This window comes from Adiantum capillus-veneris, chromosome 12 (assembly GCF_014529385.1).
Source record: "Adiantum capillus-veneris isolate H3 chromosome 12, ASM1452938v2, whole genome shotgun sequence".
NCBI lineage: Eukaryota > Viridiplantae > Streptophyta > Polypodiopsida > Polypodiales > Pteridaceae > Adiantum > Adiantum capillus-veneris.
In genome coordinates, this window is record NC_140942.1 from 100,020,148 (window position 1) to 100,161,492 (window position 141,345).

At 43.0% G+C, this 141,345-nt stretch overlaps 2 protein-coding genes across 2 annotated transcripts; both read right to left on the minus strand.

Moving 5' to 3' along the window:
• Positions 1–31,618: 31,618 nt before the first annotated feature.
• SKIP5 (SKP1/ASK-interacting protein 5) lies at positions 31,619–91,603 on the minus strand. Its single transcript, XM_086525481.1, has 5 exons — positions 91,428–91,603; positions 91,046–91,193; positions 90,854–90,932; positions 90,717–90,775; positions 31,619–32,065 (listed from the first exon to the last, which is right to left on the minus strand). The coding sequence occupies exons 1-5, from the start codon at positions 91,525–91,527 to the stop codon at positions 31,684–31,686; spliced, it is 768 nt and encodes a 255-aa protein (XP_086381607.1). The 5' UTR covers positions 91,528–91,603; the 3' UTR covers positions 31,619–31,683.
• Positions 91,604–128,762: 37,159 nt separating this feature from the next.
• Positions 128,763–129,882, minus strand: LOC147446215 (uncharacterized). The gene is made up of 3 exons (XM_086524678.1): positions 129,268–129,882; positions 128,911–128,967; positions 128,763–128,768 (listed from the first exon to the last, which is right to left on the minus strand). The coding sequence occupies exons 1-3, from the start codon at positions 129,880–129,882 to the stop codon at positions 128,763–128,765; spliced, it is 678 nt and encodes a 225-aa protein (XP_086380804.1).
• Positions 129,883–141,345: the final 11,463 nt, after the last annotated feature.

The following is a 141,345-nucleotide window of genomic DNA, read 5'->3' on the forward strand; positions in this document are numbered from 1 at the left end:
AGACAACAGATACGTTAGCCTTGGATGTGTTTTACAAGTATCAATGGACCATACCAGTTGTTATCCATGTCCATCTTACAAACTTTTTTTAAAAAAAACTTACAAGCCTAGTCCAAGAGTAATTTATGTGTTTCCAAAACGTACATCTGTTTTCATAAAAAATCCAAATTTTTTAACAAAAAATACTATTATTGATTAGAAGGCCATTACCCCTTCTAATCCAAATGTCTTACTCCCCCATCAACATTTTTTACCGGTTTATTTAAGTTATCTTTCAAGATTAATGAAGCTTGACCACAAGAAGCTATAAAGGAAGCTTTTCTACATAGAAAATTATTTTACTAGTTCAAAATATCAAGTAAATAGAGTTTATGCCCTTCCTGGTCCAAAGTATCCAAATAATTTCCCTCTTTGTATATCACTTACCTTAAACCTCTAAAAGCATGCCAAGTGTCAATCCAATCCTTATGTCAAACCATGGAGGCAAAGGAGTAAGAGCCCATATGTTTTTTGCATTTTAAAGTGTCCTTGTGAATGCCAAAGTACTGTAGCACCTTATCAAGACACCCAATCTAGTAATTACAAGCAATCGGACCAAAACCCCAAAATGAGATAACTTAAAAATCCAATACTTGTAAGCAGCCGGACCAAGCCCCCTAGTTTACCAAAAAGCCAAAACGGTGCTCGTAATACAACCAGCAGCAAGTTTTAAGCCAGAAGAAAACCCGGTGTAAAACACACCCTCTTTACAGGTTTTAATAGTGTTAACGCAGCAGGGGTAACCACCAAAAACACCCCCAACCCCATTGTTTTTTTAAAAACCAAACCCATATTAGTAAGCATTTAGGGCAAAAATCCAATTTGGCACGACTAATATTGTGCGACATGTAAAAAACCAATAGAAAGCGCAGAGAAAACTAGTCTGTACCATAGAATATGCTGCTACAACAGCACGCTATTGTCAATCAGGGCCTTAATTGCCAAGCCATGGTAACAACATAACACAGTATGGTCAGAACAGTAAAACGCGGAAACGTAAACAAACGATGCCAAAAAATCACATCATCTCATATACTCATCGGCCAACCAGGTCCATAACCAGGAGCCGTTAATGCAGAGCAAAAACAATATTAAGAACTACCATATCAAAATAGGCTACATCGTAAAAAACAAGGTGCATTAGCACCCCTCCTTTTTCCAAAAAAAATCATCAGTCTGCAAAAAATATATGCAAGGGCGGAGAAGCCAACCTGAGAAACCTGCGTTGCAAGCACCATACTTCAAAGTAACACAGCTACTCAATTTGTACTTAATGTAAGTAGAACAACAATCAAAAGCCAAGTGAGGGGCAGAGATGCGCCCTCACCTCTTTAAATAGAAGGAGGACGGTCGTCAGGTCGGTGTGATGAGCAAAGCACCATGAATGGAGAGATCCCCACAGCTACAGGGAGGCCGCCTATAGGCAGAATGAAAGAGCTATACAAGGCGCCTTCACGGCAAGTAATACTATAGGCAGTAAACCGCCCCGCTTTGCAATAAACCACCTTGTCCCCCAGAAGAGTTAATTTCCATGGTGGCTTCCTAATGTGGTGAAGCTAAAAATGTCCAATTAAGCTAATGATCCTTAGGTAATATAATGTGTGCGTGCGTGCGTGCGTGTGTGTGTGTGTGTATGTGTGTGTGTGTGTGTGTGTGTGTGTGTGTGTGTGTGTGTGTGTGTGTGTGTGTGTCTCCTCGAGGCCTTCAATGTTGAAATTGAGATGAAGCTATATCTCTTTTTCTTTATCTCTCTACACTCTCCCTCCTCTCTTATTCAACTCGAATGCACAATCTATCTTGAAAAAATAGCCTCTGTGTTTTTTATCCACCATACCTATAAATTTTTTTCTCTTCATTTGTATCTTTAAACCTATTTCACGCTAATCCAATGATCTTTATGTTCATTGGTCATCTTCACTGCTTTTCAACTTCGCTAGTTGGCTATTTTGAGCTTTCACAATGAGTTCCATTTGCACCTTCTTCGCCAGATTTCTTTTCTTCTTTTGAATTTCACCTATTGGAAATAGGGTTGCAAAGAAACCACACGAAGCTTGGAGAAGATAAAGAAGCTCAAGGCACACAATAGAGAGTATATTGCTTAGTGCACAATGGAAAGAGTAATTTAGCCCTAGAGGGATGGACATATATACAATGCCCTAGAGTGATGGAAAACCTCCTAGTAAGGAAAAAAAATGTCACGACGGTCCTAAGTGTGTTTACACACATCGCTGCCAAGTGTATATGGTAACAAATCCTCCTTAGGAGTGATGCGGTGAACAAGAGCCGGCACATAGTGTATATCCTCCTTAGGAGTGATGCGGTGGTCAAATCCGAGAGATCCAATTTCTATTTGTCTTATTGGTAAGACGGGAAAAACTTTAGATATTTTTGGTACCATCTCAAGGAGGTTAACATCATTGAGGGAGCAAAGATTATTTTGAAACTCTTTAACTGCTTCCAAAGCTGCACTATCTCGACAGAATATGCCACCAGTTGGAGGGATGGAGGGGGTATTTGGAGTGCAGACAAATGAGGGGTTAAGCCCACATAGTTTTCTAAGGAAGTTTGACAACTCAGCTCCAGATGAGGAGAAAAGGGCAAGCTCTTGCTGATATTGTGAAGCAAGGACGGAAAGTTGGGCAATATATTGGGACAACAAATTAACACCTTCTAGGGGGTCTTTGTCCAATGTAGCCAGAATTTTTACCCACTCATTAAATGACAACATATGCAAGACAGATAGTTTTTTATCTGAGGCAAGTGCTGAATCATAAATAAGTTGTGAAGCATCCAAGCTGCTAATACATCTGAGGACAAGAGAGGAGGCCACAAAGAGGGGCTCCGCGGTTAGTCCAGTCCTTGAGAGAGAGCAAGAGTCTGCAAAAACAGTGAGGTCAGGTTTACTTTTTCTTGCCATAGTATGTGATACATAATTTGGCTTTCCTAGCAAGGAAATGTCTAGTTCTAGTAGCCAAGGCATTCTTTGGTGTATGGTCTTTAAGGTAAAGCTTAATCTGATCAAGAATCTTTGCATGATTCTCAGGGTTGTGATTAGTACTCATGCGAGCTGTCATTCTATAACGTGAGCAATCGTGAAACACAGGTGACATAAAAATTAGTAAAGTATCTAGATAGTAATGTATACTTGGTCCGACAAACCTTCAACCAGCAAAGTCAGAGACTATAGTAGCCGTGAGTAGGGAACCAGAAAAAGAGTCTAAAAAGGGCCACCTTATACCAGTCTACCAATAAAGGATTTATAGACTGTGGGCCCAAATTAGAGCTCCAATCCTAAGATAATTTCCTAGGCCAGCATCCCAGTTTCCCCTGAAAAGGAAAAACCTTATGTATAGGATGTGTGTGTAACTGTTTAAATCTTAACTAATAAGACATAATTGAATTTTTACATTCAAAAGACAGCTGGCTAAGAAATAATGAACTGATATGTACAAAAGTAACTCAGTATCAGAATTATTTATGTACAATGATTGTAGGAAAGAGATCCTCTTTTAGTAAGACAAGTAGTAAAAGAACTTCCTCATTCCTCAGTGAGTACATCATTAAAGTAAGGTTGCTTGCCAAAGAAAAGAAAACCCTCCAAGATAAGATAGAGTCCTTACCTGCATCCATCCAAACAAGACAAAAATTCAGTTAGCCTTGGATGTGTTTTACAGGTATCAATGGACCATATCAGTTGTTATCCATGTCCATCTTACATAATTTAATTACTTTAGACAAGCTAGATCTTTTATTAGAATTTGTATGTTTAGCAATCTTTATCTATTTCTTCCAAAATGAGTGGTTCAATCTACCTTCTAATCTGAATGGTGAAGTCAAAAAATAATAATTATATAATGAAGTTTACTTGTTTAGCCATAGCTCGGTAGCTATGCTTAAGCCCACAGTAGCAACCATATACTTACCAATCAAATATAGTATTAAAAAAACTCCATGTTTACCAAGTGGAACCTCATGTCATGAGCCATAGCCCAGTATTTATGCCAAAGCTGAGAGTATCAACCATATACTTACCTTCAAACTCCCAAGATTTAAGTCATTAGCATCCCATAAAGTATGGTAATGTTCGGCCCTGCTTGAGTTAAGATACCTTCATGTTTCCACAGCCATGGGCACTAGATGGGCTAAAAAAACCCCAACACTTTCTCCTGATATGAAATCATGAGGGAAAATACTTTACACAAGTTCAAGTGTGGCCATAGTTTACCAAAGAAAACACCAAAAGTATCCGTGTAAGTGTTCGACAGAGATCCTCACCATTTTTGATGCAAAAACAAGGTTTCAATACCCAAGGTTCCATTTATATCAAGTGCACTCATAGATCACTAGCCATAGCTTCATGCCAAAGCCGAATGTATTAGTCATATACTTACCTTTAGAATCCCAGGTTATTATCATTACACAAAGAACAATAGTGTCCGGCTATTCTAAACCCGCAAAGTCCTCACCTTATTTATAGAGGTTGGACTGCTTGTTCCCGAGCGTGAACAATGAGAGAGGCGAGCCGGCATTGCAAGGGGAGAGATGCTGTGTGGTGTCATCAAACGGTGCACATAAAGCATTGCAAGGGGAGATCCATAGCCAGGAAGCGCAGGCCGCCTACCAAAGGTAATGAGAACCCGGCGTTTTACTCACGCTCGTTATTCCAGGAGAGACACACTTTATGATTGTTATGCAAGGGCATAGTCCCGTAGCCCATTAATGGCTTTTTGTGAGCAATATCCCATTGATGTCCGACAAGTTTAATGAGTGTTAAGGGGGGGGGGGGGATATATAGAAGGAGGGAAAAAGCGCCAAAGTAATTATAGTACGAAAGTGTGTGTCTGTGTGTGAAAGTGTGTGTGTGTGTGTGTCTCCTCTCTTCATTTGTATCTTTAAACCTATTTCACGCTAATCCAATGATCTTTATGTTCATTGGTCATCTTCACTGCTTTTCAACTTCGCTAGTTGGCTGTTTTGAGCTTTCACAATGAGTTCCATTTGCACCTTCTTCGCCGGATTTCTTTTCTTCTTTTGAATTTCACCTACACCTATTGGAAATAGGGTTGCAAAGAAACCACACACAGCTTGGAGAAGATGAAGAAGCTCAAGGTGCACAATAGAGAGTATATTGTTTAGTGCACAATGGAAAGGGTAATTTAGCCCTAGAGGGATGGACATATATACAATGCCCTACAGTGATGGAAAACCTCCTAGTAAGGAAAAAAATGTCACGACTGTCCTAAGTGTGTTTACACACATCGCTGCCAAGTGTATATGGTAACAAATCCTCCTTAGGAGTGATGCGGTGAACAAGAGCCGGCACATAGTGTATAACAAACAAAAGCAAGCCCAAAGCTTTTCGGAAAAGTTAGAACTTATCACGAGGCAATGCCTTTCTAAACATATCTGCGAGGTTGTCATGTGTTGGCATATAAGCCAAGTTGATCTCTCCGGATGAGATTCTCTCTCCAACATAGTGATAATGCACCTCAATGTGCTTTATGCGAGCATGAAAAACTGGGTTCTCGCAACTGTCAATGTGCCCTAACTGTCAGTGTAGATGTTGGCTCATCCATAAGGTGTCAAAGCCATACACAATCATAGTTGTGAAGATTGTCGTGTACTCAGCCTCACAACTAGAAGTGGGCATAGAAGGTTGCTTCTCATTAGGAAAAATATGAACCCTCTAGGAGCCCTCTTGGATTAAGGTTAATTAGGGGCCAACCAATAGGAAGAGGGTGGTGGACACACTCTATACCCTCAAAAAAGTAGGGGGGACAAGGTAGCCTTGCACCTCTTAATGGCCTCTTACCTAGTGAGAAGGTAAGTGAAGTGGCTAGGGGAAAGGGATGGTGGGGGGGGGGGGGGGGGGGGGGGACTACTTTGACCTCTTTTCGCCCACTTTTTGGCCCGGATTTAAAAATACACTAAAAATTTGAAACTTTATTTAAAAAAATCAAATTTCAAGTTTTCCCTCCTTAAAAGGTCCCCAAACCTATTTCATGGTCAAAAAAGCATTTTTGATCTCCAAAAGTAAAAAACGTGCACTAAAAAATCCCAAAAAAATGATTTTTTTTCAAAAAAAAATCAAAACATCGTTTTTCACCTTCCAAAGTCTTTCAAACCTATTTTATAACTTACTTGCTAACATCGGAAACACCTATATGGTGGAAGATAAGGTACAATTCTGGAGACATGATCTCCATGACACAACTGCTCTAGCAAATAGGAAAACATAGCCAGTCATGAATCTCCAACTACCTACACAACCCGCATAATCCGCATCAGTGTAACCCACAATAGATGCATCACTATTTCCAAAGCGTAAGCACTTGTTTGCCATTATCTTTCAAATATCTCAAAATGTGTTTCACTATTTCCCAATGCTTTCTGTCAGGATTTAAAGTGTACTACTTCTTATACACCCATTTGCAAGGCAAGGCTTGTTTACCCTCTGGCAATTGTGGCAAGGCTTTTTTTCCCTTTGGAAACTCTATCAATCCCAAGTTTCATTTGCCATAATCAAGTTCTCGGATTCTATTGCTTGCTTCCACTTCACACTATCTCCCATCTCAATAGCCTCTTGGTAGCAGGTAGGCTCTCCACAGTCAATGACCAATAGATAATCTTAGTCAAAAACACTGAGGGGCACGAGATACATGTGCAGATTGATCACCTCACTGCCTGATTGTTGTGGACTCTATACTCTCAAGAGCATCAATAGCTCTCTCTGGAGCACTACTAGCGATAGGTACATTGCTAGTATATTGAATTATTTTCATAACTAGACTTGATGCTACGTCCTCAAATCTCATTTTGTGATACTCAACTTCTTTCACGAGAGTTGTCTATGCATCTTTAATTCATTAAATATCACTTGTGAGCTACAAATAACTCTTTGAAATTTAGGATGCCAGAGGTGATAACCCATCTCTCCATTTGCACCATAGCCAATGAAGATGCATTTGCATGACCTGGGGTCTAGCTTCTGTCTGAGCTCTTTAGGTACACGTGAGAATGCCTCACATCAAAACACGCGTAATCTATCATAATTGGGCTTCTTGCCTGTCCACATCTCCTGCAAAATCTTATAGTCCAATGGTGTACTAGGCGACCTATTGATTATATACATCGTTGTCGTAACAGCTTCTCCCCAAAATTCTTGAGATGAATTTTCCATAGATATCATGGAAGTGAACATCTTTTGAATAGTCCTATCCATGTGCTCAACAACTCCATTATGAGCAAGTGTGTACAGTGTAGTAAATTGCCTCCAAATTCCTCTTTTGCTACAGATACAAAAATTATTGAGCTCAATGGAGACATACTCTCCCCTGTTGTCAATGTGCAAAGCCTTCAACTTCTTGCCCTTAGTTCTTGACCATAGCTAAAAACTTGCGAAAGACACTAAAGACTTTGTCTTTCCTCTTCAAGAGGTAGACCCACACCTTTTGAGTAAATTCATCTATGAAAAGAAATATAATGCTCCCTCTAGATACTTATGTGGCATAGGCTCGCATAGATCACTATGAACCGAATCTAGATGATTCCCTAACTTCGGATCTAATGGCAAAGTGGTAAGTCCAAGCTAGCCAAAATGTTGTAACTTCTTCGTTTCCTTTTAACTCATATGACCAAGCTGACTATGCCACAACTCAGTAGAAGGCAGCTCGGCTAATAAATAGAATTCTCGTTCACACAAGAGCATACAAAGAATAGAATGATCTAGAATTTTGGCCTTTGAGCATGACCAAGTTACCTTCCCTGATTGCCAAACACTGTAGTGTATCCAAGATCATCAAGTTGTCCCACTGGCACCAAGCTTTTAGTGAGCTTTGGCACATGTTGTACACCTTTTAGCATGAACTTAGTACCATATTGCATGCATAACTTCACATCTCCAATGTCGCGTATGTCAAGATGATAAGAGTTACCCAGCTTAACAAAGCCATGTGTATCAGCGTAAGAACCACTCCTTGTGAGGAGCCCGGGGCGGTCACTTTTTAGAATGTGTATGATATCAGGTGAGTTAACCGGAGAGGATTATTAAAAGACCAAAATGTATAAAAATGTATACATACAGAGGGGGGTGGGGTTTTTTAAATAGGCTCACAGTGTAAGTATAGTATGTATATTGGGGTATTATGAATTACCTCTTGAACGCACGTGATATAGGGGTCTTTTGATAAGTGACTGCCCCGGGGTGAGGAGTCACATGAAAGCTGGCACTTAAATCAATAACCTAATTCTATACATAGCACTCATCAATGCCCTGGGCTCAAGTCAAAAGTAAAGAGTAGTACATCTGATGGTTGCGGCACGTCAGGAACAACATCAAAATGTGGAGACTCAAAAACATTGAGCTCTCTATCTTCACACTGCTTTTAGGAGGTGCGGGACTTACGACAATGTCTTTACCCTTTTCTCTTTGCAATAAACACCAATGTTTCTTCACGTGTCCTTTCTTGTGACAATGTTAGCATTCAATGTTCCTCATGTCATGTCTTGAATCTTGCTATGTGCATTCTTGCAATCCTTGTGATCCTAAGAACGATCGTGACTGCAACTACGAACTCTTTGCCATGAATGGTGTTTTTGGCTACTTGTGTTTTTGGCTACTTCCACTAGACATATATGCATCACCATGTCCACTAGTGTCAAGAGACTGATGTCAAATCCCTTCCGTGAGAAAAGCACTGGTAACATCACTGAAAACAAGCTTGCCCTAAGGGGCAAAGTTACTACTAGTAGTGTTAAACGTATCGCATGATGCAGGCAACTAGTCCTGCTTGGTGAGCCTTGCTATACAATGTTGTAGCAATGAATGATTAAGAAAACATGATATTGAGAGGCATATACACTTTAAAAATGTTATTATGTTTATGGGAGGACACAAATTTAAGTGCATCAAGTGATAGAGAGTTAGTTGAGCTTTAAGAGGAATAGAGATTGATATAGCAAATGAAGAAGATGTTGATTTAAATTAAATTTGCAAGTATTTTAACGATGAACCAATCTACTAGATGTGAAATTCGAAAGTGGACAATGGTGGCAATAATTGAGAAAAATAAGAGGATATTGTGTTAGCAGAATGACAACTTTTAATGAGGCGTGTGCTACAATGGCAAACAAAACTTAAATATTTCTTGTTTGTTTCAAGAACGTGTATTTCTTGCAGTGAGGGGGGTGAGTTTGCAAAACATTATATCCAAGCTAGGTTGTGTCTATTGGTGAATAGTTTTTCTAGTATACGTTCTACATGTAAATTCCTATACACGGAAAGTATTTCAAAAAAAAAAACCAAATGGTTGGTAGCCCAGAACATTGCCTTGCATTTTTTAAGGTGGACGTCAAGTTTGTTCCATTTTTCTTCTCTTGTAGTTATTCGTGACACCTATATACTTGCATCTGTTTGGGCAGCATGTGATGAAGTAGACAATATATCCGATATTCATTGTCTTTTGTTGGTTGAATTGTCTTACTCGAACAGCAAAATCTGGCTCTTGTTTTCTAGTTCTGCATAGTAAAAATAGGGGTCGTGTTAGATTGAATATTGTAATTTGAGAGTTTGGAGTATATATTTGAGTGAGATATTTGATGAAAGTTGTCTCAAGGTGATCCCCCTATAGGTTTGTTGTCGATGTTGATGAAGGCATATGGATCAAACCTTCAAAACGTGTTCTATAAACATCCTTGTTGTGCTACCATGTGAGCTTTTTGTATGTGATTGATGGTGGCTCATCGTTGCGTTGTTTCTTGAAGTTTGCTAGGATCTCGCTTGCATCATTGTTTGTTGTATCTAACAGGTCCTCGAGGGAGACATCGTACACGTAGTGGAGCATCTTGAGAACATACGACTTTATTGGTGTCTTTGTTTGAAGTAAACAATTATCGTCTTTGACAATTATGAGATCCTCGGACACATCAATTTCTATATTTAGTCTGTTGATATCTCTTCATCATACCTGAAAAGAGTAACAACAATAATAAAGAAACATTTCAGCATATTTGATGTAGGTAGTAAAGCAGTGATAAAGATAAAATTACAATCATATTGATGTACGTGTAGAATTAACCTGATGTTCTTTTGATGTCCATGCTTTTGTTTTGGTTGTGTTTTTGCATGGATCTGTCTATGAATAATCGCATCTCTCTATAGTTTTCCAAACCCTTAATATAAGTGTCTGGTTGGCAACCCGCCATGTTAAACAGCTACATTTGCTTCTCCGTCGAATACTCTCCTAGCTGGACCTGGGACTATTTCCTTGAGTCAATGTTTTGCTTCAAAAGGTCAAAGAATCTCTGTAAGGGAATCCAAATATTATTAGGATGTACATTGGTGTGCATTGAAGGAACATCGTGTGTTCTGTTTTATAGACTAGTATACCTTTGAGTTGCTCATTTTGTTTTGTTAGATGTACACATTGCCTGCAAATGTGACATGGTTAAATTTTGCAGTAAGAAATCAATAGTAGAAGGGTGTGAAAGAATTGAGTATGTGATCATAACAATAGAGATAAATCAAAATAGGACATGTTATAGAGAGTTAAGTATAGGCTAATGGCGATGCAAAAAAATCAACACAAAGAAAGAACTCTCGAGATATCAGCTGGTCCATTCATGAATTAGCATTGTCATTGCAAAAGAAAGCCGGACAAATTTGAAGAACCATTTGAATATATATTCCTAGAAATGTTTCTAAATAATTCAATGGAAAATCTCAAGTGGAATCGAGTAGAATATATCATGAGTTGTTAGGTTGAGAATTCTAAGATTTCGATGATCTGTGATTCATGACAACATGACATAGGCAAATCTTGGTGCAAACGCATCTCTAAAGATAAGAAGAACTCTGTTGGAAATTGTTGCACCATGTGTCTTGTGTCCAGTCATGGCATATACAAGTGTCGAGGAAAATGTAGATCTATAGTACCATGTTCCATTCACTGAAGTTCGTTTATGCTTCGTTCGACGGAGCGTCATCCTTTTCCCTGTACAATAAATCAGAACAGGGATACATGTAACTTGACTTTCTATATTCTGTGTTATCGCATTGATGGTACGTGTTGTACTATTTGTTGTATCAACATGCAGCCAGTGGACCGAGCTCGTGATATGGCATGTGTAACAAAGTTCACGTGCATGATTACAAACTGGGGTAGTTGGGTACGGTCACCAACCAAGACAACACATTTGTCGTTGAAAGGGTTTGCCAATGTACCGCTTGTTACGTTGATAATTTATCTTACGATAAGGTCAAAAACCATTCGGGTTAGCATGAATAGCTCGTCTATTATTATAACATTTGCTTCTTTTATGTCCATATATTGTTGGAATTAGGGTTGCACAAAAACGCACACAGCTTGGAGAAGACGAAGGAAGCTCAAGGCACACATTAGTGTGTTACTTAGTGTGCAATGGAAAGATAGATAGCCTAGAGTGATGGGCGTATATACAATGCTCGGGGGAAAAAACCTCCTAAAGAGGGAAAAAATGCCCCGGCGGTCCTAGTGTGTTCACACACATCACTACCACATGTATATGGTAACAAATCCCCCTGGAGTGATGCGGTGCACGAGAGCTGGCACATGAGTAAAGGGAAGTGCCATGCCTTGAGGACATGATCAGTCCACAGAGGGGAGTAAGTCCAAAGCTTTGCGGAAAGCTTCAAGCTTCTCACGAGACAATGCCTTTGTGAAAAGATCTGCAAGGTTGTCCTATGTTGGCACATAAGCCAAGCTGATCTCTCCTGCTGAGAGCCTCTCCCTGACATAGTGGTAATGCGCCTCAATGTGCTTTGTGCGAGCATGAAAAACTGGGTTCCTCGCAACTGCCAATGCGCTCTGACTGTCAGTATAGATAGTGTTGGCAGTGTCCTGTCCAACACCCAAATCAGCCATAAGGCGTCTGAGCCATACACACTCAACCGTAGCTGTGAAGACTGCCCTGTACTCAGCCTCACAACTCGAAGTGGCCATAGTGGGTTGCTTCTTTCTCAACCATGATATACATGAACTGCCAAGCATGAAACAAAAACCACTTGTGGACACTCGCGTGTCAAAACAACCAGCCCAATCTGAGTCCAAAAAAGCATGTAAGTCTGGTGGCAATGATCCCCCCTTGGGATAAAACAAGCCAAGATGTAAAGTGCCACTAAGGTAGTGGAAAATCCTCTCGACAGCCTGCCAATGCTTAGACCCTGGGGTATGCATAAATCTGCTATCTTGTGAGACTGCAAACTGAATATCCGGCCTCGTGTTGCATACATAAATGAGGCAGCCAACAGCAGTTTGATAAAGAGTAACATCAGCAAGATCGCCAGCATCATGTAGACTCAACTTCAAACCTGTTTCCATGGGAGTGGCAATAGGTTTGCAATCCTCAAGTCCAAACTTACATAGCAATGTCTCTATGTAACTTTTCTGACACAAGGCAATACCACCATCACACTGCTTAAACTGTATACCCAAGCAGTGATGCAACAACCCCAAATCTTTCATCTTGAAAGTAGCATTCAAATCAGCCTTAAATTCAGCAATATGTCTCTCATTTGGTCCAGTGATCAGCAAATCATCAACATAAAGAACCACAATGAGAAGTACATCACCCTCACGCTTTACATACAATGTGCTTTCTGTTGGACTATTACGAAAGCCTTGTTTGACCAAATGAGTGTCATCTTTCTCATACCAAGCATGAGGAGATTGCTTCAACCCATACAAAGCCTTGTTACATTTGCACACTTTGTCCTCTTGTCCTTTTATGACAAAACCGCGAGGCTGCGTTACATAAACTTCCTCAAATATGTCACCATTCAAGAAAGCAGTAACAATGTCTGATTGATGTACATCCCAACCAAAATGAGTTGCCAATGCACATAGAAAACGCACAGTAGTCATACGATAAGTGGGAGCAAAAGTCTCTTCATAATCTATGCCTTTTTGCTGTGCATAACCCTTTACAACAAATCGAGCCTTATGGCGATCAATCTCACCATCCAGCTTGTGTTTCAACTTGTAAACCCACTTCGTACCAATGGCCTTTTTGCCAGGAGGCAATTCACATAAAGTCCATGTGTCATTTTCTATAAGTGCATCATATTCCGATTGCATGGCAGCCATCCAATTTTTTGAATTTTGTGCTTCATCAAAAGACAGAGGCTCCTCAACATCATGTAAGCTAGACACAACCAAAGCATAACAATCCGATGCATAAGATGCATGGCGAGAGCCTGAAAAATTACGACTAGACGAAGGTGCATCCAATTTACTGTCACGCAAAGTGTGCACCAGCCATTTTGGCATACCTCTAGCCTGCTCATTTTCAGCCCTTTCCTCATCAACTACATCATGTACATCTGCATCAGTAATAGGCTGATCTAGAACATTTTTAGAAACCCCCATAGGTTGTACATTTACCTCATTGGAACTTACATTCGTATTTCCACCACTGACAGGAGGCAACAAAGTGTCATAAATGTCCTGTGAGCTTACACTACTGTCTCTAGTACATGACAACAAGGGCTGAACAAAATCTTCCACAAACACTACATCCCGAGAAACAAGAATATGTTTTGTTTGCGGATGATACAACCTGTAACCTTTGCTTTCAGCACTATAACCAACAAAAATACATTTGACAGCCTTATCATCCAATTTTCTGCACTGCACTTGTTGCACCAAAGCATATGCCAAACAGCCAAAAACACGCATGTGCTCAATAGAAGGCTTTCTATCATGCCATGCTTCATATGGAGTAATAGACTGCAAAGCTTTCGTAGGACACCTGTTAAGTACATAAGTGGCACACATGATGGCCTCAAGCCAAAAAGAATGCGGCAAAGATTGACTTTTGACCATACATCGTGCCATTTCCGTCAGTGACCTGTTTTTCCTCTCAACAACACCATTTTGCTGAGGTGTATAAGGCACTATACATGGTGTTTTATCCCACGACTAGCCAGAAATGCATTAAATTCATGAGACATATACTTCCCCCCTCGATCGGAACGGAGGGTGCCCATAGTACATTTCGAGACATTTTCAGCCATAGCCAGAAATTGTTTGAAGCACATAAAAACTTTGGACTTCTCTTTAAGCGGAAATACCCATGCATGTCTGGCGTAATCATCAATGAAAGTCACGAAGTACAGGTAATTGCCCAAGGACGGAGTTTGCATGGGCCCACAAACATCACTATGCACAAGCTGCAACCTGCATGTGGCCCGAACTGAACCATCCTTTGGAAACTTAGAACGCTGCATCTTTCCCAAAATACAGCCTTCACAAACATGTTTGGCAGGTGCTTCAAGAGGCGGCAAAGAAGCAAGCATATCAGATTTCTACAAACGCAGCAAACTGGCAAAATTCAGATGACCAAAATGTGCATGCCAAAGTTTTGCATCTGAAATAGCCCTTTAATCTGCAACAGCATTTGCAAAATTTTGTCCACACTTGTTACACAAAGTGAGCTTATACAGCCCACTGCATGAAAGGCCAGATGCAACAGTTTCATCACCAAAACTGAGATCATGAACTGTATATCTGTTATCCACAAATTTGACTACAAGTCCAAGTCTAGCAAGTGCGGATACAGACAAGAGATTCTTCTTGATCCCAGGTACATAAAGTGCATCAACAAGTATGAATGCCATTTGCAGCAGTAAGCACAATCTTTCCAACTCCCTGAACTGGATATGAGGCATTGTCGGTACAAGTGACTGAATTCCCATGAGGGACAGACTCGAGAGAGGTAAACAATTCACGATGTGAGGTAATGTGCTTTGTAGCACCATTGTCAAAATATCATACATGTGAATCTGCAGCAACTAACAAGCATGCATCATGGACAGTAGGATTGTAAGTGAACTCTGCGCTAAAAGCCCATTCTGCATCAACATCAACATTATAGTCTCCTTTCACAGAAGACTCAACAATGGCTGCATTTGTAGTGGAACCATCATTTGCAGTGGAACCACCCTCTTTCTTCTTAGCCTCTTTGGTCTTCAACTTAGGACACGACTTGATCAAGTGATCATTAGCTTTACAATAATGGCAACGCATCTCCTTTTTCCCCTTATCACCAGAATTGCCAGACGAAGTGTTGCCAGCAAAAGCATTAGGAACAGAGGTTTTGCCACTCGCAGCAGAACCATAAGAAGTGGCTGCATTACTGTTATCACCCTTTCTTTGAGAAGTAATAAAAGCCTGTTCAACTGCACGCTGCCTAGTCCTGTTTTTTCTGGAAAGTGACTCTTGCAACAGCAATGTGCATAATGCATCAAATTTGACAACTTCTGGATTTCCTTGGGTCGTCAGTCTCCAAGTACTAGCAAAAGGCTGGTAGGAATCTGGTAAAGCATCAAGAACAGTCTACACAAGGAAACTGTTTCAAATGACTTCTCCTGCAGAAATAAGTTGCTCATTGATATCCTTGACACTAGCAAGGAAAGTTTCCATATCATCTTCCTCATGCATAATCTTCGACTCCAGCTCTTTACGTAGCAAAGCAATTTTAGCCTCATTGCGACTTGCATAAAGACCAGCCAAAATAGCCCAAGCCTGTTTTGCAGATTTGTAGAATGGATGTGAGGAACAATGGTGCGCTTCACAGACAATGCAATCAATGCATGAGCTTGCGCATCCTTAACATCCCAATGAGCTTGTTCTGCCGTAGGCAAAACAACTCTAACAGCAGCAATCCTTGCAGCAAGACCTGCAACATCCTCAACATCGCCTACATCCTCAGAACCAGGACGTACATCAATGCCCTGCACAATGTTCCAGACGTCCTTTGACACAAGAACATGTTGCATCATAGAAGCCCACATAGGGTAGTTGTCCCCATCCAACCTGTCCTCAGCAGCAAACATCTTGAACACAAATGTGTTGTTGTTGTCAACCATGGTAAATGCTGCACCTGATGTGAAAACTGCCCGAAAATAGGAGAAATGGAGCGGGAACAACACGTGCTATATAGCACAAACCGTAGAAGAAAATAAGGCACCTGTTATGCAAAAAACGGCACTGACAAAAATTCTGCATAAATGACGAAATAGCATGTGAAGTACTGCCTGTAGTGGAAACGGAGGCCGAAATGAGCCCAAATCAAAAATCTGAGCAGACCGAGCTCTACGACCTCTCCCGAACTATTTGTCGACCTGCGAACGCTCGCCAAAGCTCACTGAAATCGGAGAAAGTGAGCAGGCATGTACTGGAGCAGCTGGCAACTAAGCCCGGGAGGACACAACCTGCTCTGATACCAATTGTTGGAATTAGGGTTGCAGAGAAACGCACACAGCTTGGAGAAGACGAAGGAAGCTCAAGGCACACAATAGAGAGTGTGTTACTTAGTGAGAAATGGAAAGATAGATAGCCCTAGAGTGATGGGCGTATATACAATGCTCGGGGGGGAAAACCTCCTAAAGAGGGAAAAAATGCCCCGACGGGCCTAGTGTGTTCACACACATCACTACCACATGTATATGGTAACATATATCTCTCATCGGTCTCATAAAAATGGAGAGGGGATATTGTTGATTCTTGGTTGATATCTTGAATTGGTAATGGATTGTGGATGCGATGTTGCTAAGTCTTGTTGCAACCGCTCCAGTGGATGCAGTAAGGAAGACGCTCATGTTTCATATGGCTTATTCATGCATTGAATATCTGTTTAGATGTGTTTTTTCGCTCCTTGGTGGGCCTGTCACAATGTGCAAACCATTCCTGGTAGTCAACAGCTGATTGTATATGTTCAATTGTTCCATGTGAGTTCTGAGTTGTTGACAGTAGTGAAATCCTTTAATATGGCCCAATTACTTTAGTCAATGGTTGTCCATGGTTGTTTCATTTTCTGTTGAAGACGTCATTGTTTCATTTTCTCTTTGTAATGTAGTCTTTTGAAGAATCATATAAATTAACTGATTGATTTGTTCACTAACTAGCATATTTTGTTGTGTATACTCTGTAATATACATCTCCAAGTCCTTGTTGCTTCAGATCAAATCCCTTGTCTAACACTCTACGAAGTAAGAGTTCTCGTTTTATCAAAGGATAGTAGCTCGGCCTCTCTCCGGACGCATACATGATGGAGAAAGATGTTATAGAAGAAGATCTCTATGTGGTTTCCTTGGTGGTATTCGGTGAACTTGACCAATCTTTTATAATGTATGATAGCATTTCCGTAGTTATCTAGTAAAGGTGTGGGTTGTGCACTCTACAATTATCATTTTTTGACAATGTAGTTTTTATGGTATGCGAAAAATGTTAAGTTTTCAAGGGCAATTGGTCTAGCACAATATAAATCAACAGGGTGCATCACAACATTCTGGAGTTCTGGAGGCAATGAATCTATGTAGAAAACAGAGTCGCTTTTCGTTTTATGACTGAAATCTACAAAGCAGTTTAAAGCAACTTCTATGGTAGAAATTGGCTTCGTCAAAAGTGCCGCAACTATCAATTGTAGTTTAATCTTGTCCAATCCTTCCAAGGCCAATTTTGTGGCTGCCTTTTCAGATATGTTTAATGTTCCAATTGTTTCGGTTTTCATTGTGTACTTGAGCAAATAATATGATATTGATGAGTTTATGACGCGCTAGATATTTGTATAAGTGTCCCAAAAGAGAAGAATAGTTGCATGATATGGAGCCACATTTCAATCTTCATAGCGTAGCCGGTAGTACATCCACTTCAAGGAATGAGGATCTAGAGCTAGATGGGGGTTTGGTTGCATATCATACAAAAATCTGTATTTGCACATGACATGCATCACGCACGTGTATTTTCTCCTTGAGGACGAGCTCGCGAAGTGTCCTTGCATGCATGTCATTGGCAAGTGCGACAGGGATATGAGCAAATATTTATGATGTTGTTTGCTTGATGTCGTTCTCATCCACCCACATAATGACATGGACATGGAGAGATCCCTGTTTTGGATCTCATACCACACAAGATGGTGATGAATGCGGCCTAGGATTTGACTTTCCTGCAAGATATAGCAATTTATGAATTGTTTTAATCGATTGTAGAAGAGCGACGCGCATTCAACTCGGCAATCTTTCCAAGAGAACTCGGAGTTGAATGTTAGACCTATGTTCTCAATTGGGCGGACCTCGTTTTATTTTGTGGCGGTCACTTCATCAGTTGTGAATGTAATGAATATGTTTATAAACCGCATGTATCAACCATGTTGATCAAGTCCTTCAATGAATGTTTGTGCCAGGATAGAATGCCAGCAATCTTCGCTCGCTGAAAGGTTGAAGCGAAGTATATTTCGGATGGCTTCCTCATCGCTTGCATTCATATGTGCTCTTTTATACTTGTCAATATCCCTCTGTAGAACGTTCCCAATTAATTTCACATGCTTCAACTAGTACGATATGGCTTGTATAATGTATACATAGAGAATAGGTGTGGATTCTCATTCCAATGTAGTCGCTAAATCGAATATGTCCATTGTATTGACTATGTTCATATAAAAATAAGAATGAAAAAATAGCTTACTCTATTGTGATGTGTTTGAAGTCTGACATCCAGCTTGGTAAGCCATCATACATGAAGGAAGCAACACAGCTGAGAAGTATATCTCCATTGCGAAGCTGTATGGAGCCAAACTCGTGTGTATCGAATGTGGTCGTCTTGATGGCTCGGCCAATGTTTCCAGAATCAAGAAACTGCTTTTGTTCAAAACCTGATCCATCAAATCAAAGGGTTGTAGTTTTGAATGGAAATGGATCATTTCGCTTATACCCTCTTCAGACATTATACACGATCCTATTCTTTTGTCTAGTCGTTCGACCATGCACTTATATCTCTTCAATATAGGATTGTTCTTGATGTTGAAAGCAAGAACATCTGAAATGGTTGATGTGGAAAGTTCATGATTGTAGAGTGTAGAGTAGCATTACTTGACCAAGATATCAGTGAGTTATCAAGCAGCGGCCTCCGCTCTAGTAATCTCGTGTTATAGGATGTGTAGTTTTCGTGACACTGATTGATACGTCGATAACACTGAGAACCTATGTATATAGTTGTCGCGTAGAGAGAATTTTTTGTATGTAGTTAGGTACATGGACGACAACATATCTTGGATGGGAATTAGATGTTTACCATAAGTACAGGTTGTCTATGAGTATTTGGCTTCTGCGTGTTCCACAGTGTGAAGCAATAATACTCAAGTGAGGATAGCAGGACTGCCTATTTCATTTGTCTGATGATTTCGTTTAGCATTATATATAAGATATGTTGTCGTGCAAGAGGAACGTATTTCTAGATTGTGAGAAAGAATCTCACATTGCATGGTCCAATCTCTATACTATGCAATAATTTCAAACTATGACCTAGCATATGGACGGTGAGCTAGTTTCAATCTGGTTGCAGCTCTCTCCCTAGCTTTTTGATTAGTGAAAGGTTCAAAATTGACTGAATGGCTTGCCCTGCCTTCATGAGAAGGCAACAGGGTGATCTAACCCCTGGTCCTTCCGAAGGGTGGACAATCTCACGGTTTTTTTGCCTTCTCATGCTAGCTGGCCACCCCTACACCCTACATGCACTCTCGTCTCCTTTACTTACCATGCCCCCTCTGGCCCACTTACAAAACTAGGAGTCAAAGTCATACCTCCTCATCATGATACCCACATTTGTATGCAACAAGACTGCAGAAAACCCCACCCACTGCCCCCAAACAAACATGTCCCCCAGCTTCCTCCATCTCCTTTCTTGTTTTGATATAGCTACCAGCCTCCTCAGCCCATCCTTTCCTTGGTTGGCTCCCTTCCAACATCTCATGCACATTGCCTTATTTTTTGCTCTCCCCTTCTCATGTACACACCATGCAACTACTACTTGTTCAGTCCTGCAACAACATATAATATGCACATGGTTCCGATTGGAGCATAAAGTTTACTAATCTGAGGCTGATGTCTGAATTCATATATCCCAGTAAGGGTTCAAACAAGACTTTACGCTTGAGAGAGAGAGAGAGAGAGAGAGAGAGAGAGAGAGAGAGAGAGAGACATGTTGTTGAGCGCTTGAGAAACCGAGGTGCAGTCGAGGTTGGTAAACTTTTTGGTTAGTCTTTATACAGCAAGGTTGTTGCTTTTCGACAACAGCAACAGGGCTGTTGCCTTTAAATATGGCAGCAGTTTTATTTTGATTGGGACGGTGTTGTCTTTTTTTTTCTTTTTTCGACGATAGCAGAGCTGATGGTGGCACTTTTTTTTAAACTTCGAACTAGAGATCTGCACCATTGGATTAACTTTTCTATTCGATGCTCAAGATTGAGCTAAGTGGCTTAATGTTGTGGCCTTATTTGAAAAAAAACACGTTTGGCTTACCAAGTAAAGAGCATAGCAAGAAAATGACTTTCATTTCATCATTGAAATTCAGCCCTTTGAAAGTCAATTATATGAAAACATTATTGAACTCATTCAAATGCAAACTCACACTATTACTCTCTTTCATATTCAAGCACATAAGCTTCTTCTTATAAACACTTTGTTTGTTGTACTCTTACCATCCCATAAGCTTCTTCTTATAAACACTTTGTTTGTTGTACTCTTACCATCCCAAGCTAAGCATAATGACTCCCTTAACTCCTTTGCAGTAGTCTTTTCCATAATCGTAACAAAATGGACTCACCAAAGTATAGGTGAATGATCACCATAGCATAAGCATCAAGCTCCCCCCACTCATCATCAGTGTGTAAACACCCTTTTTACACTCTTTCGATGGCGTTGCAAGGCCCTTATTGACCAAGACATCAAGCATACAATGCTTCCATATCGTGAAATTTGTGCCATCAAACTTCTTGATATAATACACTTCTTTCTCTGAATTTTGGGCCATGACTTACAAAACGCAAGAGAGTGAGGCTAGAAATTGATGGCGAAATTTCTACAAAAATTTCGGCACTCCTTTGTGTAGAGATCAAAATCTCAAACAAAAACTCAACAAAATCATTACAATGTCAATGCAAATGAGTGTTATAGACAAACTAGAGGACTCGCGAAAAAAAATTCACATTCTCCTCTGTACAAAGATCAAAATCTCAAGCGAAATTGAGCCAAAAACATTGCATAAACTAATAAAGAGTGTTTACTGGGCATAAAAGTAGCATGTACTGCTCAAATTTAAACGATTGCAAACTTGGCATCAAAGCATCTATACTTGTATATACATATCCTATGGCGAATCCACAAATGGGGGTCTTCAGCAACCTAATCCACCTCACACTTGGTAACCCGATTCCCAGTGCTCGGCTTCAAAAAAATCTCATGCAATGACTGTCACAAAAAGCTATGCAAACACGACTAGCCACAATCTTAAAAAGGGCTCTTTCGGCTCGAGTCTCGAAAACAGTCAGGATTGCCAAAACAAGCCAATATTGACTTTACAACGGCGTACAATGGTGGTATCTGCAACATAACGTACATCCAAAACTTGAAATTGTCACAAACAAAGCCACAGGACACACTCTCAAACAAGCGCCAATGAGTATGCAAGCAAATGCACAAAACCAGCTCTCTGCAGAGAGTAAAACGCTGTCAATAGAGAACAAGCACTCTGAAGAGCTAGTCACACATAAATTGTATACATCCAAAACTCCCACTAGAACTGTAATGGTTGTCACTACCAAAGATGCTCGCAGATCTATTGCGTCCAAAAAACCTGTGAATGTCCCTATGCGTGGAAAAATGTATTTGAGAGTTGTCTCTTAGATGTCGTCAATGGCTATGCATAAGCAATACCAAAAAGAACATACATCATGGTCAAACACGCATATGACAATCCAAACCTACCCTCTGAAACTGCATAAAAAATGTTGCTAATGGCAATCTGTAACCTGCCTCTCGCTACCGACAAACCGTCTCTATTTTGCTCTCTATAATGCCACAAAGCATGTGAAAACCTGTAGTTGATGTCACTGAAGTCGATGCCAATGCTGGATGTTACTCCTCTATGGAAGAGGTACCTCACCCGTGCTTGTCGATGTCGAAGGAGAATTCAATAATGTTGCAAGCCAAAAAAACGAGTTGTTGATGCCGAGAATCGGAGTGTGTGTTCTCATACTACGCACACAAACTCTCTTTCTTTCTGTCGAATCCCCTTTCTCTTCTTCATTTTGAGAGTGTGTGTATTTAGGCCTTTAATATTGGAGTTGAGATGAAGCTCTCTCTCTCTCTCTCTCTCTCTCTCTCTCTCTCTCTCTCTCTCTCTCTCTCTCAACTCGAATGCACAGCATGTCCTAAGAAAACACCTTCTATGTTTTCGATTTTAATTTTAGACATACCTACACTCCGAACCAGTTGATGAGTTCTTCTACAAAGTCGTAGTGCTCAAATATCTCTGTTTTGATTTTTTTTAAAATTGAATCAAGTTCTGTAGCTCAAGTTATGAGCAAAACACTGACCCCTAGTCAATGTGTCCTAAATTGAGAAACTTGCTGCTACTGCTGCTCTCTCTCTCTCTCTCTCTCTCTCTCTCTCTCTCTCTCTCTCTCTCTCTCTCTCTCTCTAAGCTCATTGAAAACTCAATCTCTCACCCCTTGTGGCTTGTGGAGATCAGCCCCCTTACGACCTTGATGCGTGAGCTCTATAAGCAGATCTCACAATGCCTCCATAGCCATGGAAGCGCCGAGCTTCAACCCATTGCAGTCGTGAAGCTCGTCGAGAAGAGGAAAACGCCAGGAGAGAAGTAGCACTACTGTCTTGGGCTCTAATACCACTTGAAGAGTGCATAGTGCATGCGAAGTGCGAGGGAGAAGAAGAACAGACACACAGTGTTGCTAGAGTTCTCGGTGAGGATTAGAATGCCTCACTACTCCTTATTATTCTATATGATCAAAAGAATAGATAAGGTTACTAGTTAGTATGGCAAATGTGATTGGTGTCCAGTCAATTGGCATGAAGCCTAACATTGATAAGGCTCTTCTTTCGACTAGCCTCTTGTATCTTTTTTGGGCTCTTTCTTGGAGTTCTAAGCTCCTCCTTCTTCCTTTATCTCTTCTTCCTTGTCCTCTTTCTCCTCCTTGATCTTTTGCTCGTTCTTCTTTTGATCTTTTTCCTTTTCTTCCTCTTGCTTCACCTCAGTTGCATCCTTCTTCTCCTCCCTAGCCTTTGCCTCCTTCTTCTCCTCCTTAGCCTTTGGCTCCTTCTTCTTCTCCTTCTTAGCCTTTGGTTCCCTCTTCTTCTCTTCCTTAGACTTTGTCTCGTTCGTTTGCTCCTTCTTCTCCTCCTTAGGCTTTTGACTCCTCCTGGCCATGTAGGGTCCTTAGCCTGTGTATGCATCAAATTTCACCTCTTCTCCAACAACAATATGAGAGTTAATCACCAAAAAGATATGAGGGATAGAGAGAAAATTTTGAAGCTATGTGAATGGCACGTGGTACAAAAAATCCTTCTAAAGAAGACAAATTTGCATCTAAAGTTCAAATGAAATTGCCAAGAACAAAGAACAAGTTAGCTATCAACACGAGTTATGAAAAAAACACACATTTTTGGGGGAGAAGGGAATCTCAAACAAATTGACCATCCCCACTCTAGCATGCAAATCAAGGCATAGTGTATCTAAACAAAAATGCTAACTTTTAACATGGAAGATACCAAGATCGAATCGTAGGCAAGATCTTTGGTAGAAATGGAGCTCTATATCACTCGCTCTAAGCATGACTACTGAATAATCTCCTCCCCAAGAAACATCCCTGCCCAGCTCGAAGACTGATGGCCCAACCTCACATAACAAGCCCTATCAAAAACCGAATTATAGCAAAGACATCACTTTAGCTAGTAGTACCCCTGAGAGCCTCAGAGAGAGATCACTATGTCATATGGCCTAGAAGATGACCCTAACCTGGGCAGCATAGCATTACCATGTCAAGCAAAGCAACAAGGAATCCACAAAATAAGACTCAAGAAGACGCCATCATAGAGATATTAGATATTGCATCAGATATAGAGCTTAAAGATATTCCACCAAGACACCCAATGGGTCAACATTGACAAATTTTTTAGTTGATTTCTTGTGCCAAGAGAGGAGAATGCCAAAGGGGCGAAAAAATCATTTCCCCCTACACAACAAACCATGTGCTCTTGAAATAGAGAATTCAACTTTGCCAACATTGCCAAGCTTAGGATTGGAAAAGTAAGCTGACGAACAAGCTTGCTCACTCACAATGAAGCTACAAATTTGTAGATACTAGACAATCACCCAAGAGAGATTTGACTTTGGCAAGGGGAATGTCATTCCATGGATTACACCTCCTTTGGAAAGGATGCTAAATGAGGATTTAGACCCTCAGTTGAGCCAGTTATGGAACAAGCTCAATAGGGGAGAATCAATGTGCTGACCTTCCTAAGAATGTCCTTGGCCAAGATGCATGCATATTCTCTAAGCTTACAACTTCCTATTATCTATGTGACCCTAGCAAGTACCTGGAAGAGTGCAAACAAAGCTTTCAAGACCGAACCACATATGTCAAAACATATACTTACGAATCAATACCAATTGTGGGCATGTTTCCTCCTGAGATCATGTGCGTGCGCAAAACAAAAAAGGAAGTTTCTTCACACTTCTTTCACTAAAGAGTGGCCATATGCTGATCCTATTATATTGAGGCACTTGCATGAGACAGTTCCCCTACACATTTAAGGTTGCAAACAATAAGATCAAGTCATATCATCCACCAAGTGCTTATAATCTAGAGTTAAGTTTGACTAATAAAACAGGTGGTGCCATTCGGATCTTGGTGAGTAGTCCCCTACAAACATATGGCTCTAGAGGACTTGAACCTTGATATAATCAACCAACCTTAGGTTAACCAATGAGCATATGCGCAAGCCCAGCATTTCTTTTAAATTTTTACCTCTTAGGGCACCCCTAAATCTTGGCTAGACAAAGGATGATGTCTCAAGTTCTAGATTGAGTAAAAGGAGAATATTGCCAAATTGTGTTGAGCCAAGTGGATGGATACACCTAATCCATTTAACCAAAAGTCCACTCAAGTCAAGCCCACTCAACTTGAGTGGCCATTTGGTTAAACTAAGTGTGGGAACAATGGTGCATCTTTGGCTGCTCAACCTACTTTGTTTAACTTTTTACTTTTTTGGGCTAGAGCCGGCAAGCCAGCAAGGAACTGCCTTTGCTTCGCGTGCACGCAAACGAGTCAAAGACAAATTACCTTGCGGACTTGCCGACAAGGGGAAAAGCGCCTCCATGCCGTATCGTGGCATGTCAACGGGGAATGGAAGCAGGTTTCCCCCTCGGGGGAGTAAAAAGTCTTTTCATGCCATGTTAGTCAGTCCATGTTCCCTTTTTAGTCACGCCACCCGAGGGTAACGTCGGGAAATCACCAAACGAATTCAGTGATGCATTTAAGGACCAAGGCTGAGAGAGAGGGACATACCCTTGTAACTCACAGACCGTGCTGAATCTTGCCCAGGTACTCCAGGATTTTCGCCTGGTAGAAAAAGGCCCCCGTCCAGCGGATGTCCGGTAGGACTACCATACCCAAAGTGGGCGTCGGCTCAAAGGAGGCATCCCGATCCGGCCAACCATGGTCACCAAGGCCCGCTCGGAAAGCCCCAGGACCATGTTAGGCGAGACCGCACCGTACGTAATAACTACAAGCCCTACGAGCTTCAAACACCCTCATGAGCCAGAGCATTGTAGTATCGCGGTACGGCCCCACAGAGGAATACTGCAACGTTATCCGCATAGGCACTCCTCAGCTGCGGTCCACGACGACCATTATGGGCCCCACGAGGGACAACCCAACCTGGCAATCGCTTTCCGCTAATCTCCCCTCCCAGGAGTAACACTTCGGTATCTTCACCGCTAGGATTGTTTAACAGTCGTCTAGCATGTTCCAAACAGGGTCGTATTGAGCTTCTAAGATTGTCCAGTTCAGGACACTGTATCAACAGGTGCGTAAGTGACCTTGAACCTTCTTCCATTCCGCACAACGGGCAAGTCCTCGACTGTGCCCGTTCAATCTTATCCTTAAGCATTAAGCCATCCACTCTTGCTAGTAGCAAGACTTTCTCCTCCATCCCACCGGGGTTCTTCCCAATGTTCTGCCTAAAGAGGTATCCACGCGTGTCCTCATACTTCCTCTCGATATAAGGATCAAGGGAGACACATTGATGTGAGTGTTCCCAAAGCTTCCAGCTCTCCTATCTTGCGGTTTCAACAGAAGCGCCGTTGATATACCTCTCCCCCCCAAAACTTTGTCCTTTTACACCAAGTCCACTTCTTGAATTGGTTCCATTCTGGTATATTGTTAACCAAATCTGCAATCCAAGTCTTTAGACCTGCGTATTTGGTAAAAGCTCATACCCTCTGTCCTGCACAGTAAGCTGGTACAGGGGGGAGCCCTAACTCCCGGTGAAGAGTTGCTGCTGCCACAGAACTCGACTTCGCGGCCTTACCGACTACCCACCTCATTCCAGTTGCTATAAGCGTCTCTAATGGGTTCAACTTCCTCATGTCATGTGAACCCATAATCTCCGCTCCATAAGTCGCCACTGGGAAGACGCACGCCTTGAGAAAGGCCAACCTTGACCACATCGGAATTTTCTTAGAGCACAGAAGATGTTTATGGGCATACAAAGACTTACGTGCACTTTCAATCCTATCCTTAAGGATAGTATCGATCGAGACTTCGCTGTCTATTAATATGCCCAAGTACCTATACTCCGAGGCTACCTGAATCTCCTCAGGTCCGATGTGAGGCTTGAAGGCAATAAGTTCCTCAAGGTCCCCGTTGAACACGGTCGCCTGGCATTTCTTTATGCCGAACTTCATCCCCCACTTCTCCTCCCAACTATGCAATCTATCTAAACTAGCCTGCAACTCCTCCTTAGACTCCGCAAATAAAACTAAATCATCTGCAAAAAGCAGGCCCTGGATCTTCAGGAGTAGGCCTGGAATAGCCACCCCAAGGTCAATCGCACTCTCATCCAAGATGTCATTAATGAATATATTAAAGAGAGTAGGCGACGCGGGACACCCTTGACGCACACCACGGGCGATTTGGACCTCCTCACTCAACTTCGCTCCCACCCGCACTCTGACCTTGGAAGATTGGTACAAGGCTCGAAAGAAATTCAAGCAACGACCTCCAATCCCTATGGCTTCCATCTTTAAAAAGAGCGCCTCGTGTGGCACTGTATCGTACGCCTTTTCAAAGTCAATATATGCCGCAAACGTCGGTTTCTTAACAACCTTTCGTCTAAGCACAATCTCTTTCAAGGCAATCACTTGTGCCACACATTCCTCCTGAGTCCGAAATCCGGCTTGACCACGCAAGAAGAAGTTTCTTTCCTCAAGTTTCACTGAGATCCTATTGATCACGAGTGAGGTCAAGAGCTTCAGAGAGATTGGAATAAGAGATATCCCTTTGTAGTTGTCCGGATTAGAAAGATCACCCTTCTTCGGGATATACACCACTACCGAGGTAGATGATGCCTCCGGCAACTTCCCTGAATCAAACCAAGTACATAGCAGTTTGAAGACTGCTCTTCCCATGTCTGTATTTGGTTTAAATCGATCCGATCTAGTTCCCTTATCTTGCATAAGGATCTTGAAGAATTCAGGGGGAATGCCATCTATCCCAGCTGCTTTATGTCGCTTGATCTTGCGACATACCTCTCGAACTTCAGTCCACCTAATAAAGTCATTGATGCCCTCTATTCTAGGCCAAAGTCGCACAGCATGGTTATGCCAGTGTTCTGGGTCCTTGCTGTGCCCGGAGGGATCGGCGAAGACGCGAGAAGCATGATCCTTCCAAATGTCTCGGATCTTCTCTTCGTCCGCCTGCAGCTCGCCGTTCTGGTCTCTTAGGGGTTGAGCGGGCCCTCCTTTTCTACTCCCCCCTAGAATGGCTTTCATATGCTTCCACCAAGCATACCACTCCTTGCGTCTTGCCAATTCGATGCTCTTGAGCATGAATCGTTTGAGAGCCTCTCTCTCGCTTCTCTTCGTTTCAGCTCGCGCCTCCTTTCGGCACTCAACAAACTTCCTCCACGCCCTATCTTCACTAGAGGAATCACTCTCTGCATCCCGCAGAGACTTCCAAGCTTCCCGTCTTCGGTTGATGGATCTCCGGGCTCTCGGGTCTAGCCTAAAGCCTCTATTAGGCCTCTTGGGAGGCCTTACGGAGAACGCACCAACATCTCGAGAGACTCTTTCAGCTGCCTCCTCAAAGCTCTTCGACTGGCGGTTCACCGCCGCCTGCGTGATTTCCCCTTCCTCCGTTGCTTCTGGTAAATCCCAGAAGTTGTGGTGCAAAAAGAGTTGAGCCGCTGGTTCAATTCTAGTCGTATCAATGGGGGGGGGGGGGGGGGGGGGTGGTGGGGGAGGCTCCGCACACACCGCATCACAAACCAACTTCACCTTAACAGGCCAATGGTCCGACACATCCACCGATCTCTGGACACTGGCATGGCCGAGGAACTGAAGGGCCAGATCATTGGCCAAAAAGAAGTCAATGTCTGATCGCCCTTTTTCACGGGAAGAGTGATACGAGAGTCCAGAGCCTCTCGTTTGGACAATCTTAAAATCAAGTTCTTCACTCCCCAGCCATCTCTTCATCGGGCGCCGTCTAAGATTCCAATCCCCTCCGATCAGGAGAGGAAGGCCCTTTCTGCCCAACCTACGGAGCTTCGAAGCTAACACGCTTAAAACGTCTGCTCGCTCATCCACTAATTGCCTCTGCGGGACATAAACATTTCCATAAATCCAACCATCCTTCATATTTAAAGGGAAGAGTTGAACAAACAAGGAGTTTACGTCCGACATTCCCAACTCAAAGGCTCTGAGTTCCTGGGAGACCAAAGTCACAAGTCCCCTGGCCCCTGGCTTATCAGACCCTGGCACCTGGAATGTCGAATACCCCGCCATTCTAAGGGGCCATGCACCCTGGAATAGTCGAGTCTCTTGGAGACCCACCACATTCCAAGTCTTTTGTAACATTATGTACTCCAACTCCCCCCGCTTCGACCGGAGTCCATTAATGTTAAGCGTGGCAAAGATCGGCGATTTCAACACTTCCATCGCCGGCCTCAAACGATTCCTATCTCTCCTAACGAAAGGAAGCGAGATCTTAGCAAACCACCTAAGCCTACTCTCCGCTTGGATGATCTGGAGGATATCTAGGGCTGCTTGTTTACTAGAAGTGAAAACATCAAAGCGGGTGCTCCCCATCCGATTGTTAAGGAATCGATCCAAAAGCTCAATACTTGCAACAGGGAGGTTGATCTTAGTGCGCGCCTCAAGGCCTTGTTGAATGACACTTCGGTGTGTTCATTAGCGCCCCAAATGCACAGCTTGCCAACCGTCCCTTTTGAAACACCCCTCCCAAGCCTGCCTCTCATCAATACCCGTTCCTCTCTAGCCGGTCTGCTTGGGGCGCCAACCGGGTCAATCTCAGGTATCGACAAGGATCTTAGCCTGTTATTTTGAAGTTGATCGGCATTCATGACCTCAATTTACCGTACTTCCCTTGTTGAGCTCGGTCCATCTTAGTCTATGCCCCCGCCCTTCAGCTCCTCAGATGGTTGCCCTTCCGAGTTAACTGTGAGGCGTCCAGTCTCAGCCATAGCTAGTGAGTTTCGCTGCCCCGCTACGCACTGGTTCATCCCGTCCTTCCCAGTTTCTGTGAGTTCGGGTTCACCGTAGCAGCGACCAGCGGGGCCCCGCTCCCCATTTTCTGGGGTGCTGTCGCTCGCAGTACTCGGAGAAGCTCCCAACGCCCGCCTCAAGTTAAACGAAGTGTAACGGTTCACCTTCGACCCCTCAACCTACATCTATTAAGGATCATGCTAAATTTGGTGCGATGAAGTGGCAAGTACATCCCAAGTATCAACTCATTGTCCCATGGAAGGCAAGTTATGAGCTGTTATTAAGCCATGAGAAGGTGAAAGCTGGCCCTTAATAACTAGAGGAACAAGAAAAGATCTCCACTCTAGCTTAAAGCTACAGATTGGTTTCAAAGATACACATGGGCTCCAATGCCTCTTGACACTGTTGGGAAAAGGGAGACTAAGCCAAATTCGTTACCTAGATCCCTCTAAGTGAGCCTATGCTTCAAGAATCTAAGCCAGGAACTACTTTTGAAAGTCTTCCACATTAGTGTCAAGCATACCTTAATAACTAGAGGAACAAGAAAAGATCTCCACTCTAGCTTAAAGCTACAGATTGGTTTCAAAGATACACATGGGCTCCATTGCCTCTTGACACTGTTGGGAAAAGGGAGACTAAGCCAAATTCGTTACCTAGATCCCTCTAAGTGAGCCTACGCTTCAAGAATCTAAGCCAGGAACTACTTTTGAAAGTCTTCCACATTAGTGTCAAGCATACCTTAACCCACTTTCTGTAGATTTCTCCCAAAACAAAGGGAAGCTCATATGTTACAACACCACATGGTCTACAAGGCGTTAATTTTGGCAGAGACTGGGTTGCTAAAGTTCACAATCCCTCAAATGTAAAACCTTTTGGTCTCCATCACCTCTAGCAAAAGGAATTCCAAGAGCACAAAAGTCTAGTGGAACTTAAAACACAATAAGATCAGCCTACAAACACCCCCTCAAATTTTTTGACTCTTATGCCCTTGTGGCGACTAAGTGCAAGCAGCTTCGCAAACAGTAACCCAAAGAATCAAAGCTGTCACCAAGTGCAATGGCATCAAAGCCCAAATCCTCGAAAAAAAGAAGTGCCCATTATGCAATGTCTGACAATACTAGGCTGAGCCCCTTGGCTCTGGCAACTCCAATGGCAAAGCCTACTTTATCAAAAGAATCCAAGCAAATGCAAACTAAAGGTCACCTTTCACCATGTACAGTGGTAGAAGTTCACCAACCTATATGCCAGCTACTATTGTCAACCTATAGAAGGATCAACAAGAACCTTCATAAAACGACACCCATGTGGACAAAGTAGCCTCCAAAAGCACTCGCACCACAATAGTACTACCTAAATGAATTGAAATAGTGCTTACATGAGCAAATGGAGCTGGCACATCCATACCTTCGCTTGATCAAAGGTCTCACAGGCCTCCCTGTATCGATCACACCCACCCACATACATCTTAACTCCAGTATACGTGGTTTTCATGACCCATGGAGGATACACAAAATTGCATAAAATTCCCTTTTTCATGGGCTATATTAATTTGGCTACGAGCAGCTTCTGGACCAGCAAAGAGAAGGGCAGAGAGGATAGAGACCATAGCACAGAAGAAAGCGCGGCTGGACAGAGACAAAGACTTATGATGGAAGTAGTCAAGCCTTCGTAGAAGATGGAAGTGGCTGAAGCTTCCAAGAAAAAAACGGCACACACGCACATACATGCAAATCACCTCACAACACAGTTTTTCCCTCACAAGGAGTTCTAGTTATTTACAGTCAGCATAAAAATACAATTAGTGCCGATCTTGCACAGTTACCTGAGGGTGAGGCATTTGTGTGTGCGCGCGTGCGTGTCACAGAGAGAGAGAGAGAGAGAGAGAGAGAGAGAGAGAGAGAGAGAGAGAGAGAGAGAGAACCCCGCATAAGGACCGGGGGGGGGGGGGGGGGGGGGGCAGTTCAAGCCCAGGAATCAAACTAAAATACAAGCCTTGGATCTTGCATACATCAAGAGACTCCTGATAACGTCAGACATTGCCAATGAAAATGGGAGTCTCAAGGCCCGACAAGCACTTCTTTGAAACATTGAACCAGAACACCAAGGCTGCACGAGCATACACAACCCGTACCTCCTGCAGAACCAGAGTTCCATAAGTCCTTACAGCTTCTTTGCCTCCTTCAATCTTGGTTTCAATAACAGAAACTCCATTCTGTTGTAAAGTATAAGCACTAGGTACTGCATCTGCTGTGCTTACAATGGCGCATGACAGATGCTCCAATGGATGCTCTATACATCTAAGGGCACAACCCTCCACAAGTAAAGAGCCTTTTCTATGAAGCAAGCAGCTCCCTAGTTCTGCCATAATAGTGAGGTTGGCGACTCTGCTACTCGCTGAGAACTCCAAAGCACTGTAAGTAACAAAACATCATTGTTACACATAATCCAGAAAAACACAAAATAAACATTGCTAAAGAGAGATTTGAAAGACTACAGCGTAATAACTTTCCCAATTTTCTTGCCAAGATTCACAAAACACAAGAACCTTTGAAGAGTTCCTTGTCTTTGCACAAACCACCAGGATAACACATGCACCTAGAATTATCCCAGAAAAGCCCAGATTCATTTTCAAAAGATGAGTGCAAGTTATACAAGCATGCTAATCATCCACAGGACAAAATAACCATCAGCTCCATCACGCATGACATTGGCCGAATACTACGTAGTCAAAACTGCACAATCTACAACATCCCCACTGATGCAATGTAACAAGAAAAGTTTCGGGTTTTCTGTCATTTCGAAGCGTTTTGTTTTGTCAAACTGAACCTAGAAAGTGTGCGAGAGGGGCCTAAAACAGAAGGGGGTTAGGTATCAGAAGCTTGACATCTGGGGCTGATTTCCGTAAATTACGCTGGCTGCAATGTGGGACTGCTATACGGATTTCCGCGTTTTGTGCTGGCAGCCTTGGCATATTTCCAACGTGGGCTTTTGAGAGCACATACTTTTGGGAGTAGGTGCGTTTAAAACTGATGCTTTTGGGCTTTTAAAACTAATGCTTTTGGGCTCTCCTTTTGGGCATCCCTTGTAAGTTTATAGGTGCCCAGAGGGCCACTCTTCAAAGAGCATCTGGATGCAGAGTCTAATTCTAAATGAGTTATTGGATTTATAAGTGAGAGGGTTTTCTCGCTTGGAACACTAGGAAAAATAATTCTAAATGAATTATTCAAATTTAAAATGAAAGGGTTTTTCTCACTGGAGACATGCGAGTACAGAGTATTCCTAGTGCGTCATTCAAAGTAATGACGGGAGCACTGAGAACGGGAATATCTGTAAGGCCACCGAGAACGGGTACTTCTAATGAGTCACATTGGATGGGTGGTAGGGAGCATCGGAAAGAAGTATCCGACAAGCCGGGAATGGACATCTCTAATGCGTCATAGGATGGGTGACATAGAGCATCACGAAGGGGATTGTACCGTAAGTTCCGTAGGAAAAGACTAGGTGATGGGTATTCCTAATGCGTCACAAGGTGGGTGACGGGTGCATCAGAAAGGGAATATCCATAGTCAAGAGGAAATTCCGAACTGTGTTAGAATTGTGCACAAGGAAAAGCAAGCACTTGAATGAAGATGGGTTCAAAGGAAACTTTGAGGAAAAACGGATGCTTTCTGAGAAAGCGGGTTGCTTTTCGGAAAGCAGATGCTTTCCCGCAAGGAAGTCTAATGTCTGCATTGCAACTGTGCATGTGATTGCATCTAGGGACGCCTGGGAAGTGCTGTGAAAGCATTGTTTTTAACTTATAAGGTTTTATTGAGTTTTTGGACAGATTCAGACCATTTTTTAAGGTGACCGGTCGTCCACTTAATAAGTGGGCAACCTATGATTAAATAAAGCAATAAAAACCAGCCAACGATTTTTCTCTCTTTTTCTGAGAGAACAGCGCCAAAAAACCAAAAACAAAAAAAACAGATGCGATCTCTGCGTGAGTAGCCTGCGCTCAACTATTCGTGTCGTGGCCAGGAGCTATAAAAGAATCACATGCCCTCACTCAGAGGGGGAGATCAGTTTTTGCAAAAAGATGTTGCTGTAGATTCCATCCGCAAAGAAGACGTTGCCGGTGATGCCCATGGCTGCCCCAACTGTACCAGATGTCACCAGGACCCAGTGCGCAAGTTCCCTCGCGAACAAGTGCCTACGGAGCGTGTTTCCATCCCGCCAAGTTGCTGTTTTTTTCTGTTTTCAGCCCATAAACGTCGTAGACGGGGCTGATTTACGAGAAGGAACCCGAGAACACACTTCTTTTGTGTGTAGGATTGGAAGAGAGGATTTTCTATGTAGAGATCTCTTCCGGGAAATTGCTTTTCGAGATCCGAGTTACGTTTCGAGCGTAGAGACTTCGAAAGTTTGAGGTAACGATTTTCATGTTAGGATCTCTAAGTATTTGTTTGCAGGTGTACTTCCTCTTAGTGAGGGAGTAGGAGCAGAGGAAGGCATGAGCCTCTGCAAGAGAAAGTGCTCTGAGGAACTAGAGCCAGATCAGCCCAAGGGTCTCGTACCCAAGTTTGGGAAGTAGATCCACGGATCGGAGAGAGGTAGTCTCTCAAGTTGTGATCCGGAAGTTGGGATTCCCAAGTAAGGACTTCGTGTCCGGGAAAGGGGAGTTATTCTGCGAGACTCTAGGAACAAAGTCGGAAAAGAGTTGCAGGGATGCCATGCCCTAAGTCTGGAAGGTGGGATCCAGAGGCAAGAACCTTGTTTCTCGAGGATTTGGAATAAGGAACGGAAGTTCCTTGGAATAGGGTTTTGTGACAAAGGCAAACTTGGATAGCGAGCACGAAGAAAGAAGGGTAGCCTTGGAGCGTGAGCGTGAGCAAGCGCACTTGGCGGCCGAAGAAAGAAGGGTAGCGTGAGCGTGAGCGTGAGCGTGAGCGTGAGCGTGAGCGTGAGCGTGAGCGCTTGGCAGCCGAAGAAAGGCAACTATTGAGCTTGAGCGCGAGCAAGCACGCAAAGCCCAACGCATAGCGGCCGAAGACAGACAAGCGGCCTTGGAATTAGAACGTGAGGCGCAAAGAGACCAACACATGCAAGAGTTGGTCCTACAGGTACTCACCTCGAAGTCCAAGCCACTCAAGGACGCAAGCGAATCATCAAGTAGCACAAGTCGAGAAGCGGATTCCAACAGCCGTGTCCCTGAGAAGTTGACTTTCAGTGAGTATGACGGTAAGATGGATGCTAATGTTAGTCATTCTTGGTTGCATCAATTTAATGCTTACTTTGCGACAACTAAGAAAAAAGGGAATAGCAAAGTTTTGACAGCAGCCATGTATCTTGCCGGTGATGCCATTAATTGATATCACGCATGGCAAGAGGCACAGTTGACCGCGCACCTAGAGGAAGTCGAAGAAGGCGTGCCCCTTTCCTTCGATTGGGGCGACTTCCAAGACAAGCTTCAGGCGCGGTTTATTCCACCTCAGTACCTAGCCGGGTCTCAAGCAAAATGACATGCCAGTCATGTCTTTCTCTAACTGTGTTTTGCAGCTCTACACCCAATTATGTAAATCGGATGATGAGCGCAAAGAGGCATTCCTTTTCGAGTTGGACGAGTATATCAAGTTTGGTGTAGAAGTCTTCGACCCTCTTCGACCCCGTGGATCTCAACAAGGCGGTAGCAATTCAAGAGATGAAGCACAACAAAGGAAAGCCTAAGGAGAACAAGTCTTCTCACAGTACCTCTTTGACTCCTCAGAACCCACAAAACGGTAAGAACGGTAATTCTTCTAGCCAATCTTCCTCTACTCCTTCGAAAAGGAACTCTCAAAACGAATCTAAGGGTAAAGCTAAAGCACCTACTAAACCTATAAGCTAATCCCGGATGAAAAAGCCGCACAAGGAATTATAGGAGGATACGTAACAGCAGAAGAACAAGTCATTTATGCTAAGGAAGGTCGATGTTATCAATGTCACATCAAGGGTCACGTTAAGAAGGTTTGTCCTAAGACAGCACCACCTAAAGAACCCAAAGCACCGACAGCTACCATCAGCAATTTAATGAACCAATCTGAGTCTCCACGTGTTTTTGACACACACATTGATGAGTCTCTCTTTAAATGTTATGGTCATGTGAAGGGTCAACATTTTGTCATATTGTTTGATTCACGCAGTATGCATGATGTGATTGGTGACACTTGTAGAGAGAGCTCGTCTAGAGGTTAGCCAGACAACTCCTCTCGAGGTGTCGGACTTCGCTCCCGGTATGGACTCTCTGATTACACAAGAGTGCCTTGATGTGTTTTTCGCTGTTCAACAAGCAGCCTTCCGTAGAAAATTTGTCGTGTCTCCTCTCTCAGGATGTGATATGATTTTGGGCATTAGATGGTTTCGTGAGCATAACCCTCTCATTGATTGGGCGGACAATACTCTCACTCTAAATGCCAAAAGTGACTCTCCAATGATCATCCGTGGTGAGGGTCTGCATTCTTTGCCTCTCCTTTTTCATGTGCAAGCGAAGCGTGAATTACAAAGAGAAGCACAAGCGGCATTCATCTATGCCTCTCTAGTTACCAAAAGCATTCAAGCTCCAGACACTTATTCAGCTTTGTTTACCAAGTTTAAGCATCTCTTTTTGCAGGATGATCTTCCACCCCGTTATTCAGCTTTGTTTACCAAGTTTAAGCATCTCTTTTTGCAAGATGATCTTCCACCCCGTCTCCCTCCCGAGCGGCCGGAGGACCATCGCATCGAACTCATGGAAGGGGCACAGCCAGTCAGTAAGGCTTCCTACCATTTGAACAAGACTCAGTAAGAAGAGTTAGAGCGGCAAGTCAAGGAGTTGGTAGCCAGAGAATTCATACGTCCTAGTATAAGTCCTTTTGCTGCTCCTATCTTAGTTGTCCGCAAGAAGGATGGTTCGTCTCGTTTGTGTGTTGATTATAGGGCATTGAACAAGATGACCATCAAGAACAAGTTTCCGATGCCTCGCATCGAGTATATCCTCGATAGGCTCAATGAGGCAAAGGTTTTCAGTAAGGTAGATCTCAAAAGTGGATACCATCAGGTAAGGGTATTCAAAGGCGACATCTACAAGACCGCTTTTCGCACAGAGCGAGCCCAATGCGAGTATGTGGTCATGCCTTTTGGATTGACAGGTGCCGTATATACATTTAACCGTCTCATGGTAGGCCGTTTGTGTGTTCATCTTTTTTTATGATATTCTCATTTTTTATGCATAGTGGGAACAACATGAAAAGGATGTAGAAAGGGTATTAACCCGTTTGGATGAGTGTCAGCTAAACATTGCAGCTAAGAAATCTGAGTTTTTTCTCACTTAAGTTACTTATCTTGGTTATATCATTTCTGCAGAAGACATCAAGCTAGATCCCGCGAAGGTGGATGAAACCGGCCCGTAGGGCGGTAGGCGTTGGCTTTCACCCGAAATTCTTTACTTTATACACACACACAGAGCACTTTGCAAAGAGAACCTGCGACGGGAGTTAACACTTGAATACACACACGGCTCGGAAGCTAGAATGCTCCGAGCAGACGCCGACAACCTGTCGGCCCCAAAATTGGCGCCCCTTTCGGTATTTCTTTATTCTTTAGGAGGGTAAATTACAAGGTAAGGTCCTGGGAATCCTTCACGTGTATCCACCTAGATACCATTTGATTTGGCCAAATTTCGGCGACATAACAGCCCCAAAACTTGCGCGAAACCAATTCCCCTGCTGGAACTCGCTTGCACTGGCGTATACCCTCTGATTCCTGTCCAAAAACAGTAAATTCAGCCCTGTTTTCAGTAAAAACGCTGTATTTACTGGTTTTTGCCCTGTTTTCAGCCCCAAACAGTCCCCTAACTGTCCTCTGCCAGTGGGGCACGATTCCCAATGGTCCTGGCGTCCGTACGGCTGAAAAACAGTGAATTTACAGCGCATACACAGCGCTGATTTTGCACCTGTACGGTGAGGTTATGACCCTCACCAGTGCCTGCTTTGGAGCAGCAGTTAGCTACCCCTGTTCCTGCTCAAGGAGGCTCTTGCCTCAGCACAAAAGCATGAACCCACACAACTGTACATCAGTCAAATGAGTAGCCCTCTTGTGGGGCATCACATAACTGCACGTAGGGGAGAGAGAGAGCAGTGTGTAGTGTGCAGGGCATCACTCCTAGCACCACACTGTACATGAGAGGGAAAGGAAGCACTCCATAGCTCTTAACCTGTGACAAAAGCTGAAATGAGGCCTCTCCCAACATAAAAATCAGCGCCCATTTTTCAACAAGAGGAAAGTTCACGAAAATGTGACACTTGGCGCATTTTCAAGCATTTTCCCATTTCGGGTTCGCCGCTTTAAAATATCCCAACCGACGCGTCAGTTGACTTCGCGGCAGAGTTATAAAGTGTTCCCCTAGTCATACCGGAGGTAATGACGCGAACACATTTCACGGCCCAAAATAGCAGTTCCCTAAATTTTAGGAGATGCTTCCGTTGGGCTCCCACTGGTCTTCTGACCATCTATCCTCATTGGGACCGCATCCAAAAATGCAATGTGGCCCAACTGTCGCATACTTTTTGTTGGTAGTCCCACCTTGACTTTACGCCTTAATTGAGTTCACTTCCTGGTATCCACCAACTTGCTAAGTGCGACGGGGGGAACCTATATGATCTTGCTCTGAGCCTAAACATCCTCTTACCATACGAATTCCAGTGCCGACCACTTCCCGTCTGCGGGTGAATCTACCGTTCACATTGGCCATACAATGTCCGACCATTTGCTACTTCAAAAAGAGGGTCTCAAAACAAATAAAATAAACCCCATTGGAAAGAAACCAACAACCAAGGTTAGCAGTTGCCACATCTCTGTGACATGGTTAATAACTGCCACGTCCTCGTGACATACCCCCCTCTGGAAATCGCAAACGTCCTCGATTGCATACCATAAATACACGCCACTGATGATCTTGTGCTATTAACACTCTTTTATCATCGCATGTATGCGCAAGAAAGGTCGTAACATACATAGATACAAATGACTTAATGAGGCCTTCATACTTTTGCCATTTCCATCTATGGCACTGAATTCATATGTACATTTGATGTACTAGCTCTATCATTACCCCTCCTTTGCACACGTTGGGTTGGGGCATAAGTAGACTGTAACCCAAAGGCTTCAAGGTAAAGCTGCAATACATTTGGTGACTCTGACAGTTCATGCTCTTCCATCCACTTTGCATCCATAGGCGGATAGTTCTTGAACTTCACCAAATAGCGTCTTGCAACTTGTCCTTTAACTTTTCTGTCCTTATGTGCCAAAACTTGCTCAAGTACCAGGATCTCATCAAGTTCCTCAACTTCTGGTTCATCCTCAACTGGCATATCTTCTAGCACATCACCCACGAAGGGTCTTAGAAGACTCACGTGAAACGCATTATGAATCTTCCACGCATCAGGCAGTTTCAGCCTGTAAGCCACATCGCTGATCTTGTCAAGCACTTGAAAAGGCCCATAGTAACGCATGCTGAGCTTAGGAAACAGCCATTCCTTGTCCTTCATCTTCTTTAACCTTGCCTTTTCGAACCTTAGCAGAACCCAATCACCAGGTGATAGTAGCAATTCACGAAGGTGACGATGAGCAGCCTTTTTCTGTTTTGCCTGAGTCTTCTCCAAGGCAACTTTAATCTTCTTATACATCTCATCCATGTTCTCAACATATCGATCTGCCTCAAAGATCTTGTTCTTTGTGTGCAAAATGGGAGGAACTTTTTTGCCGCCTTCAACAATTTCAAAAGGTGCTTTGCCAGTAGACGAATGCACCGTATTATTGTACGCATACTCAAGCATAGGCAAATACTATTCCCACTTGCCCTTATTATCTGACACATAGCATTTCAGCAGATCTAAGACAGTAGAATTGGCCTCTTCTGACTGTCCATCAGTTTGTGGATGAAACGAAGACGAAAACTTGAGCGTAGTGCCCATGTTCTCAAACAATCCTCTCCAGAACAAACTGGTCATGCGAGGATCACGATCACTGATAATCGATTGTGGCATACCATGGTACTTAAACACATTGTACATGAACAAGCGTGCCATCTGATCAGATTTTATCTTCTTCCTGACAGGGATAAAATGGGTCTGCTTGCTGAACCTGCAGATAATGGTCCATATACCATCATTCCCTGTTGGCGTTCTTGGAAGATCAAAGATAAAGTCCATAGCAATGCTTTCCCATGGCTTATCCGGAATCGGCAGTGGTTGTAACAACCCTGGTGCCTTTTGCCTGTCAAACTTGACCTTTTGGCAAACTATGCATGCTCGCACGAAGGCATCCACATCTCTCCTCAAGGTAGGCCAATAGAAGAACGTCTCTACCGCTTTAACTGTCGCATCAATGCCACGATGCCCTACATACGGTGGGACATGACTCTCTTCCATGACCTTATGTCGCAGTGGCCTAGTGACACAAAGTCTGCCATGCATCATCATAAAACCATCTCTGAGGAGGTAGTGCTCGTGATGTTGCCCCTCTTGTAACTGTTCAAAGATCCTTGCAAAATCTTCATAAACAGTATATTGTTCCTTCATGTCATCTAACTCATGATGATAAGGAATTGACACAGCTGAAATTTGTGGCTTTCTTGAAAACGCATCAGCCACAACATTCTTCTTGCCTTCCACATGCATAATCTGGAAGTGGAACATGGAAAGAATGTTTGCCCATCGCATATGCTTTTCGGATAACTTTGACTGTGTCAAGAAGTATCGCAAGGTCTGATGGTCTGTTTGGACAACAAAATCAGCACCTAAGAGGTAGTGCTTCCAGCTAGAAAGCGCATGAATCACGACCAAGAGCTCTTTCTCATAGACTTGCATAGTCCTCTCTGGCCCTTGCAAAATTCGGCTTACATAGGCTACTACCCGTCCATCTTGCATTAGCACTGCTCCGATGCTACTGCCACACGCGTCACACTGGACCACAAATGACTTCCTTAGATCTGGCAAAACAATAACTGGATCTGAAGTCAACTTTTCCTTTAAGAGACTAAAAGCTGAAATCTCTTTTTGGGTCCATCTGAAAGTGACCTCTTTCTTTTGCAATGCGTGAAGAGGCGATGCTATCTCTGCAAAATTTCTGATAAACCTTCTATAGTAGGAACACAATCCCAAGAAGCTTCTGACATCGTGCACAGTCTTCAAGTCTGGCCATGTCTTGATAGCTTCGACCTTTGCGGGATCCATTCTAACACCATCCTTTGAGACTATGTGGCCCAGAAAGTGGATCTCTTCGAGGAAGAATTCACTTTTCTTAGGATTGACAAATAACCTGTGACTGCGCAGCTCTTCGAACACAATAGTCAAGTGACGCCTATGCTCCTCTTCATTCTTCGAATACACTATCATGTCATCGAAGAACGTTCCAACAAACTGTTGATGCGAGCGGAAAATCCGGTCCATCATTCTGTTGAACGTAGCAGGAGCATTTGTTAGCCCAAACGGCATCACTAGAAACTCATAAAGACCAAATGTCGTTCTAAACGCAGTCTTGTGCACATCCTCTGGCCTTATACGAATCTGATGGTACCCACTCTTAAGGTCTATCCTGCTGAAAATTGCAGCACCCTCTAAACGATCGAGAATATCATCAATGCGAGGAATAGGGAACCTATTCTTGATGGTATTCTTATTCAACGCACGGTAATCAATACACATGCGCCATGAGCCATCCTTCTTCTGCACTAGGAGCATTGGGGAGCAAAAGGGTGAAGAACTAGGCTGAATCAGCCCCTTCTCTAATAACTCCTCAACCTGGCCCATAATCTCTTTCTGCTGCGCCGCACTAACCCTGTAGGGAGGTCTATTTGGTGGGCTACACCCTGGCACCAAATCGATCCGATGGTCCTCAGGTCTCTCTCGCGGCAATTGTGACGGTAATGAATCAGAAAAACAGTCACTAAACTTTTACAAAAATGTTGACCTTTCTTTATCTAACACAGATAAATTTGACTGATCACTATCTGAGACATCACGTGCAAAAATCAAGTACACAGAAAGATGATTCTTTATTACAGAAGTGATAGCAGAAGCAGATACAATAGGGACTGACTCTCCTTTAAGCTTAACATCCAAGATGTGAGTTTTGCCCCTATGCTGTACAGTGATCTTTTTGTTGTAGGCATCCAAGACTCCATGCACTCGGAACATCCACGGGATCCCCAACAAGGCGTCACAACCTTCCAGCGGCATGATGTAAAACTCTTCAGTGTCCACATACGACTGAATATGCAGACGCAGTTTTCCAATGATGGGAGTAACACACTCTGAGTGGCCAGGACATGCCAACCCTGCCTCTGCGGTGTACCCCATCTCTTCAGCTCTGATGCCCAGCTTCATAGCTAACTTTGGTGAGATAAAGTTGGCTTTGGCACCTCGATCAAAGAAGATGAGTGCCGTCTAATCCCTAACTTTACCCCATGCCCTGCATAACTCACTGGCATCTGTGCTGGGCCTGTCACCCACCATGTCTGGCACTAAACCTGCCGTGGGTTTAGGCTTCTTGCCTTTCTGGTCTTCTTTATCCTCTGAGTCAGCTGGCCTTTTCCTTTGTGGACAATTGATAGAAATATGACCAGGCTGCTCGCATATAAAGCATTTGTTCTCAGCCATTAGGACCTTCTTTTCCTAGAGCGACTTGCGCACAAAAGGCTTCCTTTTCTGTTTCTTTGCCAACGCTCCAAAAGTCCCAGCTGAATCCTTGTCCTTGGTGGCCTGTTCTGACCCCTGTGACGCATCAGCAGTCGTTTTCACAAAGGGCTTCTTCGCTGAATTTTTCTTTTGCTGCCCTCCTTTGTCACTGCTCGGAAATCCACTGTCCTCTCCTTTCAACAAGGCAAGACCAGTGTTCACAACTTCCATAAGCTGAGTAAGGGTAGCCACTCTGTTCTTTGTACAGTAATCGCGAAGCCCTTTAGGCAGCCCACAACAATACTTCTCTATCTGCTCTGTCAATGGCACAAATCTGTAGGAGGTCACTGAGAGTAATGCTTTACAAAACCTCCTATTGTACTCCAGCAAGCTCTTGCACGAAGCTGCCGTAAGCTGGTGCCAATCTGTCAGGACATCGGCTTCAAATTCATTTGATAGCCAAGCAGATGCAAACATTTGCTTGAAGTAAACCCAAGTGGCGGGTGCCTGTCCTTGCATTAACAATGTCGTCCACCATGTAAGCGCATTGTCCTTTAAGAAAGTGGCAGCTTTCCTGACCTTCGAGGCCTCTATAAAATTCCCTCCCGCATAAGCTGTATCAAACTGCTGGAGGAAAGTGAGTGCCTTTGTCTTATCCTCGAAACCACTGAAGGTACTGAACTTTACCGCTGCACCACCTTCTTTGTAAGCCTTCGGCTTCTCTAGTGCCCCCAAGTTGTCATACGGGATGGTCTGCAACATGGGCACTGTACTAGGCATGATCGGCACGTGTTGGCCATTTGCGTCAGAGTTGCGATATCTAGCTGCTGTCCAGAAAAACCAGCCATGCCAAAATGACCCTGTGGCACCCCAAACTGACCCTGGTTGCAGTGGAAACCTTGCTGCATGCCGATAGTACCATACATGGGGTTTGGCATGATGCCTTGCATACCCCCGAACACTGTTCCTGGCATGTACGGCTGACTTCCAGACGCATAACAAGCCATACTTTGGAACACTGATCCACCCCCGAAATACCCAGGATGTACCGTGGGTGGTGGAAAAACTGAGTGCATAGCCTGGTATCCAGCTCCCTACCCATTCAAGACAGCATGCTGGCTCTGAAAGGTGGCGGGCTGAACTGGCATAACCTATGGAATAGGCATTCTAGCCACCTGTTCAAGCACGGGAGGAACCTGCTTTGGAGCCCCCGACTCCGCAACATGCGAGTGTTCCCTTTCCTCCTGCGCCTCATGAAGTACCTGGGCTTGAGCTTCAACAAGCTCCGTACGCGGCGTAGGTTGCCTATTTTGCTGTTGCACTGGTGACGCTTGCAAGAATTCCATAAACCTCGGATTCTGCACCAGCTGCGAAAAGACATTCAACGCGGCAACTAATTGAGTCTTAAACTCATCATCCTCAAGTTGCCCTGTCATAAAGCCCTGTACTACTGGAGGGACATTCACGTTGACAGGAGGTACAGTTTGACGTGGCCGTGAGCTCTCGCCAATCTCAAAAACCATAGGAATCTCCTGCCTGTCCTTTAGAGAGGAACCCTCTTCCATAATTCCCTTCCCCTTGTCGGCCGTAGTGTAATCCCCGCGTTCTTGCACTGTGTGTCTTTACCCTCAACAATCAAGGCTCACTCTTTGAGGAAAAAGTGATTGAGGTCCCGGCAACGGAACCATGAAACCGGCCCGTAGGGCGGTAGGTGTTGGCTTTTACCCGAAATTCTTTACTTTATACACACACATAGAGCACTTTGCAAAGAGAACCTGCGACGGGAGTTAACACTTGAATACACACACGGCTCGGAAGCTAGAATGCTCCGAGCAGACGCCGACAACCTGTAGGCCCCAAAATTGGCGCCCCTTTCGATATTTCTTTATTCTTTAGGAGGGTAAATTACAAGGTAAGGTCCTGGGAATCCTTCACGTGTATCCACCTAGATACCATTTGATTTGGCCAAATTTCGGCAGCATAACAACCCCAAAACTTGCGCGAAACCAATTCCCCTGCTGGAACTCGCTTGCACTGGCGTATACCCTCTGATTCCTGTCCAAAAACAGTAAATTCAGCACGCTGTATTTACTGGTTTTTGCCCTGTTTTCAGCCCCAAACAGTCCCCTAACTGTCCTCTGCCAGTGGGGCACGATTCCCAATGGTCCTGGCGTCCGTACGGCTAAAAAACAGTGAATTTACAGCGCATACACAGCGCTGATTTTGCACCTGTACGGTGAGGTTATGACCCTCACCAGTGCCTGCTTTGGCGCAGCAGTTAGCTACCCCTGTTCCTGCTCAAGGAGGCTCTTGCCTCAGCACAAAAGCATGAACCCACACAACTGTACATCAGTCAAATGAGTAGCCCTCTTGTGGGGCATCACATAACTGCACGTAGGGGAGAGAGAGAGCAATGTGTAGTGTGCAGGGCATCACTCCTAGCACCACACTGTACATGAGAGGGAAAGGAAGCACTCCATAACTCTTAACCTGTGACAAAAGCTGAAATGAGGCCTCTCCCAGCATAAAAATCAGCGCCCATTTTTCAGCAAGAGGAAAGTTCACGAAAATGTGACACTTGGCGCATTTTCAAGCATTTTCCCGTTTCGGGTTTGCCGCTTAAAAATATCCCAACCGACGCGTCAGTTGACTTCGCGGCAGAGTTATAAAGTGTTCCCCTAGTCATACCGGAGGTAATGACGCGAACACATTTCACGGCCCAAAATAGCAGTTCCCTAAATTTTAGGAGATGCTTGCGTTGGGCTCCCACTGGTCTTCTGACCATCTATCCTCATTGGGACCGCATCCAAAAATGCAATGTGGCCCAATTGTCGCATACTTTTTGTTGGTAGTCCCACCTTGACTTTACGCCTTAATTGAGTTCACTTCCTAGTATCCACCAACTTGCTAAGTGCGACGGGGGGAACCTATATGATCTTGCTCTGAGCCTAGACATCCTCTTACCATACGAATTCCAGTGCCGACCACTTCCCGTCTGCGGGTGAATCTACCGTTCACATTGGCCATACAATGTCCGACCGTTTGCTACTTCAAAAAGAGGGTCTCAAAACAAATAAAATAAACCCCATTGGAAAGAAACCAACAACCAAGGTTAGCAGTTGCCACATCTCTGTGACATGGTTAATAACTGCCACGTCCTCGTGACAGTGGAACGGGTACCTAATTGGGATTTGCCCAAAACTGCATATGATGTGCGCTCTTTTCTTGGTTTATATCAAGCATATAGTTCGCACATAGAGAATTTTCCACGCATTGCCGCACCCATGACTACTGTTTTGAAAGGGGTAAAGACTCGCCGACAACGCGTGGATTTGCCCGAGGTAGCCATTAAGGCTTTCGCAGCTCTCAAGAGTACGGTGACAAAAACGTTGTGTCTCATCCTTGCCTCTTGGGATGATCCCTTTGAGATATGGACGGATGCGAGCAATGTCACCATAGGTGCTGTGCTTAGCAGCATGGCCGTCCAATTGCATTCCTTAGCCGCAAGCTAAATAGTGCAGAAAAGAACTAATCAGTTTATGAAAAAGAACTTCTCTCTGTCATTCACTCTCTCAAGCATTGGAAGCATTTTCTGTATGGTAGAGAGTTCACAGTTCGCACAAATCACCAAGCCCCCAAGTGGCTCCAGTTTATGCCTAGTGCGCATTGGAGTGATCGCCAAGCACGGTGGTCACAATTTTTTGAGCAATTTGGAGGTTTGATTGAGTTTGTGTCTGGTAAAGCTAACCCTATTGTAGATGTGTCACAAAGTGATGACGTTGCTGCCCGCTCTGCAAAAACCCTAACCCTAATTCTGTCCTAACCCTAACCCTTAAAAAATCTGAAACCCTAATTTTGCTGAAACCCTAACCCTAAAATCAGAAAACCCTAATTCTGCCCTAACCCTAACCCTGAACCTTGCTGACGTGACAATTGACACGTGGCAGTTGTACGGATCTCCGTGATTTGCGGCGGATTTTCCAAGAAAAAGCACCAGCGGCAGTTTCTGCTTTTGTTGTACGCAATGGGAAGAGAGACGAGCTTTATGCTTTATTTATTAAGCAATAGAGATGATGATGATGTATTTACGTCCTCGGGGGGCCAAAATGACCCATGGGACCCAAAATCTCATATATGAGACTCCCCCCTTCCCGTGTGAAGGAGGGGACGTGTCATGATTCTGTGGTGATTTTGTTTGTGAGTGTGGTGTGATGTTCTAGCACATTGGCAAGATAGATGTCTAGTGCTACTGGAGAGTGATGTGTTCTTGAGAGAAGCTCCTCAAATGTAGTACATCCTTGAATAAGTTGGGGAAAGTCGACCCGAACGTGTGTATATGCTGGACATTCAAGGGTTACATGTGCCTCATTTTCCAATGATATCAAGTTGCATTGAGTGCATCTCCTCATGTTTGCATCAATATTCTGCCATCCTCTAGTTTCACTTTTGAGCATGTGTGATCTTGTCCGCATCAAGGTGATGGCCCGTCTCGCACGGTAGGACATGGGTGTCTTGATATGTATTTGGGTTTCCCCGGCTTTGTACTCTTCCCAGTATCTCGTGTTTATGTGCTTGCAATAGTATTCAAACTTGGCCTCAAGTAATTGTAGTTTAAAATTCAGCTCGTGCTCATGCTCGGTACCTGCCTCTACATGCATGTCCACATGTGCTCCCACATTCCATTTAGAGAACCATTTCCTGATGTCCTCAACAAGGCTAGAGGTGAGAAACTTGCTTTTGTGGTTCTTTTGCGGCTTACATCCTACCTCCCATGCTATGTGAGGCAAACGGTTATTAAGCATCAACTTCACCTTCAAGAGATATCTATGCATTCTTTGCAAGGCAAGCATTTCCAATGGTCTTTGTCTAGTATCCAATAGCATCACTGAGTATGGTGTTGTGGTTTTTATCCCCGTATGTCTACATAAGAACTTTTTCTGAATTTTCTCGATGTCATTCCATGTGCTGGCCGGAATACTTGGTCCCCATACCTCTACCCCATACAATAGCGTTTGGACCACACATGCATTGAAAGCCATGGACTTTATTTCCCACCTTCTAGCGACGCTTTGTTTGCACATGTTTTCAAACTCGTAATACCTTGCTTGTCCTGCTTCAATTCTTGTTTTTGCACATTGCCCCAATCTATGATTCGAGGGTATAATGATGCCCAAGTATTTAAAGCTGTCCACTGCTTGAATCTCTTGCCCATCATACATAAGGGCGGGCTGATCCTTTGATTTGTGTGTACAAATCGCCATACATTTTGTTTTTGTGACATTCACTGAGAGTCCTGTGGCTTCGCAGAAAGTATGTACCGCATCCAAAAGTTTTTGCAAGAGAGACATGCTATGCGCTAAAAGAACCACATCATCAACATAAATGAGTAGCAGCAAAAGTAATGAGACCTATGTTTGGTGCATCTCCATTATCTTGCGTCGTTTGGCAGATTAAGTCCTCAAGCTCATCTATGCATAGCCCAAATAATGTTGGGGACAAAGGACATCCTTGTTTGACTCTTATTGTGCTAAAGAACTCTTTGGAGAAGCCTGTTTGCATTTTCAGTTTACATCGAACCGCATGGTATAGGTGTGCCACCGCAACCCTCAAGTGTATGGGAACCCCAATGGTCTCCATGCGGGACCATAACCCATGACGAGGTACCGTATCAAACGCTTTCTTAAAGTCCACAAAACAGTAGTACATAGTTTCCCCTTTGAGTCGCGCCTCTTCCATTATAATCCGGATTGTAATCAAGTGATCTATGGTACTATGTTTTTCTCTAGAACCTGCTTGACCGAGAGCCCTCTTTCCACTATTTTCAGCCCATGTGCTAATATCTTTTTCTATCAGGCTCCCAAAAAGTTTTGCCATGCAAGAGCCCACCATGATGGTGCGGTAATTCGTGAGTAGGTTACGGTCTCCTCCTTTAAACAAAGCTTTGACCCAATTCTCCTGCCAATCTTCAGGCATGCCTTGGTGGATAGCTTGATTCATCATGCAATGTATCCATTTCTTGGCTTCATTGCCCGACCATTTCAACATTTCGGAGTTGAAGTACAAAATGTCAATGGCTTTCCTAGTGGCTAGTTTTTTCAAACCTCTCAAAGCCGCTGCAAAAGTTATAGGTTCCTTAGTGTCAACCTGAATTTCAGCATTCATCATTATTTGGGCATCGGTGGGAGCATAGAGTGTTTGTGCATATACATACATTTCGTCCATGCTGAAATTTCCCATTATATCCTCCTTTTTTCCTTTCATGTTGCGCCATGCTTTCTTAGGCTCTTTCTTAAATCGGATCACCTCTTGCTCCTCCTTCAAAAGTTCATGCATCCTTCTCTTTTTCCTTTTCAGCATCCTGTATTCCTTGGCTGCACTTTCCCACTCCTTTGTGGACTTATTGAAGCACTTTAACTTGCGTTTGGCTGCTTTACAGTCTTCATCAAACCATGGGTTATGAGGGAGACCTTTCACTTGTTGGTGATTTCTTTTAGATCGCCCCATAGTGACCTCTGCTGCCTCTTCTATTACTTGACGAAAGGTAGCCCAATTTTCTGAAATGTTTTGGGACATGCATTGTCTACTCAATAGGCTGTCCAGAAAAGTGGCATAATCGAATTTCTTTGTGGCTTGCATTCGATATGCCCAACTTGTCGCCTTTTGGATGCGTTGTGTAGGCATGTGTGGGAGGTCTAAACATGCATGAATAGGAGTATGGTCCGAGTTCGGTGATCGAGCCCCAATTTTAAAGTGTCCAATTAAATCCAATGCATTGTGGCTAACTAACGCATAGTCATTAGTGCTTCTTCCATGGTTTGATGTGTAGCATGTGTATGTTCCGAAGCTTGCAAATTTCTTGGTGCCATTCATGACTACAAGTTGCATAGTATTCATCATGGATATCAAAGTTGAACCTTGTTCATTCATGAAGTGGTCGCATGAGCATCTATCCCACATTGCATCTAATACGAGATTGCCATCTTTGTCGGCGGGATGGATTGAGTAGTCAACCAATTGAACCTGTATGTTGGCTATGCGAGCATTAAGATCCCCGAGTATCATCACTGCCCCCTGTGGTGTGTAGGTTGCAATATTTGTATATAGGTCGGCAAAAGGGTCATTCTTGGAGAGATTATGCAAATCATAGAACGGGGATTCCCGATGTGGGATGTTGTTGCCAAATTGGCTTTATCTGACAGAAAAATAATTCTAAATGAATTATTGGATTTATAAGTGAGAGGGTTTTCTCGCTTGGAACACCAAGGAAAAATAATTCTAAATGAATTATTGGAATTTTAAGTGAGAGGGTTTTTCTCACTGGAGACATCCGAGTACAGAATATTCCTAGTGCGTCATTCAGAGTAATGACGGGAACACTATGACAAGGGAATATCTGTAAGGCCACCAGGAACGGGTACTTCTGATGCGTCACATCGGATGGGTGACAGGGAGCATCGAAAAGAAGTATCCGACAATCCGGGAACGGACATCTCTAATGCGTCATAGGATGGGTGACATAGAGCATCGTGAAGGAGATTGTACCGTAAGTTCGGTAGGAAAGGACTAGGTGATGGGTATTCCTGATGCGTCACAAGGTGGGTGACGGGGTGCATCGGAAAGGGAATATCCATAGTCGGGAGGAAATTCCGAACTGTGTTAGAATTGTGCACAAGGAAAAGCAAGCACTTGAATGAAGATGGGTTCAGAGGAAACTTTGAGGAAAAACAAATGCTTTCTGAGAAAGCGGGATTGCTTTTCGGGAAAGCAAATGCTTTCCCGCGAGGAAGTTTATGTTTGCATTGCAATTGTGCGTGTGATTGCATCCAAGGACGCCTGGGAAGTGCTGTGAAAGCATTGTTTTTAACTTATAAGGTTTTATTGAGTTTTTGGGCAGGTTCAGACTATTTTTAAAATAGGCCGGCCGCCCACTTAATAAGTGGGCAGCCATCTGATAAATAAGGCGACAGATCAGCCAGCGTTTTCTCTCTCTTTTTCTGGCTGAACAAAAAAAAAAAAAACGGCCGCGATCTCTACGCGAGCAGCTATTCGTGCCCGTGGCTAAGAGCTATAAAAGCATCACATGCCCTCACTCAGAGGGGAGGACCAATCTTTGCAAGGAGGAGATGCTGCTGCAGATTTCAGCCATAAAGAAGACGTTGCCGGTGATGCCCATGGCTGCCCCAAGTGTACCAGATGTCGCCAAGACCCAGTGCGCGAGTTCCCTCGCGAAGAAGTGCCTACGAAGCATGTTTCCATCGCGACGAGTTGCTGTTTTTCTTTTTTTTCAGCCCATAAACGTCGTAGACGGGGCTGATTTACGAGAAGGAACCCGAGAACACACCTCTTTTGTGTGTACGATTGGAAGAGAGGATTTTCTATGGAGAGATCTCTTCCGGGGAATTGCTTTTTCGAGAACGGAGTTGCGTTTCGAGCGTCGAGACTTTGAAGGTAACAATTTTCATGTTCTGATCTTTGAGTATTTGATTGCAGGTGTACTTCCTCTTCGTGAGGGAGTAGGAGCAGAGGAAGGCATGAGCCTCTGTAGGAGAAAAGCGCTCTGAGGAACTAGAGCCAGATCAGCCCAAGGGTTTCGTACCCGAGTTTGGGAAGTAGATCCACGGATCGGACAGAGGTAGTCTCTCAAGTTGTGATCCGGAAGTTGGGATTCCCAAGTAAGGACTTCGTGTCCGAGAGACCAGAGTTGTTCTGCGGGAAGAGGACTCTAGAAAGAGAGTTGGAAAAGAGTTGCAGGGATGCCATGCCCTGAGTCTGGAAGGTGAGATCCAGAGGCGAGAACCTTGATTCTCGAGGAATTGGAATAAGGAACGGAAGTTCCTTGGAATAGGGTTTTGCCCTAGGAATCGGAAGCTGAGGCTTCCAGGAACCATCAAGTCTTATTCTAGAACGAACGTGGTAATACGTTCGGTTCAAGTGCTTGTATAGACTTCTCCTCAGTAATAAAGATACTATTACGGAGGGGGACCAGCCCATCTTCTGGTCCCCAGTACTGTGTCGATCTTCTCACTCTCTATCTCTCTCTCTATTTATTTCTCTCTATATCCTCTGGCTTCAGTAATAAGTGATAAATCCTATTTATCCGAATGTATTTTATATTGGTATGCGCTCCCGTTTGTGACAGATGTAGCATCCCGCAATGAACATCGATCTCCCAAAGGGCCAAATGTACATATCTTAGCCCATATGTATCGTTTGTGTTCATCTATCTTGCATATCTTAACCTGATTTTGCATTTCCTCCTTGTACATTATAGCAACACCCCCTTGCCCGCGCAGCCTAGTACCAGGCCACCAAACCGAGTGTGTAATATATCCTGGAATACTTGGCAGTCTACATGTGTCCTGTTCCCACGTTTCAAGTAGAAAAAGTATGTTTGCTTGTGGTAGAACCTCTGTCAATCCTTCCCCTTTGTGCCAAGGGAAACCTCGGCAATTCCAACTTGTGACGTGTATGTTCGTGGTCCCATGGGTTTCCACCTGTCATGCTTCTGGTGGTGTTGCCCCTGTGGAGGTGGTGTTCTTTTTCATTCTTTCTTCTTTCTTTTTGTTTTGCAGGTGTCCTGTCTTCACTGATGTAAATTGGGTTGTCCCTTAGATAAATGCGAGCATTTTCGAGTATGATGGCTCTTTTACGTGCATCCAACATTGTGCATACAATTGCGCGATTGTTCTCAGGCCTCTGCTTACCCACACGGTGTGCCCCATACACCACTACATCATGCATGGCAAATGTGTTTGCAAGGAGGTCCGTGACCTTCGCATTCAAAATGAGTACTTTCTCATTGTCAGATTCGGGTATGCCTCGGATCACAATATTCATACTAAGTTTGTCTCGCTCATTATACTTTGTGTCGTCTACATTTGCATACGTCTCATGTGTCTGCGGAATGGCATTTGGAGTACTTCTTACTACATGTGCCCAGGAGGTCATATTTCCTGTTGCATTATCACTGATGTGTGCAAGCTTCTCGTCGTGTGTAGCTAGAGCGTCTTGCACATTGGAGACCTGTTTGTTTAATGCATCTTGCAGGGCCTGAATTTTCTCATCTTGATGTTGCATTTTCAGATTCTGTATTTGGATTGTGTGCTCCAATTCCTGGTTCTTCTCCTTTGCATTTGGCATGTTTCTTGTCGGTGACGATCGCACGGAGAAACCACTTCTTGAAACCCGCAAGTTGACTGGTTCACTCATTCATCTCGGGTTCCACCCTTGCTGCAGTGTTGCGCACAGGTGTCCACGGCAGTTCTGCGCAGTGTAACAGGGCTGGCGGGGGCAGTGGCGGCAGGTGTGACCCACAACAATGCTGCACAGGGGTGCTGGGCTAGAGAGAGAGAGAGACTCTTTTGCTTTTTATTTCAAAGGCTCAAGAGGGAGCTTGAGAGAGACACACAGAGAGAGAGAGAGAGAGAGAGAGAGAGAGAGAGAGAGAGATTGAAACTGCTTTATTTTTGCAAAGCTTTGAGCTTTTGATTTTCAGCTTTTGGGGCTCTGCTTTGGGCATCCCTTACAACTTTAAATATGTGAGCAAGCCTCTCACAACTCAGAGCATCTGGACGCAAAGTCTGAGTGTGAGCGCCTGCCCGCACTCTTGTACTTTGAACTCAAATTAATACAAAAAGAAATACCGAAAGGGGCGCCTGTCTTTGGGGCCAATATCTCTAGGCACGGAACTCCGTCGAGCCAGTGTAGAATCAATTGTGAACTGTGAACTGTTTTGAAGTGGTGCTGTCGTGGTAGATTCTTGACTTGGAGTGTCCCAAGTCTGTTACAGTGGTATCAGAGCACGGCCGCTTTCTCTTCTACGAGAAATCCGATCCCAAATTTTTTTTTCCGCGGCACCTATAGCTTCAGGCAAAGATTAGTCGACTCCCTCTGCATCACGAGATACAGGAAGGGATCATCTGTAGGTAGTGAATTTATTTCTTTTGAAGCCACCACGTGGCAATAGATTTAAATTTTAAAAATAAAACATCGCTCCCATGAAAAGCTCTTAAAAAACTTTGCCGTGAAAAGCTACCAAGTGAATGAATATAAGAAAAGCACTCTGCATTGCTCAATTGCTAAGCAGTTCGTAGGTTCCCCAGAAGAGCTTTGTCTGTAGGTTTTTCTTTGGCCACTCTTTGCAAGCGCATGAGAGAGAGAGAGAGAGAGAGAGAGAGAGAGAGAATTTCCACGCACACAATCTAATGTTTGCATGTAAATGTTTGCAGCAAGTTCACTGTGGGTAAAGAATCCTCGACTCCCCGGGAGTAAAATTACTCAAGAGTAATTGCTACAGGCTGACATTAGACTGTGTGCGCGGAAACATTAGACTGTGCACGAAAACATATGATCTTTGAGAGTGCTCATCCGCGCACACAATCTAAGTATTGTTGGACGTGGGACGTCTATAGATTAACCTTCTCTTTCCATGCTTTTCTTCTATGCTCCAGAATAGCTCACATTTACCCTGTGCTTAGTCCAGCACGTGATGAGCACTCTCAAAGATCATATATTTCGTGCAATCAACCCATGGCAGGGGTTTGTTCTAGTGCTACTGCAAGAGAAGATATCAGATTTCAATTGATGATCAATTGGCCTAATTACCTGGAGTCGAAACACCAAAATTCATTGCTATCCAGCTATTGGCGATGCAGACGGTAGAGGCCAAAGAAATGGAAAGAGTAAACATCAAAGTTGACATGAGGACAGATAGAAGGATCGATCACACCGAAGCTTGTAATGGTTATCCTGAAGTAATTAAGCCAGCGACTTCGACGCTAGTTGCTTGCACTTTTAGCAGAGAGTGTGAGGGGATTAGTGACAGGCATTGTTGAATATTGCCACTAGTGCAAGTCAATATACTCTGATGAGCCGTTGGCTTCAGTCGCACTCCTCGTCCAGCTATGTTGATAATATATAGACGAAGATTCCGGCAAGGAGTATGGCCTGTCTCGGCCTACTCAAGCGGAGCGTCAAGAGATGGAGCGTCGTCAATTGATCGGCGATGCAACAAAGATGATGCTTAATTTTGCCAAGGACCCGAAGATGGCAAAATATATGAGCAAGACCTCTTTGGAGGAGGTGCACACCCAGTGGCAACAAAGCATACCTTCTGCACATAAGAAATATTCAGAGAAGGAATTAGAAGAGGTGGTTGATGCACAGATTGCTCAGCTTTTTGACGCGCAAAACAAAGCTAAAAAGCACGGCAAAAAGCAAAAGAAAGGCACTGACTTCCCGGGCTATTTGGGTCGTCAGTCGACATTTGAAAAGGCAAAGAAACAGAAGAAGCGTGTTCGATTTGAAGGAGTACCGAGTTCTTCTTCTTCTTCTTCTTCTTCTTCTTCTTCTTCTTCTTCTTCTTCTTCTTCTTCTCTGACTCGAGCGAAGAAGACCGCAAAGGGAAAAAGCGAAGCAATAAACAACGCTTCGGAAAGGGCAAGAGAAAGGCAAAGAAGTCTAAATCTCGCCGAGTGAGAGAGAGTTCTACAGAGGACTCGTCTACAGACAGTTCAGACTCTGACAATAGCAACTTTTATGCAAAGAAGAATTTTATTAAGCCAACCAATATGACTTTCTCGAAGATAAAAGCAAGAAAGTGCGAGAGTTTAAGGAAGGTGGATAGTCAATTAAATTTGACACGTATTCAAGATATAGAGATGCTTCGAAGGCTTTCTCTTTTGTACAGTAGTTTGACATCGCTTTCACGAGAGGACGATACTCAGAGCACTCTAAGATTCGGAGAGCTGCCTCTTCCTTTAAGGGGAATGCTCGAACTTGGTGGTCCACACTTCTTTTAAACAAGACTGCGCCAATTAAATGGCTGAAATTTAAGAAGCTTTTTATCTCTTCTTGGTTGACTCGAGAGTATAAACGCGATATACGAGCTGCTTGGAACCATCTTCGAATGACCAAGAAAGATACAGTGGACGCTTATTGCGAGAGATTCTCGAGCTCTTTTCTACCCGCCTCTTCATTCAAAAAGATCTCGTTCAGAGAACAGATTGAGCGGTTTACCTTGGGTCTACCTATAGAGATTCGAGATCACTGCTTAGAACAGAAGTCGGCTTCTATTCAGGAGTTGATGTCATGCGAAACGGGGTTTTGCCATTCACTCTGGCAGTCTGACTTACCCCACCGATGAGATCATGACACAAAGAGCCGAACAGACTTCAACGAATGAAAGTAGAAAGAGAAAGACCAACCCAGAAAAGAAGGATGCACGACCCAAGCTTCCTCCTCAGGAGCGGGCTCGCTTCAGCAAGGAGGGGAAGTACTTTGGATGCGGGGAGACTGGACATATCTCCGTGAAGTGCCCTAAAAAGGCACAAAAAGAACAGAACGACAAGGACGATGAAAGGCCTGAGAGTTCGAGAGCAGCTGAGGAACGTGGAAGAAAAGGCAAGATGAAAACAGAACTAGTTCCAGATTGTGTGGGTACCGATCCCAGCACGATGGACGAGAGTACAGAACTTTGCCGAGCCTGGGACAAAGTGAAAGACCAAGAGGCCCTCATCTTCTTTGACGGAGGAGCCAAGGCAAACTTCATTTCACTAGAATTGGCGGCGCGGCTCGAGATCACTCCCGATCGGATGGGACCACTTGCGGAGGCAGTTCTAGCGGCACCCGACAGGGACGTAGCCATCACACCTGTCATTGGCAAGCTTCGGTTGCATTGTCAGGGGTATTTGAGGCATGAGGACTTTTACATAATGCCTTTGGAAGGTTGTGATGTTCTCTTGGGAATTCCAAGGTACCACAAGAACAACGCCGTGGTCGACTATCGGGCGAGGAAAGCGACATTGACTACAGAGAAGGGCAAAACCATTGTACTTGACATTAAACTGAAGGGCGAGTCTGTCCCTATTGTATCGGCTCAGCCATTTCTAAATTAATGAAATCCAGTCTGTTTGTTTACTCGATCTTTATGAAAGAAGTGAGTGATGAGGATAGGACAAATATGTCTAAACTTTATAAAAAACGCCAAGATTTTCTCCACTCCCATGCCGATTGCTTCTCAGAGGGCCTGCCAGGCGAGTTACCACCTGCTCGTCCTGAAGATCATACTATCGATCTGATTCCTCGAAGCACACCACCGAACCAGCCACCTTACCATGTGAGCCGAGCACAGAATGAAGAGATTATGAACCAAGTGAAAGACCTCTTGCAAAAGGGTCTTGTCCAGCCTACTACTTCACCGTATTGCTCTCCAGTGTTATTGGTTTTGAAGAAAGACGGATCTTGGAGAATGTGCATCGATTATAGAGCTCTCAACAAAATCACCATCAAGAACAGATTTCCGATTCCTAGGATGGATGATATACTCGACAGATTATAGGGATCCTCGTGCTTTATGTCACAAGGCGGGCACCACGTGCCAATAGAAAAGAACAGACTGAACAGACTTTTAGCACTTCAATAACAACTGAACTGAAAGAGAGACGACACGCGACACGGAGTAGCGGGATTCCACCCCAGAGAGTACTGGCCCCAAACCTTGGCACCCCTTTCGGTATTTCTTTATATTGCATCATCAGAGTACAAGCCAGTACTCTAGACTCTGCACCTTCTCCATGAAGCATGCCAGAGAATGAGCCCTAGCCTCATATTTAAAGGCCCTTGGCCTAAAAAGCAGTTTACATGAAAAGCTTTCAAAATCAAAAGCTTCTGGTCCAAAAAGCAATTTACATGAAAAGCTTTCAAACTCAAAACCTTCCGACCAAAAAGCAATGCCAAAAGCTGCCAACCTAAATCACGGAAATCCGTACAGCCTGCCACGTCATCATGCCAGCGCAATTTTCAAAAATCAGCCACGCTGATACAGTTCTAGGGTTAGGGTTTCCAAAATTAGGGTTTGCAGGTTTTAGGGTTAGGGTTTTCAGAATTAGGGTTTGCAGGTTTTAGGGATAGGGTTTTCAAAATTAGGGTTTCAGCAGTTAGGGTTTCTGGCAGAAATTAGGATTTCAACAGTTAGGGTTTCTGGCAAAAATTAGGGTTAGGGTTTTCTGCTCTCGGGCAACCACGTCATCACTTTGTGACACTTCTTCTGTTACTTGTCCTTCTTAGGGTTTAGGCCCCTCGGCCGGCATCTGTAAGTTGGCTCCATTATTAACGCTTTGACACGTCAGCAGTTTGTTACATCTCCCCTTCTTGAAAGAGAGTAATCGTCCGCGATTACAACATATCTGCAAAACAACTCAAGTTAGCTCAAAAATTTCCGAGGGACAATCAGTTTGCTCTTTTTATCAAGGAGTTAGCTTCTCCTTTCTGCTCTTTTGATCAAGGAGTTAGCTTCTCCTTTCGTCCACATCGGAACTCTTGATATTCCGACGTAGTAAAATTAGCCATCACACCCAGACCGTACTGATCTTCCACGGGTGTCTTCATGCACTAAAATTACATACCCAAGCAATCTCATCCAATTAGGAATATTCAGTAATTGACACATCACAATGCAACACAAATGCTCACATATGCATGTTACAGACACAACAAAGTGCAGTTGAGCACTCCCCCGAGACAAACGGTCTACGATATGAAGCTACTCAACGACTACCTCGTCACTCCCCCCGCAAATAACCTAAAAAGGTCCGGCCCATGAGCTCAAAGGACTGTACAACCAAACGCTCCCCAGACCGCAGTCTGCGTCGCTTGGAGGTTCAAGTATACAACCAAACGCTCCCCAGGCATCGACCTGCGTCATTCAGAGGTTTTCTAGCATACAACAAAACGCTCCCCAGGCATCAGCCTGCGTCGTTCCGAGGTTCTCAAACATACAACGAAACGCTCCCCAGGCATCGGCTTGCGTCGTTCCGAGGTTCAAACAATACCAAAACAGTATTTCTCACTTCTCCACCCGGGAGTAAAATCACCAATTATTGAAACCAGTATCAAACCAGAGTCAAACAATTCAAATTGGCACCAAAACAAGTTCAAAACAGATACAATCCATTTCAAACAAATTCCAAACAGGATCATCAAACAGAACTCAAACTTAAAAAGCAATCTCGACAACAGTCGAGCTCGAAAAGTCGACTGACTTTCCATCTTGAAACCTGCACCAAAAATTAGGGTTAGGTTCCTTCCATGAGGTCGTAGCCAAGCATAGCATGGTCCATCAGCTCTTGGACAAACAGTGTTTCTTTAGCGGCGATGGTAGTCCCAAGAGATAGCAATCACACCGAACCTCCAAGGTCATCTGATCGTGAAGAGACATCTACTCGGAGATGTCGAGAAACTTCAAGTTATAATCTGCTAGGGTTTCCATGGCAAGCATTTCAAGATACCCCACTCTGCCAGAAGTTGCACTCCGAAGGAAGATGTCAGAAACCATATAACTTCGGGCAAAAATTTTCTTGAAAGCTTGCCAAGTACTTGGAGTATGCTACTTGGTAGCTGTAGATATCAACATATGCATGGCACTGCTTCTGAGAAAAAAAAGTAACTTGAAACAAATCTGGATCCTTCTCTTGCAACTGATCTTAATTGGCTTATACCCTATAAGACACTGCGGTGAAGACGGGAGCGCGCCCGATGCACAATGAAGCAAGGGTGGGAGTGGCTAGTAAGGCCGGGTTAGAGGGCGAAGATACCTCGAATCAAATTCCAATAGTTTTGTCTGCTCTTTTGTAGGACCGGTATGCTTTCAGAGAAGCACACGCCTGATGCTCTGATACCACTGTCACAAGGCGGGCACCACGTGCCAATAGAAAAGAACAGACTGAACAGACTTTTAGCACTTCAATAACAACTGAACTGAAAGAGAGAGACGACACGCGACACGGAGTGGCGGAATTCCACCCCAGAGAGTATTGGCCCCAAACCTTGGCACCCCTTTCGGTATTTCTTTATATTGCATCATCAAAGTACAAGCCGGTACTCCAGACTCTGCACCTTCTCCATGAAGCATGCCAGAGAATGAGCCCTAGCCTCATATTTAAAGGCCCTTGGCCTAAAAAGCAGTTTACATGAAAAGCTTTCAAAATCAAAAGCTTATGGTCCAAAAAGCAGTTTACATGAAAAGCTTTCAGCTTCTGGCCAAAAAACAATGCCAAAAGCTGCTAGCGTAAATCACGAAAATCCGTACAGCCTGCCACGTCATCATGCCAACGCAATTTTCGGGAATCAACCACGTTGTTGCAATTTTAGGGTTAGGGTTTCCAAAATTAGGGTTTGTAGGTTTTAGGGTTAGGGTTTCCAGAATTAGGATTTGCAGGTTTTAGGGTTAGGATTTTTAGACTTAGGGTTTCAGCAGTTAGGGTTTTTGGCATAAATTAGGGTTAGGGTTTTCTGCTCTCAAGCAACCGCGTCATCACTTTGTGACACTTCTTTTGTTACTTGTTCTTCTTAGGGTTTAGGCCCCTCAGCTGGCATCTATAAGTTAGCTCCATTCTTTAGGTTTTGACACGTCAGCAGTTTGTTACACTTTAGCAGGATTGATTTGAAGAGTGGATATCATCAGATCCGAATCGCGCTGGAAGACGTCGACAAGACAGCCTTTCGTACAACTTTTGGGTTATTTGAGTTTTTGGTGATACCTTTTGGCTTAACCAATGCTCCTACGACATTTAACCGGATGATGGACAGGATTTTTCCAGAGTACAGGCTATTTGTTGGCACTTTCTTTGACGATATCATTGTTTTCTCCAAGAATGAGGCAGAACATAGAGATCATTTGCTTCATGTCTTTCAGGCATTACGAGATCACAAGTTAGTGATTAATGCAAAGAAAAGTGAATTTTTCCTACCAGAGATACACTTTTTGGGACACACTGTCTCAGCGGCGGGAGTGCAAATGGATCCGGCCAAGATAAAGACTATCCGTGATTGGCCCGATTTGAAGAATGTCCATGAAGTTAGAAGCTTCTTGGGACTGTGTTCGTACTACATGCGGTCCATTCGAAAGTTTGCAGAGGTTGCTTCCCCTTTGCATATCTTGACACAGAAAGGAGCCCCTTTCTCGTGGGGACCCACAGAGGTGACTGCCTATCAGACTTTGAAAGAGAAATTGACTACGGGACCAGTTTTGACTTTGCCGGACTTGCAGAAGTCATTTGAAGTATATTGTGATGCTTGTGGTCGTAGTCTAGGTGCGGTCTTAATGCAAGAAGGCCATGTCATTGCTTACGAGAGCCGATTGTTCTCAAGGCCGGAAATGATAGCACAGATTTATGAGAAAGAGCTTTCAGCGGTTATCCATGCTCTTACTCAGTGGCGGCACTACCTACTCAGAGCGGATTTTACTATCTTTACAGACCATCAGAGTTTACGCTACTTCTTGTCACAGAAGCAGCTATCGAAAAAGCAGATGCGGTGGGCAAACATCTTGTCACAGTTTCACTTCCAGATTGTCCATGTGCAGGGACAAAAGAATGTGGTGGCAGATGCGTTGTCTTGGAAGCCGTTGGTTCTGGCTATTTCCACGATACATCATAGGAGCTTTGAGGATATGGTCGACCAGTATGCCACAGATCCAAATTTTGCACATGTTTTCACACGGATACGGGATGGGGAGATAGTAGCGGGATATTCCATTCGGGATGGCTACTTGATGAGAAAAACCATGTTGTGTGTTACACAGCTGTTGAGGGAAAAGATTATGACTGAATGCCACTGTCCGCCTTTTACGGGTCACCGCGGCATCGCTACCACCATGAAAGGGGTAAAGAGATGCTTCTTTTGGCCGAGACTCAAGAAGGATATGGAAGAGTTTGTGCGCAGTTGCTTGGTATGCCAGAAGGTCAAGTTTGACAGGCATAGAGCAGAGGGATTGTTACGACCTTTACCCATACCCACCCGCCCCTAGGAAAGTATTGCAATGGATTTCATTTTTGATCTCCCGAGAACACAGAGTGGTCAAGATGGTATTTGGACTGTTATTAACAGATTTAGCAAGCAAGCTCATTTCATTCCAGTGAAGAAAACAGTCAAGCCGGATTACTTAGCGAGACTGTTTGTGGCCCAGATCTTTAGATTACATGGCATGCCTAAGACGTTTGTCTCCGACAACGACCCCAGATTTACAAGTTTGTTTTGGGAGGCTATTTGGGAGAACATTGGCACGCGGTTGCAATTCTGGTCATCGTTCCACCCGCAGACTGACGGGCAATATCAAATTGCCAATTCAGTGGTTTTAGATATATTGAAGTCTTATATCTCTGATCAGAAGATTCAATGGGAAAAGTATCTACCTTTGGTGGAATTTGCCTACAATAACACGATACACTCTTCGACAGGGAAGGCGCCATTTGAGATTGTTGAAGGTGTTGCGAAGGTTCCACCCTTCATAAGCACGAAAGATAAGATTTTTAAAGCGGATGAGTATATGCACGACTTAGACACGGCTTTTGCCACGGTCCGCGAGGCTTTGCAGAAATCTCAAGAACGACAGAAAAAGGCAGCGGATCGCCATCGTCGCGATTTGAAATTGAAGGAGGATGATTGAGTGCTCTTACGTTTTGAGAAGGCACGCCTGAGAAAGAAGAAGGGAAAGCAGAGGCTTTTTCCAAAGCTTAGTATGCGATACTACGGACCTTTCTAGATCTCTGAAAAGATCGATGATGTCTCCTTCCAACTAAAACTGTCTGACACTTGGAGCATTCACAATGCATTCCATGTGAGTTTCTTGAAACCTTTTAAAGGTGATGTGCTTGATGATGGGGAGCCTGATGAGCAACCCAAAGTGGAAGACAACGAGGAGATCCTTGTTCCTGAACAGATTTTGGCACATAAGGACACAAAGAATAAAGGTAAAGTCCGAAGGTGGTTCTTGGTTAAGTTCAAGAACTATCTTGCATTGGATGCGAAGTGGATGGAGGAGGAGGACCTAGCAGATACTGCTCAGATTGTGAAACTTTACCTCAAAGCTTTTGGTTTAGCATAGTCTACTACAAATGGAACCCAGAATTCAGCTTGGCCGGAGATATGGTGCAGTGGGATGCACAAGACGGGAGTTACTCCGCTCCTTTGTCAACACATGCCTTGATTTTTGTATACTAAAGTCACTGATGTCTCTTTGAGCTTCAGGGATACTGAGAGTTGACAGTATTCTGCTATATGACTTTATGAAATGGAATTCCGGAATATAAAACTTATTTGTTCTTGACTTGTTTTTAAGTGCAGGAACTGATAGACGAAATGACTGCAGCATTTTGGTCTAATTGATCTCGAATAGACATAGTTGCAATAAGGGTTAGTCAATCGGACATCTATGAGGTCCCAATTGGATCTAGATGCGATTGCTAGCCACATTGCAGATAATCATGGTCTAAGATCCGAATGAATGTTGATTGTCATGTGATGTCCTGTGATGTGACTGTCGATTGATACATGTGCTAGATGTGTGTTCCTAGTACGTAGGTGCTAACAGTCAGTGTCTGCTAAGACGGTTTATGGCCTCTGTCTATTTTGCAGGCGTAATCAAGGACGATTACAATGCTTTTAAGAGGGGGGTATGTCACAAAGTGATGACGTGGCTGTCCGCTCTGTAGAAACCCTCACCCTAATTCTACCCTAACCCTAACCCTTTAAAAAATCTGAAACCCTAATTTTGCTGAAACCCTAACCCTAAAATCAAAAAACCCTAATTTTGTCCTAAGCCTAACCCTAACCCTAACCCTGAACCTTGCTGACGTGGTAGTTGACACATGACAGCTGTACGGATCTCCGTGATTTCCGGTGGATTTTCTGGGAAAAAGCACCAGCGGCAGTTTCTGCTTTTGTTCTACGCAATGGGAAGAGAGAAAAGCTTTATGCTTTATTTATTAAGCAATAGAGAGAGAGAGAGAGAGAGAGAGAGAGAGAGAGAGAGAGAGAGAGAGACTCTTTTGCTTTTTATTTCAAAGGCTCAAGAGGGAGCTGGAGAGAAAGAGAGATTGAAACTGCTTTATTTTTTCAAAGCTTTGAGCTTTTGATTTTCAGCTTTTGGGGCACTGCTTTTGGCATCCCTTGTAACTTTAAATATGTGAGCAGGCCTCTCACAATTCAGAGCATTTGGACGCAAAGTCCGAGTGTGAGCGCCTACCCGCACTCTTGTACTTTGAACTCAGATTAATACAAAAAGAAATACCAAAAGGGGCGTCAGTCTTTGGGGCCAATATCTCTAGGCACGGAACTCCGTCGGGCCAGTGTTGAAGCAATTGTGAACTGTGAACTGTTTTGAAGTAGTGTTGTTGTGGTAGATTCTTGACTTGGAGTGTCGAAGTCTGTTACAAGATGCGTTAAGTCACAAAGGACAGATCCTGGCTCTTGAGTCAAGAGCCACAGTTTCTCTTCAGGGTGTGTCTTTCGACAGCATGAAGAACCAATATGCACATTCCGAGTTTGGTAAGCAATGGTTGCAGACTCTTACTTCCCAAGGGCCTAGCAACTATCTCATTCGTGAAGGTTTGTTGTGTTTTCCTCACCGTCTATGTGTGTTGCCCTCTCTTAGGACAACCATTTTGCACGATGCACATGATTCTCTCATGGGTGGACACACGAGAATGAACACCACTCTAGAAAAAATAGAAAGATTCTTTTATTGGCCTAAAATGCGAAAGGATGTGTTTCGTTATGTCAAAAGGTAAAAGCTCATAGGCGTAAGCAACATCCGCTGCCTATTCCTAATGGACCTTTTCAGGATATTTCTATGGATTTTGTGACTAACCTTCCACCTAGTTTGCATTCAAGGAACACTCAATGTTTGACAATTGTTGACCGTTTCAACAAGTTTTGCATGTTAATTCCTTGTAAGGCCAAAGTCACCGCACAAGATGTAGCACGGTTGTTCATAAAGCATTGGTACCCCCTCTGTACTAAGTTGAATTTTTCATCATCTTTTCATCCACATTCCGATCGTCAAACAGAGATTTACAATCGGTTGGCTTTTGATGTTTTGAAATCGTATGTGCATGGTCAACAGTCTCATTGGGAGCTCTATCTCCCTTTGGTTCAAGCAATTTTGAATGACTCTTATTCCTCTGCCATTGGTAGAACTCCATATGAGGCAACTTTTGGACGTCCGTTCCAGTCACTTTTGACTCACTCGGTCAGTCCAATGTTTGATGCTAATGCTGAGAGTCGGTCGTTGGATGAGATTTCTGAAAGTGTGAAGCTTCGGCTAAGCAAGGCTCAGGAGTCTTACTCACGACAGGCTAACAAGCATCGTTAGGATGTTTCTATCAAGGAGGGGGACTAGGTTTATTTAAGGATCATGAAGCAGTGTCTTAAGCAAGTCGAAAAGAAGTGTCCTAAGTTGTCTTTCAGAATGTATGGTCCATTTCCTGTCATTAAAAAGATCAATGAGATTTAGATGAAATTGCAATTGCCGAACTCATGGTCAATGCACAATGTTTTCCATGTTTCTTGGTTGAAAGTGTTTCGGGGTACACTTCCAAAGGACATTTTCAAAGAAGAAGAGCCCGAGATCATCGATGAAGCTGGAGTCATGGAGCCGGAACAAGTGTTGTTGCATTGGTTTTTCCATGGCTCAAAGAAGCAAGTCAGACAGTACTTTTTGAAGTTCAACGATCGAGGAACCCACGAGGCAGTGAGGGTCGATGAAGAGCTTTTCAAAGATTACCCAGAGTTGTTGGCAGACTACAAGGAAGCCATGCAGCTCTGTACCAGTACCGAGGGGATGTCACGTGCACATCTAACCCTATGTGCATGTGGACAAGCTACTTCAGGTCTAGGCTTCAGGTCAACTTAGGAAGTGTTCTAGGACCTTTGTGAGCCTGTGCGCAGGCCGTGCATGTCCACGCACTTAGAGTAGTTGCATATCCTCTAGTTGCACACAGAATGATCATCAGCATGACAGTCAGTACCCATCATGAGCATTTTACAATGCATAGAACCCATTTTCCCAATTTATCCATTTTTCACTTACTATTTAATAAGTGACTTTTGTTGGAAACAGGGTGGGCAAATTTGCTAAGTCAATATATAAGAAACCTAGCGCTAGCACTTTCTGACAGAAGAGACAGTAGAAGTTCCAGCAACTTACAGTGCACCTTCTCAGCAAGACCGGCAGGAGACTTAGCGTTTCCAGCCACAAGAAAGCGTGCCGTTTTTGGACATCCCAGATCAGCCAGCGTTTTCAGATCCCAGCAGACAGCGTTTTAGTACAGCAGATTCCATCTGGCGTTTTTGCAATTGCAGACCTAGCCTAGCGTTTAGCAGTTTTCGGCAACAGATCAGCCCCATTGCATCAGCGTTTTCAGTTTTCAGCACTTGGACATCGCAGATCCAATCCCTAGCCTAGCAGATCTCATCTACCCGCAAAAGATCCTCGCCGTACCATGAAATCAGCCAGCATTTTCAGATTCAGCCCGCTATCCGCAGATTTCAGCATCTGCGTTTTAAGCACACTGTCGTCGTCATTGCCGTCCTCACCGACACAGTGTCAGAATTCAGCAGAAAGTCAGCGTTTGCAGATTTCATGTCACAAGACGGGCACCACATGCCAATAGAAAAGAGCAGACTGAACAGACTTTTAGCACTTCATTAACAATTGAACTGTGAGACAGAGAGAGAGAGAGAGAGAGAGAGAGAGAGACGACACGCGACACGGAGTGGCGGATTCCACCCCAAAGAGTATTGGCCCCAAACCTTGGCGCCCCTTTCGTTATTTCTTTATATTGCATCAACACAGTACAAGCCAGTACTCGAGACTCTGCACCTTCGCCAGGAAGCATTCCAGAGAATGAGCCCTAACCTCATATTTAAAGTCCCTTCGCTTGAAAAGCAGTTATAAGCTTCTGGTCCAAAAGCAATGCCAAAAAGCTGCCAGCATAAATCACGAAATTCCGTACAATAGTCAGCGCAAAACGCGGAAATCCGTACAACCTACCATGTCATCATACCGACACAATTTTCCGAAATCTGCAACGTCATCAGTTTGCGTGTGTGCGGGTCCTGCTTTATTTTAATCCTTTATGTCACTTGGGGGCCCTGGGGGCCCATCCGACAAGGTTCCCATAAGTTGGTAGGACTTCTTCTTCTGTTACTTGTTCTTCTTAGGGTTTAGGCCCCTCGGCCAACATCTGCAGGTTGGCTCCATTCTTTAGGGCTTTGACACGTCAACAGTTTGTTACATCTCCCCTTCTTGGAAGAGAGTAATCGTTCGCGATTACAGCATATCTGCAAAACAACTCAAGTTAGCTCAAAAAAAATTCAGAGGGTCATTCCGATGGACAATCAATTTGCTCTTTTTGTTAAGGAGTTAGCTTCTCCTTTCGGCTCTTTTGATCAAGGAGTTAGCTTCTCCTTTCAGCTCTTTTGATCAAGGAGTTAGCTTCTCCTTTCGTCCAGATCGGAACTCTTGATATTCCGGCGTAGTAAAATTAGCCATCACACCCAGACCGTACTGATCTTCCACGGGTGTCTTGATGCACTAAAATTACATACCCAGGCAATCTCATCCAATTAGGAATATTCAGTACTTGACACATCACAATGCAACACAAACGCTCACATATGCATGTTACAAGACATAGAAACATAAAGCCGCCGATGAACACTCCCCCCGCAAATAACCATCCAGATCCGGGCCATGAGCTGTTCAACGACTCCCTCATCACTCCTCCCGCAAATAGCCTAAAAAGGTCCGGGCCATGAGATATAGAGGCCTTTTACAACAAACATCCCCCAGACCGCAGCATGCGTCGTTTGGAGGTGTTGAGAGTAGCCACTACTCAGACTTCTTAATACTCCCCCCGTAAATAACCACACAGGTCCGGGCCATGAGTAACAACAACAATACTCCCCTCGTAAATAACCACAAGGGTCCGGGCCATGAGTTAAAAAAAAAACAACACTTTTTAATCATTCAATACTCCCCCTGCAAATAACCACAAGGGTCCGGGCCATGAGTATGAACAAGCCTTCTCAAACATAATTTCTCACTACTCCACCCGGGAGTAAAATCACCAATCATTGAAACCAGTATTAAAACCGGAGTCAAACAATTCAAATCGGCACCAAGACAGGTTCAAAACATATACCATCCATTTCAAACAAATTCCAAACAAGATCACCAAACAAGTTCTCAAACAGATTTCAAACTTAACAAGTGATAAAATCACAAGGCCTGCCAAGCATGATAAAAATTTCTTTTTGACATGCAATTTTTCAAGCCCCCTTTCATATGCTTTGTGTAATGCAATCAACTTATATAATTTGCCATATATAACGTTAATTTAAAAATATAAATACAAAAAATGACAGGCAATTTTGAGATTGTTTTGATAGGCAAAATAGCCCTTGACAAAAAAGATAGGCGTCAATTTTAGGCCTTGATCTGAAGCTAGATCCCACTTTAAAATCACTACATCTCTAAGCTTTTTTTTTTTTAAAAAAACACATAAAATTGAATTAAAAAAGCACCCTTAAGTTCTACACCCTAACCTTTAGATCCCTATGCTCTACACCCCACTTTAAAAATTGTACATTTTTAAGCTCTAGAGTCCTTTTTACAAATTTAAAACTGTAGATCCCTAAGTTGTAAATCCCACTTTAAAAGCTTTTAAGTTCTAAGTCCTAAAACTCTAGCGTCTCGGGGTGACCCTCCCCCTACCTGTGGATCCATGCAACATTTTCACTTTCTTTAATTCAAAGTTTTACCTTCTAATAAAAAAAACTCTAGGTCCTCACTGGATCATTGGAGGCCTTACTTTAAAAGTTCTACATCTTTAAGTTCTTAACTTAGCTTTAAAATCTCTAAAAATAAAATAAAAAATCTTTAAAGGTTAAAGCCCTAAATGATAAATTCTTTCCATAAAGTTTTAACTAACAAAAATGATAACTTTAGTCTATTACCTCATGTTTCAAAGAGTTAACCAAATTCTCAAAATGAAAAGGTGGGTAAAAGAACTTCTCATATTTCAAAATGAAAAGATGACTCTTGGGATTTGTGTAGCCTCTAAGGTTTTATCATTTAACATGTAAGGCTGTCAACGTTTCATGCTTCCAAAGGCATTGAGCAACCCAAAATCTTTTGCTTGATATATGAGAGTTCATCATTAGATTTACAGAATTCATTTCAATGAGTGCCCACTATCTTATTTCAACCAATCAACATTTTTGACCTATCAAAAAATGCTTAAAAATACAACTCAACTTTTTTCCTATTTTAGTCAGCAAAAAGAGAAGGCAACACTATAGCCTTGCCCTTTGGGCAGGCCAAAAAGCAATCTTGACATCAATTGAGCTCGAAAAGTCGACTGACTTTCCATCCTGAAACCTGCACCAAAAAATTAGGGTTAGGTTCATGCCATAGGGTCGTAGCCGAGCACAACATGGTTCATCAGCTCTTGGACAAACAGTGTTCTTTGGCGGCGATGGTAGTCCCAAGATAACAACCGCACTGGACCTCCAAGGTCATCTGATCCTGAAGAGACATCTACTGAGAGATGTCGAGAAATTTCAAGTTATAATCTGCTAGGGTTTCCATGGCAAGCATTTCAAGATACCCCACTCTACCAGAACTTGCACTCCGAAGGAAGACGTCAAAAACCATATAACTTCGGGCAAAAATTTTCTTGAAAGCTTGCCAAGTACTTGGAGTATGCTACTTGGTAGCTATCAACATCTGCATAGCACTGCCTTTGAGAAAAACAGCGACTCGAAACAAATCTTGGATCCTTCTCTTGCAAGTGATCTTAATGGCTTATGCCTGTAAGACATGAGCGGTGAAGACGGGAGCGCGTCCGATGCGCGATGAAGTAAGGATGGGAGCGGCTAATAAGTCCGGGTTGGAAAGCGAAGATACCTCAAATAAAACTCCAATAGCTCTGTTTGCTCTTTTTAGGACCGGTATGCTTTCAGTAAAGCACACGCCTGATGCTCTGATACCACTGTCGCAAGACAGGCACCACGTGCCAATAGAAAAGAGCAGACTAAACAGACTTTTAGCACTTCATTAACAATTGAACTGAGAGAGAGAGAGACAGACGACACACGACACGGAGTGGCGGAATCCCACCCCAAAGAGTATTGACCCCAAACCTTGGCGCCCCTTTCGGTATTTCTTTATATTGCATCAACACAGTACAAGCCGGTACTCAAGACTCTTCACCTTCGCCAGGAAGCATGCCAAAATATGAGCCCTAACCTCATATTTAAAGGCCCTTGGCTTGAAAAGTAGTTATAGTAAAAAGCCTTTAAAACTCAAAAGCTTCTGGTCCAAAAGCAATGTCAAAAAGCTGCCAGTGTAAATCACGGAATTCAGTACAACAGTCAGCGCAAAACGCGGAAATCCGTACAACTTGCCATGTCATCATGCCAGCGCAATTTCAAAAATCTGCCACGTCATCAGTTTGCGTGTGTGTGCGGGTCCTGCTTTATTTTGATCCTTTAAGTCACTTGGGGTCCCATCAAACGGGGTTCCCATAAGTTGGTAGGACTTCTTCTTCTATTACTTGTTCTTCTTAGGGTTGTGGCCCCTTGGCTAGCATCTGCAAGTTGGCTCCATTCTTTAGGGCTTTGACACGTCAACACTTTGTTACATTTCAGCCCTAGCGTTTTCAGATTTCAGCCCGTCCTCGTCGTCGTCATCATTGTCGTCGGCAAGTCCATTGCATCTACACCATTGTACCAGGATTGTGCAATCAATAGCATAGACCTCTCTCGCCATAGAGAGGGGGCCCTTGGAGGAGGGTTTGAGAAACGTCTGGTGTCGTATTCTTCTCTCTCTTCTCTCTCTCTCTCTCTCTCACAACACCTTCATTCACAGTGTCATTCACTTTGTTTGTGATCATTGCACTCTCTCACTAAAGGAACGGAAGGCTCTCCCTTCCGTAAGTAAAAGGAACCCTTGAGCACAATTCAGAGCACTCATCTTGAGCACAGTTCAGAGCACTCATCATGAGCAAAGTTCAACATTCACTTCCGCTACACCTTACATGCCGAGTGGCCTATTTTTAAGAAGAGTTCCGCCCATGCTTATAAAGGTTTACAAGGGATGCTAAAAGCAGAGCCCCAAAAGCTGAAAATCAAAAACTCTTTTTAATAAAGCAATTTCTCAAAAAGCTTGCTCCAAAGCCTTGCGTAGAATTTTCTCTTGCGCAAAAAGCAAGGGTCCGTACTACTGCCCGTAATTCACGGAAATCCGTACGCTCAGCCACGTCACCCTGTCAACGCGTTTTGCGACGGAATTTCCAGAAGTCCACGTGGCACTACGGCCAGCCGAGGGGGGGGGGTATGTGTACTGTGGGGCAACCACGTCACTAGTTTGTGACAATGACCTCTCTAATTGTTTTATAGTTAGATACTTTTGAACATTGTTTGAGAAAGTATTGTTTGAAATTTGTTTGAAATGGATGCTATTTGTTTTAAACCTGTCTTGGTGCCGATTTGAATTGTTTGACTCTGGTTTTAATATTGCTTCCAATGATTGGTGATTTTACTCCCAGCTGGAGTAGTGAGAAATGCTTTTTTGGTATTGTTTGAACCTCGGAACGATGCAGAGGGGATGTCTGGAGAGCAATTCGTTGTATGTTAGAAAACCTCTAAACGACGCAAACGGGATGTCTGGGGAGCGTTTGGTTGTATGCTTGAACCTCTAAGCGACGTAGGCTGCGGTATGGGGAGCGTTTGGTTGTACAGTCCTCTGAGCTCATGGCCCGAACCTTTTTAGGTTATTTGCGGGGGGAGTCAGGTAGTCGTTGAGTAGCTTCTTACCGCAGACCGTTTGTCTCGGGGGAGTACTCAGTGGCGTTTGTTGTGTCTGTAACATGCATATGTGAGCATTTGTGTTGCATTGTGATGTGCCAACCACTGAATATTCCTAATTGGATAAGATTGCCTGGGTATGTAATTTTAGTGCATCAAGACACCTGTGGAAGATCAGTGTGTAACAGACTTGGACACTCCAAGTCGAGGTTCTACCGCGACACCACAAGAATATACTTCAGAACAATTCACATTTCACAATTGATTCAACACTGGCCCAGCAGAGTTCCATGCCTAGAGATATTGGCCCCAAAGACTGGCGCCCCTTTCGGTATTTCTTTTTGTATTAATCTGCAACTCAAAGTACAAGCGAGTATTCGGGACTCACTCTCAGACTCTGCGTCCAGATGCTCTGAGAAGTGAGAGCCCAACCTACTAATATATTGATTTACAAGGGACGCTAAAAGCAGAGCCCAAAAGCTTTAAAATAAAGCAAAAGAACTCTCTCTCTCTCTCTCTCTCTCTCTCTCTCTCTCTCTCTCTCTCTCTCTCTCTCGTAATTAAAGCAAAAGAGCTCTCTCTCTCTCAAATTACGTAGGCAAAAGCAAAAACTGGCCCTGCTTTTTTTTCTGTTGCCACAAAATCCGCCACAAAACGCGGGCGTCCGTACAACGTGCCACTTGTCAACCAGCTCGCAAAAGGCGCCGCAATTTCCGGGTCAGTCCGTACAGGCTTGCCACGTCACTGCCTGCATTTTCAAGAGTTCCCATCGGGGAGGGTGTGTGTGTATGACTGTACCACAGCTGCCACGTCACCAATTTGTGACATACCCCCCTCTTGAAAGCATTATAGTCGCCCTCGATTGTGCCTGCAAAAAGAGACAGAAGCCATAAACTGTCTTAGCAGACACTGACTGTTAAGACCGAAGCACTAAGAACACACATCTAGCACATGTACCAATCGACAGTCACATCACACGACATCGGAGGACATCACATACAAATCACATTCAACATTCATTAGGATCTCAGACCACGATTTATTGGCAATGCAATTAGCAATCGCATCCAGATCCACTCAAGATCTCATAGATGCCCGATTGACTAATCCCTATTGCAACCATGCCTATCGAGATCATTCAGACCAAAATACTGCAGTCATTTCGTCTATCAATTCTTACACTTAAACAAGTCAAGAACAAATCAGTTTCATATTTTCCGGAGTTCCATTTCATAAAGTCATACAGCAGAATACTGTCAGCTCTCAGTATCCTTGAAGCTTAAAGAGACATCAATGACTCTAGTATCTAAAGATCGAGGGTTCCATTTGGAATAGACTATGCTAAACCAAAAGCTTCAAGGTAAAGTTCCACAATCTGAGAAGTCCTCCTCCTCCATCCACTTCGCATCCAATGCAGGATAGTTCTTGAATTTAACCAAGAACCGCCTTCTCACTTTACCCTTAATCTTTTTGTCCTTATGTGCCAATATCTGTTCTGGAACAAGGATCTCCTCGTTTTCTTCCACTTTGGGTTGCTCATCAGGCTCCCTATCTTCGGGAACATCGCCGTAGTACCGCATACTAAGCTTTGGAAAAAGCCTCTCCTTTCCCTTTTTCTTTCTCAAGCGTGCCTTCTCAAAACGTAAGAGCACCCAATCATTCTCCCTCAATTTCAAATCGCGACGATGGCCATCTGCTACCTTTTTCTGTCTTTCTTGAGATTTTTGCAAAGCCTCGCGGATCTTGGCAAAAGCTGTGTCCAAGTCTCGCGTGTACTCATCGGCTTCAAAAATCTTATCTTTCGTGCTCAGGAAGGGTGGAACCTTCGGAGCACCTTCAATAATCTCAAATGGCACCTTCCCCATTGAAGAGTGTACCGTGTTGTTGTAGGCAAATTCCACCAAAGGTAAGTACTTTTCCCATTGAGTCTTCTCATCAGAGATGTAAGACTTCAATAAATCTAGTATCACTGAATTAGCAATCTCAGATTGCCCGTCAGTCTGCGGCTAGAAAGATGACGAGAACTGCAATCGCGTGCCAATGTTCTCCCAAATTGCCTTCCAAAACAAACTCGTAAATCTGGGGTCCCTATCGGAGACAATCGTCTTAGGCATGCCATGTAATCTGAAAATAATATGGGCCACAGAAAGTCTCGCTAAGTGATCCGGCTTGACTGTTTTCTTCAATGGAATGAAATGAGCCCGTTTGCTAAATGTGTCAATAACAATCCAGATACCATCGTGACCACTCTATGTTCTCGGGAGATCAAAAATGAAATCCATTGTACTTTCCCAGGGGCGGGTGGATATGGGCAAAGGTTGTAACAATCCCTGTGCTCTATGCCTGTCAAACTTGACTTTCTAGCATACCACGCAACTGCGCACAAACTCGTCCACATCCTTCTTGAGTCTCGGCCAAAAGAAGTATCTCTCTATCCCTTTCAAGGTGGTAGCAATGCCGCGATGACCCATAAAAGGTGGACAGTGGCATTCGGTAATAACCTTTTCCCTCAACGACTGTGTAACGCACAACATGGTTTCCTCATCAAGCAGCCATCCCGAATGGAATATCCCGCTATTGTCTCCCCGTCCCGTATCCGTGTGGAAATGTCTGCAAAATCTGTATCCGTGGCATACTGATCGACCATATCCTCGAAGCTCCTTTGATGTATCGCGGAAATAGCCAGAACCAACGACTTTCGAGACAAAGCATCTACCACCAAATTCTTTTGTCCCTGCACATGGACAATCTGGAAGTGAAACTGTGACGCGATGTTTGCCCACCACATCTGCTTTTCCGATAGCTGCTTCTGTGACAAGAAGTAGCGTAAACTCTGATGGTCAGTAAAGACAGTAAAATCCGCTCCAAGTAGGTAATGTCGCCACTGAGTAAGAGCATGGATAACCGCCAAAAGCTCTTTCTCATAAATCTATGCTGTCAATTCCAGCCTTGAGAACAATCGGCTCTCGTACACAATGACATGGCCTTCTTGCATTAAGACCACACCCAGACTACGACCACAAGCATCACAATATACTTCAAATGACTTTAGCAAGTCCGGCAAAGTCAAAACTGGTCTCGTAGTCAATTTCTCTTTCAATGTCAGAAAGGCAATCACCTCTGTGAGTCCCCACGAGAAAGGGACTCCTTTCTGTGTCAAGATATGCAAAGGGGAAGCAATCTCTGCAAACTTTCTAATGAACCGCCTCTAGTACGAACACAATCCCAAGAAGCTTCTAACTTCATGGACATTCTTCAAATCGGGTCAATCACGAATAGTCTCTATCTTGGCCGGGTCCATTTACACTCCTGCTGTCGAGACAATGTATCCCACAAAGTGTATCTCTGGTAGGTAAAATTCACTTTTCTTCGCATCAATCACTAACTTGTGATCTCATAATGCCTGAAAGACGTTCTCTATGTTCCGCCTGATTCTTGGAGAAAACAACGATGTCGTCAAAGAAAGTGTCACAAGGCGGACACCACGTGCCAATAAACAAGAGCAGACTGAACAGACTTTTAATACTTCAATAAAAACAGAATTGAGAGAGAGAGAGACGACATGCGACAGGGAGTGGCGGAATTCCACCCCAGAGAGTATTGGCCCCAAACCTTGGCGCCCCTTTCGGTACTTCTTTATATTGCAACATCACAGTACCAGCCACTACTCCAGACTCTGCACCTTCTCCAGGAAGCATGCCAGAGAATGAGCCCTAGCCGCATATTTAAAGGCCCTTGGCCTGAAAAGCAGTTACAGTAAAAAGCCTTTAAACTCAAAAGCTTCTGTTCCAAAAGCAAAGCCAAAAACTCCTAGCTTTTCGTAAATCGCGTTGGTGTCCGTACAGCAGGCCACGTGTCAGCCCGCCACGTCAGCAAATCAGGGTTAGGGTTAGGGTTAGGGTTTCTGATTTTAAGGTTAGGGTTTTTGGCAAAATTAGGGTTTCTGATTTTAGAGTTAGGGTTTCAATAGAATTAGGGTTTTTGATTTTAGGGTTAGGGTTTCAAAAGAATTAGGGCTTCGGACAGAATTAGGGTTTTTTATTTTAGGGTTAGGGTTTCAAAAACATTAGGGTTTCAGACAAAATTAGGGTTACTGATTAGGGTTTCGGTTTTTGCAGAATTAAGGTTTCGGACAGAATTAGGGTTTTTAATTTAGGGTTAGGGTTTCGACGCGTCCGCAGTTTGTTACGTCTCCCCTTCTTGAAAGAGAGTAATCGTCCGCGATTACAGCATATCTGCAAAACAACTCAAGTTAGCTCAAAAATTTTCGAGGGTCATTACGAGGGACATTCCAAGGGACAATCAGTTTGCTCTTTTTATTAAGGAGTTAGCTTGTCCTTTCAGCTCTTTTGATCAAGGAGTTAGCTTCTCCTTTCGGCTATTTTGATCAAGGAGTTAGCTTCTCCTTTCGGCCAGATCGGAACTCTTGATATTCCGACATAGTAAAATTAGCCATCACACCCAGACCGTACTGATCTTCCACGGGTGTCTTGATGCACTAAAATTACATACCCAGGCAATCTCATCCAATTAGGAATATTCAGTGGTTGGCACATCACAATGCAACACAAATGCTTACATATGCATGTTACAAGACATGAAAACATAAAGCCGCCGATAAACACCCCCCCCCCCCGCCCCCCGCAAATAACCATCGAGGTCCGGGCCATGAGCTGTTCAACGACTCCCTCATCACTCCTCTCGCAAATAACCTAAAAAGGTCCGGGCCATGAGATATAGAGGCCTTTTACAACCAAACGCCCCCCACACCGCAGCCTGCGTCGTTTGGAGGTGCTGATAGTAACCACTGCTCAGACTTCTTAATACTCCTCCCGCATAATTATCCAGCTCCGAGCCGGGAGTCACAACAACAATTATTTTACAAGCATACAACCAAACACTCCCCAAGCATCGGCCTGCGTCGTTCCGAGGTTTTCTAGCATACAACAGAACGCTCCCCAGGCATCAGCTTGCGTCGTTACGAGGTTCAAACAATACCAAAACAATATTTCTCACTTCTCCACCCGAGAGTAAAATCACCAACTATTGAAACCAGGATCAAACCAGAGTCAAACAATTCAAATCGGCACCAAGACAGGTTTAAAATGGATAGCATCCATTTCAAACAATTTCCAAACAGGATCACCAAACAAGTTCTCAACAGATTTGAAACTTAAAAAGCAATCTCGACATCAATCGAGCTCAAAAAGTCGACTGGATTCCCATCCTGAAACCTGCATCAAAAATTCGGATTAGATTCCTTCCATAAGGTCGTAGACAACCATAGCATGGTCCATCACCTCTTGGATAGACAGTGTTCGTCTGGCGGCGATGGTAGTCCCAAGACATAACAATTGCACCGTATCTCCAAGTTCATCTGCTCATGAAGAGACATCTACGGGGAGATGTCGAGAAACTTCAAGTTATAATCTGCTAGGGTTTCCATGGCAAGCATTTCAGGATACCCCACTCTGCCAGAAGTTGCACTCCGAAGGAAGATGTCAGAAACCATATAACCTCGGACAAAAAAAAAAAAATCCTTAAAAGCTTGCCAAGTACTTGGAGTATGCTGCTTGGTAGCTATAGACATCAACATCTGCATGGCACTGCTTCTGAGAAAAACAGTGACTTGAAACAAATTTGGATCCTTCTCTTGCAAGTGATCTTAATTGGCTTATGCCCTGTAAGACATGAGCGGTGAAGACGGGAGCGCGCCCGATGCGCGATGAATTATGGGTGGGAGTGGCTAATAAGTCCGGGTTGGAGGGCGAAGATACCTCACCTAATAATTCCAATAGCTCTGTCTGCTCTTTTGTAGAAACGGTATGCTTTCAGAAAAGCACACGCCTGATGCTCTGAAACCATTGTCACAAGGCGGGCACAACGTGCCAATAGACAAGAGCAGACTGAACAGACTTTTAACACTTCAATAAAGACTGAACTGAAAAAGAGAGACGACACGCGACACGGAGTGGCGGAATTCCACCCCACGGAGTATTGGCCCCAAACCTTGGCACCCCTTTCGGTATTTCTTTATATTGCATCATCAAAGTACAAGCCGGTACTCCAGACTCTACACCTTCTCCGGGAAGCATGCCAGAGAATGAGCCCTAGCCTCATATTTAAAGAACCCTGGCCTGAAAAGCAACTACAATAAAAAGCCTTTAAAACTCAAAAGCTTCTGGTCCAAAAGCAAAGCCAAAACCTGCCAGCTTTTCATAAATCGCGCTAGTGTCTGTACAGCAGGCCATGTCAACCCGCCACGTCAGCAAGTCAGGGTTAGGGTTAGGGTTAGGGTTAGGGTTAGGGTTAGGGTTAGGGTTAGGGTTAGGGTTAGGGTTAGGGTTAGGGTTTTTGATTTTAGGGTTAGGGTTTTGGGCAGACTTAGGGTTTCTGATTTAGGGTTAGGGTTTCAACAGAATTAGGGTTTTGGGCAGAATTAGAGTTTCTGATTTTAGGCTTAGGGTTTTAGCAGAAGTAGGGTTTCGGACAGAATTAGGGTTTTTGATTTTAGGGTTAGGGTTTCTACAGAATTAGGGTTTCGACACGTCAACAGTTTGTTAAAGAAAGTGCCAACAACTAGTCTGTACTCTAGAAAAATCATGTCCATCATCCAGTTAAATGTCACAAGAGCATTGGTTAGGCCAAAAGGCATCAACAAAACCTCAAATAACCCAAAAGTCGTCCGAAAGGCTGTCTTGTAGACATCTTCCGGCGCAATTCGGATGTGATGATAGCCACTTTTCAAGTCGATCTTGCTAAAGCATGAGGATCCCTGAAGTCGGTCAAGTATATCATCAATTCTAGGAATCGGAAATTTGTTCTTGATGGTGATTTTGTTGAGAGCTCTATAATCGATGCACATTCTCCAAGATCCGTCTTTCTTCAAAACCAACAACACTGGAGAGCAGTGCGGTGAAGTACTAGGCTGGACAAGACCCTTTTCCAAGAGGTCTTTCACTTGGTTCATAATTTCTTCATTTTGGGCTCGTCTCACACGGTAAGGTGGCCAGTTCGGTGGTGTGCTTCCAGGTATCGGATCAATGGTATGATCTTCAAGACGAGCGGGTGGTAACTCCCCTGGCCGGCCCTCTGAGAAGCAATCGGCATGAGTGTCAAGAAAATCTTGGCGTTCTTTATCAAGTTCAGACATATTTGTCCTATTCTCATCATTCATCTCTCTCAAAAAGATCGAGTAAACAAACAGACTAGATTTCATTAATTTTGAAATGGCCGAAGCAAATACAATAGGGATAGACTCGCCCTTAAGTTTTACATCGAGTACAATAGTTCTGCCCTTCTTTGTGATCAAAGTCGTTTTTCTCGCCCGATAGTTGACCACGGCGTTGTTCTTGTGGTACCAGGGAATTCCCAAGAGAACATCACAACCTTCCAAAGGCATTATGTGGAAGTCCTCATGCCCCAAATACCCCTGACAATGCAACCGAAGTTTGCCAATGGCAGGTGTAATGGCTAAGTCCCTGCCGGGTGCCGCTAGAACTGCCTCTGCTAGTGGTCCCATCCAATTGGGTGTGATCTCGAGCCGCACCGCCAATTCAAGTGAAATGAAGTTGGCCTGGCTCCTCCATCAAAGAAGATCAGGGCTTCTTGGTCTTTTACTTTGCCCCAAGCTCGGCAAAGTTCTGTACTCTCGTCCATCGTGCTAGGGTCAGTACCCACGCAATCTGGAACCAGTACTGTTTTCATCTTGCCTTTTCTTCCACGTTCCTCAGCTGCTCTCGAACTCTCACGCCTTTCATCGTCCTTGTCATTCTCTTCTTTCGGTGCCTTTTTAGGACACTTCGCGGAGATATGCCCAGTTTCCCCGCATCCAAAGCACTCCCCCTCCTTGAAGTAGAGAGCTCTCTCTCGAGGAGTGAGTTTGATCGTGCATCCTTTTCTTTCTTTTCTGGGTTGCTCTTCCTTTTTCTACTTTCATTGTTCGAAGTCTGCTCGGTCCTTTGTGTCATGATTTCATCTGTGGGGTAGGTCAAACTCCCTGAGTGAATGACAAAACCCCGTTTCGCATGACTCATCAGTTCTTGAATGGAAGCTGACTTTTGTTCTAAGCAGTGATCTCGGATCTCTGTAGGAAGACCCAATGTAAACCGCTCAATCTGTTCTTTGAACGAGATCTTCTTAAATGAAGAGGCGGGTAGAAAAGAGCTCAAGAATCTCTCGCAATAAGCGTCCCACTGTATCCTTCTTGGTCATCCGAAGATGGTTCCAAGCAGTTCGTATGTCGCATTCATACTCTTGAGTCAGCCAAGAAGAAATAAAAAACGTTTTGAATTTCAGCCATTTAACTGGCGTTGTCGTGTTTAATAGAAGAGTGGACCACCAAGTTCGAGCATTTCCCTTGAAGTAAGAGGCAGCTCTCCGAATCTTGGAGTGCTCTGAGTAACGCCCTCCTAAGAAAGCTATGTTGTCACAAACCGGGCACCACGTGCCAAAAGAAAAGAATAGACTGAATAGACTTTTAGCACTTCAATAAAAACAGAATTGAGAGAGAGAGAGAGAGAGAGAGAGAGAGAGAGAGACGACACGCAACACAAAGTGGCGGAATTCCACCCCAGAGAGTATTGGCCCCAAACCTTGGCGCCCCTTTCGCTATTTCTTTATATTGCATCAACACAATACAAGCCGGTACTCCAGACTCTGCACCTTCTCCAGGAAGCATGCCAGAGAATGAGCCCTAACCTCATATTTGGAGGCCATTGGCCTGAAAAGCACTTATAGTGAAAAGCCTTTAAAACTCTAAAGTTTCTGGTCCAAAAAGCAAAGCCAAAAGCTGTCAGCGTAAATCACTGAAATCCGTACATCTTGCCACGTCATCAGCCAACGCAAAACGCGAAAATCCGTACAACCTGCCATGTCATCATGACAGCGCAATTTTTGAAAATCTGCCACGTCATCAATTTGTGTGTGTGTGCTAGTCCTGCTTTATTTGAATCCTTTATGTCACTTGGGGCCCCACCGGACGGAGTCCCATAAGTTGGTAGGACTTGTTCTTCTGTTACTTGTGCTTCTTAGAGTTTAGGCCCCTCGGCTGACATCTGCAAGTTGGCCCCCTTTTTCAGAGCTTTGACACGTCAGCCATTTGTTACATCTCCCCTTCTTGAAAGAGAGTAATCGTCCGCGATTACAGCATATCTGCAAAACAACTCAAATTAGTTCAAAAGGACATTTCGAGGGACAATCAGTTTGCTCTTTTTATTAAGAAGTTAGCTTCTTCCTTCTGCTCTTTTGATCAAGGAGTTAGCTTCTTCTTTCAGCTCTTTTGATCAAGGAGTTAGCTTCTCCTTTCGTCCAGATTGGAACTCTTGATATTCCGGCGTAGTAAAATTAGCCATCACACCCAGACCGTACTGATCTTCCACGGGTGTCTTGATGCACTAAAATTACATACGCAGGCAATCTCATCCAATTAGGAATATTCAGTAATTGACACATCACAATGCAACACAAATGCTCACATATACATACAAGACATAGAAACATAAAGCCGCCGATGAACACTCTCCCCGCAAATAACCATCCAGGTCCGGGCCATGAGCTGTTCAACGACTCCCTCATCACTCCTCCCGCAAATAACCTAAAAAGGTCCGGCCCATGAGATATAGAGGCCTTTTAAAACCAAACGTGCCCCAAACCACAACCTGCGTCGTTTGGAGGTGCTGAGAGTAACCACTACTCAGACTTCTTAATACTCCCCCCGTAAATAACCACACAAGTCCAGGCCATGAGTAACAACAACAATACTCCCCCCGTAAATAACCACAAGGGTCCGGGCCATGAGTAAAAAAAAACAGCACTTTTCAATCATTCAATACTCCCCCCGCAAATAACCACAAGGATCCAGGCCATGAGTATGAACAAGCATTCTCAAACATCATTTCTCACTACTCCACCCGGGAGTAAAATCACCAATCATTGAAACAAATATTAAAACCAGAGTCAAACATTTCAAATCGGCACCAAGACAGGTTCAAAGCAGATACCATCGATTTCAAACAAATTCCAAACAAGATCACCAAACAAGTTCTCAAACAGATTTCAAACTTAACAAGTGATAAAATCACGAGGCCTGCCCTCTTGAGAAGAGAGCATGGAAAGACCACCATAATTGTGCCAAAAGTTGGAATAAAATAAAGGAAAAATTACCAAAATACCCCTCTTATTTGTGGAAATTCCCAAAATACCCTTATATCTATTTTGGTTTCGATTCTTGAAGAATTTCTAATCTTTACTCTTTTTGACAATTGAGATCCGTTTTGAGTGCTTAGCATATAATTTGTCACAAATTACCTCGCAAAAAAAGGCAATTATGTCTAAAAATAATGAAGCCATTCATCTCAAAAGCCTATATAACCAACTCAAATTCTAGTTTTAGCATCTTGTATTGACAAATAATCAATCTTCTTCTGAAAAGCAACAAAAGAAATTATCTTTGGATAAATTTATTCTCACAACTAGAGGTATTTTGAGAATTTTGGAAAATTTGACAAAATATTGGAGATATTTTGGAAATTTTTGAAATTGGAGGGAATTTATGACAAAATCTTGGGGTTATTTTGGGAATTTTAAAAAATTGAGGGGTATTTTGGAAATTTCCACAAATTAGAGAGGTATTTTGATAAATTTTCCTATAATAAATATTTGGACTCTTTGGAATCATTTCCAAATTTTGCAAACCTGACCCCTTTACCATCGAATATCCCGTTACTCCTACTCCCCCCCTCTCGCTACCATTCCCACATTCTACTTGTTGTCTCCTCTCTCTCCTCTGTGTCCCTCTCTCTCCTCCTTTCCTTTTCTTGTTTCTCTTTCTTTGAATCCCTCTCAAAAGCGCGCTCTTACCTCTCTCTCTCTCTCTCTCTCTCTCTCTCTCTCTCTCTCTCTCTCTCTCTCTCTCTCTCGCCTCCATAGCTCGCCTGGCATCGTGCATGGTGATGGAAAGCACAAGGTGGATGGTGATGGTGGCGGTGGGCAGATCTGGCTGGGACAGTTGGTAGGGAATATGACGCAGATGATGGAACAGGAGCTAGGGGCAATCCAAGCGGAGTAGCAGTGGGACAAGGACAAAGAGGGCTCTCCAACTGTAGGTGTTCACATGAGCTATGGGATAGGGAAGGCGCAGGGATAACAAAGATGAACTACAAACGCACAGAGATGGGGCTGTGGAGCTGATCGGGAGCAGCCTGTTGAAGGGTGCTGACAGTCGAGCATGAAATGATACATGCAGCCAACCGCCAAATCTGTTGTCTAACCCTTTGTATGGCATGCCATGACCCTGCGTCCGGTGCCGCCTCCAGCTACTATCTTACACCACCCATGGCATATTAGAGCTTGCCCTCCCTATTGCAATTCGGCCATGCCTCACCTTTGGCCTACCAAACGTCTGCACATTTAGCCACAGGAACTAACGGCTCCCATCTCCTGCGTAGCACCCTTAGACCACCAGCCTGCCATGTCGACCTGTTGTTGTGAATGCCACGCTGTTTTTTATGTAGCCCATGCAAACCACAACTTGCCAATGCTCTTCGTTCCAATATCGACCCGTCTACTCCATATTTTGAACACCCGTTCTGCACGATCATTTCAACTCCACAAATGCCCTTAATGCACCTTAGCCCCGTACTGTGCTATATTGGACTAGGCCAACCTCGCACATGCCATAGCCCCTCAATATTTTCCTCCACCCGAATCCATTCCACCTCGTTGGCAACCTGCAGAAGGTAGTTCACATTGCCATGCACCCCATCGGCTGCCACCATCTCTGTCATAGCCACGTCGACGTCCATCTTCCTTGCCAACAATATTATGGGCTATGAGTCTGGCCCTTTAGACGCTCCTGCCCCGCCATTAGAGTTGCATCAAGCATGAAGCCTCACCATCCCCTTCTCCGCTCTCTCCCATACGGCACACCCACTAGCTAATGTCCTTCATCAGGGCCAAGTTCCAATCATGCATCATCACACCCCAGTTTTCCATGTTCGTCGTCATGCATTTCAAACTCCACCGTTCCCATCATTTTCATCCTAGCCCGGGCTCAGCAAACCAAGAAACACAGGCAAGGTTGGGTAGCTTGGATGGTGCCGAAGCTGCAGGTGTTGTTGGTTTTGGCACCAGGGAACACAAGGGGACGATCCTGCGAGTGGTGAGGTGAACACAAGACCTGTTGCCTTGCGAAGTGGGGACCGTTAATGGTCGTGGAGGGTGCATCTTTAGATGTAGGTTCAAGATCTTGATTCTCATTCACGATAGAAATCTCTTCCTTGCTTTTCCCAAGGATTCCTATCCCTTCCAAAAAATGATGTACATGACCACTACTTTCATGCACCAATCAAAAATTAAATGATTCAAAAAATACAAAATTTAATTTTAAAATAACTTTTTCTTTTTCATTAAGAAAAAGGGAAACCATCACTAAGGCCTTCCCCCTTTGGGGCAAGCCAAAAAGCAATCTCGACATCAATCGAGCTCGAAAAGTCGACTGACTTTCCATCCTAGAACCTGCACCAAAAATTAGGGTAAGGTTCATGCCATAAGGTCGTAGCCGAGCACAACACGGTCCATCAGCTCTTGAACAAACAGTGTTTCTTTGGCGGCGATGGTAGTCCCAAGATAGCAATCGCACTAAACCTCCAAGGTCATGTGCTCGTGAAGAGACATCTACTTAGAGATGTCGAGAAAATTTCAAGTTATAATCTACTAGGGTTTCCATGGCAAGCATTTCAGGATACCCCACTCTGCCAGAAGTTGCACTCCGAAGGAAGATGTCAGAAACCATATAACTTCGGGCAAAAGTTTTCTTGAAAGCTTGCCAAGTCCTTGGAAGTGTCCGGCTTGGTAGTTGTAGACATCAACATCTGCATGGCATTGTCTCTGAGAAAAACAGCAGCTCGAAACAAATCTTGGATCCTTCTCTTGCAAGTGATCTTAATGGCTTATGCCCCGTAAGACATGAGCAGTGAAGACGGGAGCGCGCCCGATGCGCAATGAAGTAAGGGTGGGAGTGGCTAATAAGTCCGGGTTGGAGGGCGAAGATACCTCGAATATAATTCCAATAGCTCTGTCTGTTCTTTTGTAGGACCAATATGCTTTCACAAAAGCACACACCTGATGCTCTAATACCACTGTCAGAAGCCGGGCACCACGTGCCAATAGAAAAGAACAGACTGAATAGACTTTTAGCACTTCAATAAAAGCAGAATTGAGAGAGAGAGAGAGAGAGAGAGAGAGACGACACGCGACACGGAGTGACGAAATTCCACCCCAGAGAGTATTGGCCCCAAACCTTGGAGCCCCTTTCGGTATTTCTTTATATTGCATCAACACAGTACAAGCCGGTACTCCAGACTCTGCACCTTCTCCAGGAAGCATGCCAAAGAATGAGCCCTAACCTCATATTTAAAGGCCCTTGGCCTGGAAAGCACTTACAGTGAAAAGCCTTTAAAACTCAAAAGCTTATGGTCCAAAAAGCAAAGCCAAAAGCTGCCAGCATAAATCAAGGAAATCCGTACAGCCTGCCACATCATCACCCAACGCAAAACGCGGAAATCCGTACAGCCTGCCATGTCATCATGACACCGCAATTTTCGAAAAATCTACCACGTCATCAGTTTGTGCGTGTGTGTGCGGGTCGTCCTTTATTTGAATCCTTAATGTCACTTGGGGCCCCATCGGACGGGATCCCCATAAGTTGGTAGGACTTCTTCTTCTGTTACTTGTTCTTCTTAGGGTTTAGGCCCCTTGGCCTACATCTGCAAGTTGGCCCCCTTCTCTAGGGCTTTGACACGTCAGCAGTTTGTTACATATGTCAAACTGCTGTACAAAAGGCAAAGCTTTCAAAGCATCTCTATAACCAAAAAACGTGTCAAATTTTATTGACTATCCACCTTCCTTAAACTCTCGGACTTTCTTGCTTTTATCTTCCAGAAAGTCATACTGGTTGGCTTTATAAAAATTCTTCTTCTTTGCGTAAAAGCTGTTGTCATCAGAGTCCGAACTATCTGAATACGAGTCCTCTATAGAACTATCGACCACGGGGCGAGATTTAGGCTTCTTTGCCTTTTTCTTGCTCTTTCCAAAGCTTTGCTTTTTTCTTCTCTTTTTGCCTTTTATGTCCTCTTCGCTCGAGTCAGAGGAGCTAGAAGAACTCTCAGAAGAAGAAGAAGCTTCAAATCGAACACGCTTCTTCTGCTTTCTTGTCAATTCAAATATAGACTAACGACCCAAATAACCCAGGAAGTCAGTTCCTTTCTTCTCCTTTTTGTTGTGCTTTTCTGCTTTGTTTTGCGCGTCAAAAAGTTGAGCAATTCGTGCATCAACCACCTCTTCTAATTCTTGCTCTGTGTACATCCTGGGAGTAGAAGGTTTCTTGAGAGCTGATTAGAGGGGTGGCTCTGTGATCTGTTGCCATTGTCAGTGCACCTCGTCGAAGGAGTTCTAGCTCATAAATTTTGCAAATTTCGGGTCCTTCGTAAAATTTAGCATCATCTTTGTTGCATCGCCGATCAATCCTCGACACTCCATCTCTTCGATCTCCGCATAAGTAGGCCGAGGCGGGCCGTACTTCTCGCGTGAATCTTCGTTGTAATCTCTTCCCGCATCTCCGAATGCAGAAGAAGTCGACTGATCTCTGTCTCAAGCCATAAGTGCCGCGTAAAAAGGATCGGATTTCCCGTAGAAGAGAAATCAGTCGTACTTTGATACCACTGTAACAGACTTGGACACTCCAAGTCTAGGTTCTACTGCGACACCACAAGAATATACTTCAAAACAATTCACAATTGATTCGACACTGGCCTGGCGGAGTTCCGTGCCTAGAGATATTCGCCCCAAAGATTGGCGCCCCTTTCGGTATTTCTTTTTGTATTAATCTGCAACTCAAAGTACAAGCGAGTAGTCAGGACTCACTCTCGGACTCTGCGTCCAGATGCTCTGAGAAGTGAGAGTCCAAACTACTAATATATAGATTTATAAGGGATGCTAAAAGCAGAGCCCAAAAGCTTAAAAATAAAGTAAAAGAACTCTCTCTCTCTCTCTCTCTCTCTCTCTCTCTCTCTCTCTCTCTCTCTCTCTCTCTCTCTCTCTGATTCTCTTACGTAATTAAAGCAAAAGAGCTCTCTCTCTCTCTCTCTCTCTCTCTCTCTCTCTCTCTCTCTCTCTCTCAAATTGCGTAGGCAAAAGCAAAAATTGGCCCTGTTGCCGCAAAACACGGGTGTCCGTACAGCGTGCCACGTGTCAGCCAACCCGCAGAAGGCGCCACAGTTTTCGGGTGACTCCGTACAAGTGTCGTGTGTCGTCTCTCTTTGAGTTCAGTTGTTATTGAAGTGCTAAAAGTCTGTTCAGTCTCTTCTTTTCTATTGGCACGTGGTGCCCATCTTGTGACAGCCCTCCTACATTAAGACCGCTCCAAGACTGCAACCGCACGCATCACCGTAAACTTAAATGGTTTTTGCAAGTCTGGTAACACCAACACTGGACCAGTTGTAAACTTTTGTTTGAGAGTCTTGAAGGCTGTAATCTCAGATGGTCCCCACGTAAAAGAAACCCCTTTTTGCGTCAAAACATGCAAAGGAGAAGCAATCTCCGCAAATTTTCGAATGAACCGATGATAGTAAGTGCATAAACCCAAAAAGTTGCGAACTTCGTGAACATTCTTCAAATCTAGCCAATCTCGAACGGTCTCAACCTTGGTCAGGTCCATTTTAACACCCTCCGCAGAGACAATGTGTCCCAAAAAGTGGGATCTTGGACAAGAAAAACTCGCTCTTCTTCCCATTGACCACCAATTGATGTTGCTGCAATGCCAAAAATCTGTAACAGATGTTCTCAGTGCTCTGCCTCACTCTTGAAAAATACAATGATATCGTCGAAAACAATGCCCACAAATGACCTATACTCTTGAAAAATCCTGTCCATCATCTTATTGAACGTTGCAGGAGCATTTGTGAGACCCAAAGACATCACCAAATACTCACACAATCCAAAGGACGTCTTGAACGCGGTCTTGTATACATCTCTAGGAGCAATTATGATCTGATAACAACCACTTTGCAAGTCGATTCTACGAAAACATGTAGAACCTTGTAGCCTATCCAATATATCATCGATCCTTGGTATAGAAATATGTTCTTGATGGTGATTTTGTTGAGAGCCATGTAGTCAATGCATATTCTCCAAGATCTCTCTTTCTTTGGGATTAACAACACTGTCAAACAGCAAGGTGAAGTACCGAGCTGAATGAGATCCTTCTCTAGAAACTCTTTTACTTGGTTCATAATTTCCTCGTTTTGGGCTCTGCTAACTCTGTAAGGTGACCGGTTTGGTCATCTTTCAAAGAAACAATACTATCGAATCTCTTTTGGCAAACCAAAACAACACCGCTCAATCTGAACCCTCAAAGGAATCTTCCGACACGAGGACATAGGCAAGTATGTATCCCAAAACCTCTCACAATAGTCATCCAATCTATCTTTCTTAGTCATTCTCAAATGATGCCAAGCCGTGACGAGATCTCTTTTATATTCGTTTGATATCCAAATTGGCGTGAAAATTTTGTTGAATTTTACCCACGTCGCAGGTGCTTCTCTATGTAACAACAGAGTAGACCACCATGTCAATGCATTTCCTTTCAAGTAAGATGCCACCCTTCACACCTTGGAGTGTTCCGAGCATAGTTACAAGGAATGGCCATTTGTAGGTCTCCGTTCCCCATTCCCGTTCCAACATTCTGTTCCGAATCCCCGTTCCATGTTTCAAACGCGAGTATCTGTAACAGGGAATGGCAATTCACACCCGTTGTTGTTCCCATTCTGCGTTCCGATTTCTCATTCCGGGTAATTATGGTTCCGAGAACCAGCCTCCAGAGAAGCCGACGTCAAACTGTTGTATAAACTCTCAAGGGCTCGATGGGTGTCCTGGTAGCCTGAAAATGTTCTCAAACCTGACGGCTTGACCCCCTTCCTTAAACCCCTTGGTCTTCTTGCTCATTTGTTCACTATGAGAAGAGGACGAGCTCTCCTCGTCTGAACTACTAGATGACCTCCCATGCCTCCAAGACTTTCTTTCACAAATCTACTTTTCTCCGCTTCTTCCGCCTTGGTTCATCCTCATTGGAAATAGAGGACAATGAACTGTCAAAACTCTTTGAAAACGAAGAAAAATATGGCTCATCCTCAAAACGAACACGCTTCTTGGATCTGCGTACCACCTCGAAAATCCACTTCTGGCCGAAATCTTGGTCGTCCTCGAAACAAACACGCTTCTTGGGTTTGCTTGCCACCTCGAGAGTTGACTTTCAGTCCAAATAACCGCAGAAATCCGCCAATTTCCTCTTCTTCTAAGAGTGCTTCAAGCCTTTCATTATTTGGTTCGTCTTCTTTTCAAGGGCTCTCCAGCTCCTCCTACGACTATAGTTTCCACTTTTTGGCACTCCGCTTGTCTCACAAACTCCCCCACGGCTTGTCTCAATTCCCGCCCAAGGTTTCAATTTTTCTTTGCCTCCACGTCGAGAGATGTTATCTCTGTCAAATTCTCCGCAAGAACCCATGTGTGGTCTTGGGTTCTTTATGGCTTATGCCTCTTAAGACAAAGCGATAAGACAGGAGTGCGCCCAATGCGCGATGGACTAAGGGTGGGAGTGGCTAGTAAGTTCAGGGCAGGGACACGAAGATTCTTTGACTAACAAAATCTTGATTGCTCTGTCAGATTCTCCTCGAGAACCTATGTGTGCTGCAAAAGGAATCCTCTATAGACAAAGAATCTTTTTGAGCTATGATACCACTGTTACATGCTTCGACACTTCAAGCGAGAAATCAATAGCACAAATGAACAGAAATTGCAAAATCATTGAACTTTAAGAGAGAGAGAGAGAGAGAGAGTCGACGTTGCACAGAAGAGTTTCACGCCAAGAAGCATTGGCCCCAAAGCCTGGCGTCCCTTTCAATATTTCTTTATTATTACGTCACAACGTATAACTCCCAAGGCTCCTCTGATCTCAAACTCTACATCCACATGCTCTGCAGAGTGAGGACGTTGGTAACAAGGCTTGCTTCCTTATAAACATTACAAGGGTTGCCTAAAAGCAGAGCCCAAAAGCACTTCTCTCAAAGGCAGTAACCACCAGAAGCATTAAAAGCTCGCGCTAAAATCAGCCAAAAGCAGCCCCCGTAATTTGCAGGAATCCATACAGTCTTCCGCGTGGCAGCACGAGCGCAATTTGTGAAGAATCTGTATAGCTATGCCACGTCATCGTTTGTACAGATTGCCACGTCAACATGTCAACGTGTTTTGCAGAAATCAGCTTCAAACTTAAAACTTTCGGATTCTTAGGGTTTGGCCCCTCGATCAATGCTCAGAAGTTCTTTAAAATGGTCGACTCAGTTTCTCTTGTCCGCTCGGCCATTTCTCTTCCAGTTGGTCATGCCACGTCATCCGCTTGTGATAGTGTGTACCTCAAGTCTATCCATTGGGCATGTCAATTCTGTGCCAAACTACCCTTGGTCACTTGTATGAGCAGCTTGTTATCAGCATGGAGAACCTTTCACGGATCTCTCTCTCTCTCTCTCTCTCTCTCTCTCTCTCTCTCTCTCTCTCTCTCTCTCTCTGAGATGTCCTCTCTCCTTACCTCAGTGATCTCTCTTCTCCACAAGTGCCTTTTTTATGTGGCATTGCAGATGTTCTAGTTCAGAGTCGAGGTCTCCACCAGATCATGAGCCAGTTCTTGTCTTCATTGCATCTTCCGCTACCACCTTTGACAGCCACTTGTGACTTTCTTGGTGAGTACCTTATTTTATGGGTCATGGGGTGTAGGTGTAGGTAGGGCATTTTTGCTTGGTCCATAGATATAGAGAGGGGACACCCCTCATTCTAACAATGTTCCAAAGCCTTGTACTCTCTTATTTGCAGAGTTTGTTCCCCATCGGCCTTATGCCACTCTCTCCTTCTCTCTAGCACATTTCTATCTCCTCTTCTCCTCTCTCTCGAGCAAGTTCCCTTGTCACCACACACCTTCGGCTACACTCACACTTTGGAGTTTGTGGTAGAGCCTTAATTGCCCTACACCCTATTTGATGGTAGGCTCTTTGTCACCTATAAGCTTGAGGGAAGAAAACAGTTGTCATTTCCATTCACCATTTGACATTTGCCCATTTTGCCAAAAGCTTAGGCTTAAGGGTACGATTGTTGGCGTAAGCCAGCTTTGTCATTGTGTATGTATCCCCTCTAGCCACAGTCATCATGTACCATGATAGACAAATGCTTTATCCACCTAGAATGATGATGTTTTGAATGTCGTAACACCCCATATGATATGCAACCTGATATCACCTAACTCTTTGCCTATACAAGAGGCTACTTTGTACACACATTTCGTGTTAATCGAAGCTTTTTCTCTTTTGTCATTATGAATATTACTCGTATATCAATCTAACCCCAACAACTTCTCGACAATAGCAACAAGACTCTTTTCAACACATTCCCATGGGAAGAGTGATTCAATGATTAATAGTGGCTCTCAACAAAATATACAACGCTGACTCCAAAAAACTAACTTGAAACCACAGCACGTTGGGGCACTCACAAAAAATAAACATCTTATCTAGTATGGCAAACGAGGTTAATTATATGGCAAAATGGCACTAATCAAACAAACTAAATAGCAGCCTGTAGAGAAATCCGCCAAAAGTAATGTGTAAAATGCAAGTCTCTTTTGCAGTAAAACAGAATTTACCTCTCAAAACCTCGAGGACACAACAACAAGGTGTCTTCAGGTGATAGACCTTCTCCTAGCTGTTGCAAAACAGAACAAAACATATTTTTACCCAGGTAACAACAAGACAAAGTGAAACTCAGTCTTGCGTAACATACCAGACAAAGCGGCTTGTCAATGTAAATATTTGTACTAACATGAGTCACTCCTGAGCTTATGAGGATGGTATCCCCAGGCCTGCAGCATATGTCAAATTTCTACACGATAAATAAGTAGACTACATAGCCGACAATGAGCTATGGATCAGGTCACTATGAAGCCCTTTTACTCCTCTTTCCACAATGCCTTACTTTGCTGCTGAGACAGCATCCTGTAGCGTGGGAAAAACAGGTGACTGAAGGAGTGAGGCCACTGCTGAATGGTCGACTCTCAGCCACATCCTCCTATCTGATGCAAGGCCATGCCACCGCCTGCATACCCGAGCCGCATTGAATCGATCTGCACAACTCAATACTGCACATTTACTCCTACCCTAGCTACGTTTCTACACACATTGATAAGACAATCATCCAACAAATCAAATGCCCATGGCCAATAACTTCGTGCAATTTCACCTAAGTACTCTCTCTCTCTCTCTCTCTCTCTCTCTCTCTCTCTCTCTACAGATTGAACAATTGTGGGCATTGCGTAAAAGCCCATGTGAACGCTGCAAAAACGGAACAAAAGAGGCACCTGGAAGAGGAGTGAGGAAGCTAAAGATGCGCACAAGGCATCCATCGTCGAGGAAGTGAACGGCAGATACATTCCCGTCCTCGTCGCAGTGACGTTTCATAGTTCTCCCTTGCCCTGCTGCATTCTCAGAGCAAGAGGAATGCCACTGTCTGGGCGGTTCAGGACAATTAACCTGTCATAAGCCACGGGCGGTCAGTACCATTTGGAGTTGTAAGGGCCCGGTCGCACCCAGGGTGAGTGGGCCTCAGGACTAAATGACACGGAGCATTTAAGAGGGGGGGGGGGGGGGGGGGGGGGGGGGGGGATGGGGGATCAATGGACAGGAACTCCACGTCAAGGTGTCCTACGCCATAGATGGCTTATTAACTCTAAACCCAGCCAATAACTAAACCCGACTAGGGGCCTCGTCCGAGTTTAGTTATAGGCTAGTTTAGGTTTATCGTTTATATCATTGTGTAAAATGGGAGTTCTTTCACATGTGCGTGGGCGGGCAACATGGTTAGCCCATGCTTCAAAAAGCATTGGGGTGTGACGTCACGGGTTTCAATCCCAGCTCCTCAACGACGTCCCCATTTTTTGGGTGGGCTTTCCCACCTCGAGATGCCTGCCATAGCTCTTCGTCGTCGGTCCCCTTACTTGCCCCCACGTGTCCCCTTGTGTCACTTAGTGTCGTGGGTGACTAGGGCGAATGGAGGGAGGTCACCTTCTATTCTCAAGAAATGAGAAAAACATGGCAACGTTTCAGAATGGAGTTTTTGTCCCTACTAGTGCTACGAAAAATGTAGGTGATAAGCTATTTTTTTGGAAGTGCTCTCCTCTCCTTGTTTGTAGGCTGCAGGCTTCGAATCAAATGCTGCCAGCTTGCATTCTTTCAACCCTTAAAAGTCTCTCTCACAAAACCAGAGCAAAGGTGCGACCTGCTATGATACTACGGTGTATCGGCAAGTTCCTTGCATTGACACGTGCGACATACGCACTTATTTTTGGCTAGAGTGATCGCTGATGAGAGGCGCACTCTAATTGGAACATTCAAGAGATTAGTTGGCTAAGCATGGGCGCCCAAGTGTGAATGGGGCAAGCTCATATAAAAGTCAACTAAACCTAAAATTCACTCATTCTCTCATTTGTGCAATTGAAGAGTGCTCTTGCTCCATCTCCATCTTCTTCTTCTTCATCTCCTTATGTGTGTGTGTGTGTGTGTGTGTGTCAGAGAGAGAGAGAGAGTATGTGCGATCGAGCATTGCAGCGGCACGACGGCGGCGAGGCGGTTGAGCGCGACGTAGCGGTATCTCCCTCTTTTTCGCAGCAAGGAATCCTCCACGACAGCAAGCGTAGAGCGATGAGTGACACACCATCGCCATCTTTGAGCTTACTAGTTTAAGCTTGTTGTGTGCTTGGAGCCATTTGTGGATTGCACACGGTGTATCGGCAAGTTCCTTGCATTGACACGTTCGAGACATACGCACACATTTTTGGCGCCGTTGTCGGGGAATGCCATACACTAAGTTTGAATGACACTCTGTGCTTCTTTTGTGGTGCAATTTCAATTGTAGGAAAGGTAAGGAAGGAGGGTGTGTGTGTTGAAAAGAAGGATTTTGTGTTACTACTGTGTATTTTTTTTGTTAATGGAGTTTTCAAAGGTACTGTGTTTTTTCTTTGTGTAAGGTGTTAGTATTAAGGTTGTTAGTTCTGTGTAATGTAATGTACATTAACTAGGAAGTAGATATGTGAGAGCTAATAGAGTGTGTTAGTGTGTAACAGTAGGTGTATTAGTTGGAAGTAGGTAGGTAGAGTGTGTGTGTGCTCTCGCGCAGGCCGCGGCGACCATATCCTTTTAAAAAATTAAAAAAAATTATATTAAAAAAATTAAAGGTAGGACCGGGATCGGGAATATCTCCCAGACCCAAGCGCAAGCTCACGCTCAGGCTTAGGCTTCAGTCGTCCTTTAAAATTATGTAGTTTAGCTTCACACGTAGCTAAAAATCGGCTTTTTTGAGGACCAACGGAGCTTCGGGTGACCGAACGTTGTGCTGCCTAATCCCGATAGCTCAAGCTAAGACATGCATGCCATGGGCCCGCAGTCCGGGCCGAGCGTGCTTAGCCGCTTGAAGAAAAATTTTAGTAGAGCCACTCACTCCGAACATGGAGCTAATTATGTAAATGAGGGGGGTGGGGAAGTAAATTCTCCATTCATGACAAACGTAGACCCTATACCCTTACACAATGTGCACGTGAATACTTCATTCACTACACCTCTTAACTCTTCAGAGTTATTTCCCTCCGAGGTCATATTACCCGATGGTAGAAGCCTTGCCGAAGTGCAAGAGGTTGAGCGATATATCCTTGCAGCAAGGGAAAAGGACATCGAGAGCTTACGCAAGGTGGAGCAACAAAGAGAGTTAAAAGTGAAAGCCCCTATGTCAATATCCTTGCTAAGAGAGCAATAAAGTGCTCCTAACTTAGCAACCGCTAAGGGCCAATCCCTAGAAAGCAACATTGCTTCTAGCTCAAAGGACACCCCTAGCACCTCAATCCTAGATGGAGCGTTCTTAAATGAGAACTGGGAGTACGAACTACAAACAAAAACTCTAACCAATCTATACACAGGTCACACCTATCACGTGGGTTGTTAGATGTCCTGCAATCCACAATGGGTGCTACTAGTGTGGAGGATCAACAACAAAGAGTTTGTGAGGTCATCCATAGGGTCATTGAGTTAGAGAGACAGAACAAGGGGATCAACATGCCTTCAACGGGTCAATGAGATTCTGGATACAGGAAAGGCTAAACAACTGACCTTATCGCAAATGGAGACTCCCTCGGTAAGTCCGATGGATCCCCCATATGTTGTTTCACCAGGGGTCTCAGTGCAATCTGAGCCCACAAGTGATATCTTTACCTTTCCAAGTCTATATCATCTTTCCCTTTATGACACCACGGCTACCATGCCTACCCCAATGATGGGCATGCCAAGAAACACGCCATGGACCTCATTTGTTAGTAAAGCACCGCTACATGGTAGCTCAATGTCTGCAATAGTACCTACAAGTGTGTACCAATCGTATGCACCTATGGGTCATCACACTCATGTAGTCCCTACCCCTCCCATTGTTTCAACTACCTATGCTCCACAACCACAACACCCAAGTTCTTATTTCCATGGGACTATACCGGCTAGCATTAGCATGTCACATCCGACGTCTGCTATGCCTAGGGCCACACATATGAACTTTGGGCCACCACATGGCACAACATCATACCCAACGTGGAACCCAAGGGCTTTCTATGCGCCAAGCCCAATGCCAAAACCTACTCCACATGTAGTCTCTGGAGCGCCTTCACCCACGGTGCCTGCTCACTTAGGTGACTTGGCAACATTTGCTCAAGCTATCGGTCGATCTATTGCTGAGAATATGCATAACACGCCTGATAGAGAGCCTAGAAGTAAGGCAGTACAAATAGCCAAGCTCACACAAAAATTTAGTGGAGACGGGGATGTGAGAAAGCATATCGAAGTGTTTGAACAAATATGCGATTCTCTAGGAGAACACAATGATCTACATAAGAGTAATGATTTAAGCCTAACCTTAAGTGGGAAGGCACGGGATTGGTATAGAACCAACCCTAAGGGTGGAAGAAAAAACAATTTACCCTACTCTTAGGAGACTGTTCTTGAAAGAATACATACGAGAGGGAGTACTTTGGGGTGTAGCCTCTCAGCTCCAGAAAGCCCAATGAGAGGAAGGAGAGTCGGTGAGAGACTTTATAAGTCGCTTGAAGCATTTGAATTCTCGTTGTAATCCAAATGAGCACTTCAACAATAACCAAATGCTTGATAGATCATTAGGGGATTACGACATGAGGATATCTACAATGGCCTAGTCATTAGAGATATCACCACTTGGGAAGCAGTCACCACCAATGCGATCCAATTGAAGGATAATTTAATGATTCAAGGAGAAAGAGTGTCTGTTGAGACTAAATCTATTAGCTCGCAAACATAAGGGCATCAGCCAATGACCTTAAAGCCTATTGCTAAGGAGCCAAAGATATCTGAGATGACTTTAGCAGATCTCACCAAGGCTATTCAAGAGAGTCTTAGAGACAATCGTGCTCCGCAAAACAATCATATGTATCCAAGAAGGGAGCAACAATGGTGCTCAGTATGCTATGGACCACATAGTACCAGTGAATGTCCTACTTTTAGAGTAAAATTCACTAGAATTGCAATGCCTGTAGAAGGTATGGTCATCAAGCTAAGGATTGCATAGTATTTAAGCGTGCGATGGCCAATAGACCAACCTTAGCATCGACAAACACACCTCAAGTGCCTGCACTGATGCCGGCCCCACCTCTTGAACAAACAACACAACACAACACATGGTCCCTAGGGCCCAAAATGTTGTTCAAACAACACCCTTACCACCTCCAGTGCTAGGACCACAACCACCACATCCGAAAATCACTTATGTGAATCAACTGGGTTGTGAGTCATCTATTGCTTTTTTGGTAGGCTGTGAGGAAGATATAGATCCTAATATTGCCTATGGCATGGATGTGCTTGAATAAAGTCCACAATACTACATGGAGGACTATTGGGGACAAGTCAAATCTGTATATCAAGTAGCTGCTCTTGCGGCAAGAGGTCAAAATATCAATTACACTGCTAAGAGACCACCTCTTCAATGCTATGAGTGTGGAGGTCCACATAGTGTAGCCGAGTGTCCTATTAGGCTACAAAAGAACACCACACTACTGCAAACCAATCAAGCGAGCAAGTCTACAGTGCCGATACTCATGTGTAATCGATGTGGCATAGATCATTTGATTGCCCAATGTCCAAATAATCCAAATGCACCGAAGATCACGCCATTAAACTTGATTGAAGTTACCGAGGAGCCATCACAAAGTACACCTGTGGTACCAGTAAACGTACTCACACGATCGATGCTCCAAAAACAAAATTATATTCTTGAGGAAAGAGACACGGCATCAATTGCCCAATCTCAGAAAAAGAAGAAAACATGAAGAAAGAGATCGCAAAAAGCAGCGAAGTCAGACACTAGTTCAAAGACCAACATAGGGACTAGTGACGACCCCGTATATATGAACGATGCTGAAGAGGATTCTGATTCAGGTGAAACCATGGAGACCAAAACGACCACTAAGATAGAAACCAACAAGGAAGATCTTCACGAGCCACAATGGCAAGGATCCAAGAAGAAGATAGGAACTTATCCAAAGCCTACAGAGGAGATTGAGCGAGTCAAGCAATTAAGGAGTTTGGTAGAAGATACCCAACGGGATCTAGAACCAGCACCTAGGCAGATCCAGATTACATACACCATGTTCCCTTCGCAACAACAACCTCACCAAGTCCATAGACCCTTAGCCATACCTAGTGTCATCCAAGAATAAAGTGACTTAAAGTCATGGGAAAGTGGGCGTACTCACTTCTTGATGGAAAGAATGTTTACAGAGAGACTACTTGATCCTATCGAAGAAATGGAGATCCCATCTTCTCCACGTCAAGGGACTGAAGTCCAAGAGGTGCCGTTGAACATTGCCAAATTGATGGATTTCATGTCTTCAGAAGTTAGAACCACCATCGTGTCCAAACTATATAAAGACCCCGAGCTAGTCTCAGCTCTTCGAGCCTTCCTCAATGGAGAACTGAAGTTTGGGCTACCACAATTTGCCCAGATGGATGGAGCTGGGGAGATGCCAATAAAGGAGGAACACTTAGATCCACAACCCAACCTAGATGAGAACCTTGTTATAGAAATACATGTTAACAAGTTGGGACAATACTTTGAGGGTGATGAATCCAATGCGACCATACCAATCACTACTAAGGGATTAACTATGAAGGGAATCCTTGATGGTGGCGTTGAGGTTAGCATTGTGACTAAAAATTCTTGGGAAACTATGGGAAGACCTCACCTTGCGACCACATCCATAGTAGTGAAGATGGCCAATGGGTCTATTGTTAAACCTATTGGGATGCTAGAAGATCTCAAGATCAAGGTCTTTGGACATAAAATAAGGATAACCTTCATTGTTATGGATTTCTCCAAACGCACTATGCCATCGGAGATGATCTTAGGACGTCCTTTCATGAGGGAAGCAAAAATGGTGCATGACTGGTCTAAAAACCATGTTTACTTGTAGTTCCAAGATTCTGTCATTTGAGTGGATCTTGTAACTGGTCGAGCACATCCTCTAGGAAACATGTTTATAATTGATCATAGATCTGACACCACAGTTCACTCGGCCCCGTTGCAGTATTGTTACACGTGTAAAGCGGACACTGATGTTGGGGAAGATTCTCCTTATATGGATGTACTACCTGGGATGACTGAGTCGGACAATGTGGATTGGGTCCACCTAGCAGCAACCATAGACACTTGGGGAAAGAGGGGGACGACTTGGGTAACACCTGAGAGGGATGAAATGCCACCACTCGTACCCTTAAATATGCTAGAAGCAATTCATATAGCTTCTGATGACCTACAAGATGAAAGTTTGACTGGCATTTGAACCAGTAGCACCTCACAAGACTATAGCCCACACGATTTGGGGTCAGAATCATCAATTGAAATTGACTCTGAGGACGAAGAATCTTAGTGCAAATGTGGGGACAAACCATTCAGGGCTCAGTGGTATCCTAGAAATCATAGTCCACAGAACAACAAGACCCCACAAACTTACACCTTGCACCTGAACATTTCAAATCCTATACCACGGTGGAATGTAAGGTTGTGTATACAAAGGCTCAAAGAAAACCTATCGATGGGAGCAATGGAGTCTATGACGGTCCAGTGATAGTTAAGGAAATAGAGTTAGCAGAACCAGGCGAAGAGTCCAAACCTGTTTTCATTGCCCAAGATCTGACAGAGACTGAGGAGTGTGTACTTAAAGAACTTCTCAAGGAATTCAGGGATATATTTGCCTGGACATATCGTGATATGAAAGGTGTTCCACCTTCCGTGGTGCAACACACAATCCCCATGAATAGCATGGCTAAACCAGTTCAGCAACAACCCTACCCAATGAATCCTAAATATGCAAAAATCGTTCAAGAAGAGATTAAAAAGCTTGTGGAATGCGGATTCATATACCCTATCGAGCACTCGGAATGGGTGTCTCCAATAGTGATTGTGCCAAAGAAGAATGGGAAACTCTGAGTGTGCGTGGATCTCAAGAAGGTCAATGCCGCCACTAGGAGGGACCATTACCCCTTGCCATATTCAGAACACGTGCTTGAAAGAGTCGCAGGGAAGGAAGCTTATAGCTTTTTAGATGGGTACTCTGGCTACAATCAAATCACAATTGCGCTGGAGGACCAAGCTAAAACAACCTTTATAACCGAATTTGGAGTGTTCGCATTTCATGTTATGGCTTTTGGTTTAATCAATGCCCCTGCTACCTTTCAAAGATTAATAAACACTGCTTTTAGAGAATATTTCAGGGAGTTTTGTGAAGCTTTCTTAGATGACCTTTGTGTTTATTCCTCTTGGAAAGAACATCTATCATGCTTAAGAAAAGTGTAGATTGTATCGCATCTCCTTAAACCCTTTCAAATGCCAATTTTGGGTTAAACATGGGGTCATTTTAGGGCATATAGTGTCCAAAAATGGAATTTCCACAGATGAGAGCAAAATTAAAGCTATTGCTGAATTGCCACCACCTACAAACTATAAAGGAGTTCAAAGGTTCATGGGCCATGTTGGTTATTACCGACGGTTTATTTTAAACTTTGTCGAGATAGCTCGTCCTTTGTATAAGCTTCTTATTGAGTTCCAATGGACTGCGGAGTGTGACCATGCTTATGAGTCATTGAAAAAGACCTTGACTAGCGCTCATATTCTACGAGTACCCGATTGGAATGTAATTTTCCATGTGCATATTGATGCATCGAACTTTTCTATTGGGTGTGTTCTAGTTCAACCAGGAGAACATAAACAAGACTACCCCATTAACTTTGCAAGTCGTCAATTAAATGATTCTAAGAGAAACTACACCAGTACAGAGCGAGAAGGTTTAGGTATGATTTATACAGTGAAGAAATTTTGCTACTACCTTCTGGCCAACAAGTTTGTGTTCTATGTTGATCATCAAGCCTTGTTGTATCTAGTAAATAAACCTTGTTCCACGGTAAGAATTACACGATGGTTGTTAATTCTCCTTGAGTTTGATTTTACCGTTGTGGTGAGACCTGGTAAAAGACATGTCATGGCAGATCATTTGTCTCGCATACCCAATGGTAAATCCCCTATTGGAGTCGATGATGAGTTGCTCGATACTTCTCTATTCCTAGTCGAAACCATACCTAAATGGAGCGAGAAGATTGTCAACTTTCTAGTTAATGGATTTCCACCCAAAGAGCTTCGTAAAGACATAGCTCAAAAACTGTTAAAAGAATGTGAACTTTACTCTCTCATTGCAGGAACTCTCTACAGGCTAGGGAAGGATGATATTATTAGACGTTGTGTCCGTGAGGATGAGTATTTATACATACTGCAAGAAGCCCACATAGGTATAGCCGGAGGACATTTCTCAGGGGAACTAACAGCTAGAAAGGTGTTGCAATCAGGTTATTGGTGGCCAACCTTATTTAAGGATGCATCACTTTTTGCAAAAGGATGTGATGAATGCCAACATTACAAGATCACACAACGAAAGGATAGGATGCCCTTACACCCTGTTAAAGTGATTCAACCATTTGAAAAATGGGGTTTGGACTTTGTAGGCCCAATTAGTCCGGCATCTTGTAGCACTCAATCTCGATATATTATCATTGCCACTGACTATGTGACAAAGTGGGCGGAAGCCAAGGCGACACGTAAGGCCGATGCGAGTTCAACTGCCAAGTTTCTGTTTGAGAACATTATTACAAGATTTGGTTGTCCCTTTGAGATTCTGAGTGACAATGGTACTCATTTTATAAATGGAGTAATAAAAGAACTCACTACCAACTTTATGATAGCTCACCATAAGCCCACATCTTATTATCCACAAGCAAATGGCCAAGCTGAGAGCACCAATAAGACCTTAATCTCTATCTTAACCAAAATGGTGGAAGCTCATCGCCATATTGGGATTAAAAGCTTACATCAGCTCTATGGGCTTATCGTACCGCGTACAAAGTTGCCATTAACTGCACACCATTCAAGATGGTGTATGGCCAAGAAGCGGTTATGCCATGGGAGTTTGTCGTTCCTAGTCTTCGAGTAGCTTCTCAAGAAGGTTGGGATGGTAACCCCTTAGTTGAGCGATTATATATCCTTGAAAGGCTAGATGAAGAGAGGCAATTAGCTGTGCAAAATGCACTTGTGGAGAAAGATAGGAGGAAGAAATGATTTGACCGTCATTTAAAGAACAAAGATATCAATGTTGGTGATAAAGTCCTTATGTATGGAGTGCGTAACGAAAAGAAAAAGTTGAAATATATGGAAAAAGGAACATATAGAGTATGTGAGATCACCCCACAAAGAACCATTCGTGTGGAGACTCTTGATGGAGTTGAAACCATTAGATTCCTCAATGGGAGCAAATTTAAAAGATACTATGATCCTTTAAGCCAAGAGGAGCTACGTGCCATCCATACAAAAAAGCAGCCAAGGCACAAACACAATTGAAGAAGATTCAAGCTCAAGCGGAGGCTAAGGAGCGACAACAACGCATAAGACAAAAACGAGAGGCTAACCTTGGAGTCACACATGCATTCCAAGTTGAAATTGACGAGGATTGGTTGGACTCTGACACACCTCTACGATACCCTATTGAGCTAAACAGCACCTATGGAAAAGTGCTATATAACGCCTTATTAGACACGGGTGCTAAATATAATCTGCTATCATATGGAGTGTGGTGTCAGTTAGGGAAGCCACCTCTATCTGAGAGTATTATCCAAGTCAAGGGTGTCAACAAGAAAAAAACTTCGATTTTTGGAATCTGGCACACTTCTATCAGTTATGACAATGGGGTTGTAGCTCAAGACTTTTTGGTCATGCCTGTTGGAACTATGGAGGGTAATATAAACCTAGGACACATGTGAATGATAGCGACCAAATGTACTATTGATTGGGGGATAGGGGGTGTCACAACAAAAACACATTATGCACAAGAACGCGACCCTTGTAATATTTGCACTCTAACCATCATCTATTTGTGTGTACAGATATGGCTTGTACGCCAGAGTCATCCACTCCTGCCTTGGGTGAGAGATACCCTCGTTACTTTTCACAAATGTTTCACATGGTCTTTCTGGTGCTTGCATGTGAATGGGATTTGGTAGGTACGCTAGCATGTGAGAGGAATTTCGAGGAGTTAGAATGGCTGATACGTCTCTTGACCACGACTGACCCATACTTAGTAGAGAAGAGAGTGTTTCTCCCATTGCACAAGCCTACCCTTTTGACCAAGATGACTATAGGCGTCTAGTGACCTTCTTAGTAAACACGAGTACCTATGATGAAGAAGAAGATTTACATGACTACACGAATGGCACATATGGTCTCATGGATGATGACTTTGTTTATCTCGACGACGAGGATAGGGGTTTAGCCTTAGAGTTTTCCCTCAATCTCTACAATATCCTATTCCCTTGACTCTCTAGGGGGAGTGCAAATAATTAGGTTAGGGTTCCTTATGTTTTTTTTGTTGTGTTCAATAGGTGTTGGTACCTTTTCCCACTGATATGCCTCCTAGAGGTATTTTTTGTGTCTCTTAGTGTGTACAGGAACGTGTTGCTGTTGTTATGATTTGGACCTTCATGGGATCTTTCTCTCATCCACTTTTCAAATCAAGCGCGATTATCAACGCAAACAGATGTTTCTTGTCCATTAGCATTGCCCCTTATCTTTTTGCATCCATGTTTGTCTACTTTAATTGTGATTGGTAGCATAATATTCAACACATTTGCTTAGTACCAAACATTAAATTCAATGTAATTTTTTTGTCATAATCACTTGTCTAGGTTTAAAAATCAAGCATTCCGACTAAGCTAGTTTGACCAAGCTAGGTGTTAGAGATCTTCTCTTAATACCATGGGAAATGCCTTCCTAATAATCAATGGTTATTTAGGTTCTTAATCCGATTTAGGCAGCATTGTGTGAAATGTATTAGGGCTTTCTAGTGGACTTAGTCCCTATTGACCTTTAGCTTAAGTATTATAAAGGGAGTTTACTAGTGCGATGAGCCTGGGAAGGGTAACAGTGTTATATGACCCCCCAAAGTTCCAAAATTAAAATGCTGAAAACAAACAAACAAAAAATCAAAGTACCACAATGTAAAATCTTAAGCTGGAAGAGAAATCTCAGCTTGATTTGGTACTTCACTCACATGTATCGCCTATGGTACTAGAGCCCTAGAGGTTCCCAGTGTGGGCGCTTTTCCTTGAAAAACAAAAAACCCAAGGCATACAAAATAAGCACACACATCAAAATTCAATCACCGTGAAAAGACTTTGGGGGGTCAAAGAAAAGGTAATCAGTCAGGTGATGATTTCATGAGAAATTCCTTTTATCGTAGCTTAACTACAAGGTCTTCTAGGTATAGCCTCTAGTCAGCCCTCGAACATGAAATACTTGGCTCTCGCGATTAAACAACTTAATTGACTAGAGAAAATTAAGAAGCTTACCCAAGGTATTAATAGTCGATCTCTAGTGCCTTTCGACCGTTAAATTAGCGACCCCAGACTTGTTTAATTTTTTGCCTTTACATCTGTTTATGCATTTGATTATATTAAATTTTAATCTTTATTGCTGACAAATGGTTTAAAATTCTGTTACCAATCACATTGTCTGCCTACAACTGCATATGCTTTTTAATTCTATATGAGAATGCAATTACTGTGCCAATGTTGTTTGATTTTGCAGTGGACTGAAGAAGGCTAAGGACATTCATCTCAAATGCTCTTCCGCCTCAACGAACGAGCTTCAACTCAATAGCTTCCGAGGACGGAATCTACATTAGGAAGGGGGGCATGTTAACCCTCACGGCTCACGGACACCATATCACCTATGACGGATGTTGTATTATTTACTTGGTAGAGTCAGGTACCGGGCTTGTCGGTCCAATAGGAAAGGGTAAGAGTGATCGCCGATGATAGGCGCACTCTAACTGGAACATTCAAGGGATTAGTTGGCTAAGCATGGGCGCCCAAGTGTGAATGGGGCGAGCTCGTATAAAAGTCAACTAAACCTAAAATTCACTCATTCTCTCATTTGTGCAATTGAAGAGTGCTCTTGCTCCATCTCCATCTTCTTCTTCTTCATCTCCTTGTGTGTGTGTGTGTGTGTGTGTGTGTGTGTGTGCGCGTGAGAGAGAGCGAGAGAGAAAGAGAGAGAGAGAGAGAGAGAGAGAGAGAGAGAGAGAGAGAGAGAGAGAGAGAGAGTGTGTGATTGAGCATTGCGGCGGCACGACGGCGGCGAGGGGGTTGAGCGCGGCGTCTCCCTCTTCTTCGCGGCGAGGAATCCTCCACGACAGCAAGCGTAGAGCGGCGAGTGACACACCATCGCCATCTTTGAGGTTACTAATTTAGGTTTGTTGTGTGCTTGGAGCCATTTGTGGCTCGCACACGGTTTTTCGGCAAGTTCCTTGCATTGACACGTGCGACATACGCGCGCACTGACGTAGGATAGCATTGTTTCGTAAGCACCCCCATAACAATCTCATCATGAATTTACTTACTTGTCACCTTTTGCGTAATGTGACATGCCTTTAAGATGCAAGAATAGATGACTGCATCTAGAGGGAGACCCTTCCTTTTATCCTCTATAGTTGTCTAGAGCATCCTGCCGAGTAGTTTCTCAAACTTGAACATCTTTGGCAATAGCTTAAAACATAATATATCTCTAGAGAGATGTAAGGACTGCTTAATCGTGGCATCCACCACTTCCCCATGGCTTCTACCCTTAGTGCACGTTCTCAACACATATTGTGTACACTCCTAGTTATTTTTGCTAAGGCTTGTGTATCTTCCTCCCACACTTAATTTATCAAATATCATGCCTATAAGCATGTTTACAACACAATAATGCTTGTGGCTTGGCTTGCCTTGTGTGTGTGTGTGTGTGTGTGTGTGTGTGTGTGTGTTCTCTCTCATGTCCCTACTTGTAGGGCTCGTTCCCCCTTGTGTAGCGATATGATTGACTTTTTGGAACACCTTAAGCCCCTCAAGCACCTTAGTCATGAAGCACCTCAAGCACCTTAGTCATCAAGCATGACAAGCACCTCAAGCACCTTAGTCAGCAAGCACGACAAGCACCTTAAGCTTGGGCCGCAAGCACATCCCTAGCTTGTCTAAGATCCTAGGTCTAAGGTCTTTTAACACTAACCTTTGGAGGTCTTTAATGAAGTTTTAAAGCTATGAACTCCATAGGGATGTCATCAATAAATACATCTTGGAATCTATTTAGAAAATTAGACAAGTATAATTCTTCTTGATTCCTACCACTTTGTTTTGTTAAAACATTAGCATCATTTAGAGATTCTTTGACAAAGATCGTGTAGGAGGAAACCGAGATTTTCATTGACTTAAAAGCAGGTGAATTTACAAGTGGTATAGTACGACCGAACTCATTAGCATCTATATACATTCTCTTTTCCATGTAGGTGAACTAGATTCTCCTTTCAAGGAACTTCATGTTGGCAGCCATGCAGTCGAACCATGGTGCCCCTAGGATAACATCCTCATGTTGGAGAGGACAGATTAAAAAGTAGCTTTGGACATGAAGCCTCAACTTCCCAATCAAGGGAATAACGGAGGCTTGTTGTCTCTTGAAAGCCCCATCGACAGTTACCGTATCTCCCATCTCAAAAGCTTGTGTGCCCAGCTTTGTGGCCAACTCCGTTGATATGAAGTTGTGAGTAGAGCCAGGATCAAATAGGATGAAGGAATCATGCTCCCTCACCTCCCCCAAGCATATGAAAGGGATGATCCTTTGTAGTGAGCATCCTCTTTTAGATCTTTGACCATGGAAGCTCTAGGAGCCTCATTGCGGGCATTTCTTTTGGGACAAGAATGATAACCAAGTCCTTGCTCCCCACACTTCAAGCATTTGTGATCTTTACAAAAAGCCTCTAGCTCTTCAGGAGAGAGTTTGTTTTTACCTTTGTAAACTCCTTCCTCCTTGGTCTTGTTGTTGTTGTTGTTGGGAAGAAATTTGAGCCTTGTTCTTCCCCTTTGCATCATTTCAATCTTTGTTTTCCATGGGTTTGGAATTCCTTTTAGCCCCTTGTTGGAAATTGATATGATGCAACCATAGTGTGGTGGACAGTGATAGAACCGGGCTGTTGGGAGTTGACATACTCGGCCATTTCTTCAGGTAATCCCGCACAAAATTGTTGCTTTTTCTCGGCAAAGTCTATCTTTTGAAAGACTGTAGCTTTGAGATGTAAATCTCAAAACTTGTCTACATATTTGTGGCTAGACTTGTGGGAGAGTAGGTTCAGGCTTCTCCATTCAATAAGCACTTTGTCCTTGGCATCGCTTGCGGAGACTAGCCCACCATTGACGAGAATATTTTTGAGAGTGTATAGCTACATGGTGTAGCTTGGAGGAATCTGTGAAGCCCTCGTCTCCAAAGACCGCATTGAATTGCTGGATGAAGCCAATACTTTGTTAGTAGCACCAAAGGTGCCATCCAAGGTGAGAAAAGAGATTTTCTTTCCTCCCTCTTTGAACTTCTTAAGCTTTTGGGACCTTTTCCAAGCAAGGTAGGATTTGCGATGTCCTCTCCTCTTGTATTCTCTACGAGAATAATTGCTGCTTTCGTCGGAAGAGGAGGAAGGTGAAGAGGATGACCTCTTTCTTGCCTTTTTCTTCCTTTGTTTCCTCTTTTCCCTTTCGAAGTGACAAGGAGAAGGACTATAGGATGATCTTTTCCTCTTGGGAGGAGTCGGGGATTGTCGGAGACCGTCGTCTTCATGGAGCCACATCTTCAGAGGAATTCGGAGATTCACTTCTTTCTCGTTCATTGGATTCCTCCTCCTCTTATCGGAGAGAGTCTTCTTTTGGATATCTCAACAAGAGGCTTCATAAGCTCTCGCTCTTCTTGGAGAGGAAGGAAAATCCCCCAAGCACGAAGTTGTTGGGTAACTTCGGCTTGCAAGGTAGGTCCATAGCTTGTTGTAACCTATTAACAAGATAGTTCACAAACATTGGGGAATCATCAGTAGCACCTTCATGTGCAAAATCAAAGTTGTCAACATTCCTTCTACTCTCTTGGTTATTGTTAGTCAAGATAATTAAACTTATGTGTATGTTACTTTGTGCTTTGGTACCCTCAAAAATCTTAGTTGCTACTCTTCTTTACCTTTGAAAATTAGCTCTCAAGTAGCCACACATGTGGTTTAGAGACTGTTGATTGCAAAGAGTAGTGGAGAGGCTCTAACATTGCCCGGTTGATTATGGTTCTTGTTGAGCTTGCTAGTAGCTCAATAATGGTTAGCCAAAGGCAAGCCTTGAGAGACTCCATTAATAAGTCTATAGTTCCCAACGGTATACTCAAGAGGTTATAACATTGCCCGGTTGATTATGGTTCCTGTTGAGCTTGCTAGTAGCTCAATAATGGTTAAGCCAAATCTAGCCGTGAGAGACTCCATTAATAAGTCTATAGTTCCCAACGGTGTACCTCGAACTAAGTCCTTTTCAACCAGGATAATAGATCCGTGTCCCACTTACCCTCTTGCAATGAGCAGGTCTAACCTTTCATGGACAACTTAAAGACCTCTCTTCTTAACACTAGGTTGGTAACCTAACTGGACATAAAAGTGTCCTTTCAGGGTTTTGAAAAAAACCTCCAAAACCATAGTAGATCCACTCATTTTGTAAAATCCTTTCATGAGGTTATAGTTCAAGGCCTACTAAACATGGAAAAAATAAGAAACTTGTGAAATTTCTCATCTTCTGGTCACACCAAGCCTCCGAAGTTGATGGACCGGTGAATTTTCATCAAAACAGTCATTTCTTACGTTTTGTTGCATAAAAATAAGATTAGGGATTTTTGTAGGACTTGAGAAAAATTCCCTAGTTAACTTCAATGGGTTGGTGATCAGAAAATATGATTGCTTCTCACTCACTATTTTTTGTTCTGCCAAAATAAATAGGTACAAAAAAGTTGAATTTTTACCATTCTGCAAACCTATCATCAAAGTTTCTATAGCCACGCTCAATACAAATAATATATGCATGTCTTCTTCGTTCCCTATTGTCCTTTATGTTCATAAGGAGCCATGGAGCATGTCAAAAGAATAATACATCTCTTACCAAGGGGAATCTTGGGGACAAAGATGAAGTGTTAAATACAGCAAACATGAAAAAACTGGGTTCAACATTATAAGTTGTAGAATCCCATAGAAACTATTCAATATCTTGCCAAATTTGATCCTTATGACTAGATATGGTTACTACCTACAAAATCCATGTAGTTGTCACAAGAAACTAACAATATTGAAAAAGCTATACTTGATATACTAGAATGTTCCATTTTCTTCTATAATTGAAAAAATCAACCATTGTTGTGTACTATGCAAAATAGGGTATTAGGTGCCCCAAAACTCAAGGAATGTTAGCTTTATGTTACAATATGCGACATAGGAAATAAAAAATGCATTTGGATATCATGAAATCCACCAAAAAAATCATAGAAGAGCTAAAATTGGCTAAAAAACAGGATTTGACAATTTTTGTAATTTGGTCATAACTTACAACTTTAATATTTATTTCTCCCTAGAAGCATCGGGACATGTTGAGGACTACTAAAGATAGTTATCTAGCATTATAGACCTCACAAACATGAATTCTAGAGTGGTATAGTTGCAAAAAGTTGAAAAAAGCCAAAAACAGAACCCGTTTTTTCACACAGTTTAGGTTGTGAAATGTTGTGCAAGGACAATGTTAAAGGTGGAATTGATATTCCAAAAAAATGTCGAGTTTTTTTCAGCTCATGAGACAAATTTCTAGATAGATAGCACCTCAAGATCCATTTTGAAACTCTTGACATAATTCAAGGAAAATGGTCACTTAACAGGACATAAAAGTGTCCCATTACCAACCTAGTGTTAAGCAAGAAAAGAGAAACCAATAGATGCCAATGTAATGGAAATGGACTATGAACATTGAGAATAGTGGAATTTAGAAAACTGTAGTGAGCATTTTTAAGAGACTGCTTTGAGAAAATAGAGGGTGAACTTGATTAGAGGTAGCAACATAACCATTATACATAATTAAATTGGCATGAACAATACTTTGCAAGAGACAGAACTAGAGAACTTGACAATAGTTGAGGACCAGATTTATGTGGAGCCGGTCCCCCCTCCAAAAGGCTTTTGTATTATAGTTTCTTCCATAGATAGAGTCTTGGTACAATGTAAGCTTTGTGTTCCTTGAAACCTTGACGGTGCAATGAAGATAGAGAGCTTCATGCACCACAATTATGTCCATAACTTAGCTAAACAAAAGCATTAAATCGTCCTTGACCTCAGTCCCAAGACCTCAAACACCTTCGAAGGTGGACAGAGCTAGCAGGGAATGAGGGTAGGGGAGAGGAAGAAGAAGCATTCTTACGAGAAAGAAATAGTTCCTCACTTATCATCACTCTTGTTGCTTAGCATAGCATAATATCATAGTAATGATGATGAAGAAGATGGCAAGCTTAAGCATTGAAGCATGGCTCTTGGTTGGATTTGCATTCCATAGCCAAGAGTGTTGGTGTAGGCTCTCAACTTCTCAAGCTTGGAAAAGGAGATGGAGTTCTTGCACTTTCACAAAGAGAGAATGAGAGCATGTGAGTGTGTGTGAGAGAGAGTATATCCCCCAAGCACACCCCCAACTTGCTTTGGTCGACCCCTCCTTGTAGCTCATCCTTGCATTTGATTGGATCCCTGCAAGCCTAGCTAATCACATGCATAGTGCATATCAAGCAACCATAGTAGCATTTGAACAAGTGTCCTCCTTTTCCCTTTGAGAGAGAGGGCTTGAAAAATGCTTTAAACAATTTAATTAAATAACTAAATTCTCATTGGACCCCTTTAGAGGTCAACCAATAGGCTTTAGGCACGTAATGAGGGCAACATGGGGAGAAACTTGACATGTGTCCTTGTTGCCTCTTTAGACTTGGCTTGCCTTGAGTAAGTGTGTGTGTGTGTTCTCTCTCATGCCCCTACTTGTAGGGCTGGCCCCCCCTTGTGTAGGGATATGATTTGACTTTTTGGAACACCTTAAGCCCCTGAAGCACCTTAGTCATGAAGCACCTCAAGCACCTTAGTCATCAAGCACGACAAGCACCTCAAGCACCGTAGTCAGCAAGCACGACAAGCACATCAGGCACCTTAGTCAGCAAGCACGACAAGCACCTCAAGCTTGGGCTGGGTTCCCACCTCAAGCACAACCCTAGCTTGCCTAAGATCCTAGGTCTAAGAACTTTTAACACTAACCTTTTGAGCTCTTTAATGAAGCTAACCCTAAGGTCTTTCAAGCTACATTAGCTAGCATTGCTCTATTACAGACCATCTCTCATTTGGACCCATTGACTTTGGTCTCGTGTTGAGATAGATCCGTAAGCACATGTCTATATTCTAGCTCTTGTTCCTATTTATTCTCCCACATAAATGATCGGTTTAATATGAGAAAATAATTTGGGCTAGTTAGATATTAGATTTTATGAGAGAGAGAGAGAGAGAGAGAGAGAGAGAGAGAGAGAGAGTTGACCAGAGTAGATTAGTTTATTATCATCCATGCTAGGATGAGTGAAAAATCTAACTAGGCAGCATGGTTCTCCTGAAAGCCTAGCATGCGGGTGGTGACAACTCCTAACTTTGATATAGGAGTAGTGGTCAGAAACTAACCCTGTAATGGGATATCAAAGTCAACTCGTATGTGTATATATGTTGGACACGTCATAATCATGTGCCCTCAGATTCTACACATTGTAGTCCACACATCTTGCATAGCCTCGCCTCATGTGTATGTCCGCTCCATACACTTGTCTAGATCGCTGAAGTGTGTGATCGAGTACGAAGTCATGAAATACTCCGTTTAGATACCATTGAGAGTAGGTTAGCTATGCATGGTTGCGTGTGTGCATCTGCCTGCAGATAGAGTTCCATGCATGAAGGATGTATATGCATGCTATAATATGCAAGTTTGTCATTCTCTTCTTTGCTTTGATGTTTGGCTTGATAAGCTCGTAGGAGATCTATATGAAACATGTCCATGCATACATCTTGGGCACCATATCTAGATAGACATCTACTCCCCATGTCCCAAACCACTTTAACATATCCAACACCCATCCTGTCAAAAGCACTTTACTTTTTTGAGTTTTCTATAGACATGCTCTAGCATCTCATGCCCGTTTGGGCAGCCTATTGTCATCCATTTGATGTACTCGAGTAGCATACCTCAATACCCAGATCATAGCAAGCATCTCAATTGGCCTACATCTAGTCTCCAAGATCAGAAGTACATATGGTGTAGTGCTTTAGATGCCCAAATGTCTACAGAATAAGGGTTTTTTGTAGCTTCTCAATGTCCTTTCATGTGGATAAGGGGATGCTCCCACCCCATACTTCCACTTTGTACAATACTTTCTGAAGTACATACGCATCAAAGACCATGCAACATACTTTCCAGCATTTAGTTTCTGCTTACAATCATTTTCAAAATGATAGTATTTGCTTTTCTGTGATGCTAACGATGTTCCACACATTTATGTCATCTATGATTTGTTCGTATCTCAATCCCCAAGTACTTGAACGTGGGAACTACCTCTATAGGTTGTTTTGTATAATACACTTTTTGTGAAACCTTTGATTGCTTGGTGTGCATAGCTATTAGCTTTGTTTTTGACACATTTACTCTGTCAAACCACTATTTTGGCAAAAATCGCTCAAGAATCCCCATAACTTGTTGCATACATTCCACTAGGTATGGAAAGAAGACCACATCATCTTTATAAAGCAAGAGCAAGATGACAAACATACCAATCTACAGTGTTTAGCTTTCTCCTCACTCGCAGATGTAAGAAGTATTTCCTCTAGTTTATCAATGCACAAACCAAATAGTGTAGAGGAAAGCAGGCAACCTTGCTTGACTCCCCTTGTGATAACTCATTGTGACCTTTTGAGGTGAGTATTGATATACATGCAATGCCCACCTCTCTCAGTTTTGCCATCACAATATATGATGCACAGTTTGTAAGGCCCCCATATGAGGAGAAGCCAATGGTGCACATATATTTGGTAGATTTCAGCTTTGCATGTTGATGAGATCTCTATTTGTGATCGAGAATGGTACGGAGAAAATTCGGGCCAACATTTTTATTCGTCGAAATATTCCTTTTGCCGGAATATCTTGGCTGAATGGCGGTCGGAAGACAATAAAAAAATGGTTGTCCAGTGGCCAGTTGTCCGTGGTCTTTGGCTAGTGGCAAGATTTCATTGTCCAGTGGTCGAGTTCTAGGAGGACTTGTCTACCCAAAAGCGGCTACACATGGGCACATGGGAGAGTCATACTTGGACTTGGATCTCTAAGGGCGGCTACACATGGGTGTTTAGAGGCTCCCTTACATCTATATAAGGAGGCCTTCTCATGAGTAATTCGGTAGAATGATGTGCACACTTGACGTACACATGCACATCCTTGTTGAAGGATTGTTAGTCCCTTGTGTTTCTATTATGCTCGAGTTGTCTAAATCGCCATCTAAGCTCTACCTTCAGAGCGGATGGCTGGATGATGCCATCACTTTGTAATAGTGAGCTAATCTAAAGTTTTTGATTTGCCTCTAATCTACTTTGCATCGCCTCTCTCTCTACTCTCCTTGCTACTAGATCCTTATTGTATTTCGCATTTCTTACGATAACACCCATTGATATATCATGTAAATTCCCACACGTAGATCGTCTGGAACTCCAGAGAGAGAGAGAGAGAGAGAGAGAGAGAGAGAGAGAGAGAGAGAGAATATCGGGAAACTTGAAAGTCCCCAGATGCACCCTGCAGATCAATTTAGAAATTTCAAAGTTATTGGAGCAGAAAAGGAGGTGGTAGTGTGGTTAGGTTGCCAAAGTAAGGGCCTAAGGGGGGCAACTGGGGATCATTGTGTTGCAAAGAATGCCAATTGTGCCTTGACCTACGGACTCTTGAGATGGTTTTATGTTCCATCATGGCCACCTCGACACAGAGGATGGATCATGGGGTGCTATCATGGAGGCATGCTGGCAAGAGACTAGCTCTATGGATAAATCTATCGTTTTTAAATAGTAAGTGTCTGGCGGATACAATATATGAGCGTCCACCTAGCCGAACACCACCTTTTTTATGTATTTGTACTCTATTATTTGTCAGAGTTGGTATATTGATATTGTGTGATAATCCTAATTCTAGAGTAGCAATCTATTCCCTGAGTTGTAGTTCTTTCATGATATGTGTAAAGGCCCATAGGAGCCGACCATTGGCCATTTAGAAAGCCCTAGGTATAAAAGATAATGATTTTAGTGTGAAAAATGAGGCTTATCTACTTTGGAGAACAAGATCCCTATTGTACGTACACTCAAGCGGCTTCTCATCTCATATTTGTAATAATTGTATCTAATGATTACAAATAATGTATCTAATGATTGGGTAATCCAATTTCGATTCCAAAACTTGCATTGTGTTCCTCTTTCCATGCTCTTTCAATTAAGTGTAAGCGGTGCCATAGATTTGAAATTAGTGGTCTTCAAAACTTTTGTTACAAAAAATACAGAGAATTTTTTAGGCTTGGATGAATCCCTTTTGGAGTTTTGGTTTGGGAGATACGGTCTATTTCCCGTAGGGTAGAGGATATGGTAGCCCGTAGGCAGTTTGGTGTATTGTAGGTTGTGGAAGCTCTCTTGTTTGGTGGTGTGTCTACACTTCAAAATTGTGGTTTAGAAGAGTTATTTGGTGAAGGTGGAATCTCTATTCCTCAAGTGCATTGGTTGGTGTGTGCTATAAATCCATGACAGGGCAGATGCTTCCTAGTTTCGATGGTGGTCTTTTGGGTGGGCGTGTGCTTGTAAATTCCCAAGGGATCACTTGCCTTTGAATTGTGGTGTTATGGAAATTCTTTTGATATCGTTTGTGGTGTTGATCTTGTCTTGAGTGCTATTGGGAGACATTGCTATAGAGGTTGCCCTTGCTCTTTTTTTCCCAACAACGTGTAGTCTCGAACCACAATAGAATTTCCAATTTTGTGTGCAAAATTGGTGCAAACAACAAGCTTCCATGCCCCGAATACACATAGGAAGGGCTAGTTGAGGACAAAAAACTGCATGAAAAAACATGAAGAAGGCACAACGGCTCAAGACCTGCAAAATTATGATGTTTGGTTGAACTTTTTTATGTTTGTACATGATTTTTAGCTATATACAAGCAAAATTTCCAAAACTCATACACGAACACTCGAGGCAACGACAATTGGTGCTACTCAAGTGACTTGCACTGCATGTAAATGTGCTTGCTAAAGCAAGCTAAAAAAACCCACAAAAAGAAAGCCCATTCACCCTTTTGCCATCGGGAGCCATGACCATATGTAAAAATTTACAAAAAGCTGTGTCCAAAATGCACGCAACATAGTTTGCCAAACCCCCAGTCTGCTAGAGCATTCATGCTTAATAATAACATAAACATTCTATCCACCTGGATCAAAAGGCCATATAATATAAGTACAAAACACATGAAGAAACACCATCCATATCAATTATTCCACTCTCAATATCAAAGCATACACCATATGTAGAATCAAACTCCTCTTTATGTATAAAGTGCTTTCAACAAATATAGCATAGAGATATCCCTTACTATAGCATGCAAGGAAGACTTTAATATATCATCCAAACAGTCTTCAACTTTTACCTCAACCATTTTTGTATCCTCATGCATATCCATCTCATGCTCCCCACTCGTCATTAAGGATCCATCCAATTCAAGTGCACCATGCTTGATAGATAAGGCATCTTCCATACATACCTTGGGATCCTTAACAAGAGGATCAAGAAAGACAACATCAACCATATTCACATAAGGCATAACAAGAGAATCTCCACTATTTTCCATACCCTCCAAAACTTCAATATTCTCATCATCAATTAAGGCACGATCATCCACACCATCATGCACATCACAAAGCTCCTCATTGACAGAGCCCTCATCAACAACAAAAGTAGTATACTTAGTTGCTTCATCATCCTTTGGCATACATTCACCCATAGCATATTCTTGAGAACCCTCATTATGTGCATCACCCTCTTTCCCATTGTTATCCTCATTGACCTCCATGTGATCCTTGACTCCTTCATCTATAAGAGAAGAACTCACAATAACCACACTTGTATCACAAGCATAGTCCTCTTCGTTAGAACATACATTAGCAGCATCAACCATATGACTTGGATGTTCAACATGCTCATGACCTTGCATTCGAGGCTCATTCATGATCATGGTAGAATTCTTTGCATACATCCACCTTACTAGCATCATCATCTTTGACATGAAGAGTGACATCAAATTGCTTAAACAACAAAGATGATATGCATTGAGCATTCCTCTTGATCTCGTTATGCATATGATATTCTTTCTTCATATTCTCAAAACATGGAAGTCTTCATTGCATACCTTTTTCATATTTATATATAGAATATGAGATACATTGGTCTTCACATCTTCTTGCAATCCAAGCTGCCTCACTCTCTCTAGCTTCCATTCCTTATGCTTTGCAAACTTTACTACATCATCAAATGTAAGTGTCCTTTTCAACTCAACTTTCAATCTGAAATCAGCCCTTAAGCTTTGTTTAAACATACATTTCTTAAGCATGAGAGGATGAACATCATTGCCCAAAGCAACCTACCAGTTACTCCACAAATCATTGAATTGCTTCACAAAGGCATCTACACTCTGATCACCACTCTGAATAAGCCCTTCAATGAAGTGCAATACATCCATTGGGTCTTGTACCTTCTTAAACCTCTCAAGGAAAACCTTCTTGACCTCATGATAATTCATCGATTGGGAAGATTGAGACGTTTTCAATGAGGAATCATACTCATCATACCATGTCCTTGCATCCTCTTTCAAGAAAAAGAATAAAATCTTTAGCATAAGCATGGGATCTTCCTTATTTGCAATCAGACAAGCAAACTCGAATTTCTCAACAAAGTCCTCAACATATTCATCTACATGACCATAAAACTTCGAAAACTCTGCCATCCCGTCAATGAAACCTATAAACTCAAGGTCACTTGAAGCAACTCCTCGGTTGCGGGCACCCAAACATTGTTGGGAGAACAAGAGCAAGGGGCACCACTATAGAAATGTCTCCTACTAGCACTCAAGACACGAGATCAACACCACAAAGGGTATCAAAAGAACTCCCACAACACCACAACGCAAAGGCAAGTGATCCCTTGGGAGTTTACAAGCACACGCACACCCAAAAGACCACCTCGAAACTAGGAAGCAACTGCCCTAGCATGGATTCACAACACACACCAACCAATGCACTTGAGGAATAGAGATTCTACCATCACCAAATAACTCTTCAAAACCAAAATTTTGAAGTGTAGACACACCACCAAACAAGAGAGCTTCCACAACCTACCATACATCAAATTGCATGCGGGCTGCCTCGACCTGTACCCTGCGGGAAATAGATTGTGTCTCCCAAACCAAAACTCCAAAAGGAAATCTTTCAAGCCTAAAAAAATCTCTGTATTTTTTTTCAATAAAAGTTCCGAAGACCACTAATTTCAAATCTATGCACCACTATCTGCAAAATTGGCGCGAATAGCAAGCTGCCATGGGCCGACTACATATAGGAAGGGCTAATCGAGGGTAAAAAATTGCATGAAAGAGCATGAAGAAGGCACAACGACCGAAGACCTACAAAATTGGATATTTGGCTGAAAGTTTTTATGTTTTTAATGAGTTTTAGCTATATATAAGTGATACTTCCAAAAAGTCACTTACGGGCACTCAAGGCAACGAAAGTTGGCGCTACTCAAGCGACTTGCACTGCATGTACATGTGCTTACTAAAGCAAGCTAAAACCCCCACAAAAAGAAATCCCACACACGATTTTGACATTGGGAGTCATATCCATATGTACAAATTTTTAAAAAAATGGGGTGTTCAAAATGCATGCAACAGTGTTTACGAGCTTCATCTTCATATTTGAGTGCTTAAATCACTATTTTTTGATGTTTTGACCATAGAAGAGTGTTATTAAACCTTAGGGCGACCTGTTTGGGATGTTCTGTTGCAGTTTCTGTGACTTGGATAAAGATGGATCGCAATCCATGTACCTTGTCAGAATGCAACCAGACTTTGTAGACTTGTCCCTTTAGGCCTAGTGAAGCTCCCCTTAAAGTTTTGTGACGATGTGAGTCCCATTTAGTCATGAAAGGGCATGATGATCAACAACAGTGAGCTCGCGATGAGAAAGGACATAGGTAGACTTTTCGATCGTTGAGTGGTGGTTTGCTTGTTGAGTTAATGTGTTTGCTTGTTAGGTTCACTTCTTGAGAACTGACAACCTCAAAGGATCTTTGTACCCCATCCGAGTCACTTCCCTGAGTATTGAGATATTATGTTAGTGCTAGGTAGCTATGCTATAGACGTCCGCGTCATGATGACCCGCTGACATCTGCACCATTTTCGGGGAATGATCCTTAAATGATGAGTGAGCCAGTGCTTATTTAGACCATTCTTCTCCAAAGATTTGTCTTTCCATTCAGTTTACACATTAGCAATTAAGTAGCTATACGAGGGTTCCTAGGTTTTTGTTTCTTGTTTCTTTCTAGCACGTATGAGTAGGATAAGGAGAAACCATCACCATCAAATTGGGCTAAAAAGATCAAGGCAAAAAGGGCTGAAAACCATATTCTAAAAAAAAAAAGTTATAACTCAGAAATTCTAAAAATATAATGGTAGAGACCTAAAAGTTGATCCATAACTAAAAATTTGGTGTCCAAGGACTTTAGAATACTCATAAGAAGCAATCTAGAAAGTTTCATCCGATTCTATGGAGGAACATGAATCACGATCCATATACGTTAGAGCCATTTTTGCTAAAAAGTGATCTCAATGACACTTTGCATCAATAGGACATTGCTCTCATTAAGTTTGTTTGCAATAAAAATTCAAAAATCACATCAAAAGTGGCTAATAGAGCAAAAACCACGAAAACAGAGGTTTCAAACACAAAATTGGGCATATCTGGAGATTTTGTGATCCAAAATTTAAAAAGGTTGGGAATTAGTATCTACAAGGTATACACAACTAGCTGACCAAGTTTCTTGTTAAGACGAGGTCCAATCGTGATCCTTGTGCCTCATCATAATTTTTGGCTAAGATTTGAGCTAATTGTTTGTCCCTGTTGAGGTATTCCTTGCCTAGGTCCTCTCATAGGAGCTTTCTGCATATTATTCATCATTTTTTCATCCTTTTGAGCATGTCTTCTATGGCTATAAGTGGTGTTGCAGTAGCTGTTCCCACTTGTGTCAGGTTTGTTATCAAAAGCTAATCACTAATCAGCAAGAAAACCATGATCATTACAACATCAAACGACATTCAAATGCTATGAAACTTCTAGGACAAGTATATAAGACCTAAGCACACATGCTTATGGTCTCAAATCTCACTTTCAATGAGTGAAAAAAAATACGATTATTAACAGTAGTGAGATTTTGACTTAGTTGTTTTTGACCCCAAATGCATCTAAATGCTTAGCAATGATGCCCCAATATCCCGCCTATACTTACTTTGTGCTTTTCTAGCTTAAATTCCTATTTATGATGAAATTAGGCCACGGGTCACCGACGTCAAATGCTACGATTTATCATGATATGTTTACGTCAATGCGTAGAGCTCTTACCTATGGTTGTAACGCAACAGACAACATTGCAATGTGACAACCGACAAAGGAGATAGAAGAAAGAGAAGGAGAGAAGAGAGCGACGTAAGCTCACGTTGTGTATTTCTTATCCAAAAACTTAATAATAACTTTACAAAATTGGCTTTTATACCTTAGCCTCGGTTTTCTAGGTCAAAAACTAATCATTTGGGAGCTCTAACTAAGGATAAATTGGTACAATCTGGAAGCTTATAGCTCCGGCTCATAGATTACAATATCCACTCGTTTAATAGGAGTTACAATATTCCCAATTTATCAAAAGAATAAGTGTTTTTACAATAAAGCTCTCAAAAAATGTTACATGGGTTAACTTGCTGCTAACATAGGGAGTGGCGAAACTGCAAAGGTGCTGCTGAGTGGAATGGCACTACAGGGTAAGCATTGTTTGTTGCAACACCCGATAGGAGCAACACCGGTTAGTGGGTGCATGTGATGCTACATATGTGGCATATGATAGCAAGGTGGCACTGCGCATGTGTTGATGGGCGGTGCTGCAGGAGGGCAGTGAGCAAAAGCTTCGGTGGACAACGGCACAACGAGAGAGAGAGAGAGAGAGAGAGAGAGAGAGAGAGAGAGAGAGAGAGAGAGAGAGAGAGAGAGAGAGAGAGAGAGAGAGAGAAATCTCCTTCCTCCAAGCTATAGTGCACACTTTGTCTACTCTCTATCTTCCTCATTAAAGCAGATTCCTTATCCTCACTCAAAAAACCATTAAGCCAATGGTTGGTGATTAAAATGGATGTGTGGGTATGTTCCCATGTGGAGCTTCATCAAGATTTGATACCAATGTTACATACATGTAATGCTACAATGACACTCCACCACTATAGGCAAACCGCCTTAAGGGGTTAGGTTGCAAATCTCACCACCCATCCATGAGAGAATGAGTGCCCCTCATCCTCTAATGGTTATTTATAGTGTGTGCTATTGTCCATAGCACGGTCCCTCGATCGCCTAGGCACTATGATCGGATGGTCTCCCCTTGAACACTACCTTCCCGTTGGCTATGTCTTATAAATGCATTATTCTCTCAAATTCTGGCTCTTAACTTATAGCTTATCTTCTACCAGGAAGTCTTGTGGCCATGGATGATCCTTGTTACTTGAAGTTATCAAAAAACCTGATGCTCACTTTATGGCAAGTTTGGATTCTATAACTATGGAGTTTTTTTAGGATGTGCCTTTTCGTGCCTTAGTAAGTTGCATCCAAATGGCCCTAGATTCTGATGGTAATAACATGTTGTTTTATTGTCATCAACCTCAATTAGCTTTTGGAAATGAGTTATGGCCATCATCTGATTATTGCTGATCCTTATGGATATTGTTAAAATTTTAAATCATACTAATCTTTGAACTTGATTAAGTTCACCTTTGGAACAAGATGCTCTGGTTTGGTTGATAATTATGTCACCTTAAATGTAAACTCATTTGACCTTGTTTGACTGCCCGTTACTAATCATTTCCCTTAAATTGATGCCTTGGGAGAGATTTTCTGGCAAGGATAGTACTTGCTTGCTTTTGAAAAATGAAAAATGAATTAACAAGCTAAGAACACTAATTACATGGGGAATCCTATCCAAAAAATTCATTTGTCTTGCTAGAATAAAAATCTAAGATGCCTAAAGGATATACAAGTTGAGAATGATTGTATGAGTAAACCAAGGGTTGCAATTTAGTATTTGTTTGCACATATAGGTGAGTAGCTAGTCTAATATATTTTAAGTAAGACATGGATACCAATTAATAGGTTCTTTGACACCTATTATACATAGCTGTTAGGTAAAGGTGGTGTGCCTCACCGTGCTTTGCCCGTGTCTATCGGCTAGTGTCCGACCACCCACATTTATCTCCTTATTCTTTATACATACAAAGAATAAGGAGCTCTCACTCACTCTCACATTGTGCTCATACAATGAGATTTGGGAGCTCCATCCCACATCCTGTGTCGTCTCTCTCTCTCTCTCTCTCTCTCTCTCTCTCTCTCTCTCTCTCTCTCTCTCTCTCTCTCTCTCTCTCCCCCCCCCCCCCCTTCGCACTCTCCGCACGCACATCGCATTTGTGCACTCACAAGTGGCATCAAGAGCGAGGTGTTTCATTCCCGATATCGCTTCCACGCGGGTGCAATTTCAAGAGTACAAACAAGGTTCCTACTTCGGCATCGGCAAATTCAGCTTTTCGAGACCGTTTCCACCAGGTGTTCAGGTGTCTTGAAGTTTTACCCCCATTTCAGAGCCATTCGTGCCCTTAGAAACCTCATTTGAGCTACGGTTCAGGAGCTACATTTATCAGCCCTCTTTTCGTGGTTTATGCTATGTTTTTGGGCCGAAAACGGAGGTTTTTTTGGCATATCTCTCACACCCAGACTCGGATACATGTGATCTAGGAGTATACCTTGGGGTTTTTTCACATTCCAGACGTGCTGTCATATTAGAATTTTGAAATTTTGAGCGTTGAATTTTATGCAGTAGCAGTTGTCTATTGTGTGTCGAGGATTCCACACATGGTTTGCTCTCTGATGTGAGAGTGGTATTGGCTGCAAGTTTGCTCACGGGTGGGAGGATACGATGTATGCCTTATGTGGTTTGATGCTCAGGGAGACTCATGTGATTGCAGTTTGATCTCGACAATGTATGCCTCGAGCATGTTTTTTGGCAGTCATAGGTAGAGCATGTATTTGTGTACTAGATTTGCACGTGTTTGCAATGATGTATGCAAAGTGTGGAGATTGGTGCATGCATTTGGAGTGTGGTTTAATACGCTTTGGTTGCTCATGGTTTTGAGCGTGCAGTCACTTTGGTTACTGGTTTTGTAACCGTTTTGTTGACAAAACTCTGGTAAAATTTTTCCAACAGTTTTATGCGCATCATTGGTGCGATCGGGATTGCAATTGCTTGTAGCACTCAAGATTTGCGTGCAGTGTTTTCCCTTTTAGGTGGTACAACATGAGCGTGTTTTGCTCTGCATTTTTGTCTTGAGCTGTGAGTGCTCGATCATTTGGAGCTTCCAGTTTTTACTCCTAGCTACAGGTTGAGTCTAGTACTCCCACAGGTGTTGCCATTTACAGTTGAGGACATCTTCAGCAGTATTTTGTCTTGCATACCGGTTTCGACACAGCAAGTGTCTTGAGCTTTTGCTTTGTGTATGCTTTTGTGGGATAGGGGCTGGAGTTTACTCACCATAGTTTGTGATCAAGCTTAGCTCTCACATTGACAAGTTTTGTCAGCCTTTGGACACATTTTGGTGTTCTTGTAGCCACTCTCGCAGGAGTGAGGATTTGCATATGCTTGTGTGGCTACAATACATGCTAGTCACAAGTTTCACAGGTTTTTGCAGATTTCTATAGGCAGTTCCTCTTGTGGGATGCGTTTTAAGCTAGTTTGCTCTCTATTTGCGTATCTGGTTATGCGCTTTGCGCTCGGTTGAGCAGTTTGTCCCAGTTTATGCTTGCACAGTTTGCAGCTTATGGAGTTGTTTTATGCATATGTGAGCATCAATTTTGTTGCGATTGATCATGCTTTGGTTCCACTGCAAATGCTGGTTCCACTACAAATGCAGCCATTGTTGAGTCTTCTATAAAAGGAGACTATGATGCTTATGTTGATGCAGAATGGGCTTTTAGTGCAGAGTGTACTTACAATCCTGATGTCCATGATGCGTGCTTGTCAGTTGCTGCAGATTCACATGTGTGGTATTTCGACAGTGGTGCTACAAAGCACATTACCTCACATCTTGAATTGTTCACCTCTCTCGAGTCTGTCCCTCATGGGAATTCAGTCACTTGTGCCAACAATGCCTCTTATCCGGTTCAGGAAGTTAGAAAGATTGTGCTTACTGCTGCAAATGGCAGTTCCTTCACACTTGTTGATGCACTTTATGTACCTGGGATCAAGAAGAATCTCTTGTCTGTATCCGCACTTGCTAGACTTGGACTTGTAGGCAAATTTGTGGATGACAGATGTACAATTCATGATCTCAGTTTTGGTGATGAAATTGTTGCATCTGGCCTTCTATGCCGTGGGCTATATAAGCTCACTTTGTATGACAAGTGTGGACAAAATTTTGCAAATGCTGTTGTAGATTCAAGGGCTATTTCAGATGCAAAACTTTGGCATGCACGTTTTGGTCATCTGAATTTTGCCAGTTTGCTGCGTTTGCAGAAATCTGATATGATTGCTTCTTTGCCGCCTCTTGAAGCACCTGCCAAACATGTTTGTGAAGGCTGTATTTTGGGTAAGATGCAGCGTTCTAAGTTTCCAAAGGATGGTTCAGTTTGGGCCACATGCAGGTTGCAGCTTGTGCATAGTGATGTTTGTGGGCCCATGCAAACTCCGTCCTTGGGCAATTACCTGTACTTCGTGACTTTCATTGATGATTACGGCAGGCATGCATGGGTATTTCCGCTTAAAGAGAAGTCCAAAGTTTTTATGTGCTTCAAACAATTTCTGGCTATGGTTGAAAATGTCTCGAAATGTACTATGGGCACCCTCCGTTCCGATCGAGGGGGGGAGTATATGTCTCATGAATTTAATGCATTTCTGGCTAGTCGTGGGATAAAACACCATGTACAGTGCCTTATACACCTCAGCAAAATGGTGTTGCTGAGAGGAAAAACAGGTCACTGACGAAAATGGCACGATGTATGGTCAAAAGTAAAGCTTTGCCGCATTCTTTTTGGCTCGAGGCCATCATGTGTGCCACTTATGTACTTAACAGGTGTCCTACGAAAGCTTTGCAGTCTATTACTCCATATAAAGCATGGCATGATAGAAAGCCTTCTATCGAGCACATGCGTGTTTTCGGCTGTTTGGCATATGCTTTGGTGCCACAAGTGCAGCGTAGAAAATTGGATGATAAGGCAGTCAAATGTATTTTTGTTGGTTATAGTGCTGAAAGCAAAGGTTACATGTTGTATCATCCGCAAACAAAACGTATTTTGGTTTCACGGGACGTAGTGTTTGTGGAAGATTCTGTTCAACCCTTGCTGTCATGTACTAGAGACAGTCATGTAAGCTCACATGACATTTATGACACTTTGTTGCCTCTTTTCAGTGGTGGAAATACGAATGTAAGTTCCAATAAGGCACATGTACAGCCTATGGCGGTTTCTGAAAATGTTATAGATTAGCCTATTACTGATGTAGATGTACATGATGTACTTGGTGAGGAAAGGGCTAAAAATGAGCAGGCTAGAGGTATGCCAAAATGGCTGGTGCAGACTTTGCGTGACAATAAATTGGATGCACCTTTGTCTAGTCGTACTCGTTTAGGCTCTCGCCATGCATCTTATGCATCAGATTGTTATGCTTTGGCTGTGTCTAGCTTACATGATTGAGGAGCCTCTGTCTTTTGATGAAGCACAGAATTCAGAAAATTGGATGGTTGCCATGCGACCAGAATATGATGCACTTATAGAAAATAACACATGGACTTTATGTGATTTGCCTCTTGGCAAAAAGGCCATTGGTACAAAGTGGGTTTACAAGTTGAAACGCAAGCCGGATGATGAGATCGATCACCATAAGGCTCGACTTGTTGCAAAAGGTTATGCACAGCAAAAAGGCATAGATTATGAAGAGACTTTTGCTCCCACTTGTCGTATGACTACTGTACGTTTTCTATGTGCGTTGGCAGCTCATTTTGGTTGGGATGTACATCAATCAGACATTGTTACTGCTTTCTTGAATGGTGACATATTTGAGGAAGTTTATGTAACGCAGCCTCGCGGTTTTGTCATAAAAGGACAAGAGGACAAAGTGTGCAAATGTAACAAGGCTTTGTATGGGTTGAAGCAATCTCCTCGTGCTTGGTATGAGAAAGATGACACTCATTTGGTTAAACAAGGCTTTCGTAATAGTCCAACAGAAAGCACATTGTATGTAAAGCGTGAGGGTGATGTACTTCTCATTGTGGTTCTTTATGTTGATGATTTGCTGATCACTGGACCAAATGAGAGACATATTGCTGAATTTAAGGCTGATTTGAATGCTACTTTCAAGATGAAAGATTTGGGGCTGTTGCATCATTACTTGGGTATACAGTTTAAGCAGTGTGATGGTGGTATTGCCTTGTGTCAGAAAAGTTACATAGAGACATTGCTATGTAAGTTTGGACTTGAGGATTGCAAACCTATTGCCACTCCCATGGAAACAGGTTTGAAGTTGAGTCTACATGATGCTGGCGATCCTGCTGATGTTACTCTTTACCAAACTGCTATTGGCTACCTCATTTATGTATGCAACAGGAGGGCGGATATTCACTTTGCAGTCTCACAGATCAGCAGATTTATGCATAGCCCAGGGTCTAAGCATTGGCAGGCTGTGAAGAGGATTTTCTACTACCTTAGTGGCACTTTACATCTTGGCTTGTTTTATCCCAAGGGGGGATCATTGCCGCCAGACTTACATGCTTTTTCGGACTCAGATTGGGCTGGTTGTTTTGACACGCGAGTGTCCACAAGTGGTTTTTGTTTCATGCTTTGTAGTTCATGCATATCATGGTTGAGCAAGAAGCAACCTACTGTGGCCACTTCGAGTTGTGAGGCTGAGTACAAGCAGTCTTCACAGCTACAGTTGAGTGTGTATGGCTCAGACGCCTTATAGCTGATTTGGGTGTTGGACAGGACACTGCCAACACTATCTACACTGACAGTCAGAGCGCATTGGCAGTTGCAAGGAACCCAGTTTTTTCATGCTCGCACAAAGCACATTGAGGTGCATTACAACTATGTCAGGGAGAGGCTCTCAGCAGGAGAGATCAGCTTGGCTTATGTGCCGCACAGGACAACCTTGCAGATCTTATTGTCTCGTGAGAAGCTTGAAGCTTTCCGTAAAGCTTTGGGCTTACTCCCCTTTGTGGACTGATCCTGTCCTCAGGGCATGGCACTTCCCTTTACTCACGTGCCAGCTCTCGTTCACCGCATCACTCCAGGGGGGGATTTGTTACCATATACATGTGGTAGTGATGTGTGTGAACACACTAGGACCGCCGGGGCATTTTTTCCCTCTTTAGGAGGTTTTTTCCCCCGTGCATTGTATATACGCCCATCACTCTAGGGCTATCTATCTTTCCATTGCACACTAAGTAATACACTCTCTATTGTGTGCCGTGAGCTTCCTTCGTCTTCTCCAAGCTGTGTGTGTTTCTCTGCAACCCTAATTCCAATAGGAGATACTTTTAGGCAAACCAAATAGAATATCTATGGAATTAGCTTCCCATTCAGGTACTTTGATGCTATCCTTTGGATCAATAACAATGGCCCTCACTTTTTCCTCCAACAACACCCAATATACCCTACATGCCTCATCATTGAAGATAGTGCAACATGCTTGATTGAAGGCATAGGTGTGCAAACTATCTTCCTCAACATGAAGCTCATAATCAAGAACGGAGTACTTAGTAGATCAAGGGTTATTAAGGAGAAACTTCTCTACATGCCCATTTTCAAATATATACATAGAAGTAGCAACATGCCAATCAGCTAGCTCATAAAGTCATCATATCCCAACTAAAACCAATTCTCTCCTCAAAATCTTCCCCATCTAATGCATCTATAGAAATCAGAAAAGTAAATTATTCTTGCAACAATGGTTTTGGAAGGATAAAACTATGGAGGCTAGTGAAAAGTTATCTTAAAAGCTATCAATCTATACACCAATTTTCACCTTACCAACAAGTCCTTGCCATGTAAGATGGAGGGCACTAGGTTCCTAAGGGGGCCTAGTGCCCCCTTAAAATACCATCACCTAATGCGGGAAGGATAAAGGGAATTACCCGTCATCAGGTCACCAACTTCCTTAACCTTCCGGCACTGGGCAGGCGTCAGCCCCCATACATGGTCTTACGACTTTGCGAAGACCCGTGTTTTTGGTGAACAGTCACCTGGGCCTGGTCGCTGCGACCTCCCGTGTGAGGAAATTTCAACCTCATGTTTTTCGATGTGAAGAGATGTGAAAATATCTTCATAGATAAGGCGTTCACTAATCAAGACCGCATTTGAGAAGCTCGTGCAAGCGTGTCCTCTAGCTAATTGATTTTGAGTAGTTTTATTGAGATCGGAAGCAAATTGCGTGAAAGCCTCCAATTCTACAGATTGTGCCAATTCCAATTTCAATTTACCGGCTACTTGTGTCATTGCTTTAATTTGAAACGAACATGTCTAGCTTCTGGGGGTAGATATTACATAGAGGGAGCGAAACGATACTCCCCTGCAAATTTTTTTTTCGGTGCATAAATCCTCTAAATTTTTGAAATATCAAAATATGTGAATAAGATAGGAGGAAATGGGATTCGAACCCATGATACAATGTATTGTATGTTGATTTAGCAAACCAATGCCTTAAGCCGCTCACCCATACCTCCGGGAAGGGAAGAGGGGGTTGTTTCGCATAACATAGCCTGATAAGGAGCTCATCATGGGAAGCCACCCTACTTTGTTAGAATATCCTTCCTAAATATCCACTCAATGGGATATCTCCCTTATATTATATGGTAGCTTCAAATTAGATTCGTTTAAATTGAAAGACAATGGGATCAAATTCAAAGTGATTTATACCATTATTAAAGGGATTACTTGTGTGCTATGAGACATCAAGTCTACATCATAAAAATGTATGTAAGAAGAGGTCATATTGCTCTCTATTTCTCTATAGGACACACAACTTTTCCATGGCGTAGCACTAGTATACTATTAAAAGGCAATGGTTATGTAGCCATGCAATTAGTAAGCCGAGGACATGCTTGTTGGCCCATACACATACTAACATCAACAAGTTGCCATGGTCTCCACATAGGTGAAAAGGAATACACCACTACTGGGTACAATAGGACACGAACATTGATATAACAAGTGCTTTCCAGTTTTGATACCTCCAATCCATGAAGTAGAAAGCTAATACACATTTTTTGTTCATGATTGATGTAGGTAACCGTTGTAGAGCATACCTAGGAGGACATCGTAATCATGGCCATGCATAACTACTCATCTATCCCTACCCTTTCACTCTTGTAAGGTCTGATGTAATATACACCTTCATTAAATTAGAATAGGTGTTTTCAATCAATCTGTCTTGGAAAGTTGAATGGTTTTACTTTATGGGATAGTTGCTTTCACAAACATATGTGATTATTAGACAAAGTGCGTGTGTGTGTGGGGGGGGTGGTGTTATTCTCTCCTATTATACTAATCACAAAAGGACACACCCTCCTTTCTGTTGGGAGTCAACAGACTTTAGCTTCCTATGCTAGAATTGAATTGACGAATATATTTGAAAAATAGTGAGAAGGAATACTCGCGTTTGATATTGAAAATCTTTGACTTGGCAATAGACTTGTCTCAGAAAAAAGTTCCTTTGCCCCTAGAAGGAAAACCCAAGAAGAACCTAATAAGTAAAATAACAATTAGATGCAATAATGAAGCCGAGTGATCATGGTACCATTGACACTTTCTCAACAAGATGGTGTGTTGAGAAGCGTGCGATTGAAGTTGCATGGTAGGAGGGAGCATTGCGTTGTGTTCCCAGAGCCGTTGACTGGCAATATTGTCACGAATTTTTTGTCAAGGTGAAAGTCTTATGGAATGCCACATACATGTTAGGGTGGAGTAGTAAGACTAGCATCCATGGGGTGTGTTGTTGTATTAGAGATAATACTTATGCACAAAAGAACATTATGTTCAAAAGACAATTGGCTTTAGATAACAAGAAGGTTTTTGTACATTAACTTTTCTAAATCATTTATGTACGTTATGGTCAAAACGAACCAGCATTCCAGCTATCCTAAAAATCTAGAAAAACACAAAATCTATAGATGAAGTCGGTCTTCATCCTCAAGGTCGAACAACACCAAACTTAATCCCCTTTAAGCAAAGATGGAATTCTCACCTGCATCCATATAGACAATAGATTTTGTTATCCTTGGCTAATGTGAGTGCGTGAATGCGATGCGCGTGCGGAGAGTGCGAAGGGGAGAGAGGGAGAGAGATAGCACGACACAGGATGTGGGGTGGAGCTCCCAAATCTCACTGTATGAGCACAATGTGAGAGTAAATGAGAGCTCATTATTCTTTGTATGTATAAAGAATAAGGAGATAAATGTGAGTGGCCGGATGGCAGACACGGGCAAAGCATGGTGAGGTAGACCGCCTTTACCTAACATTCTCCCACTAAAGGATGTGTGCCAATAAGTGGCGAGAAGACTAGCATACAACTAGTATATACAAGAGATGAGAGAAGACAACTCTCAACCTATGACCACTAGCTCACTCTGTAACCATTCTAGTGCCTCTGTAACATGCATACCACTAGGGCTAGAGCCACGATGACACTCCTCATGCAGGTATCAAGTGACGGCCTGCATGGCTCTACAATGCACAATGTCAGTGTCAGTCATCGCATGACTGACAACTACCACTACAAATGCACCAACCACATAAGCAAGATCAAGTCTTGAGACCAAAAGGTCAGACATGAAAGTCGACGAAACATGCACTATGTGTGCCAACCTATCCCTGTCAACAACCTCAGTGCCATATGCATCCGCATCAGGAACCACCTGACTATGCATCACCTTGTCAGCATCGTCTAGCAAAGGCATATCTGTTGAGAATGACTGCAAAACCAAAAAATCAGCACAAGTGCAATCACACACAGGTGTCTGAAGGACACTGTCGTCCTTAAATGTATCAGACGCATCATAGAACAATGCATCGGTCTCTGGCTCAACTGATGTCATCTCAAATGATGACTGACCAAGCTATGCACCTCCAGAGATACCACCATCCACGTGAAGAACGTCACCACAAGACAGATGCACAACCTTCTCTCCATGCAGCACATCCACAAAAGAGACACGCCTCGTCTCTCGCTCCAAACATGGCTGCAATAAAATCAAGACTACGTCGTCTTGAACCTCAGACACATGCATAGGATATATCAGGCCGCTACGGGCTCCTCTGGCAATCACTAATGAACCGCAATGCATCTGGAAAGATTGCTCTCTAAGCAATACATGACAACCAAAAGCTGCCAATTGTCTCACTGAGATCGAGCTCTGTCTCAACTGAGGAATATAGCACACATGTCGTAGCGTGTATGACGCACCACTGGGCAAAGACAAACAAACGTCTCCTGCACCCTCTATGTCAAACGCTAAACCATCAGCCAAGTGCACACAGCCAAGTCTCCCATTAGAAAATGTGCTAAACCATTCATGACATGGTGTGACATGGAAAGCAGCACCGCTGTCTAGTAACCAATGGGGAGAAAGTGTGCTAACCATAGATAAATCTACAAAGGTTACACTGGAGGCAAGTGTGACATCACCATCATTGGCATAGACTGCCACTGGGACTGCCTCTCTAACATGTGTCAAAGCCATATCTGCATCACACATACATCTCCGTTGTTGTCTCATACGTCTGAAACAACGGTGCCTAATGTGCCCTGTGTGACCACAATGCCAACAACGCAAGTATCGGCAAGAACAAGACCGTCGTCTCTCACTGCCACACATATCTGCAACCATAAGTGAATGGATAAGAACCAAAGTATGGTGAGAAATCTGGGAAATATTTGACATAATCTTCCCTGTAAACTGAGCAAAATCTCATGTACAATCTCAACCGTAAACCATGCCAAACTGGCAACAAAGAGGGAGGTAACTCGACCACTACACAATGCTTAACCCTCTTTCTTCTTAGCCTCTTTGGCCTTCAACTTAGGACACGACTTGATCAAGTGATCATTGGCTTTACAATAATGGCAACACATCTTCTTTGTGCCCTTATCACCAGAATTGCCAGACGAAGTGCTGCCAGCAGAAGAATTAGGAACAGAATTTTTGCCACTCGCAGCAGAACCATAAGAAGTGGCTGCATTACTGTTACAACCCTTTCTTTGAGACGCAATAAAATCCTGTTCAACTGCACGCTGCCTAGTCCTATTTTTTCTAGAAAGTGACTCTTGAACCAGCAATGTGCATAATGCATCAAACTTGACAACTTCAGGATTTCCTTAGGTCATCAGTCTCCAAGTACTAGCAAAAGTCTGGTAGGAATTTGGTAAGGCATCAAGAAGGGTCTGCACAAGGGAACTCTCTGAAATGAATTCACCTGCAGAAATAAGCTGCTCATTGATATCCTTGACACTAGCAAGGAAAGTGTCCATATCATCTTCCTCATGCATAATCTTCGACTCCAGCTCTTTATGTAGCAAAGCAATTTTAGCCTCATTGCGACTTGCATAAAGACCATCCAATATATCCCAAGCTTGTTTTGCAGATTTTGCTGAATGGATGTGAGGAACAATGGTGCGCTTCACAGACAACGCAATCAAATCATGAGCCTGCGCATCCTTTACATCCCAACGAGCTTGTTCCGCCGTAGGCAAAACAACTCTAACAGCAACAATCCTTGTAGCAAGACCTGCAACATCCTCAACATCGCCTACATCCTCATAACCAGGACGTACATCAATGCCCTGCACAATGTTCCAGACGCCTTTTGACACAAGAACATGTTGCATCATATAAGCCCACATAGGGTAGTTGTCCCCATCCAACCTATCCTCAGCAGCAAACATCTTGAACACATCTGTGTTGTTGTTGTCAGCCATGGTAAATGCTGCACCTGATGTGAAAACTGCCGGAAAATAGTAGAAACGGAGCGGGAACAACACGTGCTATATAGCACAAACTGTAGAAGACTATAAGGCACCTGTTATGCAGAAAACGGCACTGACAGAAATTCTGCACAAAATGACGAAATAGCATGTGCAGTACTGCATGTAGTGGAAACGGAGGCCGAAATGAGCCCAAATCAAAAATCTGAGCAGACCAATCTCTATGAGCTCTCCCGAAATATTTGTCGACTTGCGAACACTCACCAAATCTCACTGAATCAGAGAAAGTGAGCAGGCGTGTGCTGGAGCAGCTAGCGACTAAGCCCGGGAGGACGTGACCTGCTCTGATACGAATTGTTGGAATTAGGGTTGCAGAGAAACACACACAGCTTGGAGAAGATGAAGGAAGCTCAAGGCACACAATAGAGAGTGTATTACTTAGTGTGCAATGGAAAGATAGATAGCCCTAGAGTGATGGGCGTATATACAATGCACGGGGGAAAAAACCTCCTAAAGAGGGAAAAAATGCCCCGACGGTCCTAGTGTGTTCACATACATCACTACCACATGTATATGGTAACATCTCCATTGTACTGCACCACCATGTTGTGAAGCATCCAAGTAATGAGATCTAGTGGTACTTTTGAGTAGGAGAAAGGATTTTTGTACTTGACATTGGACCATATTCCTAAGGAGCAATTTGTTGGGAATTTGATAAAGGAGATGTAAGTACAAGGGGACTGATCAAAGGCATATTCTATAAGCCCATTGATAAGTGATTTTAGACCTTTGTCACATTGATGAGGGATGTTCTCTTATAATTTTTTTATGTGAGTTGAATATCCATTATATGCATGTGGGGGTAAGTTATTACCACATCATATAGGGAATGCACAACCCAACACGATCGGCATAGAAGTGCTAGTTGGTTAAATAGGCGTGCTCTTCTTTTGATACTATGTATACACATTTTTGATATACATGCTAACAGTAGAGGAAATGCTAGAAAAGCAACATACTACCCCATTGGTAATCCATCTAAAGACATTTTGTGGGCCTTGTAAGTGGACATTACGTATCGTATTGATGAGGTTGCTTGTTGATGTTTAGAGAGAAACCTATATTTATTTGAGACTTTCTTATGGTGTTAATAGGTGTGGTAAAAAGTGTGTCTCACATAAAAAAGCTTCTAGTTCTCCACCAGGTGAGTTAGGGGGGGTTTGTTGGTACATGGTTGCGTGCTTGACATATATTTTTGGCCTTTCTTTGTACATGAGATGTATGAGTAAGGATTTGATGGCTTCTTGCCCTTTAGTTGCAATCCACTCGAGGAATTTGAGAGTAAATTTCTTGAGGGAGTTGACAAGGAAGAAGTCTGTAACCTTCTAGATGATGAGCCATAGTGCATGGTCAAACCATAACACATTGCCATCTTTGCATGCTTCTCCCATGAATTCACATTCACTTTTGATGAAGGGTTGTCGTATGTTCCTAAGTTGATTGGTGGAATTCCTATCCCAAGTGATATCACTCCCTTTACACCAAGGACACAACCTAGCTCCAAAGCACATATTTGACTCTTAAAGTGTGCCATTGTTAAGGGGCAACCTATGATGAACGGTTCTTTTACATCGAATGAGTTTGTCATAAGTATTTGGATGAGCCCAATTTTAGATGCACTTTTATCCTTTTCATTTATTAAGGTAAGTAGGAAACCTTCATTTATGAGAGCTCCATTGATAGTAAAGTCTTGCCTTACATCATCTTCCTCATTCTCTTCCAGCTCGTTGGGTTTGAGGTTACTTGAGGGGCTGGTTGGTAAGGATATGGGGTATTTAGGTGGTGTTTGCATAATGCTCTGCCTTCATTGCCTTATGAGAGGGTCGTTTCTTAGTCTTATCCCGTACGACTCCATGAAGTGCCTCATAGTTGATGATGAATGCTCCCTCCATTCTTATTGTTCATTGGTGTTAGAATCAATAATAGACAATGGGTTATCAATGATGTCTCTTACTCTTGCTACTACCACGCAAGCATATCACGAAGTGATAATATCAATAGCTCAAAAAACTTTCTTTAGCTTCTATTCATTGCAGATCATGTTGAATGATAGTAGCATGGAAGTTAGGGTCTTTTATGCATAGCAGTAGGTCTTGTATGGTGCTTGTCTCCATTGCCAAGTCTTGTTAGCTCTTCATGCCAGGTTGTAATAATTTATTACGTGGAATATCAATTTAATGATGTGATGGCAAAGGATTGTAGATAGCATGTGCTATTGAAACCATCAATGTGTGTTTGTGTGTAAGAACTTATCATTACAAAGTAAAACCACTAACATTCCATGACATATTGATTGAAAGCAACCATCTAATTTAATAAAGGTGTATATTACAACACACTTTGAAAGAGTTAAAGGGTAGGGAGAGGAGTATTTATGCACGACCACCATTATTATCTTTTCCTAGGTAAGCTCTACCCCACACAAGCTTCATTGCAACCTGCGAGCAAAACTGCTGGAACTGGAAAATTGGCAACTACTATCTCATCGATCGCTAAACACGTCGATCGAAAAAACCTGCCAAGAGCTGAGTACGCTCAAGGAAAAACCAGCTTTGCAATGGTCCATCAAAGCCATATCTGTCGGTATGTGTCGTTGAAGTAAAAAAAGTGGAGAAAACTTCAAAGTCATATTGGCTAGGGACGGCTGTTGGAGCGGTCTTCCATCGCCTAGCGGAAGTGCCAATGCTATGGCCACCTGTGCTCAAAGTCGAGAAAACGCGCTAGTCAAATAGCCGCCTAATGGGTGTTGAAACCGATGCGCCAAGCCATAAACGCACAACCATAGAGAAGAACGCCAAGACACAGAGAAAAAATGCCAAAATTGGTGTCAAAACCGATGTTGGGCAGCCAAAATCCGAAGTCGAGAAGAGGGAGAAAAATCGCCACAAAAAATTTGACGAAGTCGGGCCGATGCCATGTGATGTCCGGGCTTACTCGTTGGTACTTGCATGTGCTTGCCTATGTGCGTGAGCGCGTGCCAAAAGAGGGGGGCTCTATCTCTACCTCTCACTCACTTGCTCGCTATCTCTCTCTCCTGCTTGCACTCTCTTACTCTTTCTTGGGCTTTCTTGCTCTATTACAAGATGGGGGTGTGTTTGCTGATACCGGGTCCCGGGCATATTGGGTGTTGTTGGAGGAAAAAGTGAGGGTTATTGTTATTGATTCAAAGGATATCATCAAAGTATATGAATGGGATTGTAGTGTAGTAAGTAAGATTAGGTCTTATTTGAGGGTCTTCCATGAATTTCTTGATATATGTGTATTCTAGGGCGTAGGTAGAGATTGCACCATATAGAAGAGCAACCTAATCCCATAGGTATTCTTATGGTTTTCCTTAAAGTATCTCCATTGCATCACACCACCATGTTGTCAATCATCCAAGTATTGAGCTCTAGTACCCTTACTTTTGAGAAGGAGAGCTAATTTTTGTACTTGACATTGGACCATGTTCACAAGGAGCATTTCGTTGGGGATTTCATAAAGGAGATGTAAGTACAAGGGGACTATTTGAAGGCATGTTCTATAAGCCTAATTACAACACTTTGTTGCCTTGACAAGGGTTATTTTCATAGCATTTGTTTATATCAATTGAACAGACACTATATGCATGTGGGGGTAAGTTGATTACCACATCATATAGGGAATCCACAACCCACCATGGTTAGATTTTTAAGTGATGGCATAGAAGTGCATGTTGGTCAAGTAGGTACGCTCTTCTTTTGATACTAGGTATGCACATTTTTAGTATATATGCTAGTAGTAGAGAAATGTTGGAAAAGCAGCATCTTGCCCCATTCATGATCCATTTTTGTGGGCCTTGTAAGTGGATATTAGGCATGGTAGTGGGGAGGGTATTTACTTGGTATTTAGAGAAAAACCGATATATGTAATTGAGACTCTCTTCTAGCGGTGATAGGTGTGGTAAGAAGTATGCTCACATAGTTCTTTTTACTTCAATCATTTATTGCTTACACACACGGATAGGATTGTTGGGGGCATTGTCCAAGCATGTGATATAGTATGTCATCTTCAACTAGTTAGCTATAAGGCCTCTACGAGGGATGGGTGATGCTCCTTCCTAGGTAAATGGACTTCACAAAATCTCCAAAGCAGAGTCTTGATAGACTTGTGTATATAAGTGGCTTAGTAATCTAATGACCTTGTCATGAGCTAGTGATATGAAAAGGTTCTATAGTTCTTCAACCTAGCTATATGCCGACATAGGGATTGGGTGGGCATATGATTTAACCTTTTACATAAGAATAGGTTAGACTCTTTATCTAACATACTCATGTCATAACATAACACATGCTCAAGATGTTTATCAAATTCACAATTTTGATAATTACATAAGCATACAATTTTGTGATTTCTTAGGAATACATCTTTGGCATTGCATATGCTTTTCTTAATGGAGTTAAAAAAAACAATCTTGCACATATTCCATCCCATATATGTGAGGATGGAATATGGTACATCTAGTCGATACAAAAAATTCCCAAAAGCATTTTCCATGAACTTACATCCATAAATGCATTCCTATATGTCACGTGGTAAATATGATTGGGTGGAAAGGGGGGGGTCATGGTGCAGAGACAAGGTTTTCCTTCCCACTTTATCCCTTTGGATATTTTCTTGCACTCAAAAGTACAAGTATTTAGCTAGTTGGGTGCATCCTACTATGAAAGCAGTGTGTGTTCTTGAATTGTTAGGGGTGGCTTGCAGATTTCATGATGTAGGGATAGGTTGATGTGGCCACTAGAAGCTCTGTGTAATGAAGAGTAGCAAGGTGAGAATTCCGATGGGGAAGCTAGAGGAGTCCATGAGGGGGGAGTGGGGTGTTGAGTAAGGTCGCATGGGTTTTGTGTTGTGGGCTTGCCTCTATCCATTCTGCCTCTTTTCATCCACATGCCTCTTGTGCTACGTGTAGCACAACTTTTTGTAAAACGTCTATGAGTAAGGCTTTGGTGGCTTCTTACCCTTCAGTTGCAATCCATTGAGGTATTTGAGGGTGTATTTTGTGAGGAAATTAGCAGGAAATAAGGTTGTAACCTTGTGGATGATGAGCCACAGTGCATGGTCCAAACCATAACACATTGCCATCTCTGCACACTTCTCCCATGAATTCACATCTGCATATCATGAAGGGGCAATGTATGTTACAAAATTTATCGGTGGAATTATGGTCCCTTCCCTGATAAGGGATATCACTCCCTTTACACCAAGGACACAATCTAGCTCCACATCACATCTTTAAGTCTCAAAGTGCACCATTGTGAAGGGGCAGCCCATGATGAATGGATCTATTACATAAAATGAATTGTTCAAAAGTATTTTGTTGAGCCTAATCTTAGCTCCACTTTTATCCTTGCCATGTTGGGTGGAACCACACTTTTAATAATGTGCTTGGGTTCCTTATCGTATATATAAAGGGGGTGAAAGAATAGTTAGTGTTAGTGTAGGGAGTTAGTCATGGTGAGGACGACGAGTGGCCACTATGGCCCTTCACCCCAACAATCTCCCACTTAGAGACCAATGTGGTGGTAATTGTCTATGACTAAAGTTAGTATGTACCATCATGAAGTACAATAGTAGCTTTACCCTTGTACAACTATGTTCACTCTACACCCATTAACTTGATGCAATGTGCAAATCACTTTGTAGAAGCCGGGCTCTTTGTAAGAGAATCTTCTATGTTGTCATCAGTGTGGACAATCATAATCTCCTATTGCTTGTCCATCAACATATCCCAAATGCGATGATACCTCACCTCAATGTGCTTTGACTTGAAGTGAAACACGGGATTCCTTGCCAAAGTAATGGCACTCTAACTATCATGATGCAGAACTAGAATTTGTTGAATGTCTATGTCTCCCACAAGACATTCCAATCGTATAGCTTACTTGTTGGCATTTGATGTTGCAACATACTCAACTTTTGTAGTGAAAGGAGACGTACAATTCTATAGAGATGACTTCCAAGAAATGGATCCTTATGCAAATATGAATACATAGCCAAATGTAGACCTTTTGCTATCTTTGCAAACCACATAATCCACACCCATGTAACCAACAATAGATGCGTCTATATCAATATTATTGAAGCGTAAGCACTTGCTCATTGTACACTTCAAGTATCCGAGGATATGTTTTAGTGCTATCCAATGCTTCTTACTAGGATCAACCATATATCGACTAACCACTCCCACTACAAAGGCAATGTTTGGCCTTACATGAGACTACCTACAATTGAAAAATATGGCACATTTTCCATTTTTTCTTTCTTAGCATTTGACTGGGGAGAATCTTCCTTGTATAGTTGCAAATATGATGGTAGTGAGGTACTCTTTGCCTTTCGCCCTACATATTGAAGTGTTGCATGTTCCTAAGACAACTCAAGAATATCCTTTGTCTTGTGTCTCTTGATGCACATACCAAGAAAATGATTTTCTTCTCCCAAATCCTTCACAACAAAAGTTTTTCTCATCATTATCTTCAATTTGGCAATCTCCTTAGTGGACTTTATTGCAATTAGCATGTCATCTACACATAAGATGAGAATGATCAATGAATCATCAATGAGTTTCCATGTGTACAAGCAATGATCCTCCTGACTCCTTCTAAACCTTTGGGACCTCATAAAAGCATCAAAATTTTGAAACCATTGCCTTCAACTTGCTTTAAGCCACCATAAAGCACTTTCTTGAGTCTATTGACAAACTCCTCCCTGCTAGGCTATTCAAAACCTTTAGGTTGCTTCATCTAAACATCCTCCTCAGGATCCTCATAAAGAAAGGCGTCTTCATATCCATTTGGAAAAGTTCCATGTCCTTGATGGCTATTGGTAGAAGCACTATATGCAGTGTAGTCATCCTGACCACAAGCGATAAGATTTCATCAAAATCAACTCCCTTATGTTGCCTAAATCCATGAGCAACCAATTTAGCCTTGTACTTAGGCTTAGGATCCTCATGTATAAACTTCTCCTTATAAACCCATTTGCAAGGTGAGGCATGCTTGCCTTTTGGAAACTCAACTAAGCCCCATGTTTCATTGTTGACAACCAAGCCATGCCCTGATTGCATGGCCTACTCCCACTTGAACTTGTCATCCATCTACATGGCTTCTTTGTCACAAGATGGCTCACCAGAGTCAGTCAGCGTGACATAGTCCAACCTTGGCTAGAATTGTTGAGGTGGATGTGAGGATCTACAAGATCATCTCAACAACTTGCTACTCTATGCCTTATCAATTAGAGTGCTGCTAGAGGAAGGTACATCACTACCCTTCTGAGTTTTTACTGAATCTGAGAAAATGTCCTTGCATGTGAGCTTTCTACACTCAATTTCTTTGGTAGGCTTCTTGTGCATCTTTGACTTGTTGAAGATAATGTGTGAACGTTGAACAAGTTTACAAGATTTTGTGTGCTAGAGGCGATATGCCATTTCTCCATCTGCACCATAACCAAAGAAAATACACATGTGACTTCCGATATAGCTTCTTTCAAAGCTCCTTTGGTACATGTGCATATGCTTTGCATCCAAAGACACACAAATGATCATAGTGTGGCTTCTTTTTGGACCATAACTCCTATGAAATTTGGTAATTCAATGGCATACTAGAGGTGATCAATTAATGATGTGCACTACTATCAAAATAGACTCTGCCCAAAAACCTTTAATCAAGTTTGCTATAGAAAGAATTATTGTGACTCCCAATGAATCGTGGATTCATCCTCTCAGTAACTACATTGTGAGCAGGTGTGTAAGGCATAGTAAACTATCACCTAATCTGTCTTTTAGCACAAAAGTCGATGAAATCTTTATAGACATACTCTCTGCCATTATTAGTTCTTAAGCTCTTAAGGTTCTTGCCTGACTGATTTTCAAATAATTCAAAAAACCTTCTAAAATGTACAAAAAACATCATCCTTGTGTTTCAAGGATATGACCACACCTTCCTAGTAAAATCATTGATGAAAGTCACAAAGTAACTAGTTCCTCTTAGAGACTTGGTCTTAATAGGGCTATGGACAAGTTCTAGTGGATCTCGCTTTCTATTCAATGGTAAGTGTGTTATCCTCATTTGTCTGCCATAAATGCAATGTTCATACATTAAAAAATCAAAAAAATTGAACATGGGCAAGTATCCAAAACATGCCAATGTTTTTGTTCCCTTTTGGCTCATATGACCTAGCCGGCTATGGTACAACTCAATAGACAAAAACTTGGCCATATGTAATACTCTTTTACACATGACACATACATGGAGTACTTGGTACCATGTTTGTGCCCTCTAAAGTAGAGAATCAATCTCTATGTGGTGTCACATGAAAACTAGCACTAGAATTAATGACCCAATTCTATGCATTAGTGGCAACTTCTCTAACAAGAGCATCTGCACTAATGTTTAAAGTAAAGACCAAAACATATAATGCACCAATTGTCTCAAGGATATCTAGAGTTTTAGAAGACTTGACCATGTTGATGTCTTCTAACTTTACTTTTCCCTTGCCATCATTGTTAGATTTCTTGTTGTCTTGATACTTCTTCTTGTCTCATTGCAAAATCTTACAATCCTTCTTCATGTGCCCTTTCTTTTGATAATCGTCACGCTCAAACTTACGCATAGATCCTTTAGACTTGTTGCGGGAACTTACAATCTTTACTCTTGCCACAATCTTGATTATAGACACTTCGTCTATGCAAAGTAGTAGCATGAGCATCGCTTTGCTTAGCAGGCTCCATAGATTTCCTATGAATCTCTTCATCGAGGAGACTAGAGACTGCATCATTATAGACCAATTTTCCCTTAGGTGCATAGTTATTTATGGCCTTGCAAAAAATGTCCCATGAGGAAGGTAGAGAGTATAGCAAAAAGATATACCGCAACTCTTTGTCAAAATCGAGACCCTGTGATGTCAACTGATTGAAGAGTATGTTGAACACATTAATTGTTTAAAAATTGTATCAACTTTTTTCATGCAAAGCTCAAATAACTTCTTCATCAACTAAACCTTATTGCTTGCACCCTTGATATTGTACATATTGCACAACTTTTCCCATAAGGCTTTAGGAGTAGCTTCACTGACCATAGTGAAGTACACTAAATCTTCAAGATGTAGATGAATAGTCGACCTAGCTATGCACCAAGAATTCTCCATCGTGTATCCGTATAGCGATCTCCCTCTTGGCACTCGAAGAGTGGCTCCAATTGAGCTTTCTGGATTAAGACGTTTTAAATTTTCTCTTTCCATACAAAAAAGTTTATGCCATCGAATTCTTGATGTTGTAAATGTATTTCTCAAAAGAAGAGACCATAATTGAAATAGTTGAACACTATGGCAAGAAGACCAAGAAACTATGGTGAGAATCGCAAGGAAATATTGGCAAAGTGTGCTCTGTAACTAGAGAAAAATCTCAACTAAAAATGATAGAAAAAGATCACAAAATTCGACATTAATGCGTAAAGAGAATGGCTAACTAGTTGTGTGCATAGACTGATCATTGAACTGATCCCTGTAAACTTGAGAGCCTTTGAAGGCTCATAGATGCCCCCAATCAGCTTATGTTATTGCTAGAGGTACACAAAGCAATATCGATGCCTCCTACAAGCTCGGGACTGACTTGTGCTTAAGTTTGTTACCTTATAGACTCACGAAAAATGCTTGCATGGAATTTTTGGATCGTGTAGGCTTACGAGAAGCTTCATATGGATTTTTATTGAAGCCTCATGTTCATCAATGTTATATTTTGGGCCTCTTTAATCACTTGCAAGCTTTCAAAAAGCTTACAACTCCAAACTCTACACACAAGGTGTTCCACAAGTAGTTTCATTTTTTTTGCAGTGAGTAAAACTAGAGTATTCAATTCTTCTCTCTGTTGTGCTAAGTTCTTGAGCCTTAGCTTGACTTGGATCTTGTCTATGCTACACCACAAACTTGTCTCTAATACCACGGGCCGTGCGTATGTGCAGAGAAGGGAGAGGAGAAATAGAGAGAAGAGGCTCTTTTGGGTGTAACCATGGTTTTAATGATGTGCTAGGGTTCCTTATTGTATATATGAAGGAGATGAGATAATAGTTAGTGTTAGTGTATGGAATTGATCATGGTGGGGAAGGGCTACCACTATGTCCCTTTACCCCAACACCAAGAGCATGTCCAAGATGAAGGGGTCTGTATATGTGTCTTTTGGGGCGGGGGGCGGGGGGTGGGGGGGAGGGTGCTTTGCCCCGGATAGCTCTTTTGACATTAAATTCTTGCCTTACAACTTCTTTCTCATCCTCTTTCTCATCCTCTTCTAGCTTCTCGG

Coding starts and splice junctions, on each gene's coding strand:
- SKIP5 (XM_086525481.1), bottom strand. CDS start 91,527: ATGAAACGTCACTGCGACGAGGACGGGAATGTATCTGCCGTTCACTTC. Junction 91,194..91,427: donor CTTCCTCACTCCTCTTCCAG/GTGCCTCTTTTG, acceptor TGAGTTGTGCAG/ATCGATTCAATGCGGCTCGG. Junction 90,776..90,853: donor TTGACAAGCCGCTTTGTCTG/GTATGTTACGCA, acceptor GTTTTGCAACAG/CTAGGAGAAGGTCTATCACC.
- LOC147446215 (XM_086524678.1), bottom strand. CDS start 129,882: ATGGTTGCAGATATGTGTGGCAGTGAGAGACGACGGTCTTGTTCTTGC. Junction 128,968..129,267: donor ATCCTATGCATGTGTCTGAG/GTTCAAGACGAC, acceptor TTGGTTTTGCAG/TCATTCTCAACAGATATGCC.